The following is a 101,114-nucleotide window of genomic DNA, read 5'->3' as shown; positions in this document are numbered from 1 at the left end:
TCATTAAAAGGGTCTCTAAACGAGCTATGAACCTAATCATCTGAATCAACGAGTTAACTCTAAACACCTGCAAAAGATTCCTGAGGCCTTTAAAACTCCCAGCCTGGTTCATCACTCAAAACCCCAATCATGGGTAAGACTGCCGACCTGACTGCTGTCCAGAAGGCCACTATTGACACCCTCAAGCAAGAGGGTAAGACACAGAAAGACATTTCTGAACAAATAGGCTGTTCCCAGAGTGCTGTATCAAGGCACCTCAGTGGGAAGTCTGTGGGAAGGAAAAAGTGTGGCAGAAAACGCTGCACAACGAGAAGAGGTGACCGGACCCTGAGGAAGATTGTGGAGAAGGGCCGATTCCAGACCTTGGGGGACCTGCGGAAGCAGTGGACTGAGTCTGTAATAGAAACATCCAGAGCCACCGTGCACAGGCGTGTGCAGGAAATGGGCTACAGGTGCCGCATTCCCCAGGTCAAGCCACTTTTGAACCAGAAACAGCGGCAGAAGCGCCTGACCTGGGCTACAGAGAAGCAGCACTGGACTGTTGCTCAGTGGTCCAAAGTACTTTTTTCGGATGAAAGCAAATTCTGCATGTCATTCAGAAATCAAGGTGCCAGAGTCTGGAGGAAGACTGGGGAGAAGGAAATGCCAAAATGCCAGAAGTCCAGTGTCAAGTACCCACAGTCAGTGATGGTCTGGGGTGCCGTGTCAGCTGCTGGTGTTGGTCCACTGTGTTTTATCAAGGGCAGGGTCAATGCAGCTAGCTATCAGGAGATTTTGGAGCACTTCATGCTTCCATCTGCTGAAAAGCTTTATGGAGATGAAGATTTCATTTTTCAGCACGACCTGGCACCTGCTCACAGTGCCAAAACCACTGGTAAATGGTTTACTGACCATGGTATCACTGTGCTCAATTGGCCTGACAACTCTCCTGACCTGAACCCCATAGAGAATCTGTGGGATATTGTGAAGAGAACGTTGAGAGACTCAAGACCCAACACTGGATGAGCTAAAGGCCGCTATCGAAGCATCCTGGGCCTCCATAAGACCTCAGCAGTGCCACAGGCTGATTGCCTCCATGCCACGCCGCATTGAAGCAGTCATTTCTGCCAAAGGATTCCTGACCAAGTATTGAGTGCATAACTGTACATGATTATTTGAAGGTTGACGTTTTTTGTATTAAAAACACTTTTCTTTTATTGGTCGGATGAAATATGCTAATTTTGTGAGATAGGAATTTTGGGTTTTCATGAGCTGTATGCCAAAATCATCCGTATTAAGACAATAAAAGACCTGAAATATTTCAGTTAGGGTGCAATGAATCTAAAATATATGAATGTGTTGGATGGGTGCAAAAACTTGTTATCACTCATGTAAAAACCTTGGGTTGCAAGGCACCTGCACTATGCCTTCCTCCCTGTGTGTGTGAGATCATTGTTATCTCTGTGAGAACCAGCCTCCTTTCTTTCTCACACACAAACACCCTGTCTGAACTGTCTGTTGAATTGTGCATATAAATAAAGAGATAGGGTGTCAAAAACTTTGTAGTTTCACTGCAAAGTGGGCTACCCTTGCTGCAAGTAACTCTGACTGTATCGTTCTTACCTCTGAGTTGACTAAATAATACCTAACATTTATTGGTCCTTCGAAGCCGGATTAATTCAATAACCTTATTTCTCTTTGCTTTAACAGTGACTCTGGGATCCGTGGGGGAAGCCTGACGTCGAGCGAAGCACCGCTGCACAGCCTCCTTTAGCCGGAGTGGCTGAAAGTCCCGGTGTGTGTGAATTCACACCTGGCCAGTGGGTTATTGCCTTCCTCGGCGCGGGGTGACTCTCACAGGGTCCAGAGAGTCACCAAGAAGTCAACTCCGAGGTGAGACAGTTTTAAAATACAGTTCATAGGAAAAGTACTTAAAAGTCGTTGGTAGTGCGTCGCCGGTAAGGACGCTGCATTCAGATGGTTTTATTCCACCGTGAAAGGAATAGTGACAAATTAAGGTAGGGCCCCGCCAAGAAGGGGGCCAAATAAAATGACTAAGGGTTATTCCCCTGTGAGGGAATAGAATAAGCACTATAAAAGTAAAAAGAACGGAGTAAATTGAGCTCATAAAATAACACCCAGTTAACTTAGAAAAATTACAAGGTACCTGAAACTAACTGTGTGACTGTGTTGTGTGTGTTTGGAGGACTAAGCATTTTAATAGAATCATAGCAGGATTCTGCTAGTCCTGTGTTTTCTTTTGCCCAGATTAAAACTACGTACTGGTGACTTTGGAGATTCAGGTCGGATTTCATTCCAGAAAATTAACACCGCTGCGAATTAGTCGCAGTAGAAGGGCGTGTTAATGTCCTCTCCTTAAAGTCTCATGCCAGTGACCTTTTATCTGGGACATTTATACTATAATTAAACTAACATAAAACATAATGGGGAAGAAACAAAGTAAACTAATTGACTTAGAATGGGAGGTAAAGTTTATGGAGAACTATGTAAAAGGAGCAGGTATGATCTGTCATAGATGGAATAAAAAATAAAAAACATGGGTTTTTGGGCAAATTAGATACAAAGGATGTCTTAAAATTACAAGGGGATCTAAAATTAGCAATAATGAAAACTAAAAAGAGAAAAATAACAAAGAACAATGGGGGAAGAACAGAGAAAAATCTCTGATTTAACAGAAATATGTACACGATGGCATAAAAATACGGATTTTCAGGTAACTTAATTATCACTGAAATCCTAAAACTACACGGGGATCTTAAACTGGAGATTATGCATTCAAAAGATTCAAGAGACAATAAAAAACCTTGCCAGATTATAATTTCAAAGGGGACTTTTCAGTCCCTGAGTGCTCACAGTTGATAAACAGATTAAAACAAAAAGATGAATAAAAAAAAACAACAAGAGCAGCTTTTAACTGACATAGCCATAATACTGAGGCCTTAAGAAAAGCACAGGAAAAAACTTTCAGCTTAACTGAAAACAAATAAAGGGGGGCGGACTGCCACCCATCCCAGTTTAGAATACCAAGGTAGCCCCAAATTATAAAGACTAAGAGGTGGTTTTAGAGGACGTGGTAAAAGAAGTTAAAAGAGGAGGTGACAATGTGGACAACATGGAAACTGTCCAACTGGACAACCCAGTGAACAATGACTAGAGAAGAGAGAACAGAATGTTGTTAAAGTAATCTGAGAGTAAAATATTTTGTAGGCAAGCATTAGTGAGAAACAGGTGCTTTAAAAATCATTCTATGGTGTTATACTACTAACAATATCATGATAAAATGCAAAAGATTCATTTTACAGGGAAATAATTCCATATTTGGCTCAGATTGTTTGCATTCTTGATTTTTCCTCTTTGAGAGAAGTTAAATTTCAGCTCTGTGAAACGACCTTGACAAAGAGATGCAGCTGCCTGAAAACAAAGATAAAACTTCAGCAAACAGCAGAAGTCTGTCTCTGCTGAAAGGTCTGAAAATAAAATTGTAACTCTACCCTGCATGTGTCAAACTCAAGGTCCGCGGGCCAAAACCGGACCTCAGAAGTTTAGTGATTCTCTAGAAGTAGAGCCTTTAATATGGTGATTGTGTGCTTGAATGTTATTTTGTCAATCAATAAGCAGTTTTGTTTACATTCTGCCACAATCTGCCTTTTGAAAATGTTTTGAATCTTGCTCTTTATGTATAAAAAAAAAAAGAAAGAAAAGAAAAATTGGCTAAAGTCTGCAGACACAAAATGAACCTGGATTGAAGCTCTAACTAAGTTTATTTAATCTGAGATCCTCTCCAAATGCAACAGTATATATCAGTCTACATGAGATACTAACAACTTCACCTACTGGTATAATATAAAGATCTGATTGAATATGTGAAACAAACAATGATGAAAGTTTTTCAACAGGTGATGCTCATCCAGGAGGAAGACAATGTTCCTAGGAAATGCAGCTCATTCATTAACAATCAATTTTTCTCCTATAGGTGGAAGTTTTGCTGACTAATCATAGGCTGGATCTATGAAACATTATGAGAACAGACCAAATGACCAAGGTTCTGACTGACTTATGAACCTCACTGACCTGACAATGATAACATGACACCCAACAGATAACACCTTTAAGGTGGACCCACTAAGACCACCTTATTGATTCTTGGTGAATAAAAAAAAAAAGAATTGAAGCGTTCAAAACAGACCTTGTGGAAACAAAAGGGGTTATGAGGAAACGATGTGCATTTTAAGAATAATAGAAGTCAAATTATGTTCAAATTGTTGCAAATAAAATGACTCTGACAGAGAAATAAGTAAGTAGTGTGTGAATGTGTGTGAATGGGAATGACTGATTTCATTGTAATGCATCTTTGAGGGACCTTAAAAGCGCTAATAAAGGTCTGATGTTCTGATGATCTTTGCCAAATTTATATCTTAATAAGGTTTCCAGAATCTTTTTCGAAAAATTATATAAAGATAGCAAAGGTTCTACCTGTATTAAAAATACTGATAACCATAAGAAAGTTCATAGATCCGTCTTCAATTTTTCCTAATTCTTTTACAAACAGGTTATTTAAACTTTCATGTGGCCAAATGTCTGTATTTGACTTTCTGTTTTTGTGAAATAAATGTCTGTTTCATGTTATGTAAAAATTAGAGTCCTCAACATTACCATAATAATATTAGGTCAGTTCTCTATGGTAAAACAAAAAGATTTTAACAGATGTTTAGACTTTTTCCAGTTAGGTTCAAAATGATTGAATTAGACTCAAACTTAACATAAGATTAAATGAACCTTAACAGAATTACTGGACTGGACTGAAATAGAGAAAACTTGAGTTAATTGAAACAAACTTTAGTTACTTGAACTAAATACAAAGCTGACTGAAACTGTATGTTGTATCTATAAAACTGGGTAAGATAAACTAAGATTATAAGATATATTATGCCCTTCATTTTTTGTGTTCATCAGTGAGTGAGTTTTTATTTTTTATTTTTAATAAGAACTAAACCAAGCATTATTTATAATAATAGCAACTACCAAAAATAGTGATCTCATTTTTAAATGTAATAAGGACTTACTTTATAAAATATGATAAAAAAGAATAATAAGAATTTGGAAAAACAGAGGCTTTAAACCTCTGCAGGAACAGCACTGACACTGTCAAAAGTAGATCCTAATACAGGAATCTGGAAGCTCATTCTGGCGTGGATAGTCAAAGTCCATCCAAGGACACATTTAGATGAGGCAGAGGGACAAATACAGGGCTTAGCTGAGAGCAAAGAGAGCAACATGCATCCTGCCCTAGCTGCTGTCCCACCTGAACTGTGGTCCCAATCATCAACTGATGTAGGGCTTATAAAGGGGTTCCCACCATACAAGGTTAAAACTAATATCTGAAAAAAGGCCATTAGTCCGCCAATACCCCTTAAAGCCAGAAGCTGAAGAAGATACTCAGTCAGTAATACAAGATATGTTGAAGTCAGAAATATTAAGAGAAGCACCTGACGCTACATGCAAGGCATATCACACTGACATCACTATTATTATCACAGCCAAACATAACTCTAAAAAGATGTGCCCTTTAAATCCAAGTACTCTAATACCTACTGCAGAAGATGGAAAACCACATTCTTATAAAGCAAAAGTTGAAGAAGACACCAAACCCAGACAAGACATTTCTCAAACCCTTATACCAGATTCATGTGTTGTGTTTGTAGATGGCTCAGCATCTAAAGATGAATATGGAAAGAATAGAGTTGGTTATGCAGTAACAACCATCGATAGGATAATAGAAGCTAAATCTCTACCCAATACATGCTCAGCCCAAACAGCAGAATTATATGCTGTAGTAAGAGCATGTGAACTACATGAGGGACAAATACTTACTATATACACAGACAGCCAATATGTTTTCGGATCAGTACATCACCATGCTAAGATTTGGCAAAATAGAGGTTTTAAAACATCATCAGGGACAGAACTAACTCATTTCAACCTATTAAAGAGAAAATGTCAGATCTGCTATTTATAGACACAGACGTGCTGAAAGACGCCCAACAGTCAGCAACCAAGACAGAAATAAAGGCCTGGCTATAGAGAGGAGCACAGAAAAAAGATGACATCTATCAGATAGAAGATAAACCAATCCTCACAAAAATAATTTATACAACACAGCGGCTACAGTGACACATTGGGAAGACCCACGTGTCAAGGGGGGAATATGTCACATCTGGTAAAGCATTATTGCTACACTATAAATTTTTCTGACTATGCAAATAATTTTTGCAGATCATGCATAATTTGTTGCAAACACGGGGGAAGAAATATTGCCTAGTTGCAATAGATGAACCTAGTGACACATTTCTTCCCCACATATGGTATCCCACAGATTATAAGGTCAGATAATGGAACTCATTTTGTAAATAAATTAATAGATCTAAGTTCTAATGCATTAGGGTTTCAGTTAAAGATTAAGGAAAACAATGGAAGAAACAGGGAGGCCATGGCCCGGATGCCTATCCCTGGTTAAATTATGGATGAGAATAACTCCAAATCAAACTGGTTTTACTCCATTTGCCACCTACTGTACATCATTGTATAACTCCACCCACTATGTTCTGAGTCTGAGATCACGTGACACCAAGTTGCTGATGTGAATTTGTATTCTCAAAGAAATAGTACATGGCAGACCGTTTTCTCTGCCCTCTGACATGAATGAAATAGAGAAAGCACAACAAGAAACTTCATTAGCTGAGTGGATGAATAAAATGTTGCAGACAAAAGAAGAACAAATGTCCAGTGGTCTGCCGATAATCTCTGCTCCTATCCCACAGAATGAGGCCTGGAGACCTGGTCCTGATTAAGACACTCCACTGGAAGGATTGGAGCACTCCTCGGTGGAAAGGGCCGTTTCAAATACTCCTGACAACGCCCACAGCTCTGAAAATAGCAGAGAGGCCTTCCTGGATCCATAAAAGCCACTGTAAGCCAGTTTTGCCGTTACAGGAGCCAAACCAACCGACGGGGTAGCAGAGGAAGTCCGGGTTCAAAGATGGCCCAGCGTCTCAAACCGGTGAAGAAAACAGCTGATCTGCGCCCAATTATAAAATGGCTCTCTGTAACATGTGGACAGGACTGATAAGCCTGAGCTTAATTCTGGTAGCAGGACTCTTTCTCTATCTAAAGCAGGATCCACAGGAGGTGATACCGAACCAGAAGAGATGGACATCAGACGGGACCCATCTCAGAACACTGACGGAAGAACATGACGCACATCCATTCCTACAGAATTTCTGGTATTGTTCATGGTGGCATATGCAACACTGAACCAGGTAGAAATGCACGAAAATGAAGGGGACGATTATGATGACATGTTGTAAATAAATCACATCAAAAGCCTGAGTGTACTCATACATTGTATTTCATAAAATAACCTTACAGCAGAAAATCGGAAGAAGTTGTTGCTTAAGTGAAATGAGAAAAAGTACAATGATGACATAAACAGGGCAGATTTTTAAATTCCTTTATTATGTTTCACTGTTTTCATTAAGTATTATTCTTTTATTTTTATGATTTCAAGTATTATTCTTTTATTTTTATGATTTCAAGTATTATTCTTTTATTTTTATGATTTCAAGTATTATTCTTTTATTTTTATGATTTCAAGTATTAATCAACATTTAACTTTTAATGGTCGCCGAGGGCGGCGGGGCCGTATGAGTATTTCCCACAAAATATAATCTGTTTACCGTCCGTGGGTTTTCGCTCATACAAAGTATTTTTCTTACTCGTTTTTATATTAAATGTTTTTACTTGTGATAAAAGGAGGGACTGTTGGATGGGTGCAAAAACTTGTTATCACTCATGTAAAAACTTTGGGTTGCAAGGCACCTGCACTATGCCTTCCTCCCTGTGTGTGTGAGATCATTGTTATCTCTGTGTGAACCAGCCTCCTTTCCGTCTCACACACATACACCCTGTCTGAACTGTCTGTTGAACTGTGTATATAAATAAAGAGATAGGGTGTCAAAAACTTTGTAGTTTCACTGCAAAGTGGGCTACCCTTGTCACAAGTAACTCTGACTGTATCGTTCTTACCTCTGAGTTGACTAAATAATACCTAACAGAATGTTAAATTTTCATCATGACATTATGGAAAATAATTAACTTTATCACAATATGCTAATGTTTTGAGAAGGACCTGTAATTTGATGCTGATGTGCTAAAAGATTAACAATGTCTTTATTTGTGAAACCGCTACTAAAGTATACCTTCAGAAGATGCTGAACATTCATTTAAACCCATGGAGGACTGTGCTTTTTGTATGAGTGGTCAAAAAAATGATGACTTTATTCTTTAAAAACAAAATCTCATAGCTTGGCCCTAATACTTCGTACTTTTTCACTAAATACGGAACCAGATTTTCCATGAATCTGCTTTAAACAGTGGCTTAGGAGGTCACCTAAATCCTGTTGAATTGTCCGGCTTTCTGCCACAGGATTACTGCTCTGTGACAGTCCTGCGGACACTCAGGATTTTGTCCACCACATTGTGGTTTATAGACATGCCGAACCTTATTTCAATTCACAGTGTGTTTCATAATAATATAACCATTGTCCCATTAGAAAGCCATCAAGTGCAACCAATCCAGGGTCTGTTTGTGATAACATTACTCTTTATTTAGGTACTTGAAACATCTCAGAACAAATGTGTAAAACAACATCTAGTTATTGTAAGCAGGGGAAAATACAAAGGTAGAGAGGCCGATGCTCGCAGAAGCCATAAACCAGATCAGTATCATAACAACTAGTGTCCGTATCTGTGGAGACATGACAGAGACAGATGATGTGGCGTCAATACAGTTGTTTGTACTAAACGCTTCACAGTGAGGCTACAGATCAGCAAACGAGGAGAATCTACAAATTATTTCCGAATACTCAACAACAGCCGATCATACTCACTTCTGAAACTCCCACTCTCTGTTGTCCAGCGGACAGACCTGTCTGGTTTTCAGCCAACGGGATATACAGTGAAAATGAAAGGCGTGCTGTGGGAAAAAAAAATATATCGAGTTAAAACCCAGAATTGAAGCAACTTTATAACTATTTTGTATTTTTCTGCCAACCTGACTAGTCTCTCTTACGTTTTGAATCACCATAGTGCTTAATGGATTTGTGGCCAAAGACCAAGGTCTAGAATAATGAGCTCAAATGTTTAAATCTGAAACTAGGGGTCAAACACATGCAATAGTTTTCTACTAAAAAGCTCATCAAATGTAATATTCTGCTAAGAAAAAGTCAGATTTCAGTAATATCAAACAAATATTTAAGTTAGGTTTAGAAATGATATAGTGAAATTTCTTGGTGTTCTATGCCATGCTCAGTTTTTAAAACGTTATTGTCAATAACACAAAAACTTATTTTTGCCAAATGTTTGACCCATATTAACAATATTTTCTTTACCTTTGAGGGAATTTCAAGTGCGGATGATTTAGACTAATAATTTCCATAAGAAGATATTAAATATCTTAAAAAGCCTCATGAGAAATGATTAACAACGATTAAGGTGAAAACATCCTGACAAATTCAAAGGCAGTCGTAGATTTGCACGCTCACATTGCAGACACCCCAGGCTACGGTGCACTCTTCCGATGTCGCAGAAGCCTGGTTGGCCTGACACTCTATACCTGCAGGAGGACAGGAAAAGCTTTCAGGAATGCCAAAATCATTACTTTGAAAACAGATGTTTGTTGTCAGGTTCAAGTGAACTCACAGAGATCCATGATGTGGTTCCTACAGATGGCACAATTATCCACCACTATGTCCCAGGCCCACAGCGCCACAGCATTCCACTGGGGACCAAAAGAAATAGGGACAATTTTCTAGATGGTCTAGAGTACACAGCCTGACATGCAACGAGAACGTAAAAGCACATAAAGCTACATATAAACCAATCAGGCATAACATTATGACCACTAACAGATATGGCAAATAATGAAAATTGTCTTTTAAGATACAAAGGATGGTCCGTGCGGTCCAATGAGGATGAGATGCTGTAGCACACGATGCTGAAAAAAGTCAATGTTGGTTCTAAAAGGAAGGTGTCAAGAGCACACAGGATAAACTAAATGGTTCAGGAATGCCAAGAGTGAACACCTGGTGAAAATAACTGGTATAACATTTAATAACATCGCACTTGTTAGAATTTGATGCACTTAATTGGCTTTATTTAGGTTAACAAACATGTAGTCTGTGATCTTTCGTCAGGTACGGCGGTGACGATCAGGTGTGTGATGTCCAGTCTTTAAATCTGCTGAAAACAGATTATTAGTGTTTACTCCAAGTCTTTTCAGACTGAAATGTGTGTATTGTGTGCCCAGCTTTACATGACTAACACCACCTTGGTGCTAGATCCCACAGTACACCTTCAGGGGCACACTATTAGGCAGATGACGTTCAACCTGACCATTATATGAAATATAAAACAGGGAGGTATTTCTGTATATTATCACCTAAAGATCTTTCAATGCAAATGTGTGAAAATGTATAACCCATTATCATTAAAACCTGAAAATATACCACCTCTCACGTCAGAAACAATAACAACGCAAGTGTGTTTGACTGCGAAATCAGAATGAAAGTGGAGATTGAGTCTAACTTCTGTGTTTAAGAAGGCTAACAACCTATTCAAAAAATGCTAACCCCTCCGAAAGTAAAAGAACGGACTGCTTCATTATATATCAAACCAAAATGACATTGGTAAGGCTAAAAAACGTCAAGACAAAACATAAACAATAAATAACAGAACTAATTTATTTTTCCAGCTTGAAATCTCGACAGTTGAAGCTAGCTGACTGAGCTAAATTAGCATTTAGGGTAGCATTAATTTATCTTTAGTCACAGGCGGTTTATCTGTTTCGCTAAATATAGTTGTTGTTGGACAGCTAGTAACGAATTGTGATCTCTTTCAATAGATATAAGTTTCAATGCACTTTCCCTATAGGCATGACGCATTCAAATTCACAATGTGCTATGCTAACAGGTTCGTAGCTAGCGCTAGCTTTACCTTGAGAGCTTAGGCTGCTGGAAGCACTGAGATGTAGTAGCTCGCAGCCTTCTGCCACTGCTAACGACGTAAAACATTTATTTAATTTGACCTCAGCTGCTTTAAAGAAAGATACCTTTTTGACTTCAAAGCGCTTCTTGCTCGCTCCACTGTTGTTACCGCTCGGTGTGTCAACATCCATCGCTGCTGCCATCTTGGATAATCAGGGAGGCTTATTCACGCGGAAGGAACGACAATTTCCGTTAACCTGTTTCCAATTTAAGTACTTTGGGTGAATATTTTCCCAGAATTTGGGTTATGTGAATGAAACTAGGGTGTAAATATAATTTCATTTTATCAGTTTGTAAAAGATGATACCAGAATGATTTAAGGAAACAAAAATAAAATAAAGGTTCCACCGAGATTTGAACTCGGATCGCTGGATTCAGAGTCCAGAGTGCTAACCATTACACCATGGAACCTCCCAGTGGCAATAAAAGTAAATCTCTAATGAGGTATCGATTTTCATTGCAGGATTCCACATAATACAATGTTTTTAGCAGCATGCCGTGGAAAAACCTTTGTGTATGTTTGGTGGATGACAGCACAAGAGGCGCACGACTCGAGTTGAGCACTTATAGTATCATGACTCAATCAGCTGGGATTTGAGTTACAAAGAGTTCAGCCTTTAGTAGTTCCCCCAGAGTTTGACTCTGGTGACCCCAAGCCAAATACTACCCCATAGCACCTCCCCTTTATTGGCTAAGAATGTGTTCTGGAATAAACATTGCAGGGACTTGAAAATGAACTTAATGAAAAGCACTGGCCAGACCATAATGTTCTAATAAAAATTTCCTCTAAATATTCAGTCATTTTATAGTGAAATCTGAGCATTGCACACTGCCCTGGTCCCCTTAAAAAAAGTCTTGTTTTATTGTTGCCAAATTTTCCTGAAATCCAAGCATTTTTTTCTCGCAAATATGGTCCAAACAGTTTGCAGCTGTAGTACAGAACACAAGTGAATGACAAATATGATAAAAAAAAGTGAATACCAAGAAGGAAAATAAGAAAAACACAAACATACTGAAAATAACTCAGATCAATTACTCATGCCTTATGTGACATCACCAGAGGCATGTGAATATCATGGGAGTTTGTCTTTGGTTTTGGTTTTAGCTTTTTATGATCTAATAATGACGCATAACAAAATAGCAAGACAAATAGAAAAATTGACCATGACCTGTTCTTCTACAGAAGACAAACTAACAAAAGTATGACTAATTCTACAAAAAGATTGGGCTAGCAGCTTTAAGAAGCCGTCCACTGATGTCCTAACAACACCTGTACAGACTTGGAGAGCCTCTATAGTGAAATGACTAAATGTTGATTATAATCACCATTTATATAACCAATTCTTTGGTTAAGAAACCAATGTTTGACATCTTATAAACAACTAATACTGGAAGTAAAATAAATTAAGTAGGCTAGTCAACCTTGATTTTGAACAGATTTAACAGACTCCACTTTAGCCTTAACTTCTGTAATCTTAGCAGAATACAGGGGCACTAACCTTTGAGAGGAGCTTGGAGTGAGAAGGGGGTCTAGGTGGAATCAGTGTTGAAAAAGAACCAGGCTTAGTAAAGTAAGAGATACAAAGTTTTTAGAGCTTTGATTGTGCCCATAACTGTATTTTGATAATTGACATCAAAACAAGTCAGAGAGATCCAGAAAAGACCTAGACCAGGCCAACTTTAACTGTTCTCCAACCATTTACTACAGGTGTTCCTTTTTGAGCTGATTTCTGCATTATAATTAGGTCACACAGTTTTTACTAGAACTTGATTTTACAATTAACCAAAAGCAAAGGCATGTCTACAATGAAAGGGCTCAACAGAAACTCAATTTCCTCTATTTGCCTTTTTCTTCTTCTTGTATTTGGCCTTCTTTTGTTTTGCAGCCTTTCTCCGATGCTGGCCCCTGGGTAGTTTGTCAAGTTTGAGCTTTTCTGGCCTTGTTTTCGCTCTGGTGGATTTCATTTTTACAGGTCTGGGTCCAACAGGAGCTGCCTCAGCCAGAGCAGTAGTGTTATCTGGACAGGTTGCAAAGACATTGGTGTCCCCCACCTGCTGACCTCTAAGCCCGAGAGGGTGACCACATGTTGCTGAAACTTCCAACCTCACACTCTCCATCCACCTGAGCCAAAGAAACAAAGAAACTGAGACGTTAGACAACTTTTCAGACTGAACATACAGTCTGATGTTTACATGCAGTGGATAACAGGCATGAACGTCATACCAATTTGGGGCATTTAATGATGAACTGAAGCCACTGTTTGTCAGGGTGGAATGATTATACAACTGCAGCATAATGTTAGCCTGCTTTGTTCATTCCAAAACCAGTTCTGGTTTGGGATCACCGTTCTATTGGAACATCTAGTTACATCCATATATCAACACCTAATCCAAACCTGGACTCTCAGATGACAGGGAATTAGTTAAGATGTTCAAGAACAACCAAGAACCTCCTTGGCCTAAGCCTACCATAAACTGGAAACTGCTAGAACACCAATGTCACTGTCCACAGTGAAGCAAGTTTGACAACATCATAGACCAGGAGGGTGCAGATCAGTAAAGAAACCGCTACTCCAAATACACACCTTCAAGGTCAACGGAAATGTGCAGCTTTCCAAAAAGATAGTCCAGATCTATTTAAAAAGGGTTACGATCAGAGGAGACAAAGATTAAGCTGTTTGGCCACAATTACAGGAGGAAGTTAACGTAAAGCTTTTCAACCTGTGAACATTAAACCAAATGTCAAGCATGGTAGTGAAAGCATCACTGAATCATCAGGAAGAGGAAGAGGACTAACCTCCATTTTCTGTAACTTCACCTCAAATCAAAATCAAGCCCACATGGACACAGTGGGGTGTTCCAGCAGGATAATGATCCAAAACACATAAAGACTGGCTTTGGAAGGGATAAAGTATGCTAATTTTACATTTATGGAATTGCCTACTCTAAACCATGGCCTGATTGAAATGAATGGATTACCCATTATACCAGAAGCTTTTGAAATAAATCAGTAAAATCACAAAATAGACACTTATGATAATAACGAGGAGATGGAAACTTCTAGCCCGAGCTGTGGATGTCCTGGAAGACTTTTCCAGTAAACTGCCAAAGCGGAGAAATTCCAGATTTTTCCAGAACCTGCTTCCTGGTAAGTGCACCGACCTGCGAAGGGGCAGCAGAGCACAGTCACACAGCAGAGGGTTGTCCCGCATGTCGATCATCTCAAGGCCGGTGAGGGCGCTCAGGTCAGGAAGCTCCTTCAGCTGGTTTCCTCTCACAGTCAGAACTTTCAGTCCCGGACCCAGGCCCAGTAGGGCCTCTGTTGACATCTAACCACAGATACAAAATTTAAGCCTGCATATATACTTTTATCACAGACAAGAATCATCATAGCAATTTCAGACATTTTTTGTTTTAGTTCAGTAATCAAAAACAGGAAGAACACAATGCAAAAACATTTAAAATTCTGTATAACTATTTCCTCTTTAAAAGAGCTCCTTTACCTTTTCAATCCCCATCTGATCCATGTAAAGCCTCTGAAGACTCTGCGATATGTCCTGGAATGTCCTGGGCCCGACCCAGTGAACTGAGTTTTGAGACAGGTTCAGCTCCTCCAGGTGCTGGACGTCAGTCAGAGCGTCAGCAGGCACCTCCGTCAGCTGGTTTGAATCCAGGTGAAACGTTTTAATGAGCGCAAAACTCAGGGCACCTTTGGCAATAACACTGATGGTGTTGTTGCTCAAATATAGTTCCATCAGTTTAGGAGCAGCTGAGGAAAGTAAACCTGCGGGCTCCGGCTTTGAGATGGCATTTCGCTCCAGATGTAAAACAAACAAATTTGGTACAAGTGACAGAGCTGCAGGGAGAAAAAGGAAATATCAACTTTACTTTGTTTCCTTACATAGATAAAGCTGAAATTTTAATAACTCCAATATGACCTGCTCCAGGGAATTGTGTTAGTCGATTCCCCTCCAAGTGAAGATAGGTGAGCTGTAGGACTCCAGCAAAGGTTTTGGGCTCCAAGGACATGAGGTCATTGTCAGACAGATACAAATAAAGCAGGTTTCTCATTCCCTGGAAGGCCCCGCCTTCGATTTCATGGATTTTGCAGAACTCCATGTGTAGAGATACAACTTGGCCGGTGCCTGGGAAGCTGCTGGAGGGGATAAAATGGAAGTGGTTGCCACGGAGATCGAGCAGCTGAGTCCTGGGGGAGAAGCCCCGAGGGACTTTGTTGTAACCACGACTCTCACAGGTGGCATGATGGGCTTCAGTCTGGGAGAATAATCAGAGAAAAAAAATGCTGCGGTACATCAAGTGTCTAATACTTCTGCCCGAGATCATCTACCTGTTACTGAAAAACGTTTCCCACCTACAGTCCCCAGATGCTTGCCAAGAATGGTTATTGGACAACACAATATTCCCAGGTTAACATATGATTTTTAAACATTTCAACTGTCAACATATTAAAATGTAAATCCCAATTTACTGTAGATCTAGCTGAGGAAAATATGCATAAAACACCAGCAAGAGGGAATCTGTTCAACAAAAATTAAGCAAAGTTCCTATTGTCCTATTGCCAGGTCTGGATTTTAACGTGTTTTTCTACAATAAAAATAAAAAGTGGCCCTTTGTTTGAAATAATCATCTGTATATAAATATAAAAAAACAAAAACAAAAAACATACATCACATTCACAGTTCAGTGGACACTTGACTGTCTGCTTGGGCTTTGCAGTGGCTGTGGTGTTTTCGTTATTCTTCTGCTCCTCCTCCTCTTCATCATTGTTGCGGCTGCGCAGATCCAAGGAAGTCACAGCCTGCAGCGGCTCATCAGAGAGATGTGGTGGTCCTGCACAAGCTCCTAGCAGCCTCACTTTTACAATCGTTGCCCAGTCCTTCAGCGGCCGCATGTAGCAGTTGCAGTAGATCGGGTTGCTTTTAAGAGAAATTCCTGTTGCTGTACAGTGCTTTGCTAAAGTTTTCATACTCCTTAAAACGTTTTCACACACCATGTCACATTACAAGCACAAACATTAGTCCAATTGATTTAGCTTTTATGTGACAGACCAACACAAACAGCATATGGCTCAATGCAAACCTACCAACAACATGGTTGTGCATCCAAACTGAAGAATATTAATCAGAGAAGCAGCCAAGATACCCATGTTAACTCTGGAGGAGCTGCAGATATCCACAGCTCATACAGGACAACTACTAGTCTTACAATCCATAATACATTATGGAAAGAAGAAAGCTTGTGTTGCAAGACAGCCATAACAAGTCCAAACTACCACTAGCCATGAAACCGAGCCTTGGGGTACCTCACATATTAGATCAGTGGAAAGAAGGTACCTGGGTCAGATGAGATCAGAACTGAATGTTGTGGCCTACTAAGGGCGATGGTGAATCAGTGGGTAGTGTAATTGTCTTGCAATCCGAAAGTTGTAGGTTTTATTTTATCTTCCTCCTGCCACATGTTGATGTGCCCTTGGGCAAGGCATTTAAGCCGAGTTGCCTACTGATCTGTAAATCTGTGTAGAAATGTGTGTGCATTTGGGAGCGTGACTGGGTGAATATGGCTCTGGTGTAAAGTGCTTTGATTGGTCAGTATGAATAGAAAATCACTTAATAAATTCAGTCCCCTTATATTTTCCATGCAAATCCCCCTGCCAACCACACTGAGAGACATGGTGGTGGTAGCATCATGCAGTTGGCAATGCTTTTCATCCACAGAGATAAGGAAGTTGCTCAGAGTTGTTAGGAAGATAATTTGGCTAAATACAGAGAAGTCCTAAATACAGTACAATGCAAAAAACAGTAACCCGAAATATTCAGCCAGAGCTCCAATGGAGAGGTTTAGGTCAAAGCATATTCATGTTGGAATAGTCCACTAAAAGCGCACACATAAATCTAATTGAAAATTGATGTTCACAATGTTGAAATCCTTTGTACTATGTACTATTTTCCTTCCACTTTACAATTATGCACTAATTTTTGTTGGTCTACCACATAACAACTCAATAAAATACATTGAACTTGGTGTTTGCAAAATGAAAAAAGAAATTAAGGGAAGTAAATACTTTTGCAAGGCATTTTAAATGTGGTAACTGTGACTTTGCTGCATGAAAGAAATACATTTTCTCGATAGATTTTTGTTAAGTGTTGAGGAAAACGTTTAACACTTCATGTCAAAGCTTTTTTTTCCTAGAATGTGAGAGCAAAGGTGTACCGGTCAGGTTGAGGACATCCAATTTGGTTGGGCCTGAGAGAGGTTCCAGGTATCGAAGCTGATTGTGGCCAAGGTCAACGTGGGACAGGAGCCGGGCCTGGGAAAAGGCCTGATATGACAGATCCTGAAGGGACATGTGATCCAGGTAGAGGTGTGTCAGCTTCCCCATCAAGACTGATTCTTCTCCGAGGTAGGTCATGGGGTTAAAGCTCAGCTCCAGCCGTTTGACTTCAGGGAGCCTTAAAAGGAAGAGCAAATCTTGTGTGAATAAATCTCAAAACCTAAAAATCTTACATACTTTAAAAACCTCAGAAGCAGATTTACAAAGGCATTTATTTTAATATATTTAACTGATTTCCCAAATAGATCAAATTAAAATAAATTTTTGTCAATAATGAAGAGAAACTAGCAGCAAACAAACAGCTGGATTTACGTTGAATAATGATAATAAGTAGACTTCTGGAGGCAATTGGTTTCACTGGATTTTACTTTTTGCGTCTGCGTTAAGTGGGGCTGAATACGTATGCATGTCTCGCTTTATTTGTAAAAAAAATCTTAAATCTTGAATTTCCTTCAGCTTCACAACTATATAGTAAAATGCTAATAAATTCAAACAGAAGTTCAAGGAGTTTGACTGCATTATTTTGGTATGTAGCGTTAAGTCAAACACTGTAATTTTCCTAAGATTATTGAAAGTCCCTCTGTGTTCTGCCAATGATAATACAGAAGGTCTGACCTCATCATTGTCAGTGTGGGGAAGAACTGCAGCTCATTGTGATCCAGACTGAGCCGACTGAGGGTGAACAGTCCTGCAAACGCTTCGGGTGCCAGGTTGTTCAGGGAGTTGTAACTAAGACGAAGCCACTTAATGTTTTGCAAGCCCTGAAAGACAAGTTATATTATGGTAGAATCATGTCTCTAGCAGTGTGAGTGCTGCAGCTACCTTTATTTACATCACTGTCTGCCTTGGTGATTACCCTGGAGTTGTCTAGTACCTGGAAGGCCATGTTGGGGATGTAAACCAGGTGGTTGTGGGTGAGGGCAAGCATGCTTAGAAAGCCGAGCTGAATGAAGGCTCCAGGCTGGATGTCCTCGATATGATTGTGGTCCAGGTGCAGCTCCTTCAAGGATGAGAGGCCATCAAGAGACTCCTGCAAGGCATAAAACAAAGGAGGTCTTTTAGTTCCACCTCAGTTGAGAAGCTAAAAGGAAACAGCATTGTTCTTTCCCTTCTCATCTCACCTGGTAAAGGATGTCAATTTTGTTGAAGGCCAGGTTTAGGTAGACCACTCGACCAAGACCACGAAACGCACCATCCTTTACCTTGATGATGCTGCAGCGGTGCAGGCTGAGGTGGGTGAGGTACGGTGTGTGAAGAAACGCACCTCTGGGAAGCATCTGGAAGTTGTTGTTCTTTAGGTCCAGTTTAACTGTTATCTGTAAGCATGTTATATCAGATTAGATCATTAGTTAACCAGGTTTCCGGCACATTTTCAAGTCAAAATTCCAGACCAGAGTTTTCCGTTCTTTTTTCAAAAGTATTAATACCAAATATTTAACCTGCAAAACAAAAAACGTAAACAATGTATGAGAGTGAATAAAATAATGGTTGGATGGACAAATTGATATATTGAAAGATGGCAGAATAGATGAATGCCAGACATACAGTTCACATTAATGGATGAATGTCAGACATACAGTTCACATTAATGGATGAATGTCAGACAAAGCCATTAATAGACGGAGGGACAAGAGGGAGGGATGTTGGATAAATGATAATGGATCAATGAACACATAGATAGATGGAAGGATGATAGTGAAAAGATAGCTGGTAGGATGGATGTCGGACAAACAAACAGATAGATGAGAGATAAACAGATGTCAGACAAACCCTTTGATGGAAGGACCTGGAAAGAATCTTCCAAGTCTAGATATGTGAAAATTACAGACTTTTCTAGACTGCGCAGGAACCATGTTTAACAAACAGGGCTGAAATCAGCACAAGGTGGAAAAATGCAACTCATTGAAAATGATCTTTATAAAGACACAATCCCCCATCGGTCTCATTCAGAGATTCAAAGAAAAACAAAAAGCAGACTAAACAAGGTTGAAATTCCTCACCTCATCTACACCGAGGGGAATCTCTGTCAGGTTTTTGCCAACGCAGGCCACTGTCAGTTTGGTGTCATCACAGCAGCACTCTTCAGGACATTTTCTTGCTTTGATGGTTACGCTCAAAGTTAAAATGAGGAGGAAAACTGCAGCGAAGAACTGCATCTGTGCCAGTAAAGTGCGTTAAAATCATGATTTTAAAACAGATTGTTCTGGAAATCACTCATCTCAGAGGCTATTCTTTGTTTTTTTTAGGAAATGTGAAAGATCAAAACTGCTAAAAATGTTTTGCAGTAAGTAGAACTAATCAAAGAATGAAGAAGTTGCTGTTGCTGGAGTTTGGACCACTTTAAATTTGCTTTTAAAGCAGGCAAACCGTTTTACTGTTGATTAGAAAAAGCTTAAAATATCCATCTATAGTTAATAGTATGTATAATAATAAATATCAAAATGTCCGCTTACTAAGTGAGGACGTCCAACCTAAACACAAACCAAGTTAGGTGTTATTTAAAAATAAAATGACAACCGACATACAAACCTTACCTGAGAACTGAATCTAACATCAACGGTTCCCTTGGAGTGGTTTAAATACTAGACTGCGGTCCAGCCGTCAGCAAATAAGGCTTTGGTAAATTCCTTTGGTGCGTGTGACCCTTGGTCTCCACGCTACTCAAAAAATTTACACACTGGCTTTCCATTTTGAGCAAAGTCAGAGAACCGAACACGAGACATAAAATGATCCAGCATTTATCCACATCTTGGTTTGTTATATCTATCTTTAAAAGAGGAGGAACGCCCCTGCCCTAACAGTTGGTAGCTGGTGTTTTGCTATTTGCACATTTGTTTTTCAATTTTTAAATGAAAATGTATTTAGATACAAAGACTCAAAGCCATTCAACATTCAAACACTTTATTTTTGCGAATCAAATTTACAAACAGCACCCTGGGCTACAAAAGACAGTAAATACATTAGCTTTTAAACTCATTTTGATTGATTTAACCTACCATCCCTTGGTCTCCAATATTTTCTCAACATCATTTTCAACCATATTTGTGGCTTTAGTAAACATTTGTAGATTAAATGAGAGAATGTTTAAATATAAAACTGAGAAAATGTGAAGATTCAGGCTACTCTCAGTCAGAGCTCCTCCTGATCACACTAAAGTGTAAGCTGAGATAAGGTCAGGTCGGTGTTATGATTGTATTGGAGGATAGGTGCAAGAATGCGGCCGCTGCTGTCCTGTAGTTTATACTTAGTGGACAGAAGGAGTTCCTTACAACAGCAGATTCATTTCCAACACAATACATTCAAGTCAAGTCCAAAAAAGAAGGTTAATAAAAGAAAAGCTTCAAATGAACTGCAGTGATTTTGTTTTATTGTGCCAGAATGGAGATCTTCCCAAGTGCAGCTTTGTTTAAATTTTTGGGTTCGTGTGTGCAGGTTTTTTAAGGTTTATCACTAAATAAAGGTCAGTCTATGTGCCTCAGCTCTGAGATCAAACTCTCTGCAGTGTTGATAGGAGCCCGTTTCTGGCATTTCCACACGACTCCAAGAATTTGTTGCTCCTGTGGATGATAGCAGATTTTACTACTTTTTACCCAATTATTCAAACGACACTTGTGTATCAGTTGCATAAAACTGGGCACTACAGTACCTTGCAGAAGTATTTATTCCACTTTTCCAATTTGTCACATTACCACACATTCTTTTAGGGATTTTATGGGTTAGGCAAACACAAAGTAGTGCAAAATCATAAAATCGGAGGAAGATAATGCCGGATTTTGAAAAAAAAAGGTGTATTTGTATACAACGCTCCCAATACTCTGTAGAAGTATTTCTTGAACAACTACAGTTGCAGGTCTTAAAGGGGCAGAATGGTTTATAAAAGTACTCCAGCCACAGGGCTTTTAACTAAATTTAGACCGGACACCTTCTCCCACGTGTCTGCTGTGCCCTCTTAATGACCTGCAGCAAACTGAAAGCTGGACTTTCTTCTTGCCATTGTTCCATAAAGGCCAGGTAGAGCACAAATATTAGTTGTCATGTCAAGAGATTCCCACACCTGAGCTGTGTATGTTTGCAACTCATGGTCACTCCAGAGTGACCATGAGCCTCAAGGCCTCATGATGCTGTTTGTTCTCGAATGTTTGCTAACAAACCTCTGAGGCCTTCACAGAACAGCTGGATTTATACTGAGTAAATAAGCAGGTAAATTCATTAAAACTGAACTTCATTTAGGTGTGTAAATAAAAAAAAACAGGATTTCATTTTAAAAGATTTTTATTTATCATTTTCCTACAGCTTTATGTTGCTCCATCTCATAAAATCTCAGTAAAATAAATAGAAGTTTGTTGTAATGAATAAAAACATTTTGAAAGGGTATGAATACTCTTGGAAAGACACTGTATGCTTAATTACATTCCACTGATGGTGCGTTTTAATCACTCCCACTCTGACGCAAAAATAATTCAGCGCCACTCTTGTGTCCACCACCACTGAAGAGAGGACAGTAATCATGGCATTTTGTACCTGGAAGCTGCATGCTGATTGGCTGATTCACCACGCCCTTACCGGGACATGAACGCCTCGAGCACGGCCACATTCTCTTTAGGGAAGTAGTCCTGCCGAACAACGTGCTCCAAGGCATAGAGGTGGCCTGGGACAACGAGCACGGGCTTGATCTTGTCCTCACTCTGAGCAGCACAGGGGGCAGAACGGTGGGACAGATGGGGAACAAGAGGACGACAGAGAAGTGAAGCTCCAGAGAAACATTGAATGTGACAAAAATAAACCAAATATATTGACTTAATAAAGCTCACCTTGATGAGACCCAGGAGCACTAACAAAATGGACACGAAGCTGTATCCTTGAAACAAAGGAGTACTGAACGCTTTTCTCAGGAGGGTGTCTGTGAGGACAAAAACGCATTTTAGCGGGGCTCCCTTCTTGTAACATGGCTCGACACAAAACCTGAAACTCAGGCCGTAGATAATGGGACACCTCTTGCATGTCAAATACGTCAGTCACACAAATAAGCTTGGAGTAAAACAAATCTATTTAACACACACAAATCCTCCACACAATTTACTTCAATTCAAGGGGAGGATGAAAAGCTGTGAGGATTATAAACATATTGTTACAACAGTTGGGAACGCTGCTGAAAACGTTACTGTTTGAGATAAGCTGGTGATAGTTCACAATGTTACTGAAAGCTTGTATGATTAACGCTACACATCAACTCACAGCTAAAATTAAAACTTTTATTAGAAACGTTAAGATACTTGAATTAAATCCATTATTAGCTGCTGAAAACTAAATAAAAACTGGGATGTAAATCCACAAATGAGAAAAAAAGACATTGATTTTGAACAAAAGGCAGGAAAACTAGACAGCAACCAATAACAGGTTAATGACATCTCCTGCTTCTAGAAGTCAAAGGGAAGATTCATTATGATACAAAATAGAGAAAAAAATATGTCTGGACAAAATAAACCCCCTCTGTCAATGAATGCGGCCCAATCCTAGTTCAGCCTCTTACCAATTGTGTCCAACACTGCATTCTTGACATCATTATTCTCCTCTTTATACACCGATGCGATCTTCAGGAAGGCTTCAGCTGTTTTTCTTGCATCTGTCACATCCACCTAGATGGAGAAACACATGAAAGTGTCTGTACTCATTTATCATTTAAAAATTCCAACCTTTTCCAGAATCAAGTTCCTAGAATTTTTTTGGATTCTGGACATTTTCAAAACTAAACATTCACCTTTGAACCACTTAAATAGTCCTGTTATATTTACATAGATTCCTAAAAGCACAATTTGTGAAATTTGGTGTTATCATTTTTTACCTTTGAATGAGCGTGAGCCCCCGCGACCCGGTCCCGGATAAAGAGGAAGACGACGAGTACGAGTACGACGAGCGCATTCAGTCCTTTTATTTAAATTACAAAATGCTGATGGGTAAAATGTTTAATACGCAGATGTGAATGGTGTAAAAATAATGCCTTACTTTTCCAGATTGCACAGGAACCCTGAAATGAGGAACCTGCTTCACCAACACCAAGGACTGTTTAAGACCTCTGTTTACATTACATTATTGCCAAAGCTGCTCCAACACTGTTTCCTACCATGTCATGTATTCTGGTGTATTGAAAAACACGTGTTTTGTTGGTCTAACAGAGAGAACACGAAGAGCATTTTGTGGAAAAGTATGTGTGTTTCTTTTGATTTTCTCCCGTTCCAAATAGTATGAGTATACTGGAATCAGTGGTTTGGGATTCAGTGTTCTGCTGCATCACGAACGGTCATTTTAATTTTCCAATGACGTTAATTATATAGCAGGATAAATAGACTATCTAGGAATGACATAATGCTGTGTGAGAGTCCCCAAGAGGTTGGATTTGCCGAATTAAACAGAAAGTAGATCACCTCAAGAATCCAGCATGCTGAGGTGAGTAAAGCGTTTTCACAGTGTTGCATGAGACTAAGCGATGCTATTATCGTGTCATTGCTGTGTATTTAAGTTATTGCATTGATTCTGTTACAGCCTTTTTTTTAGCTGGTCATCAAATAGTGTATGTTGCAGTGTTAAACGAGCAGGACGTCGATGTGAAGGGGTTCTTTTCCTATGGCATCCTGTCTTAACACCAAAGGCAGCTAAGAAACAGGTCAAGATAGCTTATGTGTTGACCGACTGTGTAGACTCCTGTTCATGTATTTCTGTGTTTGCTTACTTGCTGTTGGACTAGCAATGCTCTCTTGGCACCAAGTTTCAGCAGTTTGTCAGGAGACGGGAAGCTGAGGAAAGAAGAGACGTCTGGTGGTCGCGGTGCTGACACGGGAGTGGATAGCTTTGGGTGAAGAGGCAAAGAAAATAAAGTAAGAAACCTTTAATGCCAGTAATTAAGGTTTCATGTAACCAATTCAGTGTAGATAGATGGTGATAAACAGGACGTTGTAAAGCTGGTAATTTTATGTTCATTTATACTGTTTAATACGTTTGTCCTGATCTCTAATTTATTCACATTAGAATTTTCTGTTTAAGCCACACATTCTAGTTCCATCTGACCTTGTTGCTGCCGCTTTCTTCCTCCTCTTCTTCTTCCTCAATTTCCTCCTCATCTACATCTTCCTCCTCTTCATCATCCTCATCATTATCTTCTTCATCCTCATCCTCGTCGTCTTCAGGTTCACCCTCATCATCACTGAGAAAATGCCAGAAACCCTTTAGACTTTGATGTTTTCAAGTAAAGTTCAAAATTCTGGCCGGTTCAAAAAAGTCAGGGGCAGATCGGTTGTGGCAGCAGGTATGATTGGCTGTTTGTATGGGTGGTAAAACAGAAATGAACATGAACAACGTTAAATAATATATTTATTACCTCAGTGATCCTAAAAGATCAACCATGTTCACGCCTTCAATCATGTCTTTCACAGCTTTGCAGCCATCCTCTCCTAGACAGTTCCCTGAAAGCCAACAAGACCTTTATTTACACCTTGAACATAAGTAGTAAAATGAAATCTTTTCAAAAGTTTAGCAACCATTTTTTTCTTAAAACATCACAAAACATAAAGACTTGAGCTGCTGTTTTACAAATCTGTACCATTTAGGTCCAGTTTCTCCAGCTTGTCCTTGTTCTTCAATGCCTGCACCACAGCCAGAGCTGCTCCCGCTGAAATCTCACCATATGACAGATTGAGCTCCTGTCAAATGTAACACAGCATTCACTTAGCACAGAAGGCAAAACATGGACATCCTACACTCAAACAAATCTACTTATTTTTTTTAAAGAATGAAAAAGAGATTATTATAAGTAATAATTATAAAAGTTTTATAGGAATGTTCTGTCGAACATGTAGAATTTCATTAAAGCAATCGTTATTTTGCTGTTATAAAAAGAAACACAAAAATAATGTATCCTTTGACTGTTTGTGTTGGTTAGGGCACCTTTGTCAGAGTTCTTCTATCCACAGTTCATCAACCCATAGATGTAAAAGAATAAACTAACAGGCAAAAGGTGAAATAACTGCCTGTGTTAAACCAGAGGTGATCAAATACTGCAACAGTGAGACAATGTTGCATTCAGGAGGTTTCCATACACAGGCTCCAATCCTTCATGCCGACACGGTCCAAGAACAACAAACTGTTGACACAATTCAGGACAGTTTGCGTCATCTCTGCTGTGAGAGTCAAATATACCAAGCACTCACCTTGAGGATGGGTAGTCCCTCCGACACAGTTTCTGCAATAGCTTTAGCACCTTCTGGTCGCACTAAACAGTCTCCAAAGTTGATCACCTGGATGTTGTTGAGGTGTTTCAGGGCCTGTGAGAACACACAGCATTTGCAATATATCAATACATGTAGAACTGATTCTGTTGCACCAATGATGGTAATCTGAATTCTAATTATCTTGCAAAACTAAAGGTAATCTGTAGAAGCTTTCAGTAGAGCTATTATTCCTCTTTAGTTTATTTGGATGCAAACTAATGAACAGATAAAAATAGCAGCCTTCATCAGTGTGTTACAGTGTTTCAGTTAAGACCCCAGCTGCAGGTTTAATTGACTTTGGACTCGACTTGGTTCTTCCTATTTTGAAAATTGAGAATTTTAACTTAATATATTCTGCCACAAAGTCAACACAATACATTTCACTAAAAATATATTTTTTGCATATTATTCACCTTGACCTTTAGGACAAAAAAACTAAATTTTATTCTGATAAAGAGGCAGATATGAAAAAAATAAAAACAAAATTCCTTTCAATGAAAACTTATGCTGCTCACTGAGCATAAAACTCAACTTGAAAAACATTTTTTCTTTTTATAAACATAAAATAAATTGTTACTACTAAATCACTCAGCCTTTGCATTAATGGGCTGGTTAATGTACGAGGCTACTATCTAATGTCTCTGTACCTGAGCCATGGCAATAGCCCCCTTTTCAGTAAAGGTGTTGTCATTGAGGTTGAGGATTCGGAGTCCAGGGTTCTGCTGCATTGCTGAGGCCAGAGCTGTCACGCCAGCGTGATTGATACCATTCTGGGGCATGTGAACCTCCTCCAGGCTGCCCATCAACTTAGAAAAAAACCCAATACAAAACAAAAGTTGTGATGTCATAATTTTCAATCTGAAGCACAACAAAACCTTTCAACAAGAGGACTGACAGTAAATATATAACAGCTACACTTGCTGCTACACAGTCAGGTTGTTTGCAAATATGAGCTGCATGAAAAAGGTACTTAATTTTGTACCAAACCATCGCAGTCCAGGTATCGCTCAGGCAGAAGCAATCAGAGAAGACACCATTCTCGTTCAGAAAAAGATGCATGCTTTTTAATTGTTTCTTGGTTATATGTCATGACAGCAAGTGAGTGAATGAAGATGCTATCTAAAGCACTCCACACCAAAATAATGCAAAAATTACTGGTACTGATGACAAGCAAAAGACCAAAGACCCTTTTTATTATGGCTGTATTTATTTTGTGTTTCTGAGAAATTATTTAGGTCTATACTTGCTTGTTATATTTTGCACATTGTAAAGGCCTAATTATAAACTGAATAGCCCTTTTAATTTTGTGCTTAAACTTTTGTTTGATATGTGGTCTTTATGGCATTTTAGATAAAATTGGGTGCAATGTTGAAAGAGAACCAAAAGGTATGCAAATCCTGCTTTGCTGTACATAGCCTGCTACCTTACAGCGCTCTCTTTAGCAAGGGTGGTTATTTTCTGTGTCTATGTTTTTGTGATGGCTATTTTCTGTTAAAAAATAAGCACAAAAAAGAGTTGGATTTAGCATGTACCGAATTATAACCCAAAACCAGAGTGGTTTACGTGTACTGTCACATCAATATTAAAAGGACAAGAAATTTATATTTTATAATAGTTGTTATTCACACCATTCGACCTGATATAATCCTAATAATGTTGTCTTTGTAAATCCTGCAGACAGTTTAAAACTGAAAACGTTTTGTACCTGGAAAGCTTGAGCAAGGGCGGTGGCTCCATCGTTTTCCAAACGGTTCCTCCCTGCAACGAACACCTTCAGGTTGAGGGGGGTGTTATTCTCACGGGACTGTTTATGACACTGGATCAATGAAGCGGCCAAGATCTGAAGAGTTCAAAACAACAACATTCAACTGAAGAATAACTTTTTTACAAAGCATTTGCTACCTGGCCCGTAAAGCTGATGATTTACCTTCCCACCTCCGATGCCCATACCACAGTTGTTGAGCCGTAACTCCTGCAGCGTGAAGCAGGCGGTGCTCTTGAGCAGTTTCTCGATGCCCCTCACTCCATCAGGCCCAAATGCATTGTCGCTGAGGTCTAAAACGGTCAGTCTGGCACCAGCCAGCATCAAGGCATCACCCAGTGAATTCTACAACACAGAAACACAAAAACTGACAGTAGACACAGATACTGTACTAAGACAGATCAAACTACAGATTGTGCGGCTTGTAAACACAGATCTACAAGGTATCATTGAAAATGCATACCAAGGCAGGCGGGATTTCAGGGCGCAGGCGACCAGTAAACATGTCACTCCAGTAACAACGCTGGTTGTGAGAAAACACATGTAGACAATGTTACCAAACTCTAAGAAACATATTCTATTTTCTAGAATTATTATCCAAAGATCCAAGAGGTATTTGTGACAGATGAAAGATAATATTCAGAAATACACCAATCAGGTCCTTCCTGCCAAATTATAGTTTCCAGTTTTCTTCGAGGTTCGACCTGCCAATTCAGATTTTTTTTATTCTAATAAGCTAGATATAAAACAAAAAACATGTAATGCAGGTTCTCAGATTTAGGTAGTAGTTTTTAAATTGGAAAGAAAATGTAGGAATTGGACAAGGGGGACCTGGAGGGTGGGGTTGTAGAGCTTTGCACTTCCAATCTCTGGTTGACTGATTGGTGTATCTCTAAATGAACCCATGTCTAAAAATGTGGGTTGAGCAAAATAGGGAGTTGTCGACAATGTTTTGACCAGAGGGTACTAATGAAAAACATTTCTATGCCATCGTCTACTGTGTAAGACCATATGTAGCCAAAGGAAACACAAAATGTAACATTTTTAAGTGATTTCAATGAGTGTGATGTTTAAAACTAGACTGTTAACAAAAGTATCAAACTCAGAACCTTTAATTTGCTCTTCGTCTCGAGGGCCTTGGCAATGGCTTGTGCTGCCTCAACGCCAATAGTGTTTCCCTCCATCCTGAGAGCCTGTAAACCCTCAAACTTCTGGATGTCCTTTACGATCTCCTCCGCTGTAAAAGGGGTAGGTGGTGTCAAGTTGAGAGCCATCAAAGATAACTAGAGCTGCACAAGCACAACTATTATTGCAATATTATTGTGTTCAATATCGCATTTGCCAAGGATTGCTTGGACACAATATTTCAAGTGTCATCCATTCTCCTTCTTTGTGTAGTTGTAACAATTTTAATTGCCCTTAAGGCCCACAGCTGATGTACATTCTTACTGCCCAATACATTAAAGGCCAGCTAAAGTTGTGGGGACATTGTGCAAATAAATAACAAGAGTCTTAAATTTCCAGCATTTGTACCCCAATTTATATACTTGTTTAATATGGTGCAATGCAAGTAATCACAAATAATTATACAGTGAGGAAAATAAGCATTTGAACACCCTGTGACTTTGTAAGTTCTCCCACTTAGAAATCATGGAGTGGTCTAAAATTTTCATCTTAGGTGCAACTCCACTGTGAGAGACATAATCTAAAACAAGGAAACGTTTGACCTCTGTAATTCCAAACAAAGGGTAGTGTACCAAATAATTAACATTGATTTTCACAGGTGTTCAAATACTTATTTGCAGCAGTAACACACAAATAAAATATTTTAAAAATCATACATTGTGATTTCCGGATTATTATTATTTTTTTTTAATTATGTCTCTCACAGTGGACATGCCCCTAAGATGAAAATGTTTGTCCCCTCCATGATTTCTAAGAGGGAGAACTTGCAAAGTCGCAGGGTGTTCAAATACTTTATTTTTTGTTTGTATCACCGAGTGTATAAAGTAATCTGCTGACGATACGTACCTGACTGGGCATCGTCCAGCTTTCTTCCCTGGCCTTTATAACTCAACTCTCCATCCTGGACTCCAGTCTTGGCCAGAGAGTCGGCCAACTGTGCAACAATGTCTGTCGCCATGTGGATGCCTGAGGATCAAATGTATTATTCACTTTTTATTCCTCTTCAAATTAAACTCTGATGTATGGACTGTACATAAACAGATGAAAATGTCTTGATATCCTGTTTAGCGTCCACAATAACATCATGTTGTAAGCGACAACACAACAACTTCTTTAAAAGACGACGTTCTGGCCTTAAAATCTGCGTTCATTAGTCAGTAACATTATTAAAGGTTCACGTCCTATTTCCAACACCTGACTTCTATAATAAACCTATCGCCGCTAACTCAATGCTAACAATGACAAGCACCGAATTGCTTCGTGTCAGTGGAGCCGACATGGTCCTTACGGACAACTGCCCACTCAGCAACACGTTACCTGCTAGTTACATAAGTCAGAAATCTAGCGACGTATTTGCATAGCAACACTACAAACGTTTATTTGACTGGGGAGCCGTTAGTTTATAACATGAACAACTTAGTTTGCTAGCTAGCACCGATAGGGTTTCACGTGAAACAGAGCTTGTCTGTGACTCGGGTGTTTCATTTGGTCACAAACCGTTTATTGCTGCTAGTTGACGGTTTAAGTTTAATCTCCCCAACTTTAGATAGCAAAATAACTCATATTTACTGTATAAACTTACGTCGCTGTAACTACAACACTCGTTACAATTGGATCCAGTCCAGCTACACACTCCCGCTCGCCTCTGCCGGGTTCAAAACCAAACTATCCCCACACTAAACCACTTGACGACCGTTGAGCGAAGAAACAAGGGACTTGTAGTTCTATTAGACTACAACGATGCATTCAAAGGGTTCTACTAAGCATCTCTTTAGTTCAACTTGAATGATTTTCCTGTTAAAATATCGAAAAATGCTGTCTGAGTTTGTGCTGTAATGGAACATGCTAATTTAAAACAGTAAGTCAAAACATCTTCAGCCACCCATTATTTCTGCATGGTTGGAAAGAGTCACAACAAATCATTTAAATGCATGCAAATATTAATGGAAATGCAGAGTCATTGCATATTTCTAGCAAGAGAAAAAAGAAGTATCATTGCGGAAATATACTTGCTGCCCACAGTATTATTTGTTGTGATATAATGGTTAATAAATGTCACTTAGCCCAACTGAGAAATGAGAATAAAAAAAGATACATAAATATATGTGAGAAGCAATTTTTCTTTATTAAAAATTCTATCACATGCTATAAAACTACACATATAAAATAAACAAATGCAACTGTGAAGCCATCTACAAGAAGGGACAGAGCAGACTGTACTTCTTGAGGAAGCTTAGGTCCTTTGGTGTTTACAGCAAGATGCTGCATATCTTCTATAAGTCTGTTGTGGAAAGTGTGATCTCTTCTACCATCATCTGCTGGGGTAGCAGCATCAGAGCCAGGGACTTAAAAAAACTCAACAAGCTGATAAAAAAGGTTGGCTCTGTTCTGGGGACTCCTCTGGAACCTCTGGAGATCATTGTGGAAAGAAGGATTCTTCATAAAATGAAGAACATTATGGAGAACCATGAGCATCCTCTTCATGAGACTGTTGTACAACAACAGAGTGTCTTCAGTCAGAGGCTTCTTCAGATCTGCTGTAAGACGGAGCGCTACAGGAGATCCTTCCTGCTCACAGCCATCAGCATCTACAACGGCTCTTTGAGGAAACCTTCATAATATGAGCTATAACAACATTTAATTTCCCTTTGGGATTAATAAAGTATTTTTGAATTTGAATTGAATTGAAAAAAAATGAAAGCACAAAAACAGAATAAGGGAACAAGGTTGTCTGCAGGGCACAACATGTGGGAGAGCAGCTAGCACTACATTAAGAAATCATTTTACTTGTGAAGATTTTTTGCTGGTAAACTGTCCCAAATGTCCCCATTTGATGGAAACAAAATAAAAGTTTATTTAATGCATCAATCAAGTCACAAAAAGTAAAAACTATGTTAAATCATTACCATAAAAAATATTGCAAGAATTTTTTTTATTTAAGATTTAAAAGTTAACCTCTTTTACCTTTGTAGGAAGTTCAAATGATGATTGAATTGGTACCTTTAAGGTTACCTTTAATTGCTCCCTTAGATGAAAAAACACATTGAAGGCAAAACAGACCATAAAAATGTGTTGCTGCATATTTTCTTCTAGAAAATTACAAATAGCAATCTTTAAAGCACTTTGTTTCTGAATATATATTTAATATGTCAGCATACCTTTCAATTATAGAAGTATTGCTGAAGGAATTGCCTTAATTACTGTATTAACTATGTTGTATCCTTCAGCTTATGCAGTTAATAAAAGTATACTAAGATAAAAGATGCAATGATAATCTATAAAGTGTAACAATGACTAATTATTGACAAATATTGCCCTCCATCAAATCTTTGTACTTTCTGTATTAATATCTGTCTGTTATTAAAACTGTGTGTGAATAGAAATTGTGCTTCAAGATCAGTTTCCAGTATTTTTAGAACTTGCTTGGGAAAATTAGACAATTTCGCCTTTTTGATCTGCCTCTCAGTAAGAATTCAATACCACCAACTTTTCTAAAGACCTGAGATGTGAAATGAAACCAAAAGCTTACACATTTCTTTGTAAACTATTGATATTTTAATTTGATATCATCATTGTTTGGGTCAAAGTCAATCATATTCAAGCCTCCTTACACAAAGGCTTTAAGTATATTACTCCATGACATTTTCTTTCATTTCTACCTGAAGGTAAAAATTAAGATAAAAATTTAATTTTATCCAGTAGGCTTTGTTCAGTAACATTAAGCTAAATTATATTATTGTCCATAAACCAGTCAGAATAGATTTAGAATAAAAGCAAAGATTAAAAAGGTTTTAGATTATGAGAGAGTTAATGAAATGTTCATAAAATCAGAAATTAAAAGTAATCTAATCTAATGTAACATTTAACAGTTGTACGTTTGGATTGGGATATATAAATTTTGTCAAATGAGAGTGGAGATTAAACATATAGTTTTTTCCTATTTGTCAGATTTTAAAAAAATTATTTTTTAGCCTTTTTAATGTGTCGCCTACGTGTCCTTGATCGATTGTGTTGTCCGGGTAAGATTGTTAAATGTCCAAAGCTACCGCACCCTGTCGGCGGTCGGACGCCTTTGAGCTCCACCGGTCCTTGGACCCTGGAAACAGTCACCACTTCTATCTAAAGACTATTAAAGGAACGACTCTCAACCGGTTTCTAACGTTTAGCTATTTTTAATCTAAGTTAAGGCAGAGGAATGATTACAGAGATCAGCGCTGAGGCTCCCGTCTCGGACTGTCGCCGTCTGTTAGAGGATGACGAAGAGCCTCAATAGAAGGTCAGTTGCATTCCAAATAGGTTTTCTATTGCTTGCAGGTATGTGGGGAGTGGGTGCCCCCTCTGTGTTGTGCTCACTGTTAGTCCCAAAGAAGCTCGTACCTTAGTCATAGCTTTAGATTCAGAGCAATATTTTATGGTGTTTGACCAGCTCATGACTACTGGAGCATTTCTAGCTCAGAATCTATGGGATATTTGGTGGACCACTTTTGATCCCTTAGGTTAAAACAGATATACACAGGAAAAGAGAGACTTCAGACACTGCAATATTTAGACTAATCAAATGCAATCCAAGGTCAGTACTGTAGATTCCTCTCTGTACAATGTGATGGCCAAGCACAGGAGCTTCAGTGAAAAACTACTCCATGTGTAACGGGGTTTTATTTTAACATCACTATTGATGTGAAGTTTGTCAAGATTGGTTTATTTATTCTTCAAATTCATTTTATTTAATCAACAATTTATTGTTTTCCTGACTTTTATTGCTATATAAATTTTTTATGTTACTCTTGTCAGTTGGTGGTTACCATAGCAACCAGTAACAGTCATGTGTTCCCCTTTCTCTGTTGCTGTCTGTTACTGTGGTATGAATTAGGATTAACAAATATGATTTTTTTACATATATTTTAGATTAATTTAATTATATACATTGTTTCATATTCGATTTTGCCATTTTTTGTAAATGTTTTAAACTGTTATTGTAATTCATGTTGTGTATTTCAGCTGTGTTTAATGTTACAACTGCTAACTGGTTTATCAACTGTTCATTTGATTACTCAGTAGTTTGTCTAGAGTTATTTATTGTATTTTATTTAATGTATAGGGGCAGAAGCTGCTGGAGCTGCTAACCACCAACTTGTTTATTTGTCTCTTGTTAGGTATATTTTACTTTTTGATACAAAGTAACAATTCAGTTACCAATTGTACGATAATCTTTGAATGTTAAATATTTGTGTATATCAATATGTGTGCTCGGCCCTAAATAAACACCTCCTGTGTATCAATTCTGCCCAATTTGAGACAGAGTGAGTCGTAAATCGTAGCTTTGGACTCCAATATTTTAAAGAGCGGTTATCACGTGACAAACCGTGGCGAACCACGCGGTCGCGGACTGGCGGCGCCGCGTATCCGCGGTCACGTGACAGCTCTGGTGCGCGTGCAGCGGGGAGGTTTGCAGCTGGTTGTAGTGGGGCTGCTGGGAATCGAAACTTATCGAAGACCGTGGAATACGATTTCCTCAGTCACGAAGGCTCGTCCTTCCTGCCATAGCTCGACTTCGTAGCAACTGTACGTCTGTTCCATCTTTATACTACGACTATGACACGCATTTAAACTTTGCTTCGGTTCAGTGAACTGGCTAACTTTATCAGGTAGGTGTGTCTTGCTGAAGTTGGGCCTCCATAACATTTATGCTTGTAGTTGGTGTAAGAAAGTAACAAGACATAATAAATATGTAGTGTACCCCGCACTGGTTAGCTTCAGCTGTTGTTACTGTGCAGGTCTGCGCTGCAGTGAAGCGCCATGGACTCAGCCCGAGAGAAACGAAAGGATGAGATAAGCAATGCTCTGGCTTTTATGCAGTGAGTTGTTTTAATGGCAGGCCAAGGGTGCCTTGGCAGAAAGTGAAACTGGCCTTGATTTACATTCTTCTCGGATAGGAAATCTCATCGCTTCTGTCTGAGTTGTTTGTCTTGTGTTTTAGGTCTCCTTTGGCTTATCCGGATCCTGCAGCCTACCAGGTAGTAGCTGTGACCAGTTTGTTTGTTGTGTTTATCTGCAGCTGTTTGGTCATATGCTTGCTGAAGTTACACCAGATGACCTTTCACTACTGTCTGTGTGGAAAATGAACGACTCAACATGATTTTCATCTCTGCACTCTGTCCTACAAACGTGTTATGAACCATTAGGAGGTCATCATATGTACGGATTTTATGGTGATAGACCAGCACTGATCAGCACTTATTTATAAAGTGGCAGAAAGGTAATGCATGGTTTTCAAAAAAAAAAAAAAAAATCAAATGCAACAAATTGCCTTCAGAAGTTACCTAATTAGTGAATAGGGTCCACCTATGTCATTTTATCCTAATAGTAATACAGCTGTTCTGTGAAGATCTTCGAGGTTTCTAGTGAACAGTGAATGTGGGGACACAACAAACACGTGGAAGAAGGCCTGGTCAGATAAGACCAAAGTTGAGCTTACTTGTTTTCCTATCCTGAATACACTATCCCCCAAGGGGAATCATGGTGTGTGAGATCTCTGCTGGCTGGTTCTGGCACTTCATTGTTCTCAGCTGCAACTCATCCAGCTAATGAGCTCATGGCTTTTTAAGACAGCTGCTGACACAGTCTGTTGCTGGAACATAGTCTCTGTTATGTGGACTTCTGTCAGCCTGCCTGATCACTTGTTGTCCTGCCTTCCTGTCGATCTGCCCATCTGTCTGCCTGCCTGTCGCCATATGGAACTCTTCTTCAGGAAATCTGCACTGTAAATATTTCCACCGCCAGAACACTCTCTCTCTGCTCGGATCCTTGGGGCTTCCTCATCCTCTGGCTTCTAACAACTCTAATCAAGTTCTACCTAAGTTGGAACAATAAAACCTCATTTCAATCTAATTCTGTGCATCGAATCTGTGTCATCTTCTGATTTGGTTATATTTCGACAACCTGAGTAAATTAATGATATGGTGTTGGCAGCTTCGTGCTGTGGGGATGTTTTTCCTCATCAGTGACCGGGAAACCGGTCAGAGTTGATGGGAACATGGATTGAGCTGAAGAGAAAACAGTGCTGGATGATGCACGCTAAACTTTTCAGAATTGTATTGGTGAAAAAGTTTTGGAACAATGTAATATTTTCCTTCCACTTCACAATCATGCACTGCTTTGTAGTGCAGGTAGTGCTTGCACCTCCTAACTAAAAAATCTGGGCTACAACACTGTTGATTGGGCTGATAATAGTTTGTGTGCTTTTCAAGCCTTTGCTTCATTACAGAAACACAAACACAACTAGGTCTTTTGCACTGCTGAAACAACATATTAAGCAACTGGCTTCCTAAATTCTGAGTGTCATGGTTGTCAAGGAGGTGATGAAAAACAGCTGTAAATAGACCTTTTCTCAACTCCTTTGTTGCTACATTTGTGATAAAGTTGCAGGTTCTAAACAATGATTAGATTAATCCCTGTTGTTTTTTTCTGTAAAATATAAAAAGCTACTAAATAAATGAATGAAGAATATTAACCAGCACATATCCAAACAACGTAGCTATGTTCTGTCAGTCAGCAAAAGGGCTTTGTGTACATCTTTTCCCCATCTTTCTTTCCCTCTCCCTCAGGACTTTTTGACCCGGTTGGTGTGCAACCTGCTTGAAGAGGGCAACGCCTTCTTTCGAGACCAACAGTGGGAGGAGGCTGTCAGAGAATTCACTGAGGCCTTAAATGTCTCAAGCTATGCTGAAGCAGATAAGATCCACATCCCACAAGCTTTGCTAGAGAGCCTGTACGTCAACCGGGCCGCTGCCTACCACAATATGGTGAGATTCATGTTTTCTGCTGCACGCTTCTGACGATTGAAGAAAGCGATTTGTGAACAGAGCTTCAGACAATTGCACATTAACGTTGGCATCCAGCTGTGGAGCAAAATGAAAGGGGATGGGTGTGTAGTTATGCGTGGAGTCATCTTCCAACCTGTCTAAACATGCCAGTATTCAATTACATTTTTAGAATATTGAAATAAAGCACAACCATGGCAGAAATTATATTCAACAGTAGAAATGATTGGTGAAATTAGACTCTGCTGTTATTATGATGACTGCTAACAAAAAGCTCAGTTTGCTGATCCAGTGCAGTGAAATGTTGCAAACATCTGTGGCTTCTGGACGATAGTTCTTAATCACCTGTGATGTCTTAAAGAGCAAATATGTTCATATTTTGGAGCCAGAGCACCTGACAGTTTTAAGAATTAAATTAATGTCAGTCAAGAATTTTATTACGGTCAGCATATCTATTGTTTCAAAGCAGATAATTATTCTTAAAGTGTATTTTTATTACCTAAAAATTGCAGTTTGCACCACAACCTATAAAACAGATATGCACCTTCATGTATGCATGATGATGTGCCATTTGGAACCAGAGGGAGATAGATAATTGTACTATAGTTGTGGAGAATTTTGCAAGTATATATATACACATCAGTACCTTACTTGTTGATGCCTCTTTGGCAGCAACTATAGTCCTCAGGTCTTCTTGAATATGATGCCATAAGCTTGGCACACCTATCTATGGCCAGTTTCACCCATTCCTCTTTGCAGAAATTCTCAAGCTCTGTCAGGTTGGATGGGAACCTTTGCTGCACAGCCATTTTCAGATCTATGGAGAGATATGAAAATGGCTTTCTTAGAGTTGTCCTGAAGCCTCTGCGTTGATGTCTTTCCTGTGTAATTGGAGTCATCCTGCTGAAAGATAAACCACCACCCCAGCACTTAGAGCCGGTTCTCATCCAGTATTGTTCATTCGTACATTGCTTCCTTTATCTTTACCTCTAGGATGACTAGTCTTCTAATTCCTGCTGCTGGAAAACATCCCCACCACTGATGGTGGTCAGAGGGCTCGGTGACGACTGTGTTTGGCAGCCTCACTCCTGTCAGTTTGCCCTTGGGCAGCTGTTGCTACATTGTAGCTCACCTCTGTCGGTGTGTGGATGACTGAAAGTAGTGGGAAGCATTTTGGGGTCTCTGGGGACTAGAGTGCTATACAAGTGTAAGCCATGCTGCCAGCACCATTTTTCCCTGTAGTAATGTTATTGACCACGTAATGAGCGGTACCTTGTTTCCTCCAAACATGATGCCTGGCTCTAATGCGAAAAAGTTAAGTATATGTCTCATCACAGAGTTTTATTATGCCTTGTCTGAGATTCTTTAAGTGCCTTTTAGGAAATTCGCGGCAGGCTGCCATGTGGCTTTTACTAAGGAGTTGCTTCTGTCTGGTTACTATACCATACAGGCCGGATCGGTGGATTGCTGCAGAGATGGTTGTTTTTGTGGAAAGTTCCCCTCTCTCCAAAGAGCAGTGCTAGAGCTCTGGCAGTTTGTTTTGCCACCGTTCTCTTCCCCCCGATCGCTCAATTTAGACAGCCGACCAGCTATAGGAAGAGTCCTGCTGGTTCCAAACTTCCTTCATTTACAGATGATGGAGACCACTGATCTTATTGGCACTCTGAAAGCAGCAGAAATCTTTCTGTACCCTTTCCCAGATTTGTGCCTTAATAAAATGCAGTTTTGGAGGTCTATAGACTGTTCCTTTAACTAAATGCGTGGTGTTTGTGCTCTGACATCCTCTGTTACCTGTGCGACCTTTCATAGAGAGGTGTGTGCCTTTCCTAATCCTGTCTAGTCAGAATGTACCACAGGTGGATTCAGCTGAAGAAACATCTTAAGGCTATCAGTGGAAATGGGATGCACCTGAGCTCAGTTTTGAGCTGCGTGTTAAAGGCCCTGGATACATAATACAGGTCCTTCTCAAAATATTAGCATATTGTGATAAAGTTCATTATTTTCTATAATGTCATGATGAAAATTTAACATTCATATATTTTAGATTCATTGCTCACTAACTGAAATATTTCAGGTCTTTTATTGTCTTAATACGGATGATTTTGGCATACAGCTCATGAAAACCCAAAATTCCTATCTCACAAAATTAGCATATTTCATCCGACCAGTAAAAGAAAAGTGTTTTTAATACAAAAAACGTCAACCTTCAAATAATCATGTACAGTTATGCACTCAATACTTGGTCGGGAATCCTTTGGCAGAAATGACTGCTTCAATGCGGCGTGGCATGGAGGCAATCAGCCTGTGGCACTGCTGAGGTCTTATGGAGGCCCAGGATACTTCGATAGCGGCCTTTAGCTCATCCAGAGTGTTGGGTCTTGAGTCTCTCAACGTTCTCTTCACAATATCCCACAGATTCTCTATGGGGTTCAGGTCAGGAGAGTTGGCAGGCCAATTGAGCACAGTGATACCATGGTCAGTAAACCATTTACCAGTGGTTTTGGCACTGTGAGCAGGTGCCAGGTCGTGCTGAAAAATGAAATCTTCATCTCCATAAAGCTTTTCAGCAGATGGAAGCATGAAGTGCTCCAAAATCTCCTGATAGCTAGCTGCATTGACCCTGCCCTTGATAAAACACAGTGGACCAACACCAGCAGCTGACACGGCACCCCAGACCATCACTGACTGTGGGTACTTGACACTGGACTTCTGGCATTTTGGCATTTCCTTCTCCCCAGTCTTCCTCCAGACTCTGGCACCTTGATTTCCAAATGACATGCAGAATTTGCTTTCATCCGAAAAAAGTACTTTGGACCACTGAGCAACAGTCCAGTGCTGCTTCTCTGTAGCCCAAGTCAGGCGCTTCTGCCGCTGTTTCTGGTTCAAAAGTGGCTTGACCTGGGGAATGCGGCACCTGTAGCTCATTTCCTGCACACGCCTGTGCACGGTGGCTCTGGATGTTTCTACTCCAGACTCAGTCCACTGCTTCCGCAGGTCCTCCAAGGTCTGGAATCGGCCCTTCTCCACAATCTTCCTCAGGGTCCGGTCACCTCTTCTCGTTGTGCAGCGTTTTCTGCCACACTTTTTCCTTCCCACAGACTTCCCACTGAGGTGCCTTGATACAGCACTCTGGGAACAGCCTATTCGTTCAGAAATTTCTTTCTGTGTCTTACCCTCTTGCTTGAGGGTGTCAATAGTGGCCTTCTGGACAGCAGTCAGGTCGGCAGTCTTACCCATGATTGGGGTTTTGAGTGATGAACCAGGCTGGGAGTTTTAAAGGCCTCAGGAATCTTTTGCAGGTGTTTAGAGTTAACTCGTTGATTCAGATGATTAGGTTCATAGCTCGTTTAGAGACCCTTTTAATGATATGCTAATTTTGTGAGATAGGAATTTTGGGTTTTCATGAGCTGTTTGCCAAAATCATCCGTATTAAGACAATAAAAGACCTGAAATATTTCAGTTAGTGTGCAATGAATCTAAAATATATGAATGTTACATTTTCATCATGACATTATGGAAAATAATGAACTTTATCACAATATGCTAATATTTTGAGAAGGACCTGTATACATATAATTTCTTAGGTTTTTTATTTTTAGTATTTTGGCAAAAAAAAACTCATGTTGTCATTTTGGGTAGAGTTTTATGAGACAAAATGAATGTAATCCTTTTTGAAAAAAGGCTATAACTTAACAAAATGTGGAAAAAGTGAAGCGATGTGAATACTTTGTTAGTTTATTATATCTCTAATGAAAGGATAGAGGGAGCGTAATGTGACTTCTTAGGGCAAAGCAACATGTGAGAAAAGAAGTGCTGCACATTAATAGATGCCTGTGTCTTTAACACACATTGGAGGCACCGAGACAGAGAAGACCGCTGGACTTCGACTTTTGCCGGTTTTATCAGAAGCTTTGTATCCTCCTGGATAAATCACCATATAAGCCCCACATAAGAGCCGGAGACTTTGCTGTTCCTACTTTTGTCTTGGGTAACCATTGTGTTCTGCACCGATTGCCAAGTCCGGTGTTCTGTAGGTTAAAACATTCATCTTTTGGCCTGATTTGACCATCTGGTTCAGGGCTAATGTAGAGGTACAAAGTGTCATCACCCAGCTAATCCCGGCCTTGACTGGAAATATGATACTTTGAAAGTCAAGCCATTTTTTAAAATTTGGATATAACAAAATGAAAAAATTGTTATGTCTCAACTGTGTTTCAGATTTATCAGTTTAGTACACTTTCCATAAGATGTAAGAGCAGACGGGGCAGTCCACAGTTATTCTTGATGTGTTTAATCTCGGATGTTCTTCCTCCCTCCTCCTTAAAAGCAGCACCAGTCTGATGAATGTCCCTTAGGGAATGTGGACATCACTAAATCATTTGGATGCGTTTGATCAGCATTACAAGGTCATTGAACTTCAGCTTGCATACGAAGAAAACACTACTCAACAGCTCCACCTAGCTGAAAACCATTTGTTTACAAACTAGTAATTAATTGTTACTTTTATGCTTTACAATTAAAAAAATCTCTTCTCACTTTCTCTTTCTTTAACAAGTTGAAGTACGATGAAGCTGAATATGAGCACAATAAATACCACCTAAAGTTGAATCACAGCATTGCCATTCCAGTTTTTGGCCAAGCCATACTAGAGCCCCGTCACATTGTTATTATAAATCCTATCTTGTGTTTGTAGTGAATTTGGATAAGTAAAGAACAATCCGTTTTCTTGTTAAAGCGTTATGAAATGATATTTGAGTTGCTTGAATGCTCCTAAAGTGGAAGAAACTAATGAAAGCATTTTCATACATTTTTTTTGACTGCGCTGTAGAGTTTAACAGACCTCCTGTCTACTGTTACACTAGGCTTTAAATTTTCCTTTTTGATAGTTTAGGTATAGTGCTTTGGGTTATGCTGGGGTATTTGTGTAGTTATAATGCTATATTTTCTCCATAGAAAGTACTCCTGGCCCAGTGTTTCTGTGTATAGTCATGTCTATTGCTGCCTGTGGTGATTTTAAGTTTTTTTCCCAAAGAAATTGTTTTGCTGATTACTGCTCATGCTGAACTTGGAGGATTTGTTTCTGTTAAAAATCAATGGTTCCCTTCCACTGTCACCAGATGCTTGCTCAGGATCTGGAATTGCTGCAGAAGGAACATCTAGATGTAGTTGGCTGGGCTCCTTTTCCCCATTTGGCATTAATGTTTTTGTTTGATGTAGACTGTGTTATTTGGACTAGGACTCTACCTGTATGATTTATTTGGTATCAAATTAGATTTGGTTGGAACCAAACCCGTTTTGTACCTTGTAGAGACACCACTTTAGCAACTGGAACTATATCAGTAAAATAAGCTGAAGAATGCTGCAGATTTGTCCCCATTGGGTCTTTATGCTTTCCTTTTTTCAAATACAGCCTGCTGGGTTTTATGGGAATTTGCACTTATTATACATTGACATGTATTATTAAAGTATATTCATGAGACACTTTTACAACAAATTCTATTTTTTATTTTAAATTGACCAAAAACTGTTACAATTTTCCTTTATGTGACAAAATCACATAAACATTTTTACGAATATTTTCTTAAGTTTAAAGTCGTCACTGATTGTATTTTACATTTTTACCTCTTTCTCTCTTTCAGGCCCCTCATAATAATGTAATTCGAAACGGTGGGAATCCTCCGGGTGTCAATTCAGCAAGTCAGAATTCTTTATTTTTATGTCTGATCTCTAGGTTGTGCAATATTAGCCAAAGTTTGATTTTATAAGAGAAATTTTCTTTTGCTTCACCACAGTCAGCTTACACAGCGTGCCAAAGTCCACCATCCCCTCCACACCGCCCAGCTCCAGTAGCTGCCTCTGCAGTCCCTCACCAGGTGGAAGCTGTGGAGGACTCAGAGGTGATGGAAGATTACCTAGACAGCCTGCTTGACAGCTTTCCTACCGGGCAAGTGCCATCTGAGGTATAATGTGCTGTTTTTTATTTTATTTTGAAGATAAGTAAGACTAAAGTGTATGTAGAAATAGAAATTATTACTATTTTTAATCTGTTGAGCCCTGAGGGTTTTTAGAGCCATGCCTGCCTGAAATTGCATAAGTATTCGATACACTGCCTGTTAGGTATTATTTAGTCAACTCAGAGGTAAGAACGATACAGTCAGAGTTACTTGCAGCAAGGGTAGCCCACTTTGCAGTGAAACTACAAAGTTTTGACACCCTATCTCTTTATTTATATGCACAGTTCAACAGACAGTTCAGGGTGTATGTGTGTGAGACGGAAAGGAGGCTGGTTCACACAGAGATAACAATGATCTCACACAGACAGGGAGGAAGGCATAGTGCAGGTGCCTTGCAACACAAAGTTTTTACATGAGTGATAACAAGTTTTTGCACCCATCCAACAGTCCCTCCTTTTATCACAAGTAAAAACATTTAATATAAAAACGAGTAAGAAAAATACTTTGTATGAGCGAAAACCCACGGACGGTAAACAGATTATATTTTGTGGGAAATACTCATACGGTCCCGCCGCCCTCGGCAACCATTAAAAGTTAAATGTTGATTAATACTTGAAATCATAAAAATAAAAGAATAATACTTGAAATCATAAAAATAAAAGAATAATACTTGAAATCATAAAAATAAAAGAATAATGCTTAATGAAATCATAAAAATAAAAGAATAATACTTGAAATCATAAAAATAAAAGAATAATACTTAATGAAATCATAAAAATAAAAGAATAATACTTAATGAAATCATAAAAATAAAAGAATAATACTTGAAATCATAAAATAAAAGAATAATACTTAATGAAATAATAAAAATAAAAGAATAATACTTGAAATCATAAAAATAAAAGAATAATACTTGAAATCATAAAAATAAAAGAATAATACTTGAAATCATAAAAATAAAAGAATAATACTTAATGAAATCATAAAAATAAAAGAATAATACTTGAAATCATAAAAATAAAAGAATAATACTTAATTAATGAAAACAGTGAAACATAATAAAAGAATTAAAAAATCTGCCCTGTTTATGTCATCATTGTACTTTTTCTCATTTCACTTAAGCAACAACTTCTTTCGATTTTCTGCTGTAAGGTCATTTTATGAAATACAATGTATGAGTACACTCAGGCTTTCGATGTGATTTATTTACAACATGTCATCATAATCGTCCCCTTCATTTACGTGCATTTCTACCTGGTTCAGTGTTGCATATGCCACCATGAACAATACCAGAAATTCTGTAGGAATGGATGTGCGTCATGTTCTTCCGTCAGTGTTCTGAGATGGGTCCCGTCTGATGTCCATCTCTTCTGGTTCGGTATCACCTCCTGTGGATCCTGCTTTAGATAGAGAAAGAGTCCTGCTACCAGAATTAAGCTCAGGCTTATCAGTCCTGTCCACATGTTACAGAGAGCCATTTTATAATTGGGCGCAGATCAGCTGTTTTCTTCACCGGTTTGAGACGCTGGGCCCTATGGGTCCTCCAACTCCTTTGAACCCGGACTTCCTTCTGCTACCCCGTCGGTTGATCTGGCTCCTGTAACGGCAAAACTGGCTTACAGTGGCTTTTATGGATCCAGGAAGGCCTCTCTGCTATTTTCAGAGCTGTGGGCGTTGTCAGGAGTACTTGAAACGGCCCTTTCCACCGAGGAGTGCTCCAATCCTTCCAGTGGAGTGTCTTAATCAGGACCAGGTCTCCAGGCCTCAGGTTGTTCTGTGGGATAGGAGCAGAGATTATCGGCAGACCACTGGACATTTGTTCTTCTTTTGTCTGCAACATTTTATTCATCCACTCAGCTAATGAAGTTTCTTGTTGTGCTTTCTCTATTTCATTCATGTCAGAGGGCAGAGAAAACGCTCTGCCATGTACTATTTCTTTGAGAATACAAATTCACATCAGCAACTTGGTGTCACGTGATCTCAGGCTCAGAATATAGTGGGTGGAGCCATACAATGATGTACAGTAGGTGGCAAATGGAGTAAGACCAGTTTGATTTGGAGTTATTCTCATCCATAATTAACCAGGGATAGGCATTCGGGCCATGGCCTCCCTGTTTCTTCCATTGTTTTCCTTAATCTTTAACTGAAACCCTAATGCATTAGAACTTAGTTCTATTAATTTATTTACAAAATGAGTTCCATTATCTGACCTTATAATCTGTGGGATACCATATGTGGGGAAGAAATGTGTCACTAGGTTCATCTATTACAACTAGGCAATATTTCTTCCCCCGTGTTTGCAACAAATTATGCATGATCTGCAAAAATGATTTGCATAGTCAGAAATATTTATAGTGTAGCATTAATGCTTTACCAGATGTGACATATTCCCCCCTTGACACGTGGGTCTTCCCAATGTGTCACTGTAGCCACTGTGTTGTATAAATGTTTTGGGAGGATTGGTTTATCTTCTATCTGATAGATGTCATCTTTTTTCTGTGCTCCTCTCTATAGCCAGGCCTTTATTTCTGTCTTGGGTGCTGACTGTTGGGCGTCTTTCAGCTCGTCTGTGTCTATAAATAGCAGATCTGACATTTTCTCTTTAATAGGTTGAAATGAGTTAGTTCTGTCCCTGATGATGTTTTAAAACCTCTATTTTGCCAAATCTTAGCATGGTGATGTACTGATCCGAAAACGTATTGGCTGTCTGTGTATATAGTAAGTATTTGTCCCTCATGTAATTCACATGCTCTTACGACAGCATATAATTCTGCTGTTTGGGCTGAGCATGTATTGGGTAGAGATTTAGCTTCTATTATCCTATCGATGGTTGTTACTGCATAACCAACTCTATTCTTTCCATATTCATCTTTAGATGCTGAGCCATCTACAAACACAACACATGAATCTGGTATAAGGGTTTGAGAAATGTCTCTTCTGGGTTTGGTGTCTTCTTCAACTTTTGCTTTATAAGAATGTGGTTTTCCATCTTCTGCAGTAGGTATTAGAGTACTTGGATTTAAAGGGCACATCTTTTTAGAGTTATGTTTGGCTGTGATAATAATAGTGATGTCAGTGTGATATGCCTTGCATGTAGCGTCAGGTGCTTCTCTTAATATTCCTGACTTCAACATATCTTGTATTACTGGCTTAGTACCTTCTTCAGCTTCTGGCTTTAAGGGGTATTGGCGGACTAATGGCCTTTTTTCAGATATTAGTTTAACCTTGTATGGTGGGAACCCCTTTATAAGTCCTACATCAGTTGATGATTGGGACCACAGTTCAGGTGGGACAGCAGCTAGGGCAGGATGCATGTTGCTCTCTTTGCTCTCAGCTAAGCCCTGTATTTGTCCCTCTGCCTCATCTAAATGTATCCTTGGATGGACTTTGACTGTCCACGCCAGAATGAGCTTCCAGATTCCTGTATTAGGATCTACTTTTGACAGTGTCAGTGCTGTTCCTGCAGAGGTTTAAAGCCTCTGTTTTTCCAAATTCTTATTATTCTTTTTTATCATATTTTATAAAGTAAGTCCTTATTACATTTAAAAATGAGATCAATATTTTTGGTATTTGCTATTATTATAAATAATGCTTGGTTTAGTTCTTATTAAAAATAAAAAATAAAAACTCAGTCACTGATTAACACAAAAAATGAAGGGCATATTATATCTTATAATCTTAGTTTATCTTACCCAGTTTTATAGATACAACATACAGTTTCAGTCAGCTTTGTATTTAATTCAAGTAACTAAAGTTTGTTTCAATTAACTCAAGTTTTCTCTATTTCAGTCCAGTCCAGTAATTCTGTTAAGGTTCATTTCATCTTATGTTAAGTTTGAGTCTAATTCAATCATTTTGAACCTAACTGGAAAAAGTCTAAACATCTGTTAAAATCTTTCTGTTTTACCATAGAGAACTGACCTAATATTATTATGGTAATGTTGAGGACTCTAATTTTTACATAACATGAAAGACATTTATTTCACAAAAACAGAAAGTCAAATACAGACATTTGGCCACATGAAAGTTTAAATAACCTGTTTGTAAAAGAATTATGAAAAATTGAAGACGGGTCTATGAACTTTCTTATGGTTATCAGTATTTTCAATACAGGTAGAACCTTTGCTATCTTTATATGATTTTTCGAAAAAGATTCTGGAAACCTTATTAAGATATAAATTTGGCAAAGATCATCAGAACATCAGACCTTTATTAGCGCTTTTAAGGTCCCTCAAAGATGCATTACAATGAAATCAGTCATTCCCATTCACACACATTCACACACTACTTACTTATTTCTCTGTCAGAGTCATTTTATTTGCAAAGATTTGAACATAATTTGACTTCTATTATTCTTAAAATGCACATTGTTTCCTCATAACCCCTTTTGTTTCCACAAGGTCTGTTTTGAACGCTTCAATTCTTTTTTTTTTATTCACCAAGAATCAATAAGGTGGTCTTAGTGGATCCACCTTAAAGGTGTTATCTGTTGGGTGTCATGTTATCATTGTCAGGTCAGTGAGGTTCATAAGTCAGTCAGAACCTTGGTCATTTGGTCTGTGCACATAATGTTTCATAGATTCAGCCTATGATTAGTCAGCAAAACTTCCACCTATAGGAGAAAAAATGATTGTTAATGAATGAGCTGCATTTCCTAGGAACACTGTCTTCCTCCTGGATGAGCATCACCTGTTGAAAAACTTTCATCATTGTTTGTTTCACATATTCACTCAGATCTTTATATTATACCAGTAGGTGAAGTTGTTAGTATCTCATGTAGACTGATATATACTGTTGCATTTGGAGAGGATCTCAGATTAAATAAACATAGTTAGAGCTTCAATCCAGGTTCATTTTGTGTCTGCAGACTTTAGCCAATTTTTCTTTTCTTTCTTTTTATACATAAAGAGCAAGATTCAAAACATTTTCAAAAGGCAGATTGTGGCAGAATGTAAACAAAACTGCTTATTGATTGACAAAATAACATTCAAGCACACAATCACCATATTAAAAGGCTCTACTTCTAGAGAATCACTAAACTTTTGGGGTCCGGTTTTGGCCCGCGGACCTTGAGTTTGACACATGCAGGGTAGAGTTACAATCTTTATCAGACCTTTCAGCAGAGACAGACTTCTGCTGTTTGCAGAAGTTTTATCTTTGTTTTCAGGCAGCTGCATCTCTTTGTCAAGGTCGTTTCACAGAGCTGAAATTTAACTTCTCTCAAAGAGGAAAAATCAAGAATGCACACAATCTGAGCCAAATATGGAATTATTTCCCTGTAAAATGAATCTTTTGCATTTTATCATGATATTGTTGGTAGTATAACACCATAGAATGATTTTTAAAGCATCTGTTTCTCACTAATGCTTGCCTACAAAATCTTTTACTCTCAGATTACTTTAACAACATTCTGTTCTCTCTTCTCTAGTCATTGTTCACTGGGTTGTCCAGTTGGATAGTTTCCATGTTGTCCACATTGTCACCTCCTCTTTTAACTTATTTTACCACGTCCTCTAAAACCACCTCTTAGTCTTTATAATTTGGGGCTACCTTGGTATTCTAACCTGGGATGGGTGGCAGTCCGCCCCCCTTTATTTGTTTTCAGTTAAGCTGAAAGTTTTTTTCTGTGCTTTTCTTAAGGCCTCAGTATTATGGCTATGTCAGTTAAAAGCTGCTCTTATTGTTGTTTTTTTTTATTCATCTTTTTGTTTTAATCTGTTTATCAACTGTGAGCACTCAGGGACTGAAAAGTCCCCTTTGAAATTATAACCTGGCAATGTTTTTTATTGTCTCTTGAATCTTTTGAATGCATAATCTCCAGTTTAAGATCCCCGTGTAGTTTTAGGATTTCAGTGATAATTAAGTTACCTGAAAATCCGTATTTTTATGCCATCGTGTACATATTTCTGTTAAATCAGAGCTTTTTCTCTGTTCTTTCCCCATTGTTCTTTGTTATTTTTCTCTTTTTAGTTTTCATTATTTCTAATTTTAGATCCCCTTGTAATTTTAAGACATCCTTTGTATCTAATTTGCCCAAAAACCCATGTTTTTTATTTTTTATTCCATCTATGACAGATCATACCTGCTCCTTTTACATAGTTCTCCATAAACTTTACCTCCCCTTCTAAGTCAATTAGTTTACTTTGTTTCTTCCCCATTATGTTTTATGTTAGTTTAATTATAGTATAAATGTCCCAGATAAAAGGTCACTGGCATGAGACTTTAAGGAGAGGACATTAACACGGCCTTCTACTGCGACTAATTCGCAGCGGTGTTAATTTTCTGGAATGAAATCCGACCTGAATCTCCAAAGTCACCAGTACGTAGTTTTAATCTGGGCAAAAGAAAACACAGGACTAGCAGAATCCTGCTGATTCTATTAAAATGCTTAGTCCTCCATACACACACAACACAGTCACACAGTTAGTTTCAGGTACCTTGTAATTTTTCTAAGTTAACTGGGTGTTATTTTATGAGCTCAATTTACTCCGTTCTTTTTACTTTTATAGTGCTTATTCTATTCCCTCGCAGGGGAATAATCCTCAGTCGTTTTCTTTAATCCCCTTCACGGCGGGATTGTACCAAATTTGTCACTATTCCTTTCACGGTGGAATAAAAGCATCCTAATGCAGCGTCCTTACCGGCGACGCACTACCAACGACTGTTAAGTACTTTTCCTATGAACTGTATTTTAAAACTGTCTCACCTCGGAGTTGACTTCTTGGTGACTCTCTGGACCCTGTGAGAGTCACCCCGCGCCGAGGAAGGCAATAACCCACTGGCCAGGTGTGAATTCACACACACCGGGACTTTCAGCCACTCCGGCTAAAGGAGGCTGTGCAGCGGTGCTTCGCTCGACGTCAGGCTTCCCCCACGGATCCCAGAGTCACTGTTAAAGCAAAGAGAAATAAGGTTATTGAATTAATCCGGCTACGAAGGACCAATAAATGTTAGGTATTATTTAGTCAACTCAGAGGTAAGAACGATACAGTCAGAGTTACTTGCAGCAAGGGTAGCCCACTTTGCAGTGAAACTACAAAGTTTTTGACACCCTATCTCTTTATTTATATACACAGTTCAACAGACAGTTCAGACAGGGTGTTTGTGTGTGAGAAAGAAAGGAGGCTGGTTCACACAGAGATAACAATGATCTCACACACACAGGGAGGAAGGCATAGTGCAGGTGCCTTGCAACCCAAGGTTTTTACATGAGTGATAACAAGTTTTTGCACCCATCCAACACATTCATATATTTTAGATTCATTGCCACTCAAAGGTTGGTTAATATTTGCTTGCTGGCTTTGACACTAGTAGGTTTTCTTTTTTTGGCCCCTGGATCATGGTTGTTTCTGGGGGTTTTTACCTCTTGAGCTGATGGAACAGATCCCAAAAAAAAATATATTGTTTATGCTTTATTGGGTTTTAAAGCTGTGCAGAATCCAAAAGAAGTTCAAGTTGGAAAAATATATATAAGCAAAAGGGAATAGTAAAGCAGAAATGTTTCTTTTATCAGTGGCAGACATTTTAAATCACCCACACAAGGTTTTAAGTGTTTAGAGCGTTAGAAAGCGAATACCAATTAAAGGTAGGCTACATAGTGGAAAACAAACCCTATGAGATGTGTTGAACACAAAATCATCATTTAAAATCTGCTGTCATTACAAAGTCCATGATGGTATATATTTTAACAAGGTTCCCAGAGCGTTTGAGAGAGGAACAGACCCACAGAATTACAGATTTGTTACTGTTAGCGGTTTTTACTATTAGGTGTCACTATTTCTTATGTACTGGACCATTAAATCTTAAACCACCTATGATTTGCAACCCATAAGAGTATGTCACATAGCTGTGATGTGCAATGATTATATGAGTGCTGTACACAGAACAGAGGGTGGATTTAAAGAGCCTTGTGCATGCGAGGATGACCTGAATGTTTAAAATAACATTGTGGATGTTTTAGGTTTTTAGTTGACTTTGTAAAGTGCTTTGAGACGACATTGAATTGAATTTGCTGTGTGTAATTTGTGCTCTGTCATCACTCCTCAGGTTTCTCAGAGTCTGACAGTGTTGCAACATCAGTAACCAGATCTCCAAAAAACCACTACAAAGTAAGCATGATTTAATGGCTGGGCTACTGTTTTATTTTCTGTTGGTTTTTTTTACGTTAATAGGAATCATTTTCACATATAGGTGAAAGACAGCCGTGATGGGACTACACCTGTACATAACCCCCTGTCCTCAACCCATGAGTTCCTGCAGGCTTGCTCCCTCTGTTTTCCTCGTGGAGGTCTGTTAGACTTTTTACTATGCTCTTCATCTAAGAAATCAGCTTTTTTCACCTTACTGTTTACTTCAGATTACAGGTACAGGTACATTTTTAATATGTTGTTGTATTTCCACTCCTAGGTGCTAGTGCTTACAGTTTTGTTCATAAGCCAGATCTCGCCCATAATTGTAAGTGAGATATTTTGTTATGTAGACTGAAGGCTGGCTCTCCAGAGTGGACGAGAGTGAGACGGATTCCTGTCTGCACATCGTTGTCTGGACCTTTTGTTCTCTGTCGAGGTAGGAGAACGTCTACAGGCAAAGAGATGGTATTCAAACACTGTTCATGATTGCTACATGTTTTGTTCTTTACTTCTTACCAAATGTTACTGTTCCTACATTTATCTTCTTTATCTGTTGAATTTTGTCTGCTGTTCAATCACTAATAAACAATAAAAGCTATGGGAGATAAATGTTAAAGATTAGAGCTTAGTTTGTTTGTTCAGATATGAAATCTTTTAGCCTTTTATGCTTGTTTCAGTTTCTTTATATTTATGTGAATGCAGTTTAGATAAGCATTATATATTCTTAAAGATGACGTCCACTTCATGGCCATTTGTATCTGGAAAAACATTTGTCGTTTACTAACTTGTTTAACTAGGTGTGAAAAAATATTTCTCCTTTAAAGATTTCTTCTGTTTTTGCTTTTTTGTCACACTTAAATGTTTCAGATCCTCAAACAAGTTTTATTATCATAGAAAAATAACCTGCATAAATACTGAATGCAGTTTTCAAATGAAGACTCCAAGCCAACCCGGTGTTTAGGCCTATCACAAGCAGCAAAAAAACAATTAATTGCATGATTTCAAATAATCGCCTGACAAATTAAAATGAGCTTGATCATTTCTTTAGCAGGTACTTGCCAGGCGCATGGTCTCATTACGTACCTGAGAGTGTAGCATGAGAGCCCTGTGAGGGCTCATTTGAGATATTTATAATGTCTTCCAGTTGCAGTGTTCAATAATATTTAGAAATTAATCTTTAAGAGGGTGTAGCTACTTGCATTATTATGCCATTATTATTAAATTAGTGGAAAATGGTCTCGAAGCAACAACATTATCATTTATCGCTATAAAGTCTAGGACAATTTATCGTCCAGGAAAATTTGTCATTATGACAGGCAAAGTGGTGGTACGTGAAAAAGGAATTTCCCCCTGAACCCAACAGCTCATTGTGCCAGCCTCAGCAGTAACAGCTGCCAACCAGCATTGCTGGTTTTATACGACTGCTGAGGAATTTTTGCCTACTCTTCTTTGCAGAACTGGTTTAATTCAGTGACATTTTCAACCATAAACATTTTCTTTAGGGTCGTGCCACAGCATCTCATTTGCATTTTTAGTCTAGACATCGACTAGGTCTTTACAAAACCCAACTTTCTTTTTTCATGTGCTATTCAGAGGTGGACTTCATTTTGCTGCTGCATAACCAAGTACGCTTTAGCTTGAGATCACAAACTGATGGCAGGACATTCTTTGTCAGGATATTAAGCTGCAGTTGTTTCAGGCTCTTTGATAGACTGGTTGCTCCTTGGAAGGTTCACCACTGTTCCATGTTTTCTCCATTGTAGGGTAGTGGCTCCCAATGCCAATGAGTTTGTTTCTCATCTGTTCTTGAGTTGCTTCAGATCATGTTTGTTTTGGTTTCTTTTATTCAAAATGTCAGGCAGAAATCAGGTCTGAATGTGGCAAGGAAAATTTAACCAAAACAGATGTTGTTAATCAATGATTTAGGAAGGGGGCGATACATTTTTTGATTGGTCTGCATAGCTTTTTGTCCTTGAATAAATAAAATAATGACTTGAAATCTTTTTGTTTATAATGAGATTACGTTTGCTTTCGATATTCTTTGGTCTAAATCAGTTGCAGTGTAACTGAGCAAATATTCTGTAACTGAATGCTGTGATTGTATTTTTTCTCATTTTCAGAGCTGCTGATGTTTGGAGATTTGGGTGTTTGCAAGTACGGAGAAAAATGCACATTTGCTTTCAACCAGCTGGAGATCGACATTTGAACAGAGGAAAGAAAGAGGAGGCTGGACAGGAACTCCGTTTGGAGCATGTACTGTACAGCTGGACCCTGTGAGCAGCATCATCAGTCTTCTGCAGGAACACAAGGGCATGTTCATCTTCCTCTGCCAGGTTAGTGCACGCTGTTATATCTGTGACACTTCAGAACTCAAGACAACGTTTTTATTACTCATGTATGCAGGGTTGAAATGTCATTTTAAAGTGTTTGTTATTGCTCTGTAGGGATGCTATGACGGCAAACCTAGAATCATCAGTAAGCGCTCCTGTGTCAATGAAACAATCTGCTCCAACTTGGATGCCCCTCACAACTTTGATGCTAATAAGTGAGTCTGAGACAGTCCCAAACCCTAAAATCTTCTTTCATTCCAGGTTCACACAACCTCTAACTCCTGCCCTCTTTTCCATGTCAGGTGTTTGGCCTTTGTGGTGAGAACCCACAACATTAATTACAGTAAAGTGCGTCCTCTCAGCGTCTTGTGCCACCTGGATTTGTGCAGGCAAGCCATCCGATCTGGCTGCCAACAGGAGGACAGCTGTGTGTGTGCCCACTCTATCATAGAGCTGAAAACCTGGAGGGTGCAGCGCCATACAGGTTGAGTCCTATCACAGTCACAATAAACAGAATCACTAATTAAATTATACCTCAAAGGCTGTATGATCCAGGAATCTGATTATTGATGTATAAGGGGAGCAACCTGCTTGTAAACAGCTGTTAGCAGCATATCCAGCTAGTAAATATTTGATGGCTATACAGTGACAGAGGGACCAGTAAATAGGTTTTATTTAAAAGTGTGTTTATCTACAGGTATCACTCCAGATGAGATTGTGAGAGTGTCAATGAGATATAATGACAAGCAGGAGCAAAACTTGAGAAAGGAGAAAGACAGAAGGGTAAGGAGGTTTTTTTTTATGACAGTACAGTTCTCTCTGTTTAGAGTGTTTATTTATTCCAAATGAGCTGCGTCTGGTTTTATCTTATTTTCATTCAGTAGAGAAAGTATTCACTCCCTAAATAATTTTTTCTGTTTTAAGATTTTTTTTTTTGTCACACTTTTTCAGATCATCAAATAAATGTCTATATCACACAGAGATAACCTGAGTAAAAACAAGGAGCAGTATTAAAATTATTTCATTTATCAAGAAAAAAAAGCTGTCCAAACTAATCAGGCACTTTGTGTAGAAGTAATCACCCTCTAAATCTGTTAATTGTCTATTAAAGCAACAACTGGCATTGAGTCTTTCAGATTGCTTCTTTGCAGAATTGTTTTAATTCAGCCACATTGGAGGGTTTTTGAGCCTAGATGGACCGTTTAATGGCACAACACAGCACCCTTTACCAATTAATCACAGTATTGTCAATTTGTGTTTGAATGTTATGCTGTGTTTGAGTTGTCTTGGAAGTTGCAGATCGACATCTCATACTTGTTCTAGTTGCATTTCAGAAAGCCAGTGATATTAGGTCATAGTTGTTTAACTATTAGTTAGTTTTCTTTTCATTTTATGCACTTAATGGTGCATAAAACACAATAAGACACAAATGCCACGGTGCAAATAAAGTTCTCTGCTGCGAATTTCACTACATTAATATTGAATTCACAACTGTTCATTGACGTTCTATGTTTAGGTTTTCAGACTTTACTCAGGTTTAATGTCTTGGATCCTAAACTTCTGACCTTTGAGTAACAACTGAACACATTTATTTTAGAAAATAACATAAGCCTCTATTAATGTTCCTGTTTCCAGCTGTCTTCTGGTGGAAGGGGAAACAAATCAAAAGGAGGAAGCAGTGCTGTGACGTGTCTTAACATGAAGATTAAGTTTGCATGTGCACACTGCTGGCGGGATCGCCTTATCATTGAACCGGACAAAGCCTTCAAATACTGTACAGCTAAAGCCAGACACATGTGAGGAAACATGATGTCCTGAGTCCCTGTTCAAGACCACATAATATGTTCAGTAGATTGTTAATTAAACATAACTGATCTCTAAACATTCATTGTTGTCCAGGAAAGAGTTTTTGACAAACGTCCACCACACTATAGACAGTACCATATAAATTTTTGACAGTAGTTAACTCTCATAATAAATAATTTAATTAAAATGTATTAGTAGTACAGTATTCTCACTAGAGCAATCAACTTTACATTTTATTGTTTCTACAAGAGTTCAGTAAACCATTGCTGATTATTTTAAACGATTAAATACTGCTTCAGTTAAATAAAATGTCTTTAGGGACAGATCTGCTGTGTCCAGTGTCTAGATTTGATTCGGTGTGTTTTTGTCGTTTTGTCTCAGATGGACCAAAGAGAGACGAGTGCTGCTGGTCAGATCCTCTGAGCGGAGTAAATGGGTTCAAGTCCGACCGCTGCCACACACCAAGAACTTCTCTTTGCAATATGATGTAGGTGTGCTAATCCTTTTACTCTTGCACTCATCCCGGACAAGTCCCCAAATCTTTGTTGCAGTATGTTTGGAGTCGTTGTCATTGACTCGTTTGGGCCCAACTCTAACTTTCTGTCCGACGACCTTAAATGCTGCTTATCGATTTTGTGAAGTCCACCAGTTCCTCCTGCAGCAAAACAAATTCATTAGATGATGCTGCCATCTCTGTACTTTACAATTGGGGTGGTGCTCTCAGGCTTGCAAGTTTTCTCTTTTTCCTGCATATGTAATTGCAGAGTCATTAGTTAGATACAGTGATGATGTTTTTAATGACGTGGAAAGGTATTATCATTCTCAACCTGTGACCTGCACTTACTTACCTACTGTCTTACAAAAGTATTCACGCCTCCATACTTCCGCATTTTGTATTTTTACAACTACAACTGGCAGAGTATTTTATGTGATGTGAAATTTTCTTTTAAAAAGAAAGACTTAAGCAGAGGTTGCGTTAGACTATTGTTGTCCGTCATTTTGACTGACAGGGTAAAAAAAAGCTAATCTATTTTTACCCGTTTTACCCATTAAACAGTCAATAACATTCATTTTTTATTGTTTATTTTAATTAATATTCAGTCTGAACAAGCTGAACAGAGACTCCACATCATCCAGATAAATACATTTAACGTTTTCTCTGCAGTGATAAAAAACAATGACTGTGGTCCCAGTAACTACACATAACCAATTAAATTAAATGATTGCATTTAAAATATGAACCGATCACCTGCTGCGACCTGAACACAGTCACGCAACTTCCTCCTGGTCTGCATGAACCTGAAGTGCACAGCCAGCCGTCTGCGTGTAAATCAAATGTCTGGAGTGGGATTGCTACAGAGGCTGTTGTCATGAGGATTGCACTTCGACGGACGACTTCTCGTGGCTGGTTTGATGTTGTCCTGGAGCCTGAATCGGCGCTCTGTCGCCACACTAGAGATGGAATTACAAGCGCCACTTCAGACAAAGTTTTGAAAACGGAACATTTCCGGAAAGCACTCTGCTTCAGCGCCCCTGCGGTAGCAAACAGCAAATTAATACGCTGACTTGCCGCCAAGTGGTCAGGGGTATGAATTGCAATCTGTCAAAATGACGGATGTCCGTCAGATTTTTCCGTCACCATTTCCAAAAAACGGTCAAAAACGGATAATCTGTTTATGCAACTCCTGGTCTTAAATGAGCTCAGGGAGATTTTCCCACCCGAGCTATGGGTCTTAACAGCACCTCTTGAGTTGGGCCTCTGGGCTGCCTCACTGATAAATACAAAAACACTCCACAGTTTTCAGATTTTTATTTCTAAAAAAATGTTAAAGGCCATGTATATTTCTTTCTGTTCACCATTATGCACCATTTTGTCCTGGTCTATCGCAGAACATTGAACCAAAGAACAAAGAACTTGGTGATTGTGACATGACAAAATCAGGAAAAGTCAAGGGGTATGAATACTTTTGCAACTTTACATATATTATTGACAACCTTTATTCTGTCAGATATGTGCACAGATTCTGGAGAAGAGGAAATGCAACTACATTGGAATCTGCACCTTTGCCCACAGCCTAGAGGAGAAGGAGATGTGGATGTACATGAAAAACAACGACTGTGAGTGATTAAAATCCCTTTGCACAAATTATCACAAGCAAATTACATACCTACTATCAACCAAAAATAAATTCAGATTCCCTTCTAAGACTTAAAATCGAGGATGAATACAGTAAAAATGAACATATTGCCATGACTGCTTTATGTATAGGTGAGCAACACCCAATTTAAGGAAATTGTATAAATGGATCTCTCTCTTCATTCGGCAGGGAAAGAAACCAAGAATCTGCTTCCCAGTCCTAATATTAGGGAGGGGAAAAAGGGGGAGCAGCAATCCCCAGTTTAAGATTTTTATGCCTCACAATTAATTCCCACGCTACACTGGTGCACTCACGATTACGAAGCCGAATGGAAGACAATAGAAATGCATTCATCCACAAATTTCCACTTACAGGCTCCACAGATAAAGGCTTAGCAGACCAACTGGAAGGGTCAAATGCTTGGAGAAATCACACACTAAAAATATGGCAGAAAGTTATTAAGACCTGTAAGATTGACAATATGCTAAAAATATTAGGATGGTGTGCTTATGACACAGACTTTCAGCCTAGCAGGAATTATTACAACATTTTAATTGTGGACAAACACACTATACAGTTTCCAGAGCCTACAATCCAGACAGACCTTTTCAGGTTCCTTCGGATGATGCTTATTAGTAAGAATCGTAAGGTTTCAACTTTTACACCAGTTGAAAGAGAATCTTTTTAAAATTATAAGGCTGGCATACACTTCATCTGTAAGCAAAGCTGTCTCCAGGATGTGCTGTTTAAGGCCAAAACTGAAAACACGTTGCACATAAAAGAAAAATGGGAGCGTAGATGTATCTAAAGGGGACTGGGAGAATATACAGTCATATTCAATAAATTAGAATATGTGTTCCGATGAGGATTGTTTGTCAGATTGAGGGTCATTTTTGAAAATAACAATCTTTAAGCACGTGTAAAACATGCCTTTCAAAATACCCACATTTCCGTATGAAATAGGGTTTTTTTTTTTATTGGTCTGATGTAATATACTAATCTTAAATGTCATGTTTTCACTTGTGGTAAGCTGAAATACTCATAATTAACAGAAATAAAGGCTTGAAAACATCGGTTTGTGTGCAGTTAATGTGTTTGACTTAGTGAGCTAAGTTACTGAAATAAATGAACTTTTCAACAATGTTCAAATTTACTGAATGGGTCTGTATGTTGCTCTCAGTGATCCTCCACTCAACAGGGACTGTTGTTGGAAAAATGTTATTAGATATTTCCAGAGTCCCTATTGGGTCAAATATAGGGATGTGAACCCAGGGTTCTGGAGGCATGTGGTTCAATAGAAGCAAAATATTGTCATATACTTTGACAGTCCGAACAACGCCCCAAGTTAAATAGATGCTGGGTTCATGTGAGTAGTGAGTTAAATGCAGTGTTTAAAACTCAAATAACATGTGAGTTAGTAAATGAATGCTTGGGTAAGGTAACAATGATGGGGAAAAAAAAAAGGAGATTTTTTAAACTGCTTCAGGCCCTTATAGCAGCTAGTTAGAAAACAATTATAAGATGGTTGTAGAACCCAACCCCTACAACTAGAAGAATGGATCTAAGTTTTTATGGAAATCTTTAAAATGGAAAAGATGACCTACTCTTTAAAAATCCTAAATGATAGATTCTACAAAATCACATTTATATCCCTCACTCCAGGAGATTTTGTATGATTCCTCCAGGTGTGTCCCATTTATTTAAATTTCTTTTTTTTTTTCTATCATGATAGATTCACCTCAACTGTAAGCGCGTTGGTTCATGTGCAACCACATAAAACCTGGGAAAGGACTCAAGAGTACAGTTTTTGAGACATATTTTTTAGCATGCAAGCCCCTTCTAGTGTTAGAAGATCGTGGTGTTAAGTAGAGGTTGATTGACATTTTAGATGCTTTTTATTTAGAAATAATGCTGTTAATTGCAGTGCAGCAGATTTGCTAAACATCCTCATAGTTAGAGGATAATTGTGTTTGTGTTTGCAGTGCATGACATGCAGCAAGTATACGACATGTGGCTGACTTTAGCTCCTCAGAACCGCCAAACAGATGGAGCCATGTTCAGTCAGCCTAACCCTGAGGAAAAATTCATCGCCATGCCAACCGACAATGCTGAGCCACTGGTGGGTTAAGGATTTGTTTATTTCTATATTAGCGTTGAAATAGAAAAGGAGCTTTTCAACATGAATCCTCTCTGTGTTTTAGAATGGCTTCCACTGCCGTCTGTGCGGTAAACACAGCAACAGTGAGCAGCAGTGGCAGCAGCACATTTCTTCTGAGAAGCACAAAGACCGAGTGTTCAGCTGTGAGGGAGAGGACGAGGTTCTGACGTGGAGCTACCGCTTCCCTGGAACATGTTTTAAAATCTGCCCCAAGTAAGCTCTGGATCTGGTTACTTTGTGCTTTCTGTTGCATCAACTCCTAGGATTTTTCTTGTCCTTTTTTTGCTGGTCCATAACATAACAATTCTGTATTATTGGTCTTATATAATGTTCTAGTTTTCAGAGAAGCACTCTTTGATGGTATGCCAGTTCATTAAGATACAGCAGTATATGATTTAAGCCAACATGGTGATCAAAAATGATGACTAATTGAGCATAATGCTTGTGACACCAGAATCGACAGCAGCTGTCCTGATGGTGTAAGCTGCGACTACGCTCATGGTAAAGAGGAGCTCCAGGAGTGGATCGAAAGACGAGTTTTTCTCCGACAAAAGTTGGCCAAAGCCAGGGAAGACATGCTCATCATGCCTGACGAGCTTGACTTTGGGAAGTATAACTTTCTGCTTCAGGAGTGTGAATAATGGGACTTTGTGACCCACTTTTGGAGCCAGCTAGTTATCAGTGTGATTGTTTCATGCCTTGTTGAACTGAAACCAAAGGGACAGTAATCAGGATTTCCAGATAGCCAAATATACCACAGACATATTCGCCTTACCAAAAGTAAGCAATCACCATATATTTGAATTAATCAGTGTTTTATTGTCTGGAATCCCATTTACTGCTCTTCTTCGCATTATATTAACATGTTGTGAAGAAAAATGTCCGTTGAATGTAATGTATAAACAATGCAAGAACACTGTGAAATATGTAGCTGCCCTAAAAGAATCAGAATCCATTGTCGAAGATTTTTAAAGGTTCTTATTCAACCTACATTTGGTATGTTTTTTTCCTGTTTCCTGCTCTGCTTGGATTTTTTCCATAGCACCCATTGTTCGATCAGCATAGACTGAAGTTTGTCAGTCAGTCAAGTCATTTTCTACCGCTTATTCCATACTAGGTCACGGGGAAGCTGGTGCCTATCTCCAGCAGTCTATGGGCGAGAGGCAGGGTTCACCCTGGACAAGTCGCCAGTCCATCGCAGGGCAACACACAAACAACCATGCACACACTCATTCATACACCTGAGGGCAATTTATAGTGACCAATTAACCTAACAGGCATGTCTTTGGACTGTGGGAGGAAGCCGGAATACCCGGTAAGAACCCAGGAATGCACAGGGAGAACATGCAAACTCCATGCAGAAAGACCCTAGACCGGGAATCAAACCCAGGACCTTCTTTCTGCAAGGCAACTGCACCACCGTGAGTTATGAAACAGATTTGGTCATTTTTATATCATTCTCACAATACATTAATTGTCAACGAAACCTGTTGTCAAAGACTTTCATAATTAGAACTTCTGAGGCGGAGGATAACCCACACAAAACTGAGATCTAATCTCTCTCCCTTCTTCATGCGTTTCTTAATTATGCAGAAATTATTTATTTATTTGTTTTTTCAAATAATAAACAGCTGGATATATTCTGATTAGGCTGAGAATACCAGGATTACAGTTCCAATAAAAATTTATTATAAGCCTTCCTGCTAAAGATGTCTAAATGGCCTTATAATAAACCCATCTTTTTAGCATAATCTCACACAAAAAAAGTTGGAAAAACCATTTCTATAATCTGATTAGTAATTCTTGACTTTCTGTTTCCCTGGGGAATAAATATGACATGGAGGTCCAATTCTTTTAGCCACTAGGCTAGACACTGGACAAAGGCTCATGTTTATTTTGGCCCCACACATAGTGAACTGGATGCTAACAGAGGCTAAGAAAAAAAACTCCAAAGTTCACTGCGGCAGAACTGCAGCAAAGAGTCTCACTAATTAGACTTTCTGCATTCAGACTAGTTTATTGGGAGTGATGATGGAGAAAAGCCTTTTTTGTTCTACCATCACAAGCATAAACGTGGAGTTTGCTGAACTCTTCTGGGACCTTAACTGGAACCATGAGATGAACAATTTAGCAACAAGTACTAAACCAAATGATTAACATGTGGGCCTGTTTTTCTTCCAAAGACCATGGAAACCTTGTTAGAGTGTGTGGCATCATAAAAGATATGAAATAAAATTTTGATGGATTCTACCAGAAATCTGTACACAGGTCATCATTTGGTCTTTCAGCAGGAAAATGATTATAAACACATAACCAAGTCAAGTTTACCTGGTCCTCTCAGGGGTGTGTCCTCTCGCCTTTTTTAATTTAATATACCGAGTGTCACAGCCAGTGTTCATAGCATCACATTTCAAAGTTTGCTGATGAACCTGTCATCCTGTCCCTCCTCAGCAGCGATGATCCTGATCACGGGCCAGCGGTCAGAGAGTTCACTGACTGGAGTGAGTCTCAAAGACAAAGGAAATGGTTATTGATTTTAGAAAAGACAGCACTGTTGTGGTCATCTCTGGTGATAATGTTGGCATTGTGAGCCAGTATAAATGCCTGGGAACTGTCCCTGATGACAGTGTTGACATTTGAAGTCCATGTGGACTCACTCTGTAAGGCGGCTTATCGGCAAATATATTTTTATCAGAAGCTGCTCGGTTTTTTTGCGGCACTCGTGGCCTTTATTTTTAGTATTTTCTGAAAGTAGACAGACAGGAAATGGGGGCAGAGAGAGAGGGAAGACATGCTGCAAATGACGCTGGGGTCGGGACTCGAACCCGATACGGCCGCTTTGAGGACTAATGCCTCTGTATATGGGTCAACCCCCTAAGGAAACCACACTGTGCCCAAGCTGTGCAGTTTTAATGTGAATATTACTTTTTTATTCAAATGTTTTTTTCTATATATTTTTTTTCTGCGCTACACGGTGGCACAGTTGGTAGCACTGTTGCTGCCTTGCAGCAAGAAGGTCGTGGGTTTGACTCCTGGCCGAGGGTCTTCCTGCATGGAGTTTGCATGTTCTCCCCGTGCATGGGTGGGTTCTCACCAGGTACTCAGGCTTCCTCCCACAGTCCCAAAACATGACTATTAGGTTAATTGGTCTCTCTAAATTGTCCTTAGATATGAGTGTGTGCATTGTTGTTTGTCCTGTATGTCTCTGTGTTACCCTGTGATGGACTGGTGACCTGTCCAGGGTGTACCCCGCCTCTCGCCCTTAGACTGCTGGAGATAGGCACCAGCTTCCCCGTGACCTAGTATGGAGTAAGCGCTATTAAAGATGGATGGATGTTTTATTCTTTTTTTTAATGAATCTATTCAACTTTATCTGCTGGGTTTTTTTGGCAAGAAAAGAAACAAACTGTTGGGGATTGATAAAGTGTGTTGTAAAATTGCCAGCTCAGCCTTAAATAGCTTGAATGAAAAGTACAAGATAAGGTCAGTCAAGAAATCCAGAATGATCCTGGTGGATCCAGAACACCCACTGCGTCGTGAGTTCAAGCTGCTTCCGTCCAGGCGCAGATCTCTGGTGCCAAGATGTAGGACTATAAGACGGAAAATTCATTTGTTTTTGCAGCTCTTAGATTTCTAAATGAGTTGTGATTTTGAGCAAATGTTTGTCACATGGTGTTTTTGTTTTTAAACTGTTGCTCTAAAATCAGTTGACCTTAGGGGATAATAAATGTTCCTGAACTTGAACGTCTTGTATAATTTTACATAATGGGTACAGAGGTATTAAGACATTCTGATATGACATTTAAAATTAAGCTCAGGTGCATCTGTTTCCACTTGTCATCCTTGAGGACCTCTCACAGCTTAAATGTAGTCCACCCAATTGTTTCAGTTGTGTGGACATATGAAGTGGAACAGATTAGAATACATAAGGTCTCACAGTTGACTGTAGGTATCAGCAAAAAACACAGGTAATCAAGTCCAATGAACTGTCTGTAGAAGGAAATTAAAGAAGTTTGGAGCCACTAGGACCCTCCCTAGATCTGGCTGCATGACCAAGCTGAGTTAATTGGAGAAGAAGGGGATTGATCGGAGAGGTGAACTAGAAGCACCAGTTCCATTCTTACTTTGTGGAGATAGGACCATCCAGTTCAAACAGCTAATTTTCCAAGATTTTCAGCCAAAACAGGTATTGCTAATCACAGGGCTCAACACTATCCTTGCTGAAATATAGCGCGGTGGTTGCAGCATCATGCTGTGGGGTTGTTTTTGTGCGGCAGGAACTGGGCTACTAGTCAGCAAAGAGAGTGAGATAACACCAGCAACATACATAGAGATCCTTAACCTTCTTCAGAGGACTCTGGACCTCTGACTGAAGCAATGATTCATCTTCCACCACAACAATGGCCTAAGGCACACACCCAGGATGAGTGGCCCTACTAAAGCCTGGACCTAAATTCAACTGATCATCTCTGGAAATACCTAAAAGCAGCTGTTTACTGACACTGCCCATCCAACCTGACTGAGCTTGAGAGGATCTGCATAGAAGAATGGTAAAAGGCACTCCAAAACAGTTTTATAAGCTTGTAGAAATATCCAAGATCTGTATGTCATTGCTGCCAAAGGACCTTCGACAATGGGTGTGAATATTTATGAAGGACTGGATTAACAATTGTACATTTTAAAAAGCAAGGCTCATTTTGGGTTACTGTATAGATTTTCGAAAACAAAAAAATCTAAATGTGGAATGGTTGAAGGTATCTGAATACTTTCTGGTGGCATTTTATTTAGATTATGGAATTAATGACGGAGCTGTAAACAAATTTAGAATAATACTTTAAAACTACCCATTTATAAAAATTGATCATTTCTGTCTGGCATAAAACTGAAACTAGTGTGCTGGATTAAGTCCATCTGCTTCAGATAAACACATTTTTATTATAGTGAAGCTTTTGTGAAACTTTAAAATTTGAATTGGAAAATCTAGCACCAACCACCCTTCTGTCCACAGACTCTCTGCCTGGATTTAAAATCTCTGAGGAAGATGTAAATAGGCTTTTTCAGCATTAGAAGACCAGGAAATCTCCAGGACCTGACGTTGTCTCCCCCCATCTTCACTCAGATCTTCAACAAGCCTCTGGAGCTGTGGGAGGTTCCCTCCCACTTGGCATGTTCCACCATAATCCCTGTTCCCAAGAAACACACCATCACAGGATTAAATGACTACAGACCTGTTGCCTTGACATCTGTGGTCATCAAATCCTTTGAGCTACTGAACCATTCAATCTGTCCTGTGTACAACCATCACTGTGTGGTTTGGCTTATCCACACAATAGGACAGGTCCAAACTGTAACAAACAATTAGTTCTACAGAGAGAATCATCAGGTCTCACCTTTCCTCCATTCAGGAATTGTACAGGTCTAGGTGTTAGGAAAGTTCATTTAAAAAAAAATATATATATATATATATTTCAAATGTGTTCACTGAAAGCAAGGTGGAACCGAAGTCAAGTTCTTTGTTTTTGTACACACATTTGACGAATAAAGCTGATTTTGACTTTAAGATGTTCTAAGCCTAGTCTCTGTGTGGCACTGCCTGCGTCAGACACCAGGTGTCGCTGCATGCCTCTTGTAAACATCTGCTTTGCACCGCACGTGCAGACGTTCATGGTGTGCAGAAACCAGCTCCAGCAGAATCCTGCTGTTGTTGTTGGTTTCAGGACCTGCCTCCCGTTTTCTGATTGGCTCTGCAACTCAACTGAAAGGCGAGTGTGTAAGTCTTCACGTCCACACAGTTTGGGGGCGTGACTTCTGCAAATTAAATCCCAAATACTTGGGACACATGCAGACGCCCCTGTGATGCAGAGAAGTTAGTGAAAAGTGAAATAAGTGAGTTGCTGAGCGCATATACGGGGTTTGCTTCGTACTTTGAGGATCTAGTGGGAGCAGTTTTTTCGACAGGAGCAAGTGCGTCACTGTTAGTTCATCATGTCAGCAACGAGTGAAATCCTCTTTGGGGAAAGAAACGACATTCCTGATCTCCTGAAGGCCCTGACTGAATATCCCTTCTCTTTTCCAGCCTTTGATGACATCGGTGAGTTGTTTTTAATGCCATGTATTAATAATTATTTCGATCAGAAAAGTAGGCCCAAAACTTTGCATCGATTTACAGTTTTTTACCACGTACCTCAACCGGTCAAAACCTATTTTAAATGCAAATTTTTTGTGACATTTTAAGTTGCGCTGGCAGCCTCCTGCTGTGAGGTTATATAAAGCTCAACTATGCATTTTAATATTAAACTAGTCATGTTTACATTACTAGAAAATATAACCAGAACTAAATTATTGTGACATAATTATGTGAATCAAATTAAATGATTAATTTTCAACAATCACGGGACCATCTGACTGTAACGCCGTGACAAATATGTTGTTTTTTTGTTCTGACTTGGAATTTATGTAATTTGTTTATAATAATATAATAGGTGTTAGTAAAAATAAGTTAAAGCACATATGTATACCGTGAAATAATCTGTGATTTATAATAGTTCTAAATGGAGGAGTCTTATATCACCTTTAGGTGTGGCTCTCTTAGAAGCTAGCTAATATGTCCCCTTCTCATGAACAGCTGACTAAAAATAGTGCTATCACCAGACTGCGATCTTCCAGCGTAAAGCCACAAAGAGGCCTGCCTGACGCTGATGCAACAGAACTGGAAAGGTCTTCATTCAGGGTTAAATCACACCTAATCAGGCCTAACAAATGCATCCTGTGATATTTCTGTCACACTTTCTTGTTAAACAGTTAGAAAAGGATCCTTGACTTTTCAGTAAACAACAGCAATAGATGTGTGATTTTGTGTTATTTTTTTTGCTCTCGCCAAACTTTTAAAGTTTACTTCTCACTTCATATTATGGTCAATTTTCATCTTCTCTATATTATGACAGCGCAGATAAATGTCATTCAGATTGGCCTAAAGCCCTTGCCATAACCTTGTTTAACCTTGTAGAAATGCAGTACCTGTCTTAAGTATCAAAGGCACAACTGTGCACCTTTAGGATTCAGTTAATCTCTAATCAAAACGATTAAAATGCCAGAAGTGCTTGTAGGGAAAGGTCACACTCTTACCAGTCGGCTTGAAATGAAAATAAAAAAACACATTGTTCACTCTCCATGATTACCGTGATTAACCATGATCACAGGAAATCGATGAATGAATAACTAAGAAAAGTGACTGTCGAAGTGATGCCAAATTGGTACAAAGTATAGAGTGTAGGACCATTTCAGCACTGGATAGCTCCCCATATAATCCAGCAACAGCACTGCTGTAACCCTAAAACAGTTCTCTAAAGCCTCACTATGGCAGATTCCCAAGGTACACACTAAAATACTACACATTCACAAAAAGAAAACTGTGCTTGTTAGAATTAGGTATTATATCCCGTTTTATTGTTTATACAGTATTAGGCCTAACAAATGCATACTGTGATATTTCTGTCACACTTTCTTGTTAAACAGTTAGAAAAGGATCCTTGACTTTTCAGTAAACAACAGCAATAGACATAAATGCAACATTTTTTCCCTTTGATTCTAAGTTTGTGATGCACCTTTCCCTGGAGAGAAGCATATTACACTCTTTTGTGTTAGTGTGGGACTGAAAGATGGTGCAAAAAAAAAAAAAGATAAAAAGAGGGAAAATGTCACAGGCATATGACACCTGCTCCTGTTGGGTCCATGAAAAATTACTTCTGGGAATTGATCAAATCATTCACCTGAAATAGACCAAATCTTCTGCACAGTCATCCACAAATCTTCGTTATTCATAGATGTCTCACAGTGTTTCCTGTATTGATAACCTGGAGTAAAAATGAAGTGATTTTACAGTTCTTGTGAAAATGTAATCATGTTATGCATAACATGATTACATTAGCTTTTTTTTTTAAATAAAAAAACAACTATTTGCACTGCTGCTAAACTAATATAATAACTATTATTGTTACATTAATGCTATCTTTAACATTTATTTATGTTAAAAATAAAAAAAATAGTAGTTTTCAGGTGCCTATTTGTTCTTTTTATGAACTAACATGTATAAGTTAGCTAGTTGGCTAACAAAAATGCTAGTCATAGCTTGCAAATTATAGTTTTACAACATCATTACTGTAATAAGAATGTAGGAGGTGAGTCCTTTAGTTTAAACAACATTACTATCATTGACAACCAGATATATTACAAAGGACCGAATTTGCCTTTCTCATAAGCAAGAAAAAATGTAGGAACATTCTTTCAGCCAGGTGACAGGCAGTGTGCAGCAATTGGGATGGCAGTCTTACTTTATGTCCCAAACAGCTGGACAAAAGTTTTTCCTGGTAATGCATTAAATTGAACTAAAATTGCAGAAATAGTGTCATGGAATACTTGGTATAATGTTGGTATATCTTGATATTGATAGGTATGAGAGACATTAAGGACATCCTTCAATCAAACGAGGTGTGACAATTTTGACAGGTGGGCGGGACTTCCGGTGGCTGGGCCTTCCTGTGACGTAACCGGATATCATCATTAATCGGATGTTGTCATAAACCGGAAGTTGTCATTACAAGGAAGCAAATCTTTCTAATTGTATGTTTTTAGATGTTTTTTACATCTAAAAACAAAACATGTAGTTTCTCCACTTTAAAGGAACAGTCAATTTAATGCAGGCACGTCACACAAAATTCTGATAAAAAGAGAGAACCTGACAAAATTGTAAATTAATTTTGTTTTAACACGGGTTATTTAGATGGATGTTTTTACATCTAAAAAACAAGGAGACAAAAAGTAGATACAGAACCTTTCTTCCTCTGCTCAAATGTTTGAGTAATCTATTCTGCACCAGTAACTTGTAGATGATCTAAAAAACAGAGAAATTAATGAACTGAAAAAATAAAAAATAAAGGTTATAAAATCCTCAGACATGTCACTGTTTATTGAATTAAAGCAGACAACTTGTGTATTGTCTCAGACAGTCTTCACACCAACTGTAGTCAAAAGTAATTAAGAGGAAAATAGCACTTTCCTGGCTATAAGTCTGGAGCATTGTCTGACAATACACATCCACTGTTTAATGAATAGATGACCAGACCTCTGACACGTCACTGTTTGTTGAATTAAGTCGTCTGCGGTTTTGCGGAGCTGTGTGTATATTCTTTAATGCGAAAAAAAAACAAAAACAAAAAAACCAGAGAGCAAAGTGTACCGGAGTCAAATTCCTTGTTTGTACATACGAACTTGGCAATAAAGTTGATTCAGATTAAGGGAATAGGAGAGAGGATTTGTCAGCTTAACTGTCAAATAACAAATATTTGAAATAAATGCATTTTTTCCTGCCTTTGTCTGATCATCCTTCCGTCAGTCATTCTCTGTTGATTTAATTTCATATTTTTTGCCCATTAGTACTAACAGTCATCATTCTCTGTAATGCTGGCAGACTATCTCAAATATGTCTTGCTTACAGATAAGCGCTTCTCTCTAAACCTCCCAGAAAAAAAAAAAAAGGACACTTAAAAATTGCTGTCATTTCCTTTCCTCAAGGCACCTGAGCAAGTCTTTTGTACTTGTTGTAATAGGGAGCCGGGGTTTCATTAACATAACTTTTAAATATCTTTGCCGTGAATTGGGGATGGGTTTGGTTCCTCACTGATCACTTTAGAGACACCTGCGAAATTTCTTTCAATCCAATTAAATTTAAAGTAAACACAGGATTAAGCCACAGTTTAGCACAGTCAATATGACATGACTAGTGAATGCATGATGGGTAATAAAACACCTGGTTCTCTTTTTACTTGTTCACAAAACATCCACTACTATTATAAACTTTACTCTTTATCATCAGCCTCATATTAAATTATTCAAGATTTGATATTTCATTTAATAATTATTTCATTTGGCATCTCTTGCTTTTTCTGTTATTCAATCTCTACAGACTAATTTTACATTTTTCCTCCAGGAGAAAAGACACCATCTACTGATTCAATCTATTGAGATACAACTGATTCAAATAATTAAAGAGAATAAAAATAATTAAAACAATAAGATGATAAAAAAACATAAAAAATTTAAAATTAATGATAATATGATTGATAAAAAAAATGAATGGACTGAAATTTATTTATTGATTTACTGAATAACAAGTATTTTAAAGTCTATTCTTTGATATATGGGGAGCCAATGTAATGACTTTAGAACTGGGGTGATGTGCTTCACTTTCTAACTTTTAGTGAGGACTAGAGGGTGACACGGGAGTGGATTTTCTCTCCTGTCCCATCCCGCTCCCACAGAAAATGTCTTGTACCATCCCAATCCAGGCCAGCATAAAAAAATTAAAAGAAAATCCTGTCCCGTCCCACTCCTGGTAAATTGACTCCCACTCCTGTGCCACTCCCATTTTTGTTTAATTCATTTAGTCTTTTGGTAATTTCTTTGAAAGACCAGTTAGGTCCCTGTTTTTAGCTGTAGTAAAGGCCAGTTAAAGTAAAAAGAATAATAATCAAGAAATAAAATATCAAACAAGGAAACAGACCATGTCTATCTTAGTTGAATAAACAAAATGTACATAGTTGTATTTTACTCATTTATTAAGTGATTGTTTCCTTTGAACAATGACATCACTTTTATGTTTCAAGTTGCTGAAATGAAAGAAAAATGCACCTAGCAAGAATACTGTACTTGGTGAACAAAAGGACAAAAAGGCATTACCTTCACAATTTAGAAACTGTACCTCAATGGTTCAAAGCCCAGGTCCTCAGGGACCCCTTCTCTGCAAGTTTTAGATGTGTGTCTGCTCCAGAACACCTGATTCAAATTCTAACATGACCTCCTATACAGGCATCAAGAATGGAGGGTCAAACTGGACAAAATTAATACAATAAAATTATCATTAAATATTAAATGTACCACAAATTACATCATGTCATCTTTAAAATTATACTTAATTATTCAGTGGCACATTTAATGGTACATTACATTTTTTCTATTTCACAACGTATTTATTTAATATCTTCCCTTGATGAAGCCTTTCCCCTCTACTGTGGCAAAGGCTCTTAAATCTTTAGTGCACATGCGAGCAATTTTGTTGGTCAGATGAGACTTGACATGTGATGGTACTTTTGTTTGACGAATGAAGAGATTCAGGGCTGATTCTATCCAGAATCTGCCTACCGAGTGTGCCTTAATCACTGGTGAACTTGATTACGACTAAACACGTTTTACAAGCAGCAGACTGCGTGTTAACACCGCTGCATTCAACTCTCCTGAAGTTCGGTAATATTTGCGACTTTCCTGTCAGCTCTATAAGTTTAATAGATTAGTTTAATATAAGTTCCTTTTTTTTCTAATTTCAAGTATGAACTCTGACAGCGAATCAAGCATGTTTAAATCTTTGTAAACAGATAACAGTACCGTTGTGAAAATGAGAGGAATAGGCATGTAAATGCCAAGTGTTACAAAGTATTAGAACTTAAATACTCAAATATAATTGTACCTGGAGTTGTAACAGTTGTAAAGCTGTGTACTTTTTGTTTGTTTTTTTGTTTTTTTCTTGTTTTGCCTTCCGTTTTTGGTCATTAGATGTAATAAGCAAAAGAAGAGTGTGGAAATCTCTTATACAACTTTAAAACCTAAACGCATGAAGCAAAACCAAAGAGCATGAATAATACATACAAACCAGAACTCGAGGACCTCCCACAATCATTAGTCTGCTGTTTGTTGATTGATTGTTTTTCAGCCATACACAATATTGTAGAAAGAAAGGTGGTTTAATTAAAGTTGAGACCGGCATTGTTGAACAAAGATAAGGTGAGTAGCTGGCTCTATGTTGAACTTAATTTTCCCCTCGAACTGGTATAACTCGACTAAATGTAACTGGTATAAAGAAGAAAAAAAAAACTTAAGTACAAATCCAGCTGCTTGTGGCATTCAAGTAGTCCTTTGCTAACAATTCAGACCATACCATACCAAACCATACCAAACCATAACAAAGCCATAACAAATGCTTTGAGAATCTTTATTGCTGTAGATGTGGAACGTAACTTTGTCAATGCACCACATTTAGAATTACATTGTGTTTTTTTTTATGCTGCTCCTCAATAGATATATTTTGCAGATTATTGAAAAGCTGTGTTTCAGCAGCTAAACAACTTCCTAATAATGACCAGCCTCTTTGATGTCTTCCAGTCAGGCTTCCTTGCTCACCACAGTACAGAAACTGCCCTTGTCAAGGTGTTCAACGACATCCGTATAAATGCAGCTTGTGGAAGAACCACAGTGCTGGTATTATTGGACCTTAGTGCAGCATTCAACACTGTTGATCACTCCATTTTATTAGAGCTCCTGGAAAACTAGGTCGGCCTTTCTGGTACAGCACTCAATTGGTTTAAATTCTACTTGAAGGACAGGGACTTTTTTGTGTCAGTAGGTAACTTTACATCAGAGACCACAAAAATCACATGTGGTGTTCCCCAAGGGTCCTTCTTAGGGCCCCTCCTATTCAATATCTACATGCTCCTCCTAACTCAGATTTTAATAAACAACGTAGGTTATCATAACTATGCAGACGACACACAACTATACGTTACGATGTCACCAGGTGACTATGAACCCCTTCAAGCGCTGTGTAAATGCTTAGAAGAAATCAGTGCTTGGAAACACTGAAGGAGGATGTTCTGTTGCTCTGGGTAATTTATCTCTCTCTATGACTCTCCCCAACTCGTCCAGCGACTGAGTGGTTGAAACTGGAAAGTCAAAGGTAATGCACTGGCCGTCACACGCCGTCCGCAGCTCTCATGTCCTTGGCCGCACTCAAGCAGAGGAAATATTAGTAATAAGAGCTAAAGTCAGAGTTGTGACATCAACAGACTGGTATCACATGCTAAGGCTGCCTAAACTCTCCCTCACACAAGCTAACTTACTAAGTAAATGCTAAAGTCCTAATCTAACTGTAAGAATTAAGTCCTGAAAGACTGGTTTCTGAAAACCCCAAGTTTGGAAAGATTCAATTTTACAGTGTAAAATACAGAAAAACCAGTACTGAAACACACAGTAGTGAGGAAAAGAAGAACAGCAGAGTCTAAAACATGAAAATGAAGAATAGCTCAGGATTGAAGCAAAATTAAGTCAAAAACACCTATAGTTGAACACTAAATAGTAGACATCTAATATTAAACATTTAATATTAAAGGGTTAGACACATCATCAGTAGTGGACCTCGGGATCATTGGGTGTTTCGTCCATTATCACTAGACACCCTACCCGAGGGAGCCCCAGCCAAGGTTGATCAAGCCTTGGTGTGTGTCATAGTTTAGGTTTTGCACATTCTTAACAGTTAAATTTGAAAATCGGTTTTAGAGTGAACATCACTGATTTTTACAAGAGGATTGGCAAACACCATTAAAACACAGGCTTTCTTTTTTATTTTGTAAAATGCAGTGGAAATAGCTGAAATTACTGGCCCCAAAGGACAAACAGGAGCAGCCACAGCAAACCGTGGTCACCCTGCGAGCCTCCAAGAGGAGCAACCTGAAATGGCAACAGCAAGCTGTCACCATCCAGGCACCCCAGATGCCAGTACAATCTTCTGAAGCTATTCCAGCGTTTCAAACACCGCATAACCTCCAGAATGCTTAGGTTGTGGTCCATAATAGTGCATAACCACTTTAACAAGGTGAGAAAACTTACCAGAAAGGTGTGAGTTCAGACCTGCTCAGAAATGGCCCAGTGGTCACCAAACCAGCTAGCCAAATTAGTCCTGGTGAAAGCAATTGTTACACTTCAAGACTTAACTAGTCTCTCTGGTGTGATAGAGCAAGGCCACCTGATCTCAATTATATAAAGTATAAGGGTTCAGAGAGACCATAGTAGGGATTAAAGCTGAATGTCCTAAAAAAAAAAAAACGGAGTTGAAAGCAGGTGCAATGCATTCTGGGTAAGTAAAAAACGGTCTTTTATGATGGCAAGATGAAGTGGACCTTCCTATAAACCTGATTTTTACCACCTCAGCTTTTCTTTTTATGTTTCTGTTCATTTTCATGCTTTGCAGATGGTTTACACCTGGTTAGGTCCACAAAGTTACGTTCCACATCTACAGCTATAAAGATTCTCAAAGCATTTGTTATGGCTTTGGTAAGGTTTGGTATGGTATGGTCTGAATTGTTAGCAAAGGACTACTTGAATGCCACAAGCAGCTGGATTTGTACTTAAGTTTGTTTTTTTCTTTATACCAGTTACATTTAGTCGAGTTATACCAGTTCAAGGGGAAATTAAGTTCAACATAGAGCCAGCTACTCACCTTATCTTTGTTCAACAATGCCGGTCTCAACTTTAATTAAACCACCTTTCTTTCTACAATATTGTGTATGGCTGAAAAACAATCAATCAACAAACAGCAGACTAATGATTGTGGGAGGTCCTCGAGTTCTGGTTTGTATGTATTATTCATGCTCTTTGGTTTTGCTTCATGCGTTTAGGTTTTAAAGTTGTATAAGAGATTTCCACACTCTTCTTTTGCTTATTACATCTAATGACCAAAAACGGAAGGCAAAACAAGAAAAAAACAAAAAAACAAACAAAAAGTACACAGCTTTACAACTGTTACAACTCCAGGTACAATTATATTTGAGTATTTAGGTTCTAATACTTTGTAACACTTGGCATTTACATGCCTATTCCTCTCATTTTCACAACGGTACTGTTATCTGTTTACAAAGATTTAAACATGCTTGATTCGCTGTCAGAGTTCATACCTGAAATTAGAAAAAAAAGGAACTTATATTAAACTAATCTATTAAACTTATAGAGCTGACAGGAAAGTCGCAAATATTACCGAACTTCAGGAGAGTTGAATGTAGCGGTGTTAACACGCAGTCTGCTGCTTGTAAAACGTGTTTAGTCGTAATCAAGTTCACCAGTGATTAAGGCACACTCGTTAGGCAGATTCTGGATTGAATCAGTCCTGAATCTCTTCATTCGTCAAACAAAAGTACCATCACATGTCAAGTCTCATCTGACCAACAAAATTGCTCGCATGTGCACTAAAGATTTAAGAGCCTTTGCCACAGTAGAGGGGAAAGGCTTCATCAAGGGAAGATATTAAATAAATACGTTGTGAAATAGAAAAAATGTAATGTACCATTAAATGTGCCACTGAATAATTAAGTATAATTTTAAAGATGACATGATGTAATTTGTGGTACATTTAATATTTAATGATAATTTTATTGTATTAATTTTGTCCAGTTTGACCCTCCATTCTTGATGCCTGTATAGGAGGTCATGTCAGAATATGAATCAGGTGTTCTGGAGCAGACGCACATCTAAAACTTGCAGAGAAGGGGTCCCTGAGGACCTGGGCTTTGAACCATTGAGGTACAGTTTCTAAATTGTGAAGGTAATGCCTTTTTGTCCTTTTGTTCACCAAGTACAGTATTCTTGCTATGTGCATTTTTCTTTCATTTCAGCAACTTGAAACATAAAAGTGATGTCATTGTTCAAAGGAAACAATCACTTAATAAATGAGTAAAATACAACTATGTACATTTTGTTTATTCAACTAAGATAGACATGGTCTGTTTCCTTGTTTGATATTTTATTTCTTGATTATTATTCTTTTTACTTTAACTGGCCTTTACTACAGCTAAAAACAGGGACCTAACTGGTCTTTCAAAGAAATTACCAAAAGACTAAATGAATTAAACAAAAATGGGAGTGGCACAGGAGTGGGAGTCAATTTACCAGGAGTGGGACGGGACAGGATTTTCTTTTAATTTTTTTATGCTGGCCTGGATTGGGATGGTACTAGACATTTTCTGTGGGAGCGGGATGGGACAGGAGAGAAAATCCACTCCCGTGTCACCCTCTAGTCCTCACTAAAAGTTAGAAAGTGAAGCACATCACCCCAGTTCTAAAGTCATTACATTGGCTCCCCATATATCAAAGAATAGACTTTAAAATACTTGTTATTCAGTAAATCACTCAATAAATTTCAGTCCATTCATTTTTTTTTATCAATCATATTATCATTAATTTTAAATTTTTTATGTTTTTTTATCATCTTATTGTTTTAATTATTTTTATTCTCTTTAATTATTTGAATCAGTTGTATCTCAATAGATTGAATCAGTAGATGGTGTCTTTTCTCCTGGAGGAAAAATGTAAAATTAGTCTGTAGAGATTGAATAACAGAAAAAGCAAGAGATGCCAAATGAAATAATTATTAAATGAAATATCAAATCTTGAATAATTTAATATGAGGCTGATGATAAAGAGTAAAGTTTATAATAGTAGTGGAAGTTTTGTGAAGAAGTAAAAAGAGAACCAGGTGTTTTATTACCCATCATGCATTCACTAGTCATGTCATATTGACTGTGCTAAACTGTGGCTTAATCCTGTGTTTACTTTAAATTTAATTGGATTGAAAGAAATTTCGCAGGTGTCTCTAAAGTGATCAGTGAGGAACCAAACCCATCCCCAATTCACGGCAAAGATATTTAAAAGTTATGTTAATGAAACCCCGGCTCCCTATTACAACAAGTACAAAAGACTTGCTCAGGTGCCTTGAGGAAAGGAAATGACAGCAATTTTTAAGTGTCCGTTTTTTTTTTTCTGGGAGGTTTAGAGAGAAGCGCTTATCTGTAAGCAAGACATATTTGAGATAGTCTGCCAGCATTACAGAGAATGATGACTGTTAGTACTAATGGGCAAAAAATATGAAATTAAATCAACAGAGAATGACTGACGGAAGGATGATCAGACAAAGGCAGGAAAAAATGCATTTATTTCAAATATTTGTTATTTGACAGTTAAGCTGACAAATCCTCTCTCCTATTCCCTTAATCAGAATCAACTTTATTGCCAAGTTCGTATGTACAAACAAGGAATTTGACTCCGGTACACTTTGCTCTCTGGTTTTTTTTTTTGGTTTTTTTTCGCATTAAAGAATATACACACAGCTCCGCAAAACCGCAGACGACTTAATTCAACAAACAGTGACGTGTCAGAGGTCTGGTCATCTATTCATTAAACAGTGGATGTGTATTGTCAGACAATGCTCCAGACTTATAGCCAGGAAAGGGCTATTTTCCTCTTAATTACTTTTGACTACAGTTGGTGTGAAGACTGTCTGAGACAATACACAAGTTGTCTGCTTTAATTCAATAAACAGTGACATGTCTGAGGATTTTATAACCTTTATTTTTTATTTTTTCAGTTCATTAATTTCTCTGTTTTTTAGATCATCTCTACAAGTTACTGGTACAGATTAGATTACTCAAACATTTGAGCAGAGGAAGAAAGGTTCTGTATCTACTTTTTGTCTCCTTGTTTTTTAGATGTAAAAACATCCATCTAAATAACCCGTGTTAAAACAAAATTAATTTACAATTCTGTCAGGTTCTGTCTTTTTATCAGAATTTCGTGTGATGTGCCTGCATTAAATTGACTGTTCCTTTAAAGTGGAGAAACTACATGTTTTGTTTTTAGATGTAAAAAAACATCTAAAAACATACAATTGGAAAGATTTGCTTTCTTGTAATGACAACTTCCGGTTTATGACAACATCCGATTAATGATGATATCCGGTTACGTCACAGGAAGGCTCAGCCACCGGAAGTCCCGCCCTATGATGTCCCAGCCACCGGAAGTCCCGCCCACCTGTCAAAATTTTCACACCTCGTTTGATTGAAGGATGTCCTTAATGTCTCTGGTATGTGTTCTGCAGCAGACAAACTGCAGTTGTAGCGTAGCATGTTTTTAGAAATCTTATTTAATGCACATACTACAAACGTTTGCAGTTGCATATTTTGATCACCTATTCAAACATTTAAATGCAATTTAATACAGACAGCGCTATTATCTGATCATATGCTGTTCTTATAAAGATGACATGGTTTACAGGCTGCTGTACGTGCTCTGTGTAGCATTCATGAACCAGCTGCTCCAGGAATATTTATTAGATTCCTTTCAGCCTGCACTAACAGGTTGTTTACTAGGGAGCTATTATTAACGGCGTAAACAGATACGGGAGGGAAGGTGGGGTTGAACCCTAGAACACCTTCAGTTTGAGAAAGCAAATGACAGGCCTTCACCACAAAAAGCGGTGTGAAAACGTGAGGATCTCCACTTCCTTCTGTCACTTTTAACTCTGAGTACATTTTAATTAACTTTCTTATTTACCACGCGTCGGCTCTACAAAGAAGACGTATTTCATGGGGAGTTAAATGTCTTCTTCTTCGGCAACTAGAAACAAATCTGCGAACATAAATCTAAAAAAATACTAACTTAGTAGTGAATGATGTCTTATGTGCTCTTCCAAGGTCCCCAGCGTGTTGCGACTGTTCTCCTTTACCCGCACGTGCGGAGGATCAGAAGCCACGCCCTTCGACAGCTTGTGCTTTCACGTGAGCGAGATTGAGGGTTGGCCTCACGTGTTTGTCCACGAGCGGCCCGTTCTTGCAAGAGAAGTCACAGCAGACAGTCTGTTTAAGGAGGGGGGCTGCTAACATGCAGCTTAGGCTGTACTCCATACGGAAACATTCATGTCGGATTTGTTGTGTGTCATTATGACTTTTCATTTTATTCCATTTTTATTTTTTTCATATGAAAATAAAATGAAAATATTTGTTCGATTAACAACATTTTATTGTTACATGTATGTCGCGTACTTATATTCTATTGGAATTATTTTTCGGTGTTTACTACCCGTAAGAAACAGCTAAAGATACATATTCATGTCCAAAAGCAGCGTCAACCAATAAGCTTCTATTATTCCCCTTGAAGGGGCGGGCCACGTGCATCATGAATATCCAATGAGCGCGCTCGGTGGGTACGCAGAACCAGACGGTTGTGAAGTCTATTAGACACTGCTTATTATTGATAAAGAAGGTCTAACATCAGCTGTGGTAGCAGGAAACTTGGGAATTAGTGGGTCTTATCGCTGTGGCTCTGCACCCAAGACTCACTGCCAACTCTGCTACCCCGAAGCTTTGATACGGAACAATGCCTGGCAAAGCAGCGGTGACAGTGCCGCTCCCAGCCGCAGAGGCTCCTCAGAAGTCTTGCCCTTTTGTTTTAAAGAAGATCATGGATATCCCACCTCCTAATATCCTGGAGGAAGGGGACGACGGTAAGCTTCGGATGTCAGTCAGTTTAGAGTTTGACAGGGCTTTCATTAAATTTGACTAAACTACACATGGATCACCCACACTTTGTGCGCAATCCAGGGATCAGTATGTGTATTTTTTTACTATGAGGGGTGTTTATGATGGAGTGGCTTGTATGCCATGTGTTGCTCGTAGCCTGTTGTATGTGAGGCTGGGAGGAAGCGTAAAAAGAACAAAAAGTTCCCACTTCTCTGGCCTGGTCTAAAGCATAGGAAATCCTCCTGCTAGGACACTAACAGACAGAGGAACTGCTTGGCTTTTTTAATCCAACTCATGGTTCCGATTGTTTTTGTTTCCCAGTTCGGATTGTGTCGGTTTGTGTCTAGCGCTGCTTATGCGGAACATCCATTATCTGACTTCTGTGACGCCCCATGCTGTAATGTTCCTCTCTCGCTGTCAAGCGTCATTGACAAACTACTTAGTTATAACCCTCATTTGTTTACCCAGTTTTTGACAATATATGACACCCCCTGGTTATTCTACCCATGATACTGTGCATGTGGGTACAGAAAAAAACAGCAATCGCCTATTTATTAAAACTGATTGCCAGACTTTTCTGAAAATACATGTTTGTTACCTACAGCACATGTCCAATTTTTTTGCTATTTTATTTTAAATTATTTTATTAGGATAAAATCCACCATTCGGAACATTAGCTTCGTACATGTCTCTACTGACGACACACAAGGCTTTCTTGTGTACTTCCATGCTTTGCTGTTTCAGCTGATTTTTGTCGTCTTTAATTGTATGTGTTTAATCAAAACCCTCCTTTAACTGCGTTTTCTTGTGTTCTGTATGACTCCAGCAAAGCGTGCAAGCAAAAGATGATGGGAATCCTTTTTTTTTTTTTATTAATTTTATTTTTTCAAGGAAAAATATGGGAACCAAAAAACACATGAACAAGGTTTGTGAAGTGGGGCGTTGCTGGATGGAATTGGCAGATTTCATGATCAAAGATCTTCAACCACCATTTCAATCCAAGTTGTTGAAAAAAGATGTTCGGTGCATTACATTAAGCAGTGTTTGCCTAGAATGATGGGCCAAGGGTGGGATACAAAATTTGCTGACTACCCCCACTGGCACCCTCTGTTATGACCGTCTTTTATGTTTCATATAATGTTATTTACTTATATATATTTTGTGTTTTTTGCCTTTTAAAGCATGCCAGCTTTTAATGTCCATCCCTGCCCTAACCCCAGCATCCTAAAAAGACAATGTAATAAAACATTTAAAATCTTGTGACTGCTGGTTTTGGTGTGCTATCCCAATATTTAAATATTTTAAACATGTGATGTCAAATGATCAAAATACACAGAGAACAGAAATAGTGGTTTTCATTTCACAAAAACTTTGTATTTTGTCAAATCCTGCAGTAGTTTTTTTTTTTTTCATTATTTAACTGTATTTTTATTGTTGGCTTACATTTGTCAGTGAAAAAAATACTCCACTGGTTATTTTTAACTTCCTTTTTTCTTTTGCCCATTATGCAGACATAGAGAAGGAAAAGCAGTGCTCCTCTGAGGATGTGGATGGAGGTGGTGCTGTGGCATCCAGTGCTGGTGGAGGCTCTAGAGGAGGTGGTGGTAGTGGGGCGGGCGCAGGAGTGTCAGCCTCCCTGACCCCAGCCATCTGGGAGAAGACCATTCCTTATGATGGCGAGACCTTCCACTTGGAGTACATGGATCTGGACGAGTTTCTCCTGGAGAACGGGATCCCCGTGAGTCTGGAGGAAGAGGAGCTACAGAGGACTCTGACCTCAGTGGAGACCAAAGGCAAGCCCATTCCTAAAGTTATCGCTTTGGCTCCCGCTGCACCACTCGCTGCCCCTCCGGTAGCTGCTGTCAACGAAGTCTCTATCCCAGAACCGCCTGATCCTTCTCCCTCCAAGGTCATTACAGATGCGGAGGAAAGCGTGACAGTCACTACATTGCAACCAGCCAAACTGGAAGAGGAGGAAGAAGAGAAGCGACAAGAAGAGGAATCTTTGACTGAGGAAGCACCAGCAGAAGCAGAAGTGAAGAAAACAGGCAAGTAATTCAGATTTGTGAAACATTAGCAAGAGATGGAATTATTTATCTGTTTATTTATTTATTTTTGTTTGGAATTACTTTTGTTTTAAACAAGGAGGAATATCATGAATTAATCTTATTCTGTACCATAAAAATTAAATGATGAGGACTGAAAAGTTTTTAAGTCTCCTTACATCTGACTGCAGAGGTTTTAGTTTGGTGCATGGACTCACTTTGCATATGTAAATGCACAGTCAAAGCAGCGGTCTCTAGGCCCCTTCTACTTCTTTTAAACATTCACAAAATAAGGTGGGTATTACACTGAGATGTGAATCTGAACTAGATCTTAAAACTAGACGTAAAGTAGACTAAATAAAAAACAAGAGTCTGTTGCCATAACATAAAAAAGTAATGGTGCCAAAATAAGAACTGATTTGACCATAAATAATTAATTAATGTGCTAAAAAATAGGGACAGTGTAGTTTTATATGCAGTGCCTTGCATTCATACTGTATTTTTTTCCCTTGCATTATGTCACGTTAAAAAACCAGCATCGATTTATTTTATATTAATTTTATGTGACAGAACAAGGACAGAACAAAACAAGGTAGCTGCTCTGCGGTTTTGGAGGATAAATTTTGATTTGGACTTCCGTGAACAAACAGCATCGTGAAGGTCAATAAAGATGGCGGATCGGTCAGGGATACGTTTGTGGAGAAGTTTAAAGTAGGTTTAGGTTATAAAATAATATACTGAGCTTTGCACATGTAATGCAGCACTGCTAAATCCATCGTCTGAAAATGGAAAGAGTAAGGAACAGCTGGAGGTGGCGAGATGAAAGCCATAGGAAGTCCTCTTTTCTATTTGCCACAATGTAAGGGACACAGCAAGCATGTGAAAGAGGGTCCTCTGATTGGATGAGATGAAAACAACATTTTGGCCTACATGCACATCACCCCACAGTAAAGCATGGCAGTGGCATCATCATGCTATGGGGATGCATTTCTTCAGCAGGGACAGAAACATTGGTCAGACATGATGAGAAGTTGGATAGAGCTGAATATAAATCAATACCACAGTTTTCAGATTTTTATTTGTAAAACATTTGATCAACCATTTATCGTGTCCTTCCACGTCAGTTATGTGTTATTTTTTTCTGATGCATAACATATAATCCCAATAAAATACATAGTTTTGGAAGGCGCTGTATATTTTAATCCTCCCGATATCATGCACCGATAAGCTAATATTTTTGACTGCAGGTTTAATGGGCATCTTTTTGTTGTTCGCTCGGATCTGGCAAAAGACCAGGAATTTGGCTGTTTGGATTCGCCTTTGAGAAGCACCAGCGAGACTCTCAAGGCTGATGGAAAATTAAGAGTCAGCCTAACCCAAATAATTATTGTTTTTCTGAATCTGGCTCCCCTGCACGTCCTTGACGGCTGGTTATATTCAACTTCTCCTGGAAGTTATGTAAACATGACGCTCTGCTCCCTCTGCCCCCTCCCTTCCCTGAGGACATCTGTGGAGCTGCTCAGAACTTTGTGGCCGGTTGATGAACATTCCAACGTACCATCAAGGACAATGGCCTCTGTGACAGTGCTTCATGGACTTACTTGCACACACTCACAAGCACACACACATGCTCAAGATAAACATATGCACCCCCTCACACCACCTCCATCGTTCCCGGCATGATGTTGTTTTGTAAACTTGTTGCTTCTTTGTGCTGAGGTTTTTTGCAATCTCAAACTGTATCCTGCTAAGGATAAAGTGTGAAATATGATTTTATTTCTTCTACTTACCTAATGTGGCCTCTTTTCTCATCTAGCAAGGGCAGCGCCTGTGAGTGGGCAGCAAAGCCTCGGTGACCCGTCCCCCCTTGTCTTGTGTCATGATGTATGTTTGGATGGGTTGTACTGGAATTCTAATTTCCCCTCGGGGATCAATAAATTGAATAAATTGAATTGAATTTGAATTTTTACTCATACGTTGACATGATTAATAACATTTTCTCTTGCATCAAAACTCAGTCTTTTCCTCTGAACCCACAGATAAAACTACAGAACGAAACACGCCCTCCCCCATTGACCCAGACGCCATTGAGGTGGACATCAATTTCCAACCTGATCCCACAGACCTGGTCCTGTCCAGCGTTCCTGGGGGAGAGCTGTTCAACCCTCGCAAGCACAAGTTCTCCGATGAGGAGCTGAAACCCCAGCCGATGATTAAGAAAGCCAAGAAAGTGTTTGTTCCAGACGAACAAAAGGTAGGTTAGTTAAAAGTATCAATTCCCAAAATCTAGGAGAGATGACCTTCCCTCCTTAAAGGGAGTAGAATCTGCTTAATGAACATTAGGGGCTAGAGTGTAGATTTTATCAAGAAATGCAACGTTTTTCTGCTTGAGTGCTTGGAAATGGAATAGCTTTTAGTTTTTTGCTCAGAGGTCCTTTTTCCAGTCCTTGTTGTTATTGTTTAAAATGAACAATTCAATTCAGTTTCATTTAATTCAGTTATAATTAGTTCAGTTCAATTTATTTTAATTCAGTTTGTTTATATGGCACAAAATCACAACACAGGTCATTACAAAGCACTATACAAGACAAACTGGTCCCATCCTATTAAATACAAAACAGCCTTATAGTCAATTTAGATCCAATTACATATAGTGCAATACCTTCCTAATTATATTACAGTCCAATTTCTGTTGATCATACAGTGGGGAAAAAGTTATCTAATACAACCTAGCCCATTACATCAAGTCGTTGATTTTGAGTCTTTGTTTTTCACTGATTCCTCTTAGGATGACAAATACTGGTCCAGGAGGAAGAAAAACAATCTGGCAGCGAAGCGTTCCCGTGATGCGCGGCGGCTGAAAGAGAACCAGATCACGGTGCGCGCCTCCTTCCTGGAGCGGGAAAACGCTGCACTGAGGCAGCAGGTTGCTGAGCTGCGGAAGGACTGCGGCCGCTGCAAGAACATTGTAGCCCGCTACGAAGTCAAGTATGGCCCTCTGTAGGAAAAAAAGAGAGAAGAAGAATGAAATAAAAAGTAATCTAGAATCCATGAAACATCAATGAGACAGAAGCAGAACTCCCTTCCCCGCAGAATCCCAACACAGACACAACCTAAATTTGCACTGTTGTTTTCACCAACCTCCAGTCACTGCGTCAAGCTCCAGCTGACGCCTCTTAACATGATGCGGGAGTTTTGGACACACTGGGAGGTGGTGGGTGCGATGGGAGCGGTGGTCGCAGGAAGGCCTGTGGAGAGCGCCTGGCTCCTACACTGAGAGAAGAGATGGAATGTCGGGGGGAGAAAAACAGGTGTGCCCCTGGAAAAGTCATAAAATTTAAAAACAGCAACCTGGTACAACAGAATCAGTCATACCTCAGTTTTATCACCACACACTGGATCTTAGAGGAGTGGCTCAATCAGGCTAAATAAACGAGTTAGATCCATGTTGGTACCTCCAGCGTTAGGAGAGAGGGATCAGAGGAAGGCAGGGTGGGCTGTTATAGGCGTCAGTCCCAGTTCTTCCTTGTGTACACACTAAAACTGCATCTGGGACATCTGTGTGTATAAACAGTAGATTTTCTGTACTGTCGTGTTTTGTGTGTTCTTGGTGTGTGTAATTCATCATTGCACTTTTTGCTTAAAAAAACACACACATTTGCTGTGTGGGAAAGGTAGCAGTTAGCTGCCTTGTTCACCATAAACCCACAGATGGGGAATAAAACAGTAGCTCTCACATGATCTGCAGTTTAAAGCTATTGTGATTATTTTTTTATTGTCCTTCTGATCTCAGATCAGCTTTCAGAACCTCCAATAACAGAGATGAGTAAAAATTAAAACTTTACAAATCAAGAAAGAAAGCTCGTTTTTTTATGTCAACTTGATGGTCTAAGTGTGACGAACTCAAAGGCCCTCACCTGTGGAGGGTTATGTTACCTTGAAGAGATGTTTATTTTACTGCACACTGCAAGCAGTAGGCGCTAGAGTCACTGTCTCCCCACCAAAGGTGTAGTGACACAGGATTGATTTATTTTCCTGGTTTTTTTTTTTTTGTAAACATGTAGCCAGGGGCCAGAGATATGCGTTCTTGTAAATATATGTCTGTATCATGGTTTCTATTTCTTAATACAGGGACTCTGACTGTGTCTTTGTTAACACAATAATATCTCAATGTTTGCCAAATAATGAGTGCTGTACTCATTCTGATGGTAATAACACATCTGTTAATTGGGATGTTTAACAATATGTCAGACAAAAGCATTTTCTTTCTTTAAGAAACAGCTATACTATGAAACCAGTGACTGAACAGGGAATTGAATGGGTGAACTGTGATTTATTTTTTTTCAAACAGATTTCTAAATGTTTTTGTTACTTTTTCCTCCTGCATAGATGCTTAGCACACTCTGCTTTACCTCATCCAACACGTCCTATCAGGGCCAGTCCCAGGTTCTAAGCAGAACTTGAATGGGGGCCCACTTACAGTTAAATCTCCCACCAGGAACCGTGTTCACTGTTCTTGCAACGGCAACAGTTTATTTAACAAATAGGAATAATTTTGGATAAAGTGTTTTAGAGGAAGATTAATCAAATTGTCGAGGTAGGGTGAGTTCTCTGCCTTTTTTACTCTGGCAATCACGTCTTGTGCTTTGCAGCTGAATCATTAGAACCACGTAGAAGAGGTCAGGTTTAATTGACTATGCTTACTTATGCTACTGAAAACTGACAAATACATGTTAAAATCTCTTTGCAGCAGCTGCAGTGTGCATGAATGTGACCCCAGCTCAGACACAGAAAAAATGTATTATCTAATAAACCTAATCTATTAAAATCTATATTAAAACAGAAATGATTAAATTGGTAGTAATAAATTGACTCTAACCTGACCATCAAACAAAATTTCCTCGTGTGAAGACGCATAACACATTTGTCAGTTTTTTAAAAATTAAATAAAACTTCAAATAAATTAAAAAGTAAAAATCTATCAAAGGTTATTAAAAATATATAAAATTAATAGTTTTAAACGTGACTGCAAACTTTAGCTTCTGAAATCTATAAACTGTAGTGCAATAATTTAAGGGCTTTTTGGGGGGGCTCTATTTTCCATTCTGATTGGATAAATTTGAGATGAGCTTTAAAAGTTGAGATGGTTGAGGCAGAAAGCACATTAAAAGCATGTTAGTTCTTGCTACCGCAAACTTTGGTTGAGTTCGTTTTGCCAAAGTGGCTGAACCTGTTACTAGATTAGCATCACAGACTGTTAGGGGTTTCTACATTTTGTAATCGGCTGGTTTAGGCTCATTGGCACCGTGTTCTTGGAAAGCTAATTAATGTGGCAATAATACTCTGTCTGTATTTAATACCTCTTTCACTTTTAGTAACAATGTTATCTGTAAAATTTGCTATAATGTACTGAATAGATATGTCCCAAAGTCAATGTGCTTCCAGTTTTTGGTCCTGATTCCTTAAGGATCCTAATGCATGAAACCCAGTGAGGCTCGTTTTTATTTTCTCTTGTAAATGTCACACCAAGTGTACTTATGTCTGTTAAACCATCACTAAAGATAGGATGTGTTTTTGGATGCCTAGGATAGTGGTTCTGTAAAAACCATAACCCAAAAAACTATGTCCTCTGCTTATGATGGGCTCAACAGGACCATCTATCTCAGCAAGCATCAGCTGAAAGCGATATCTTTTTCTAACTATTAAAAGGATTGACTTCTATTCACTACAGATTGAATTAAGTCTATGTTATCCACTGAATCAGTAGGTGCTTTTTGTGTTTTCATAAAAGGTAATCATGTTTTGATGGTGTAGTATAAAGGACATTTTTTGTCGTTGTACATTGTTTTTTTCTTTATCCCATTTGGACAGCACTGTAGCTGAGGAGTGCAAACTTTTTTACCTGAATAAAAATATATTTGGCCCATAAACGAGTGACGATTAATACCATGAAGGCATTTGTAGTATAAAACAAAAATATAAAACTGTTCCAGGAAGTACCACACACAGCATGTAGCAGTCTTTTTCATTCTGATGTAAAGCACCTTAAAATGATTTATGATGTAAGAAATTATATGAGATTTAACAACTTACAGATGTTTGTCTTAGTCATGGCAGCTTGTTTTATTTTTTGGAAAGAACAATGGCAGCAGTCAACCATGGACTTAGTTGATGATTGTTACAAATTGATTTCCCCCCTTTAACCAAATCCTTTTTTGTGATCAAGAGCTTTAAAGTAAAACTTATTCAAGATGTTTGAAAAAGAGAATAGACAATAAGAGATATTTTCTCAATCAACCAGTACCGAGTTATATCCTGTAAGCAGGTTGGAATGCCAATCTGCATCAGTTCAATATTGTAATTGTTTACTCTTCACAGTACTCACAGTACTCCTGAAAAAAAAACCTTTATTGAAATGTTTTAATGCGTTTTGCTTTCTTCTCTTTTTATATGAACATGTTTTTGTAATCCCACTATCTGATACATGCAGCTGTAATACTATGTAACTACCTTGTTATATGCTTATAAAATAAAGTGGAATTTAATGACATGCGGACTCCGGTTGTGGCCTCACCTGCGTCTTCAAGCAGCTGCACCAGAGCTGGCCCAAGGTATAAGTGTACTAAGCTACTGCTAGGGGCACCCAGGCCAGAAATCTTGTTAAGTGTAGTTGAGTTCATTAAAAAAAAAGTAGGGTTTTGACGTTTACAAACTGAATCTATTGACCAGCTTCTCGACACAAATGATGGAAACTCATTGTGTTTCACACAGAAGCACACAAGCTCTGCCTTGTCACTCCAGAGAAGGAGCACAGCAGTGTACATGTGCAGCACTTGATACACAGATATCACATATCATCTGACATCTCCGCAGATTTATACATAAGTGAGACAAACTGGATGAAATTACTCAGGTTGGCATCTCGAAATGCCTAAATTTAAATGCTCTTTTGCAATGAATTGTTCCACAAGATCATTCTCTCTTTAAAAACCGGTTCCTGGGACAATGAGGAGTTTATGAGTCAGGTAGGTTCAACCAGAGACCATCTAAAACCTTAAGGCCCAAAAACGTCCACCCTTACCGAACTTGTAAATCACTTTAAAACAACTGCAGTTGACACAAAGTGCTGCATATAACTGCCTACTGGAAACACTTATTAAAAGACAGAAATGCAGCACACTTTGGGCACTGAATTTTGTATGCTTCAAACCAATGCATACAAGAAAGTATATATGCTTTGGGTTTCTGCACAAAAAACCTAACAAATAAAAAAACTTTACAGTGATCTTCATGCCTTGCACTTCTTTGGTAATTCCTGTCAAATATCACAGCTAAGATAATCCATTTTTTGGCACTCCAAAACTTCAGCACCCCAGGCTACTGCCCTGTTAAGTCCTTTGTAAAGTCTATAAAATACAGAACAGCAAAAATGTATAATATTCAGCCCAACAAGTACTTGAAAACCTAAAAGACACACACCTAAAATAACTGTTCTAATTAAATGTTTGATTTTTTAGCAGCAGTATAAATACTTGATGCTCTTCTGTTTTACATCAAACCAATTAGCTCAAAGAATAAGACTGTACAACACCTTCTGTTGACCATTTACACTTTATGAATATCCCCAGTATGACTCATACTGTGTGACTGTTTCAGTGTATATTTGTGTGCATTATTTTGTGATTTCTATTACACATGAATTTCCCCTGTGGGGATTAATAAAGTACTTTTATTATTATGTTATATATTTTTCATAAATACATAAGAACTGGGGTATTTTTGCTCATACATAGTAAAACATTCATAGTTTGACATCTCTGTTAGTAGAGCCTTCATTTGTTTTATTCTCTCATGCATGCTGTAACTTTTTCCAAACAAATCTCAATAAAAATGGACAACTTTCCATATATGCTTGGAAGTTCAACAATTAAAACCTTGGTCTTATTTTTTCCCCAACTCTTCTGAGCTTTTATAGAAACACAGAACACAAGACATGACTGCAAGAAAAATAACAACCATAATTCTAAAACCTTTTATCCAGAGCAGGGATAATTAAACCGTAATTAATGAAGCAAATTAACTGATTGGTTGATAATCAGTTTAAGTAATTCATTGTTGGCTTAGTATAGTCTTAAAACATGTCTGCAGTGGAATAGTGTGCAAACAATAAAGCAGGGTGAGCTTGCTCAGGGCTCCATTCAACCTTGGGTCGGCCCTGGTACCCTCAAGACAAAGGAACGCTTCATAACAAAGAAACTGCATTTGTAGGAGCATGAAGGCTTTATACTTAACCCTCATCTGCAGAACAGTCATGCTGAATATGTACATCCACAGACATGAACAAAACGAGATTTCTTCTGATCTGTCGGGCAGCTGTTTTTCTGTCCATCTCCTCCCTCGTTTCAGCGTTGCCGCTCATCAGTATTCCAGAGGAGTAGGAGATGTTGCGTAATGATCACATCAGCACACACCGTGGAGCTGCGTTGCGTAACAGCAACAGCCTCAAAGACAAGCGGGATGGGTGTGTGTCTGTGGAGCCCTGAAAGAGAGGATTGGGGTTTGGGACAGGGACTGGAGGAAAACAACATGGATAAGGAAGGAAAAAAAGGACAGACAATGACACAGAGAAAACTTTGCCTTGCATGTCAATGTCATACCAGTGCATGCTACTGGTTTGCACCACTTTGTATATTTTCCTCAGATAAACAAGCCAGCCTTTTGGGTGGCTTTGCAGAGATGCCTGTAGCAGACACACTGACTGATAGAGTGCTGGCTGATGAAATGTAAAGTAATATCTGCTGGAATCAGTCCAGCTGATGTGGGTGGTGAGCAATCTGGCTGCTCACCACCTAAGAATCCCATTTTTGCTTAGGATTATTGATAAAACATGGCTTGAATATGTTTACTGCAATGAGAAGATTCATTACTTTAATGCTTCAATCAACCATCCAGGTTTTAACAGGAATCTGCGATTAGATAGCGTTTGCTCAGAAACAGGTTCAGCTTTCAACAGGAAGAACGACAGGGAGGCGTTGGCTTCCATGCTTCTTTTTTTTTTTTGCCAGTCTGTTTTTTATTATAAACTTAAAAAAAGAATCTGATACAGTAAGAAACTGCTATAGTAACTCCCCATTTCCCAAGGGGTGGCACAGAAAACAGGTCATTGCATTTAAGTAGTGAAAGGTTCATTGGAGATCTACAGGGTGTACAGATCAGATACAAAATAGGAAAGAAATAATAAAATACAGGGAGGAAACAGAGCTTTATTTATATATAATTTAAACTCTTAATCAATTTTACCTTTACTTGTCAAAGTGTACATAGAAAATAAGATTCTTTTATCACAAATAAATAGTCCCAGGTGCAAAATAAACTGCACACATTGGTACAAGCAGAGGACATCATATTAAAAAAAAATCTTTCCCATCTTCATCAACTATCAACCCTGCTTTTAGAGCAGTCTGCATTATAACACCATCCAATGCAATCATTTCCACATCATAAATAAGAGGTGAATGAAAACCTAGATTTAATTTGTTTTTCAGACATGACTCGACAAGTTCCTCTTTTCTGCAGACTACTTAAACCAGGGTAGACAATTAAAACTGGACCACATTCACGTTACATTTTATTTCCTCCATCCTCCCAAAACTTTCACAGCTGCAGCTTTCTACAGGAAGCAATTACTGGGGTTGTTTTCTAGGGTGCAGAGAGGTAGAGACCCCTTGAATCTTGAAGGGCAGTGTACAAATTATGGCATCAGACAGCAGGACGAGTTTCAGTGTAAGCAAAGACAGCAGGGAATATGGCTTTAGTTTAGGAACCTGAAAAGGTCCTGGCTGACCGAGGAGAGAATGATTAGAAATTTCTGGATTTTGCTAGCAAAATAAGTCATGTCTAAGCATAGAATTTAGATAAAAATAACATAACAGTAGCTTGCAGCAAAATTGATAACCCTTTCAACGTTTGTCTAATTAAAACTACAAACATCAATGTAATTTTGGAGGATTTAATAGGATAGACCAACACAAATGTTGACACATTATAGATGGTTTTCAGTTTTGTCATTTTAAAGATCCAAATCCAAAAAATGTGGCTTGCATTTTTTTTATTAAGCCCCCTGTACTTCAGCATCCCTAAATAAAAGTAACTGGAGGAGCTGCAGAGGTGCACAGCTTAGGCATTATGAGCATAAGGAAGAACATGCTATTGAGACTAAAATGTAACTTTTTGGTCTTTATGTGAAATATGTGTGCCAATAGCTGAACATGCACATCTCCCTGAACACACCATCTCAGTGTTGAAACATGCTGGTGGCAGCATCATGCTGTGGGGGTACTTTTCTTTCACAGGGACGAGGAAGATGGTCAAAGTTGATGGGAAAATGGGCGGAGCTATCCTGGAAGAATACCTGCTAGAGGCCTCCTCATTTTTCAGAATATTGTTTGTATAACCACATAATAATGTACTATATTGTGTTGGTTAATCACAAAAAGCCCCAATAAAATACATTGAAGGTTGTGGCTGTAATGTGACCAAATGTGAAAAAGTTCCAAGAGTATGAATTCTGCTCCAAGGCATTGTCTGCATACAGAAAGGAAGGACAACACATCCCGAGGTTAGGGCAGTAAAAGAAGGTGTGGTCACATGATGGGCAGAGGATGCATGATAGAGGAGGGTGGGGAAGGGACAATGCAATCAAAAAGAAAGCTCAACTGTGAAGATTTTTGGTTTACGCGCTAAAATTGTAGCATTATATGAAAGTGATATCTGCAATCTTTTTTCTGCACTGTAATTTTTCACTTCCTAAAACCAAATCTCAAGAAGAGAAAACATACCCGCCTTATACGAGACAAATACTGTACAAGGTACAATACACATTCAATACTTTATTCTGTACATCTTTATTTTGTCTCAGTTTGCATATATATTCATAAGTTTTTTAAAATAAAAAAAGGAAAACTTTTAGGATGTACAAAACTAAAGAATCTGAATATGAGAACTTTATATACTCAATCTTGCAGTCACAATCCCTAACCAATACAAATGCAACAGGGTCATTTGAAAAATAGGAAAATAATATATAAACAGATACCATTTGAAGATAATTAGAGTCCTAAATCTTCGCAAAAAAGAAAAAAAAAAAACCCAACTTTCGATTTTTGGGTCCTTATGCCAACTTAAGTCAAAATTACAATAAAAAGATGGCAACACCTCTGGAAAATATTCAAACATTAAGGAAAAGGTCTGATGGGATCACCTTACTTTTCTAACACAACGCAATGCAAATTGGCTAATCTAATAATCTAATAATCTTCCAATGCATTTCATGTTATCTGAATAAAAATGTGCAACCACCAAGCAAACGGTAACAGATGGGTTTAGTGCTGATGGCTGTGGTGACATTAGGAGACCCAGTGATAAAGTGCTGAACAACTGGACATGTGGAGGTTAACCTTTCCCTGTGGTAACTAATGACAACATACAACCTTGCACATAGAATGCCAGGAGAGTCACATGTCTGGCACCCCTCTCCGACAAAGCAGTGCACACAGATCACATCGGCAACCGGCTCCCCCTAATTCACTGCAGCTGAGAAGAGACGGAGCAAACCGGACTGTACAGTGGTGTTTCCTGTCCTTGCAACAGCTTGAGAAACAGAGACAGCAGGAGAATTTCAAGAGGAGAGAAGAGAATAGTGTATTGTTTTAGTTCACCAGAAACGTGCTCTGGGTTTCAACGTAGCGCTTTTTGAGCCAGTACGCCCTGGCTACTACGCAGAAGCAACACATTCATCTAGAAGTTTCTCTCCCATCTCCCTCCCTCTTTCTCCATGCAGAGGAAAACCTCTCCTTCATAGTCAAAGTCATGCTAAGCCATTTATCACAATCCCTACTGCTTAGCTGCTGCACCCAGCCTCCCCCCTGCCCCCCAACCCCCTGCCCATTCACCTTCAGACGCTGCTGACTGGAATATCGTGTACATCGATGCATATGGTGCATTTGTGTCTGCACATTTCCCTGTGTTTTTTATTAGAGGTATCAACATTGTTGGAATTCTTATTCATTCGTCTTTCACATTCAAAAAGGTTTCCTCCAGCAATTTCCCTCGACAAATACAATACTTTCTCCAATGCCGCTCTTTCCCTCTGCTCGCCCATCATTCATTCTTGCTCACACACATTCCAGCTGCTGATAGTGAGCTATCAATATACATGTATCCGACGATAACAGAGACAAACAACCACTCCCTCGATTGAACCGTAACAAAACGAAGCATGTCTACACACAGACAGCAGAGCTACTCCCCCCTCCTTGTCCTGTGTATTTGTGGAAAGTAGGGCAGAGCAGATTGCGGAGCAAAGTGCTGAGTTTTCTACAGCAGTCGTTCCCTGCAGGACTTGGCAAAGTCCTTTTTTCACAGCACGACAGTGCGGTGCAAAATGGAGAAGTTCTAGAGACGGGTCCGTCGGAGGAGTAGAACATTAATGTTTCACATCACAGAAGAACTGCGAGAGCTGAACAAAGAAAGAAACTTACCCCCTAACTATCAATGGAGATGGCAATGGGAATAACAGAAATGAATCCAGAAAAGATAAAACATGAGGGTTTAGGGATATAAAACAAAATGTTCAGTGGACAGGTTTTTTTTTTTTAATCTCTGTAGCAAAACACTCTTGACATGTGTTAGCATTATAATATTTTGTTAGAAAAACTGGAAACATGTGGAGAGTCACCCAATCTTGGCTCCAAAGGTTCCTTTTTCAAACAAAGTCTTAGTTGGCCAGCACAACAGGTTGAAAAGACTGGCTTGGATATTGCAGGCCGTAGCTTCCTAAACCGTCAAACGGAGGTTTCTCTACGTAAGCCATTCCTCCGCTGCTGCTCAGGACGCCCACACTTTGAGGAGAAGGGTTGGTGAACGGATCGAAGGTTGGATTGGAGCTGATGTTGTGTGCGGGTTGGAAAGGGCTGGCTTGAGGCTGCATGGGCTGGGTGTCCGCGTCAAAGAAAAAGGAGCCTGGGGATACTGGGTAGACGAACTCTTTGGCGCTAGGGGAGAGCTGGCTTGGGATGGGACCTCCTAGGGAGTGCAAAGAGAGCGACAGGGGCTTATGCTTTAGCAGCTCTGGTGCTGAGACAGTGGTAGGAGAGCAGGAGAGCATCCTCTGCGAAGGTGGCACAATGACACTGGAGCTGGCAGGTGACCCTGCACCACTACATTTCTTCATTTTGATGGAGCCAAATTTGGTGGCAGCGAAGCTTGCGGTGGTGAAGGTGATGGGTTGTGGACGGGCAAGAGGGAGAGCTGGAGGGGGCTGCTGAGTGGGGAGGTAAGGTAACCCGCCACTGGGAGGAGAAGGGGTGGAGGTGTTGGATGAATGGACCCCCGGGTCAGTAGGTGTGCTGGAGCTAGGGTAGCTGAAGAGCCCAGGCTGAGATGACAAAGGTGTGGGAGAGCTTGAGAGGGATGGCATGAGTGCTGGAGATGCTTGACTTCCAATTGGTACAAAGACCTGAGCATCTGGATTAAATCCCAAGGTCTTAACCTCTTCAGCCTCCGAATCTCCTTTACCTTCTCTGTTCACTGCCTCAGCCCTCTCGGTGTCACAGCCGAGGCCTGGAGGGTCCTCCAGGTAAAGCACCTTCACTGCCCCCTTCTCTCCAATTTGGTAGGAAACCTCATAAGGGTCAATCCAAACGCTGAGCTCTGCAGGGACATTGGCACACACCTCCTCCGTGTCCAGCCCGCTTCTTTTGGCGGCCAGCTCCACCACAGGGTCCCTCGGCACCCCCAGGTGGATGCAGCGGAAAGCAGATCCCCTGAGGGGGGCCTCAGGATACCAGTGTCCCTCAAAACGGGATACCAGTATCCTCTCCAGCTCCTCACCAAACAGATCAGCTCGACGGCGAGGCAGCTTGTTGTACAGGTAGGACACGATAAAGTTGAGGGCGACCTTAACCTCTAGATGCATAGCTGCATCAGGTAAGAGCCGTCGTGTGAACAAAGTGTTAGAGGATATTGGTGAAAGGGAGGCTGCACAGATGTACGTTTGTAACTCCGGCTTATTGAAAAGTCGTTGAATCTTTTAGCGTCATATTAGCCAGGGCATCTCAGGGACAGTGGTTTGCGGCCAGTTATAAGGTCCTCTAGACATTCCAGCTGTGAAAACAGAAGAAAACTGTTACTCTAATGTTCTGCAGAGAAAAAAAAAAATCAATCATACCCCTATATGCTACACACATGAAGACAAGTTTGAGTAGTTTTTATTCTAATTGGGATATACATTGCTGTTGAGAAGTTTACATACAGTCATTATGAACATGGATGAAACATTATTTCTGGCTTTTAATTGACCCTTTAAACTTGTTCTTATTCTGGTTGGAACTTACAGTGCTGTCACACCAAACCTTTGGAACGCTTTGCACCATGCCAGAGTCCAGTTTCTGGAGCGGATCACGCCAGTGTAAACCTAACCTGATGCGAGCCAGAGAAGCGTACCCTGGCCCAGTTACAACTGCCGGTCGTGGCACGGTTTATCTGAACCCTGGGGCTGTTTGTTTGCAGTGGGAATGTATGCCAGGCCAGCATACCAAAAGCAGGAAGAAAGGATGTAATGCAAGAACAACCCCATCTGAGCAGTAGAAGAAGTAGATGAAAAACAAAGTAAACAAATCCAAAGACAGAAGAGTTTGAAAAGGCTTTGAAAACCTAACCTTAACTCTACCAAACGTTCTTGCTATTGTAGAAAAAAAAAAGCTTAATCATTGCCTCCTTTGACCATAAGACCTTTCTCATAGAAGGACTTCGGTTTAAAATAAGTTGCAGCTGCAAATGTCAGTCAAGCTTGAGTCTTGATTTTGAACACTTTCTTTTTAGTCAGCATTGTCCACGTTGACAGTGACACTGGTGTTCCAGCATCTTCCAGCGTATGAAAGACTTGTGATTATTCCTGATAGTTTTAACTCACTTTCCTTTTGGGTCAGATTGTTGAAGCTTGGACACAGGTGTGTGTTCCAACAAGACAATGATTCCAAACACAGCAAAACTTGTTTTGATGGGTAAACCCGGCCGACGTTAAGCTTCTGGAAATTTTTAGACAATGGCAGGAAACCGACCAGTTTAAATTACCTCTACAAAATGTGATTAGATATAGGGTTAAATATCACGTGAAAATCAAGCCAGGACTTTGCTCATGGGAACACAAAGAATTTTGTTAATCTGCAACTTGCAGAGAAAAAAAAACATGCAGACATTACAAAAAATATTAGTCTGGGTGAGGTGTTTGTAAATATTTGAAGCCGTATCAACTCGTGCTTTAGAAATCCTTCGCTATAAAAAAAGAATGGTACATTCCAGATATGAACGGCCATATTAATGTGTGATCCTCCTACTGGCACCGTACGTTTAAAAAGACATCACAATAAATGCTAAGGTGAGAGGAACTTAAATATGTCAATGTTGATACAGATTCCAGTTTTGCCAATAAATAATTCATTTGGTGCCTGAGGGTTGTGAGACAAACATCAGTCTTCATGAATCAGCAACTATAAATGGGCCATTTTACATTTCTAGTCCATCAAATATAAGACACGATGAGGGATGTAACAGATGCTGCTTTGTCAAGCTTCATAAATCCTGCGAATTTGAATGGGATCCTATAAAGTGCTTCCATCTTAACGCTTCACCAGAGTGCCTCCAATAGCATCGGAACGCACACTGAAGTTAAGGCCTGCATGCAAAAGCCCCCAAGCAGAGCCAAACCAGGACCTATTGGTTAGAAATCAGAAAATGGCAGTAGATTTAGTGGATTCAACACAACTTCCCAGCATGCACCTTCACCCTTCCTCCTCCCTCCCAAACCTGGAAAAAGGCACACATGCAGCAGTTCCTCACGTTTACCTCCCTGACAGATGGGGATTTAGCCGTTAAGATTAGAAAGGCGGATCAGATTAAAGACAATTCAAATGTTTTTAGAGATAAAGCTGAACAGGCTGGCCACAAGGCTGCAGCAGGGAAGGAAATGTAAACTCTCCTTTCACCTGACTTTGAAGGTTAAACATGGGGATCAGGGTTGTATGAAAGAGCTATAAATAGGGTCCTCATCTTTCTGCATCTGTGGGACAAACCCATTTCAACATGCTTCACTAAAATAAGTTAGTGTAATTTAAAGGACTTGCCTTTCCAATGCATTTGGCACCTCATGTGAAATATATGAGCAGATCTGACCCAAAATAGCTTACAACCCCTGCTGTTCTTTTACAGATAAGAATAAGCTGGTTTTATTATTGCAAGGTCTGTTGTTGGAAGTCAGAGCCTCAGCAGGATCAGAGGTGTTCTGTTTGTTTACATGGACTCATTATGGGTAGTGGTTGCTAGTAGAAGTCAGGTTAAAACCCACAGTCTGCAGCACATTATATTAAGAGCAAAAATAACCTTTTAAAAGTACTATACTGGAAGGCAGCAGTTGCATAATAGAAACTTCCCTTCAAAATATTGCAATTTGTCCTGTTTTCTCCCAGTAGAAAATCTTGTTGTGTATCAGTTCTGCACCAATTTGTACCTGATTTGCATATAAAATGATAAAGCCCAAGCATAGACAAATTTGCAAACAGACGAATGGATGAGAAGTACATCTTAAAGGTTTGCATAGACTGAGATCAAGGGAGATTAATGCCAGTCTAAAGTCACTGGAACAGAGAGTACACTTACTTAGATGACAGTGCAAGTGAAGGATTCCTCTTTTTTCACAAATGCCACTGGGAATTAAATTCTAAAGCTAATGTAGTGCTGAGCAGCCTATTAAGAATCCAACTGACCAATGAGAGAGCGTGTCTCAGCATAAACATCCTCGAGGAAACATCAGTGAAATATACTGATGAATGGCTGCGTTTGGCGGATATGAGACTAGAAATATGAACACAATAGGGGGAAAAAAACAACAAAAAACGCTCAATTCTGTGTCCGAGCCGAGCACAGCCTTTCTTTACAGACAGAGCTATGGAAAAACACCAGCACATCCCAACATGATGCTCCATATAACGACGTTAAGGAGAAATGTCTCCACTTCAAGCACCAGGTGACGTGTACTCACCTACCAATGATAATGATGATGTCCGAGCTTGACTTGTACTCCTATCTCAATATTAATTCCTTTATAATAAATTTGAAGGCGGAGGTGTCAGTTCACGGGTTTGCAAGCTTTTCCCCATATGATGCTGTGTTCCTCTGCTTTCCCACCGCAGGTCTAATTACCTGACGTACTTTGCCTCTCGGTGACACTTTGCACAGGATGTATCCGCTGAAACTTTACTGTTTGACAACCCGGCGTATTTATACACTGTAAGTCGCCCACACCCCTGTGACGACAGGGACTACTTTTTCTCATCATAAATGATACATGCTTCTTTTTTTCTTTCAAGGACTTGTATTCAAGTTAATCAGTTAATGATAATGCTAACTTTTGCCATTAAATACATAATATAATCTCTGCAGGCACTAGCTTATATGGCGGAGAGACATTTTTCTTTTCTGAAGGGTTTACTAAAAATACCAATAGTGATAGCAACAGAGTTTTTATTGGCTGACATAGAGGAGGACCAGCAGTTTATTGGTCAGCAGCAGCTCAAGCAAATTAATTGATTTGGCAATGACTTATGGGATATGATGTTCCTAAAGATTTCAGTAACCACTCCTGAGCATTTATATAATTTCTTGTAGTCCAAAATCAGTTTGACTTTATATAAACCCTTCTTTAAATAATACAACCCAAATGCCCCAGCCATGTGCTTAACAAAACAGTATTAAAACTCAATAGCATTTCAAACATGAATGACAATAAACTGGTGTACATAAAAAAAGAAAAAAATGCAAACTTTTTCAAAATATGGCATGCTTATAAAACATTTTGTATTATTCAAAGGAATCTGACAGCCGGATTTCCATGCAAAAGTATTCATACTCCTTGAACCTTTCTACATTTTGTCTTAAGTAGTGAATGATTGTGAAACTGTTAATTTCATTTTTAGATTTTGATTATTAATATGCCAAAGTGAATGATGAAAGAAGCCAATATTGTCTTTCTAATCATATTTATTTGTCTTACAGAAAACAAGGTGAAAGAGGAAACTATTCGTTTCTTCCTGAGCAGAAACAATTTAAGATGATTTTCCAATGATTTGTATTATTATTTTACAAATAAAAATCTGGTGTGAGTTTGTATTTAGCCCCTTGAATTATTTCTTTATAAAGCCAATATGTAAGTCGTTTGGGGTTTTCCTCTATTATCCTTTGCACATTTGCAGCCTGGATTGTCTCCCCATTATTCACTGCAAAATAGCTCAAGATCAGCCACATGGGGTGGAGAGCATCTGTAAACATGAACTTTTAAGCCTTGAAACTGATTCTCAGTTGGAATTAGGTCCCCCCCCCATCTGTCCTGGTGGGGATACTGTGCTCATGATGATGTGCAGTGTCAGTTTTCTGCCTCATATAGTGTTTTACATGTGGGATGTCTCATATCCCCAAACTGCAAAACAGGCCTTTTTGTGACTTTATTTTCTTTTTGAAAGTCTTCCATGAAAGTCAGACTGATGGAGTGCACAGATAATACATGTGCTTTGATTATGGTCTCTCACCATTATTTTCAATGATTAAATCCTGATAAAATACATAGAATTTTGTTGTTGTAACTTAATAAACGTGAGGAATTTACATTTTTGAAAACTATTCCAAGCACTGCATCTTGAAACAGATTCACTGTTTCCAGCACTGATCCTGTTTTGTAATTATTATTCAATACAACTAACTATTATTCCTAACTATGTTTTTACCCTGCTATGCTGCAAGAAAAAGAGTGCACAGGGAAACAAGCAGGACTTTACTCAATTTAGCCACAGCGTTACATGAACAGAGTTGCATGTGTCAGAGGGGATTAGGAAACACAGCCTTGTAAATTTTTTATTCACCAGTATAATAAAACACATAACCAATCAAAATATATATATATATACAGTACAGACCAAAAGTTTGGACACACCTTCTCATTCAAAGAGTTTTCTTTATTTTCATGACTATGAATATTGTAGCTTCACACTGAAGGCATCAAAACCATGAATTAACACATGTGGAATTATATACTGAACAAAAAAGTGTGAAACAACTGAAAATATGTCTTATATTCTAGGTTCTTCAAAGTAGCCACCTTTTGCTTTGATTACTGCTCCGCACACTCTTGGTATTCTGTTGATGAGCTTCAAGAGGTAGTCACCTGAATTGGTTTTCATTTCACAGGTGTGCCCTGTCAGGTTTAATAAGTGGGATTTCGAGCCTAATAAATGGGGTTGGGACCATCAGTTGTGTTGTGCAGGAGGTGGATACAGTACACAGCTGATAGTCCTACCGAATAGACTGTTAGAATTTGTATTATGGCAAGAAAAAAGCAGCTAAGTAAAGAAAAACGAGTGGCCATCATTACTTTAAGAAATGAAGGTCAGTCAGTCCGAATAATTGGGAAAACTTTGAAAGTGTCCCCAAGTGCCGTCGCAAAAACCATCAAGCGCTACAAAGAAACTGGCTCACATGAGGACCGCCCCAGGAAAGGAAGACCAAGAGTCACCTCTGCTGCGGACGATAAGTTCATCCGAGTCACCAGCCTCAGAAATCGCAGGTTAACAGCAGCTCAGATTAGAGAACAGGTCAATGTCACACAGAGTTCTAGCAGCAGACACATCTCTAGAACAACTGTTAAGAGGAGACTGTGTGAATCAGGCCTTCATGGTAAAATAGCTGCTAGGAAACCACTGCTGAGGACAGGAAACAAGCAGAAGAGACTTGTTTGGGCTAAAGAACACAAGGAATGGACATTAGACCAGTGGAAATTGGTGCTTTGGTCTGATGAGTCCAAGTTTGAGATCTTTGGTTCCAACCACCGTGTCTTTGTGCGGTGCAGAAGAGGTGAACGGATGGACTCTACATGCCTGGTTCCCACCGTGAAGCATGGAGGAGGAGGTGTGATGGTGTGGGGGTGCTTTGCTGGTGACACTGTTGGGGATTTATTCAAAATTGAAGGCATACTGAACCAGCATGGCTACCACAACATCTTGCAGCGGCATGCTATTCCATCCGGTTTGCGTTTAGTTGGACCATCATTTATTTTTCAATAGGACAATGACCCCAAACACACCTCCAGGCTGTGTAAGGGCTATTTGACCAAGAAGGAGAGTGATGGAGTGCTGCGCCAGATGACCTGGCCTCCACAGTCACCGGACCTGAACCCAGTCGAGATGGTTTGGGGTGAGCTGGACCGCAGAGTGAAGGCAAAAGGGCCAACAAGTGCTAAGCATCTCTAGGAAATCCTTCAAGACTGTTGGAAAACCATTTCAGGTGACTACCTCTTGAAGCTCATCAACAGAATGCCAAGAGTGTGCGGAGCAGTAATCAAAGCAAAAGGTGGCTACTTTGAAGAACCTGGAATATAAGACATATTTTCAGTTGTTTCACACTTTTTTGTTCAGTATATAATTCCATATGTGTTAATTCATAGTTTTGATGCCTTCAGTGTGAAGCTACAATATTCATAGTCATGAAAATAAAGAAAACTCTTTGAATGAGAAGGTGTGTCCAAACTTTTGGTCTGTACTGTATATATTGATTAAAGAGTCAGATATCCCCTAAACAAATTCCATTTGTATTTATTTTAAATTATTTAACAAGTAATAGACATTTTTAAACAAATACCAAGGGACTCACACAGATGCAAGCAGTTGTTAATTACTGTGGGCAACTTCACAATGCATCATGTTTTGTATTTTGGACACAAAATAAGGAGTTTTTTTCTAATTTATGACATACAACCGAAATTATTTTTCAAAAACAGACATTGGGTACAAAACATTGAAATATTTTTA

At 39.0% G+C, this 101,114-nt stretch overlaps 5 protein-coding genes, 1 non-coding gene and 1 pseudogene across 9 annotated transcripts; 2 read left to right on the top strand and 5 right to left on the bottom strand.

The window, feature by feature from the left end:
* Positions 1–8,637: 8,637 nt before the first annotated feature.
* Positions 8,638–11,320, bottom strand: LOC124863171 (RING-box protein 1). Its single transcript, XM_047357439.1, has 5 exons — positions 11,165–11,320; positions 9,757–9,835; positions 9,600–9,670; positions 8,946–9,031; positions 8,638–8,803 (listed from the first exon to the last, which is right to left on the bottom strand). The coding sequence occupies exons 1-5, from the start codon at positions 11,240–11,242 to the stop codon at positions 8,791–8,793; spliced, it is 327 nt and encodes a 108-aa protein (XP_047213395.1). The 5' UTR covers positions 11,243–11,320; the 3' UTR covers positions 8,638–8,790.
* Positions 11,321–11,438: 118 nt separating this feature from the next.
* trnaq-cug lies at positions 11,439–11,510 on the bottom strand. The gene has a single exon. It is a non-coding gene; the product is annotated as a tRNA-Gln (tRNA).
* A 435-nt stretch (positions 11,511–11,945) lies between these two features.
* LOC124862172 (chondroadherin-like protein) lies at positions 11,946–20,196 on the bottom strand. The gene is made up of 11 exons (XM_047355987.1): positions 19,986–20,196; positions 19,452–19,607; positions 18,573–18,767; positions 18,326–18,481; positions 18,067–18,212; positions 17,331–17,569; positions 15,787–16,037; positions 15,038–15,374; positions 14,603–14,955; positions 14,262–14,428; positions 11,946–13,221 (listed from the first exon to the last, which is right to left on the bottom strand). Exons 2-11 carry the CDS (start codon positions 19,605–19,607, stop codon positions 12,927–12,929), a joined length of 2,295 nt encoding a protein of 764 aa, XP_047211943.1. The 5' UTR covers positions 19,986–20,196; the 3' UTR covers positions 11,946–12,926.
* Positions 20,197–20,335: 139 nt separating this feature from the next.
* Positions 20,336–30,382, bottom strand: LOC124862170 (ran GTPase-activating protein 1-like). Of its 2 annotated transcripts, none has more exons than XM_047355986.1 (16): positions 30,242–30,382; positions 29,506–29,625; positions 28,584–28,711; positions 27,938–27,997; positions 27,640–27,819; positions 27,418–27,552; positions 26,360–26,518; positions 25,653–25,766; positions 25,046–25,145; positions 24,824–24,908; positions 24,514–24,649; positions 24,179–24,295; positions 22,982–23,087; positions 22,263–22,351; positions 21,973–22,136; positions 20,336–21,008 (listed from the first exon to the last, which is right to left on the bottom strand). In XM_047355986.1, exons 2-15 carry the CDS (start codon positions 29,615–29,617, stop codon positions 22,011–22,013), a joined length of 1,647 nt encoding a protein of 548 aa, XP_047211942.1. In that variant the 5' UTR covers positions 29,618–29,625; positions 30,242–30,382; the 3' UTR covers positions 20,336–21,008; positions 21,973–22,010. The 2 variants fall into 2 exon arrangements, with proteins under 2 accessions (XP_047211942.1, XP_047211941.1); XM_047355985.1 differs by having other exon boundaries at positions 22,015–22,136.
* A 3,709-nt stretch (positions 30,383–34,091) lies between these two features.
* LOC124863072 lies at positions 34,092–59,983 on the top strand (annotated as a pseudogene).
* Positions 59,984–64,884: 4,901 nt separating this feature from the next.
* LOC124862473 (thyrotroph embryonic factor-like) lies at positions 64,885–86,755 on the top strand. Of its 2 annotated transcripts, none has more exons than XM_047356422.1 (4): positions 64,885–65,085; positions 79,672–80,208; positions 82,245–82,459; positions 82,994–86,755. In XM_047356422.1, exons 1-4 carry the CDS (start codon positions 64,980–64,982, stop codon positions 83,207–83,209), a joined length of 1,074 nt encoding a protein of 357 aa, XP_047212378.1. In that variant the 5' UTR covers positions 64,885–64,979; the 3' UTR covers positions 83,210–86,755. The 2 variants fall into 2 exon arrangements, with proteins under 2 accessions (XP_047212378.1, XP_047212377.1); XM_047356421.1 differs by lacking the exon at positions 64,885–65,085 and adding an exon at positions 77,824–78,144.
* A 2,487-nt stretch (positions 86,756–89,242) lies between these two features.
* Positions 89,243–97,525, bottom strand: LOC124863485 (protein Tob2-like). Of its 2 annotated transcripts, none has more exons than XM_047357874.1 (2): positions 97,301–97,525; positions 89,243–94,368 (listed from the first exon to the last, which is right to left on the bottom strand). In XM_047357874.1, exon 2 carries the CDS (start codon positions 94,178–94,180, stop codon positions 92,981–92,983), a length of 1,200 nt encoding a protein of 399 aa, XP_047213830.1. In that variant the 5' UTR covers positions 94,181–94,368; positions 97,301–97,525; the 3' UTR covers positions 89,243–92,980. The 2 variants fall into 2 exon arrangements, with proteins under 2 accessions (XP_047213830.1, XP_047213831.1); XM_047357875.1 differs by having other exon boundaries at positions 97,305–97,525.
* Positions 97,526–101,114: the final 3,589 nt, after the last annotated feature.

The sequence above is a fragment of the Girardinichthys multiradiatus genome, chromosome X (genome assembly GCF_021462225.1).
Source record: "Girardinichthys multiradiatus isolate DD_20200921_A chromosome X, DD_fGirMul_XY1, whole genome shotgun sequence".
Taxonomy (NCBI): domain Eukaryota; kingdom Metazoa; phylum Chordata; class Actinopteri; order Cyprinodontiformes; family Goodeidae; genus Girardinichthys; species Girardinichthys multiradiatus.
Note: the sequence above shows the minus strand (reverse complement) of the source record. Positions and strands in the feature narration are given on the sequence as shown.

Coding starts and splice junctions, on each gene's coding strand:
- LOC124862170 (XM_047355985.1), bottom strand. CDS start 29,617: ATGGCGACAGACATTGTTGCACAGTTGGCCGACTCTCTGGCCAAGACT. Junction 27,820..27,937: donor CTGAAATCCCGCCTGCCTTG/GTATGCATTTTC, acceptor TCTGTGTTGTAG/AATTCACTGGGTGATGCCTT. Junction 26,519..27,417: donor CCCTTGCTCAAGCTTTCCAG/GTACAAAACGTT, acceptor TTTTTTTCTAAG/TTGATGGGCAGCCTGGAGGA.
- LOC124862172 (XM_047355987.1), bottom strand. CDS start 19,607: ATGCAGTTCTTCGCTGCAGTTTTCCTCCTCATTTTAACTTTGAGCGTA. Junction 17,570..18,066: donor CCCACACTGACAATGATGAG/GTCAGACCTTCT, acceptor CTTCCTTTTAAG/GCTCCCTGAAGTCAAACGGC. Junction 14,956..15,037: donor AACACAATTCCCTGGAGCAG/GTCATATTGGAG, acceptor TTCTCCCTGCAG/CTCTGTCACTTGTACCAAAT.
- LOC124863485 (XM_047357874.1), bottom strand. CDS start 94,180: ATGCATCTAGAGGTTAAGGTCGCCCTCAACTTTATCGTGTCCTACCTG.
- LOC124862473 (XM_047356421.1), top strand. CDS start 78,018: ATGCCTGGCAAAGCAGCGGTGACAGTGCCGCTCCCAGCCGCAGAGGCT. Junction 78,145..79,671: donor CCTGGAGGAAGGGGACGACG/GTAAGCTTCGGA, acceptor CCCATTATGCAG/ACATAGAGAAGGAAAAGCAG. Junction 82,460..82,993: donor TTGTTCCAGACGAACAAAAG/GTAGGTTAGTTA, acceptor GATTCCTCTTAG/GATGACAAATACTGGTCCAG.
- LOC124863171 (XM_047357439.1), bottom strand. CDS start 11,242: ATGGCAGCAGCGATGGATGTTGACACACCGAGCGGTAACAACAGTGGA. Junction 9,836..11,164: donor AGCGCTTTGAAGTCAAAAAG/GTATCTTTCTTT, acceptor TTTGGTCCCCAG/TGGAATGCTGTGGCGCTGTG. Junction 9,671..9,756: donor GAACCACATCATGGATCTCT/GTGAGTTCACTT, acceptor GTCCTCCTGCAG/GTATAGAGTGTCAGGCCAAC.